Source organism: Callorhinus ursinus, unplaced genomic scaffold (assembly GCF_003265705.2).
Source record: "Callorhinus ursinus isolate GAN/ISIS: 27379988/994484 unplaced genomic scaffold, GSC_fseal_2.0 scaffold2, whole genome shotgun sequence".
Lineage (NCBI taxonomy): Eukaryota > Metazoa > Chordata > Mammalia > Carnivora > Otariidae > Callorhinus > Callorhinus ursinus.
In genome coordinates, this window is record NW_027397064.1 from 20,775,095 (window position 1) to 20,919,273 (window position 144,179).

The 144,179-nt window shown below is 37.8% G+C and overlaps 1 protein-coding gene and 1 non-coding gene across 3 annotated transcripts; one reads left to right on the forward strand and one right to left on the reverse strand.

The window, feature by feature from the left end:
• The first annotated feature begins 17,810 nt into the window (after nucleotides 1–17,810).
• BARD1 (BRCA1 associated RING domain 1) lies at nucleotides 17,811–105,537 on the forward strand. Of its 2 annotated transcripts, XM_025892114.2 has the most exons (11): nucleotides 17,811–18,064; nucleotides 29,041–29,097; nucleotides 33,793–33,941; nucleotides 45,604–46,556; nucleotides 61,604–61,684; nucleotides 63,344–63,516; nucleotides 79,835–79,943; nucleotides 85,853–85,985; nucleotides 86,530–86,622; nucleotides 101,798–101,895; nucleotides 103,017–105,537. In XM_025892114.2, exons 1-11 carry the CDS (start codon nucleotides 17,922–17,924, stop codon nucleotides 103,347–103,349), a joined length of 2,322 nt encoding a protein of 773 aa, XP_025747899.1. In that variant the 5' UTR covers nucleotides 17,811–17,921; the 3' UTR covers nucleotides 103,350–105,537. The 2 variants fall into 2 exon arrangements, with proteins under 2 accessions (XP_025747899.1, XP_025747906.1); XM_025892121.2 differs by lacking the exon at nucleotides 61,604–61,684.
• LOC112808201 (U6 spliceosomal RNA) lies at nucleotides 55,844–55,950 on the reverse strand. The gene has a single exon (XR_003204298.1). It is a non-coding gene; the product is annotated as a U6 spliceosomal RNA (small nuclear RNA).
• Nucleotides 105,538–144,179: the final 38,642 nt, after the last annotated feature.

Genomic DNA, 144,179 nt, shown 5'->3' on the forward strand with positions numbered 1-144,179 from the left:
AATAATGACAATCACTAGCTACAATTGAGGAGATAGGATACATTCAAGGGAGACTATTCAAATTCATTAAGTCTTTTTCACTATCAGTTACAGCTGTATACAAAGCTAAAAGGATTGCTAAACGCTTAGGATAAGGAGGAAGGTGGGTTGAATTTGAGGAAATTGCCCATGAGTTCTTATATTTGTATTGATCTCTTGCATGACAAAAGGTTCTTCTCTTTGGAAGAAAGGAACAAAAAAAAAAACACTTTTGGGGGTAAAAGTAAATGCAGAAGCAAGTCAAAGTGAGAGAATCACAAATGCAAGGCCAAGCAGCAATTTGTCTGCCTTAAGTAGACAGATTAAGTTGGAGCAAAGCAGATGAGGGAATTCAATCAAAAGTTAAATTTATGAGTATTATGACTTCTCTAGTGAGCAGGAGCCCAGTCTCAAACTCTGGCATCCAGGCTCACAATTCAGGGTTTTTCTACCATATTTTGATTTCTGTCATTTATATTGTCACGAGTTTGAAAGCTTCGGAAAGGTAAAATGACAGGTAATGTTTGCAGTATTCATAGAGATTGTTTGGAGGAAAGATGCAGCAGTTACCATGATCCAATCTTTTTATGATCTTTTTTTTCCCCATGTACTTCTATAGAAGTATATAATTTTTTTAAAGATTTTATTTATTTATTTGACAGAGAAAGACACAGTGAGAGAGGGAATACAAGCAGGGGGAGTGGGAGAGGGAGAAGTAGGCTTCCCGCCAAGCAGGGAGCCCGATGCCAGGACCCTGGGATCATGACCTGAGCCGAAGGCAGACGCTTAACGACTGAGCCACCCAGGCGCCCCATAGAAGTATATAATTTTTAAAACCTCCTTGGGAAATTTCAAATCATTTGGTAATTTTTACATACTACTAAGCTTCTAGAACTTGCTAAATTTTGGTTTACATGAACTAAAATTACTACGTAATTGGATTTATTGAAAAATTTAATTCAAAACAAGACTAACAATAGTTGAGAATCACCTTAAGACAACATTGTTGTTTATATTATTTCACTCACCTATCCTTAATACAATCACACTTCTTTGTTACTCATTAATTAGACAGTGAGAGGAGTAGTGTGTGTGAGAGTTTTTTGTCCCAGCTGTAGACCATGTTCGAAAACAGTCCTATGACCAATGTCCTAGGGAAATTGGTTGGCCACTTCTCATAATTGCTAGAGCATGTTTGTGGCCAACCATAAGGGGAAAGTGAAGTCAAAACGTCTATCTTCAGAAGTGGCCCTTACTTCAAAGCAATGAGAAGGTTCACAAAATTCTAAATAAGGAAATGATTAAAATGGATGTTTCAGGAAAGGCACAATATGGACCAAATTACTAGAATAGAAAAGCATTAAAGATGGCACAAAGGTGGTGTATCTCTAACTTTTCATTTACTGATTGCCTCTTGGCCAACATTGACTTGGCTTCCAATGCAACCAAATGCAAAGCGATTTGGGCAGTGAAGATCATTATTCCAAAAGCTAATCTTTTTTTGCAAAGCCAAACGAATGGGTTTTACAATGCATTATAATGGTTTTATCCCTATACCAGTAGTAAAAATAGAATGTGGAGATTTAAAAATATAAATGGGATTTTACCAAATTATCAATCCTTAATTATTTTTTGAAAAGCATTGAATACTTAAATTTGATTTACATTCTTTATCATCTTAATTCATTGTGTAAACCTGATTTGAAAATTCAAGTTAATCTGAAGAAACTTTCATTTCAAAACAAATCAATACATCCCTTTAATAGGAAATTTCCAGAAATACAAATTGATAGAGATAGCTTTATTCCCTAGCAACATGTCTCATACCAACATTATATTTTTCCGACTGTGCATATGCATTGTATCATAAGATTATAATTGTATTTCAAATTGTCATAACGTATAGTTATTTTTTCCTACATATTCAAACAACTTAACAAAATTAAAGTCAAACCTAACAAACTAATATTTTTTACCAATTTAAAATACCATAGAGAAAAGCAGTTAAAATAGAAACTCTTTTCTTTGTTTGTTAACAGCTCACCAGTCATACTTAGACAATGGTAAGCAATTTTTTTCTTTTCTCTTTTTAAGTTAACTTGAACTCATGCTCCCGAGATCAAGAGTTGTATGCTCTACTGACTGAGCCAGGCAGGCGCCCTGATTTTTTTTTTTTTTTAAGTTAAATTTTAAGATGAACCAACTGACTTGCTAAAGACTAGTCATAGATTCCCAAGATATATTGTTATGGCTTAAGGCTAGCATAACAAGATTTCTGAAGGTGAAATAAAATCATGTTTCTCAATGGTTATGTTTCCTTTACATAAAAATTTAGTCATTTATGGACATTTGTAAAGACAGTCCATTCTTGATTATTCACAGATCAGGGAGGTCTTTCTTCTGAGTTTCCATAATCAAATTCCTGGATTTATATCAGATCGTATAGGAGAGCAAAATACAAAATTCTTACAAATACGTAATACGAAACTGGCCATTTATAAAATTTAGTCCCCACTCAAAGAACACAGAATTCTCTATGCATAACATTGGCCTTTATACTCCCCATGGCTTAGAGCATCAGTATCTGGACAGTCTGATGTAAAATATAATGCAAGGCAAAGTGAAAATGGAAAAATTCCACAAGATTCAAACTTTCATGAAGTCACTGAGAATGATAAGGGAGAGCTGCTGGAATGACAGGCAAATGCGAATGTAATCATTCAACCACTGGAGAAGGCAAAAGCAGCAGGCGTGATGACACAGTAGAAGCTTCAAAAGAGAATTCTTTGAACACTAAAGGGTTAAGGGAGACCTGTGAGGAAATGTGGATTGAATTACTCTCTTATTACTATCTTACTATCGAAAACATTTGTGTGCAATGTTACGCCTCAAAGCAATGAAATTTTGGCTCATTCTCTGTTCATTCCAAAAATCAATACACAATTACAAGTTGTAACCTAAATGTTGTTAAATATGATTATTTTCACAATTTCTATTTCATTTTTTCAAGCTAAAGATCCATCAGATCTCTTTCACTTCTTTTTCCTTCTCTGCCTCCTCTTTCTTCTCTTTTTGTCTTTCTCCTCCTTCAGTATTTATGATGAAATTTTGGCCCCGGGGCTAAGAGGGTCCACCTTCAGTGGATTTTTCCTCCTACCAAATAGCATCAGATCAGGAGAACCTTTTGGGCAGAAACAGAGAAAGGAATGATCTGACCCTTTCAAATCTCAATAATCTGAAAAGGACAGGATTAGGGGTCATGATACTTTTCTGGAATGCCATCATCTTTCGGGGGCAGATATTCTAATTCTGTGAACTTCCCAGTTCTCAGGCCTTAATCTCTCCGCGCTGGAGGGGAGTGTTTCCAAAAGCAGAATGTCATCAGATATAATTTATAGTCTCTTCCCCCTCGTATCCTCCTTATTCACTTAGATTCCCAAACTTTTCTTCAAGATAAGGTTTTTCAAGCTTAAATTATATTCCCCTTATGGCTTATTATTATTCTTTTTTCTTTTAATCATCTTGTTCTGCCTCCTAAGTGTAGGCTTCCCTTAAGGTGTTTGTCCCTCTTTTCCTCAATGCTTTCCCTTGAATGTCTTGGAAATTAGGGGATTGTGTTTTTAAATTGCTTCGTTTTATCACCTGGTAAGCAGGTATGTTTTAGGGATCTTTCCAAATACATTTCTGACTAAAAATAAATAAATAAATAATTTTTTCTCGACAGGAAGGTCAGGCTTTAACACTGTACAGCCTCCCAGAAGGTGTTCTTGTATTACTGTTCTGCCACATGTGGCAACACATCTCCCACATTCTTCCCTTTCAGTCTGGATTTAAAACTGAATCTCTTCCTATTGAATACATTCTTTTTGTTAATTGCAAGTATCAGAGAATACCATTACCATAATAAAATTTCAGTTTCTTCCCTGCTTCAGTAATTGAAAAAGGAAATATGACTGGACTGCCTTGCTCATTATGATTCAGCCAAGATCATCCATACTGGTGAGGAATAAGAAATATTGTACCTACCCTCCTGGTGCCTTCTAATGGACCATAGGTAATTAATACTGGATCTTTCGGTCACCCCTAGTTCTAGTATGGATGTATAATAGAAATATTAGGCATACATTGTAGGTTGAATTCCAGTCTTAAGAGGCCATCCATACTTGCAAATTGTATTCTTCAGATACCTTACAATTGATTTTCATAGATTATTTAAAGAAAATCTCTTTAGTGATAAGTTGCAATATAAAATGTGAAATGATGATTCTTTACAAGAACATGCTTTATACAAGATTTTATTATATTCCACTCAAAAAATAGATACTAGGTAAAATGTGATTCATCGATTGTGATTATAAACTTTATAAACTGTTTCATGATATTCTTCACTTCATTTACACAGAATATGAGTAATATATTGTAGCAAGGAGCTGTTATCCCCTCTAAAGTCCTGTTGGAAAGCAATACAAAAAGGTTTATTATTTTAAAAACAAATTCACGATTTTAAAGTTGCTTTTCCTGTACTTCTATTTCAGGGAGTTAAAATACTGATTTTCACAAACATGAACATTTTTAACTTTCACTATATTAAAAAAAAACATACCAAACCTTGCAAAATAATGATTACTATATTTTGATTCAAAATTTCTTCTCCGCATTTTGATAAATACACCATTTGTACTAAGTAGTCCATGAAGAAGGAGATAATATGTTAAGGTACTTTAAAATATAGAGGCTGCAGTACCATCTGCTTGGAATATGATTGTACTTCTCTTCCAGAAAGCTTGGTGCCATTTTTCACCTTAAGTTTTTCCTTTAAGAAGCACATTGTTTGGAATTCATATTACTCCCTTAGCAAGGTTAGGTTCTTTGTTGCCTTGACAGGATATGGAGGTCTTGATTCATGTTTGCTTAGAACTAAACTATCACAGTATATCATATCACTACTGAAACTATTTTGCTGGCTTTCTGTCACATTACAAATTGATTTTAAAATACATTTGCCTTATAAAGGCAAAGACTGCTTTGCTTGTGCTTTAACACCGCATAAACCAAATTTAGTGATCTGTTTATTCTTCACGCGTGCATGGACCAAGTTGTTTGCACTTCGCTATGTCCAATTGTCTGCAGTAATTTACTGCAGAAAAAAAGTCTTTCCCCTATTTCTGGAATCTGTAACTTTTTTACCTTATGAATTTAAGAATGAGCCAGTTTAATCTTATAACTTACTACAATAATATATTTGTATGTATGTGCTATTATATTCATATACATTTGTTCTTAGTTGTAATGTGTAGAGGTTTGTTCTATGCTTACTTGGTTGTAAATCTAAGTACAGCACAACAGAGAAATGCATACACATGCTGATTTATTGACAAAGACTGCAAACATATTTCAGTTTATGGAAGGGAAGATGATGTATTTTTCTATTTTTTTTTGTCTTAGGAGGTCTATATTGCTATCCTTTGTTTTCAAAAGTTAACAGCAACTTTATTTAGAAAACTAATGGATCAAATACCGTTTAAAATTGGTACTGCCACGACTTCAAAACTGGTATGCTTATCAACAAATAACACTTGAAATATAAGAAACACTCATTTCAAGTAATACTTAATGATCTTTGAATGATTATAAAACACTTAGTGAAGCTGAGCTTGTCCAGATTGCTTGATCTATGAGCATGTTAGTGCTATCATTTTATTTAAAGAGATAGAAAATTTAAATGAGAACAAGAGGGGATATAAGGCTATCATTGTGTTCGATTTAATGTTAAATTTATTCTGAGTGAACAGATTAGTTAATCCAGTATTTTAAAGATTATCTTTAGGTATTTTTTTTTTTTTTTACTGTGTTATACTGATATTGCATAATAAAAAATAACCTATCGTCTGAGAATACCTCTATTGAAATTGCAGGGGGTTTTTTGTTTTGTTTTTTTGGTCTATGCTTCAGATTCAGAATGAATTAGATTTTTGGGATTCTCACCCAATGTTTCAACCATTTATTCTGGCACCCTATAATTCAAGAAAGGAAATTTAACTCCTACTTGGAAATGAAATATAGAGGACAATTTCAAAGCAAGCTGCATTGTCTGTTGATTATAATGGGAGTTGGACAAAACCTCGATGGGTTTTTTTAAAGAAGGTATTTTCTTCTACAGAGGCAACTGTGCACTGACAATTGAAGTTAATGGTTTTGTTTTAATTTTAACAAATGTGGGGTTGGCTGAGTACCTCTTAATTTGAGTTTGGATGAAGAGAAGTATAATAATAAGCTCTCACATGGATGGTTTACAAACTGCTTTAACATAAGCTATTCTCACTTGATTCAGCAACACAAAGAGAAGGCAATTATTATTTTCCTGATTTTAGAGTTGATAAAAGGGAAGCACAGATTGTAAACTCTATGAGGACAAGGATAGTTGGTCTCATTCACCCCTGTATTTCTAGCACCTACAATAGGGTGTATGACATGATAAGCTCTCAAGAACCACTTGATGCATGAGACTAGTTGGAAGGATGCATTAAATGGCTTCGCTAAGGTTAAAAAAAAATTTAGTAAATGGAAGGGCTGGGCATGAACATATATCTTATAGTTCCAAAAACACTGCCCAGTTTTTTGTTTTTGTTTGGCTCTTCATTAGTAGTTATTGCATCCCTCCTGTTTTCTCCTTCCTGCTCCCCACCTCCCAAAAAGATGCTTGTGAATTCATTCAAAAATCTGTATCCATTAAAAATATATTTCTTCTCAGGGCACCCGGGTGACTGAGTCAGTTAAGCATCTGACTCTTGATTCCAGCTCAGGTCATGATCTTGGGGTCCTGGGATAGAGCCCCGCATTGGGCTCTGTGCTCAGTGGGGAGTCTGCTTGAGATTCTCTCTCTCTCCCTCTGTCCCTCCCTAGCACTCTCTCTCTAAAATAATAAATAAATCTTTAAAGTATATATCTATCTATATCTATATGATTTTTCTTCCTTTAGTTTTAAATACCCTTAACCAATAAAAATAGCTGGAAAACAAAGGGTATTTTTTTCTTTTTCTGTTCCTTCTCAGTTTTGATAATTACTGCTATCACAGCATCCACGTTCACCTAAAGCAATAAGCCTGAAAGATGTGAAAATCTTTGACATCAGGTCACTGAGTGTGAAAATAGAACCCTATTGAGAAGATAATATGATCAGGAAAAATTTCAGGTAATATATTTTACCCACAAAACCTGTCATTTCTTACTCTGGAAGGAAAAGCCTGCATTTCATGGGCTGTTTGGACAGTTTTGAGAGTGAGACAGTAGAAACCCGAAACACCTTCTAACCCCGCAGCTTTTTGCCCATCCTGCTCTGGTAGCAAAATATTTCCCCAGGGGGGGCAGGAAGTATCTCACATGTAAAGAAACAAAACAAAACAAAACAAACAAAAAACCCAGAAGTCTTTCTTACCTAGCCCTACTGAAGTAAAACAAAAGATTAGATTTCAAACCAGACTCTCACAAATCAGAGCTCTTACCATCTTTGCTAATAATTTCATACTTTCCCAATCATTTCAAGATCTGAATTTGCTAACCCTCACTCCCATACACACCTTTTCTTTTTTTTGGCCACATAATGATGTGCTCTGCCTCTGATCTGTAAACAATAATGTGTACAGGTACTTCACTTGCACAAAAGAGACTTATGTGCGCAGACATGAAATATCTTCACCTTTACACTCAATTACATTGCTTATAAGGCATTTTCGAGGGAACCAGTCCCCATAAATCCATAGATTTCAGGTTTGTTTCCATAGCAATCCTATATCCAGCTAAAAGCATTCCAGAGTTAAACACCTGTTCTTAAAAGTTTTCAGACATCCAACAACTCCTGGGACTTTTCACTGGCTGTCTTTCCTAAGGTTTTATTTATTTATTTGGGGGGGGAGGGGCAGAGGGAGAGGGAGCAGCAGTTTCCTCACTGGGCAGGGAGTCGGTTGACTCTGAGCACCTCCCAGGACCCCAAGATCACGACCTGAGCCTATGGCAGATGCATAACCAATTGAGCCACCCAGGCATCCCTGGCTGCCTTTTCTTGTTGTAAGTTTAATCTCATGATGATGTTGTTTCCACTCCCTGCCCGTTCTCCTTTTCTTTTCCCTTCCTCCTTCCCAGGCCTCCAACCTAATTTCTCTTTCCTTGTCCCAGGGAAGGTAGTTTAAACATTGTCCATTGTTACTTTAGCTTTTGCTACTACCCCTCTCAGCCAAGCATCTCATCAGGAATTTTCCCAAATCATGCCACAGACAAAATCTGGTCTGAAAATGCATTTTTTTTTTACGTTCTGATTTTATACACTCATAAGTTTTATTTTTCTTCAGACAGTTCTATTATAATGTTCCAGTCACATACCAGTAGTCGTGGCTGGTGGATGGTGGGGGAGGGGAATCTAAGCAGCAACCCTGTCCCAGCCCCCCACCCCGCAGAGAAGAATTCAGTCATAGAGAAATTGTGAGGAACAACTGATTTAGAGATCTCTCGGAAAACAGCTTATCTTAAGCACAGAGAAAGTAGAGCAAGTTTCGTCCAGAAATAATGCCCCCCCACATCAAAGGGCCAAGCTGATTCTGACTACAGCATAAGTCATTCATTTTGTCCCCATTCATTCATTCCTGTGAGAACCAACTGTGATGCTGGAGCTGTTCTGGGTGCTGGGGATAGAGCGACGAATAGATGAAAATCCCTTGGAGCATACATTCCATAAGGAAATACAGATAATAAATTAGATAAATCAGTTAAATGTATAATGTGTTAGCTAGTGATACCTGCTAAAAACATAAAGGAGGTAAAGTAGGGTAGCAAATGTTCTTCCAAATAAGCCCCTGTGATGTAAGTGTAAAAACCACAGCAAAACAAAAAGAGCCAATTTCATACAATAATTCTGAGAGATACTGAAGGCACAAGGCAACACTCGATTAGTTCAGCATAAGTACAAAAAAAAAATAGGGGAATAGGGATTCTGTTGGAGTAGAATAGTGTTGACATGGAGTACCTTCCAAAGGCAGCGTTTGGGGGCTTGGAAGGGTTGTGGGGGCCAAAAGCGTGACGATCTGAAGACTTCGGAGCATGCCAGGCTTCTGAGCTGAGGCAGCAGAAAGCACTGTGGTGCTCAGCCTCGGAGCCTGGATGCTATATCATAGGCAATGGCACTGGGTTTGTGAGTAAAATGTGAATTACAGCCTGCAGACTTCCACAGGGGAGCAGGTAGGAGAGACCCCAGATCTGACATAATGGGTCGATGCACTGATCTGCTGTTGTTTGTTGAGAAGCTGGCTTTCTGAGTGTAGTTCTGACACACGTGTTGGGTGATATTCATGTTAAATTCATGAGTTAGACGGAAGTGAAACTTGTTTGTCAATGATGTGAGTGAACTGTTTGCTGAATACGTTTTGAGTATTGCAAGAATCCAACTTTGTGCGCCTATTCACAGTACAAGAGCTATGGACATGACATATTAATTGGCATTATTAGCATCTTCTTCATCTAAGTATAGAATAAACAACTAGCAGAGAGTGATATATCAAATCCTAATTTGCAACATTGGCCAAAATCCATGGTGTAAATACTTGTAAAAACTCTCGCTGTGGTTGACTTCAAGCCACCAAGGAATATGGAGTTGGCGAGAAATGTACAAGAGTGCACCACCATATATACTACAGCATTTCCACCATAGAGTAAAAAAAAAAAACCAAATGATGTAAATCACATCAAGAGAATAGATAATAAGAAAGGTAGTAAAATATTTAGGAAGTGATGAGTTTTTAATATTTACTACCTTTGCTTTAAGAAATAATATATTTGATTCTAAGTTTATACAATATGTTTTTTTTTAAAGATTATTTATTTATTTGAGAGAGAGAATGAGAGAGAGAGAGAGAGAGAGCACATGAGAGGGGGGAGGTTCAGGGGGACAAGCAGACTCCCCACTGAGCAGGGAGCCCAATGCAGGACTCGATCCTGGGACTCCAGGATCATGACCTGAGCCGAAGGCAGTCGCTCAACCAACTGAGCCACCCAGGTGCCCTATACAATATGGTTTCTAATGGTGGCTATGTTTAACGAACAGCTAGTAAAATTTCTGCAAATTTAAACATTGGCTATTGTGAGCTAGTACAAGCCAGCTATCACACACCGCTGGTAGGTGCGAAAACTATATAAATATAAGTTATTATTAGTAATGTGACTTAATTTTTATTCTCAAATTGCCCCAAAAAGGCAGGTTTAAAAACAAATGCTTTAGTCCTTTAATTTTACTGTTGCTTTGATTGGATGGGGCTTTTCTTTGAATATCTAAGTAGCAGATTTCCAAATCTCTCAGAGTACATAAATGAGCAGATAATAATCTCAGCCATTAGTTGTTGATTCCTGGTAGCTTTCCTCTCAAGAAGGTGACTTTTCACTGATGATTCCCTAAATTCTAGGAGCTCTATATTGCATTCAGCTATGTACTATCTATAATCACTACTATCTAATATGTATTAGAGTGAGCCAGATGGAATCGCTGTTATCCAACCATTTTTGACCTAGAAAACAGTAATTTCATATGCTTTAAACAAATATCTTTGCTCTCGTCAAACTGGTGCCAATGTTCCTCTGTCATTTGTGTCTCTGTGTTCATGCAATTTTTCACATCTGAAATAATCTTTCTCCTCCCTCCTCCCGCTGCTTCAAACCTCTCATCTTCCAAGACTTAACTCCTACTTTCACCTCTCCCACAAACATAGCCCTGATTCTTCATTAAGCAATTTAAGCATTGTCTCCCCTGACCTTTTCTGATACTTATATGTACACCACATAATGGAACACAATTGTTATCTGTCTCATATTATTTGTATTGTTTCTTGCATTAGCCTTGTCTGTAACTAGACAGTTCTCTGAAGGGAGAAACTAGAAGTTAACAACATGAAGGTCCTTTTCCTCCTCTGTCAAACGGAGAGATAATGATGTCAACACCATTGGGTGATGTTAGGGTTATATGGTAAATCTGGATTATATAGACTCTTCTCTGGAAATTTAAAATGAATGTAATCTACTTTTCTTAATGATTTCAGTAATTCAGGGAAAGGTAAGATTATCATTGTGTATGTCTGGCTTAAGAATGAAAAGTATTGTATAGTGATTTTTTAGGTAATGTTTTTTGGTTTGACTCAACTTCCCAATCTTCCAAACGAATACCTAAAAATGGCACAGATAAATGGATAGATAGATAGCTAGATAGATGTTGGGGGGGCACAGATACGTTTAAAAGTTGAAACACACTGGATTCCTGTCTAGTTGAGTATACGTTAGGATATTGTGGCTCTTGTTACCTAAGAATAAAATTAGCATTTTATTCCTGCACCTAGAGTTTTTTTGTACACTAATAAGTGCTAGCATTTATAATGAACTTACTATGTTCTAAGGACTTTGCTAAATGTATTAGCTTATTATATTCATATAGCAGCAACGAGGTATTTTCTATTAGTCCCATTTCACAGATGAAAAAAATGTAATCTATTTTTTGAGATAGTGAGAAAGGTAACTAAATGAAGGCGTTTGCAGAAATATGAGAGATTAATGAATTCTCACAGAGAGTGATTTTACAACAGTAACTAAATTTTAATTCAGCTTTCTAAAACTCTAGAATGTATTGCTGAAGGGGTATGAAGGGTTATTACCAATACTAGTAAAGTGAATCCCCTCTGAGCAAGGCATAATTTCTGAAGCAGTGTATATAGATGGGAAAAAAAAAAAAGGTTTGTAATGACCACTGCTTTCAGGGATAATGGTATACAGTATTCACTCATTTCTTCTTCTTTTTATTGAACACATACTGTATACAAGGCATACTTAAATATACTAGTTACCTCTTGTCCATTGAAATTTAAGTTATTGTATGAATTTTGATTAAGCTGATTACAAAATTTTGAAACACAATGGAATCCAAACGAGGGCCAACGCTCATTTCCTAAATGAACATTTTATGTGCAAACAAACAGCTGTTGAAATTCAACAGAATTTAAAACAAGCTGTTCGTAAATTTTACTGTAAGCTGTTTTTGGTGATTTTTGTCAACAGAATTTTCCTGCTTTCCATCACACCATTTTTGTTTTTTTTATTATAGTGTCCCCTCAAAGAATAACTTGCTTGCTTTAATCACGTTTACAGAGATTTATGACTTGATGCTTATTCAGTGGTAGAGCTTCTCAACACAAAATGTCAGTGAGCCTGTTATAAATTGCTTCCGGCATTCCTACTCTATCTTTTATTTGGCTGGGGGTATTTCCACCTGAAAGTGATAAATCCCTGGTATAACCGCTTTATGTGCTTCAGTAATTACACTGTACAGAAAAAGGGGGTTTCTACTGAGGTGTCTCCTTAAAAATAGCAAGCAATAAAAGGCAGTGGAATGGGCTGAACTCTCAATGAGTCCATTGAACAGAAAACAATGACCAGTGAAATATGTGTGTCAGACTGTATTTGATAAATGATCAGGCAATACAGAAGACACCCAAACCTTTAAAACCACTGCTGTAGGGACATATTAATGTAACTATGTCCTTAGACTAGTTACTTTTGATCCTGTGACAGAAATCTGGCAGATGCCCACAAGAATGGAGCTAACATTCTTTCAAACACCATCTCAAAAGATCTAGATGCTTCTAGAGACTTGGGTAATTTTTCAGTAAATTCCAAGGTCTACGTGACATTGAGACTGTGTCCTTATGTGTAAGTCAGAGACAGCAGCATGTCAAAACAGTTCAGTATACTGCAGCCAATAACTTGATCCCTAGATATATGCACAACTGTACCAATCAAGAAGAGATCCACATTGGCCTTAAGTGGTAGGTACTGATTAGTTTGGGCCATATTTTTTTTTTTAAAGATTTTATTTATTTATTTCAGAGAGAGAGAGAGAATGAGAGATAGAAAGCACGAGAGGGAAGAGGGTCAGAGGGAGAAGCAGACTTCCTGCTGAGTAGGAAGCCCGATGTGGGACTCGATCCCGGGACTCCAGGATCATGACCTGAGCTGAAGGCAGTCGCTTAACCAACTGAGCCACCCAGGCGCCCCGGGCCATATTTTTTTTGTTTGCTTCATATAAGCTATAGTACACAGAACAAACTTATTGTTTTTCATTGCTGAGGACATTTTGCTCTTAAAGGATGAACAAAATATTGTCAGTAAAAGATCTCCAAGTTAATTGAACAAAAACCATAAAGATTTTTTTATTATCTGGTCCTAATATCATGCCATGGATGGTGTTAGGAATCCAGTGGATACTTCATTTGAGATGATACTAAAAAAGATTATGGTCATTAAACAAAATGCAAGCTGCCTTTCAGAGTTATTGTGTCATATTTGCAAAGGAATTGCTATGGCAAGTATCTCTGCTCCAATAGTCATGAAATGAGTGGCTCCTTCTTACCCAAAATATGTACTCTTTCTTAACAGAATTTTAAAGCAAGGGTAACTGGCATAGTGCAACTCAAAAATGCTAGAACTAGTCCTAAAATTGGGAATAGGTATTGAGCACTTGTTGTGAATTAAGCTTATTGTGAATATATGTATTAAAGCACATTACAAGTCCATTGTGAAGGAATATCCATTGGTTGTGCTGCGCTCCTGGTTTAGAACATTTTTCACGATTTGTAATTCCTTTCTCACAACAACCCCACAAGTGTGAGGTTAGTATACATTCATTCTAAATTTACAAAAGATGAAACTAAGTTCCAAAGTAGGTTAAAACAATGGGCCCCTGGAGCCCATTTTAGGAAATGGCAGGACTTGGTCTGTAACCCAGTTCTGCTTCACTCCAGAGCTCTATGCACTTAATCATTATGCCACACTGGATTCCAGAAAAAATAGCACAGAGCTTAGGATTTTAACTTAGGTTAAGAGCATTTTCACCTAGGAAGCTAACTCGGTCAAATGTAGAGAGCACAGACCACTCTCCTTGGTGCTGTGGCAGTTTGTTCCATGCCATCAATTATCACATTCAATTGTTCTTTATTAATTGTTCTCAAACTGCAGTTCTTGGAGGGAGTCTAGGTTTCATAGAGGTCCTTGCAAACCAAATTCATATCTGACAAAGAGAATGCACTCAGAAGAGTCAAAGCGGTTGATTCCACTGCCTGGCACCATAATTAAAAGCCAGAGAAGAATTAGAGTACGTGCTGAATTCGGGAGATAGCTTTACATGCCGCGGCAGGAGAGTCTTGGTATTATGTTTGTCCCATTTTGCTTGTTAAATATGTTTATCCAAGTGAATATGAGGAAGATTTACTACTTTGTGAAATCCTTCACAACACAATGGAAGAAAAAAATTAGCATTTAGACTGTTTTCAACAAACTGTTATATTGAGCCTGCAGATCAGGAAAGAGACCAGACCGAGATGCCTTTGGAGTATAGTAGCACTACAGATGATAATCAGTGCGGTGAGGAAGGGCAGGAAGATAGAAGGATAGGTAAACAGGCTCAAGCAAGCCAATTTATCTGCCTCAGAATGCCTGTAGGACCCGATTTTTATAGTGGGTAGGCTGAATAATTTTGTAAGATCCTAAGGTACTGGGGAGTACTGCTGAGCTGGAAGAGAGCAGACTGGGAGCAAAGTGGAGCAACACACTTCAACTCCGATGTCCTCGGGAGGTCCTTGCGGGGACACAGAAGGGGAATTAAGACATTTAGTCCCTTTTAAAGTGAAGACAAGCAATTGCGAATGCCCTATAGGGCTTTACCAAGACCCTATAGATGGACTGGATTTTCCCAGGAAATTTCTCTCTGGAAGCAGAGTTTCAAGATTTGATGCATTCTTGGTGTACCTCATCCTGGATCGGTTGCCCATCTTTTATGCACACACATAAATGCACGTGGGAGAAAGAATTGGCTCTTGAAATTCAGGATCCAGGGCTAAAAGTAAGGGTTGATTCAAAAACACAAATCTCATACCACCTCATGCCTGTCAGAATGGCTAAAATAAAAAACACAAGAAAAAACAAGTGTTGGCAAGGATGTGGAGAAAAAGAAACTCTTGCACACTTTTGGTGGGAAATGCAAACTGGTGCAGCTAATGTGGGAAACACAGGCAAAAGAAATGTAGCTTAAAATCTTCTTACAGCTTGCAGCCCACTGGTAGATCCCTGAAACATGCCGAGCGTGACCTTCCTCAATGAACTTGTGGCTGCCTTAGTACCTTCGTGTTTAAAGGGCACCTTGTCTTGGCAGCAGGTGGCCCCTCCAGGTCCTGAAAGCCTTGCTGCCAGATTCCCTGGGGTCTTAACCTATCCCTAACCCCCTCTAATTCAAAAGTAAAAAATCATTCACTCCTCACAATCCCAGTATAGCTCTTCTGCCCAGAGGTCCTGTCCCTTGAGTAGGGACGTGGTGAAGGTCTAGGCAAGAGAGACAGGAGGCCCCTGACCCGGCTCTGAAACTATTCCTGGCAGGTGGAGATGCTGAGACAGAGCAGAACAAGAGATAAGGGAACAAACCAAGAGGGCACAAGAATCTCAAGGCCGTAAGCTTTCCAGTCAGTTCTCAATAAAAGAGCGCCCCTAAAAGCCCTCAGTGGCCACCCATTAGGGACCCTTTTCACTCTCGAGAGCTTTTTTCTTTCCTTTCGGCCCTCACCTTCACTTAATAAACTTTCACTTTACTTCACCCTTTTGTGTCCGGGAGATTCATTCTTCAACTCCATGAGACAAGAACGCTGTGATCCTGCAACACAGCCATTGTGGAAAACAGTAGGAAGTTCCTCAAAATGTTAAAAATAGAATTCTCATGTGATCCAGCAATTCCACTACTGGATATTTAATCCAAGGAATACAAAATCACTAATTAGAAAGATACATACACCCTATGTTTATTGCTGCATTATTTGCCATAGCCAAAAGTCGGAAGCAACCCAAGTGTCCATTCATAGATGAATGTATAAATGTATACACACATACACATAGACACACAATGGAATATTACTCAGCCATAAAAATGAGATCTTCCATTTGCAACAACATGGATAGATCCAGAGGGTATTATGCTAAGTGAAATAAGTATGTCAGAGAAAGACAAATACCATACGATTTCACTCATATGTGGAATTTAAGAAAACAAATGAACACAGAGAAAAAAAGACAAACCAAGAAACAGACTCTTACATATAGAGAATTGGTGGTTACTAGAGGGCACATGGGTGGGGCCATGGGTGAAAGAAATGAAGGAGATTAAGAGTACACTTTTTTTAAAGATTTTATTTATTCATTTGACAGAGAGAGACTAAGAGAGGCAGGCAGAGGAAGACGGAGAAGCTGACTCCCCGCTAAGCAGAGAGCCCGTCATGTGGCTCAATTCCAGGACCCTGAGATCATGACCTGAGCCGAAGGTAGCCACTTAACCAATTGGGCCACCCAGGTGCCCCAAGAGTACGGTAATTGTGACGAGCACTGAGTAATGCATAGAATTGCTGAATTACTATATTATACATCTGGAACTAATATAACACTGTGCTAACTATACTGGAATTTAACAAGTAAAAGTAAAGCATCCTCCACTTGCACTATAACAGGGCTGGAAGGAAAGAAGTAGAAGGGGAAGCTGCAGATGGGAGAATAACCTGGCTTATTCTCTTGATGAGTTTATTATGGCCACCATCAAACAGCTGTTGGGAATTTCATGAGATTTGGCAAGAGGTAATGGGGCAATGGCAGAAGGAAGGAAAAGGAAACTAAGGGGAGGAAGATCTCATTGCCCCTGTATCACAATCCATTTAGCAGCACTGTACAAATAGGCCAGTGACAACTGTTTGGTCCTTACAGCATTTTACCAAAATGTGAAATTTGCACTTACTCTCATCAGTTACATTACGTCCTAACTGAAAAAGTGTGAGAACTCCCCAATTTACTCCGTTACACACACCACAGCAACGCTTTAACATTTCAAGTCTTCTAGAGTTTGATTTCTCTGAGGCTCTGCAAAGAGTAAGCATTAGCTTAACAGGGTTAATAATAATTTTCTTGACTACCTATGAGATTAAGAAAAAAAATTTTGTTTACTATACTATTATAGGTCAGTTAAAACACCCTATAAGATCTTAGTTGTACCCATTCTGCTTCTACTAACCAAGTGTTTATTTGGAAATGTTTTAGATGGCTACAGTGTAGCCTAAGGATTGGAGGGGCCTTGGGTGGACACAGGGATTATCAGCCAGAAAGCTATGGGAACAGTCTAGGTGAGAATGAGACAAAGGGCCTTGGTGGAGTGAAGACAGAAGTGGGTAGATTTGAGAGTAAATCAAGGAGGGAAACGCAAAGATTTGGCAGTAGATTGGATGGGGAGGGTGAAGAGTGCTCAGTAGGTGTTATCCATTTAATATGGTGATCAATGAAGGATTCTTATGTGGAGGGTAGACACATCTTTAACAAAACAAAAAGCCTGGAAAAGGTGGAGGGGAGGAGAAAGTTAACTTTAGGAGTAAAGAAGGTGGCATATTCAGTGTCATGATCAAAGCTTTCCCAAGTTTTACGGTAGTCGAAACAGCAGTCCTTAGAGATTATTCTCAACTAAAAGTTCCCTCCATCCGTTAAGCCTTGCCGAAGGTCCCTAGAGCCGTCGGTTCAGGAAAGTCAAGGACTGGCTTTTTTTCTCGTTTTCACCCCTCCGGGCGTTCTGCACCCGCCCCCTTTCCCGCCAACCGCAGGCCCCACCCCTCCCGTCCCGCGCGCCCGGACTTTTGGCGCCTTTCCGCGGCCCCGCCCCTCGGGCCCCGCCCCCCCAGCGTCCTGCCCGCCCAGACTCGGGGACCGCTGCGGCCGGGGTCGGGTCGCGGGCCTGCGGCGTCTCGGTCGTTGCCCGAGCCCGCCGCGGCTCCAGCTCTGGGAGGAGCACCTCCCCGGAAGGCGGGGCGATGCCGGGGAACCGGCAGCCGAGGGTACGCTCCGGGAACGAGCCTCGTCCCGCGCCCACCATGGAGCCGGAGGGGCGCGGGGCCTGGGCCCACAGCCGCGCCGCGCTCGACCGGCTGGAGAAGCTGCTGCGCTGCTCGCGTTGGTAAAGACGGACCCTCGGGCGGGTTGCCGCGAGGGCGGGGGTCAGGGTCACCCCAATCTGGGGGGGGGCGGGGATCTTTTCAAACCCCGGGTTCCCTCTTCCCATTGCCGTCCCGCAGTCGGGGCGGCGAGCAGAGTTAGTACCTGCCCAGGGATCTGGTGTTAAGTTAGCCCCTCCCTGGGCCCGGTTCACAGCCTTTCCGCGCGGCTTTCTTGCCTTTTCTTCACTAAACCCAACGGAGATGGTAGTTTTCGAACTTAGCGGGCCGAAGACTCGTCTGGAGGTGTGGTTAAAAATGCAGATCCCAGGCCCCGCCTCCGGAGTTTGACTTCGTAGGGCTGGGGTGGGGCTAAGACATCTGCACTTTTTACAGGGCCCGGGACCCCTGCTGACCAAAGTAATTACAGCACCTCTGCCGAGGGCTGCTAAGTTTGAAGCAGTGTCGCTCATTGCTGAGCTGGCCCTTGGACCGTTTCTCCGTAGCAGCTTTTTTCTGGGGAGAGTTTTGGGTACCCTTGTTGGAGGTAGATTGAAGATAGCAGTGTGATGGACGCCGCCATTCTATTTCTCAGTTTCTCATTTCCTTGGTTTAGTCAAAAGCCTGTACGGCTGGAGGTTCCAGCTCTTAACGGATGCTGTTTATTATCATTTTTTGTTTCTTATTTTCCTTCATGCTGTTGCGCCATGGGAGTCTTCTCACTTCCAGGTTTTCATTATATCTGAAGACATCATTTTCATGACTGCTACTCTTTTCCTGTAGCTTTTCGTACTGTACAAACCAAGGAGGTTTATAAAACGCAAGAAGGAATTGTCACCTTTTTCATTTCTTCCAGAAGCATTGATTGAGCACCTGCTGTGCGTGCAGCTCAGTGTTTCTGCATCAGTATCACTCAGGCAGGTTTTCTCAATGCTTGTAGATGTCCTGTGTTTCTTTTTTGGACTTTGTTTTGATTTGTTTTTTTTCCCTCTGATTTCCAACCTGCAGAACAAGTACAAGTAACACCGCAGCTTTTTCTTTAAAAATGAAATGGGCTTAGCTGTGGGGCACCTGGGTGGCTCAGTAGGATAAGCGTGGGGCTCTTGATTTCCGCTCGCATCCATGATTTCAAGGTCCTGAGATCTAGTCCTGGGTGGGGAGTCTGCCTGAAACTCTCTTTCCTTCTTCCTCTGCCCCTCCCCCTCCTCTCCCTCTCTTTGTCTTTTCTCTCTCAAATCTTAAAAAAAAAGAAATGGACTTAACTGTCACAGACTTTTGCACTTATATTGTTTTATAAAACTTTAAAAAATCATTGCACCCATTAGAAAAGTGGCACTTTTGTTAGCACATGGAGACATTCTGAGTTGTGTGTTTTTTCGTAACACAGGGGTCATCCATCTGAGAATAAGAAATTTACAACTGGCTCTGCCAGTTGCTGTAATAGAAGCAATTATAATCATAACTTCATAGGTCAGCAAAAGTTAGACATTCAGATGGGACATTTCTGTATGGAAGGCATTAGGGCAGGCAGTAGCCTAGTGCTTTGCTCAGACTAGAGAGGCAGACTGCCTGAGTTCAGGTTCTAGCTTTGATACTGTGGCCCAGGTCATTCAAATTCTCTGCCTTGGCTTCCCCATCTGAGTGATAATAGTGCTCAGCTCATCCACCTATGAGGATTCCTTAATAATATATTATTGAGCACCAGCAAAGTGCTCTTTTGGCATTGGGGCTTCGTTAGTGAACAAAACAAAGCAGACAAAAACCTCAATCCTTATGACGCTAACATTCTGTGGGAGGGAAGAAACTAAATGAAATTATATGTGTACAGGGTTGAGTATGTTGGTTGTCATAGGATAAGTGATAAGTAATAGCTGTCTTATAAAAATACAAAGAAGTATAGCCTGCTTGCTGAATGGTTCGGGGAAGACAAAGTAGGTGATTTATAAGAATAATCTATAGGTTGTCCTAAAATCTAATACAGCCAGTTTCACTTTTTATCCCCAACCAAATATTTTTCCAGTTTCTAACTGAAGTGAGCAGACAATAAGAGCCAGAGGACTGAAAGTGGACATTAGTAACTAGGTCCAGACTTTTAATATAATGCATTCTGTTGGCTGAAGAATAATAGTGAACTCCGGTGATTTTCCTTAAAAAATTAGTATATGAACCACTCATGGAATAACTAAACTCATCACCTGTTTCTTTGCATTTTTTAACCTAGGCCTATGCAAACTTTTCCTGTAAAGAATCATATAACTATTTTGGGCTTTGCTGGCCACGGTCTCAGTTCTTATTCTTTTTGTTTTTTTATAGCCCTTAAAAACAGGGGCACCTGGGTGACTCAGTCAGTTAAGGGTCTGCCTTCGGCTCAGGTCACCATCCCCGGATGCTGGGATTCAGCCCCGCATAGGGCTCCCTGCTCAGCGGGGAGTCTGCGTCTCCCTCTCCCTTTGCCCCTCTCCCCTGCTCATGCTCTCTTGTGCAGGTGCCTGCTCGCTCTCTCTCTCTCTCTCTCTCAAATAAATAAAATCTTCAAACAAAACAAAAACCCAAAAAGCATTCTTAGCTCAAGGCTGTACAAAGATAGTTTTGATTTGGTGCATAGGCTATAGTTGGCCAAACTGTTTTAATGAGTAGAATGTCTTAACTTTAAAGATCCTTCTCAGTGTAAAATTTTATATCCCATGAGATTTAATATTTAGAAATAATTTGGCGATCTTCTCGGTGTCTCTGTATGTTTTGGCACTGTTTGTAGTGAATAAAGCATGGCTAGTTGCTCCTTACCCATGGGGAGAAAAAAAGAAAAAAACCAAACCCATTCTTTCCACCTCTGCCTTTTCCTACCGCCTGATATCATTGCTTGAAAGGAGCAACTCTGGATGGTCTGCTTCTTGCTTTTGCTACCCACCATTAATAGCAGTGCCATATTATTTGAAATTGTGTGTCAGTATGCCCTTTTACAGAGTTTCAAAGTTCTACCCAGTGGGCTAGTGATTACCCCGATTACCCTCACATTCAGCTTGCAGCTGTCATCTATATTGCGTTCCCAGGTGTCACCTGTCTCGTGTAGCATATTGGATCTATTTTGCAGGAAGCATTACTTGAGGGTGAGTGAGGGTGGATTGGCTGCATTACAGGGCATCCTTTCTTGACCTTTAACATAAGTGTGGCTCCAAGGTGAAGCGGATGAAATTTTTCAAGAGGCCAGATGTGACATTTGTGTTAGGTCCAAGCCTCACAACCAGATAGAAGCTATTTAAAGATTTGGAAAAATGAGACAGGACGACTATGTCATTTGAGGAGCTGGCAGAAAGCATAGTTAGTAATAACATGTTCCCAAAGGCAGTAGGAAAAAAATAATAGCTGTAGTGTAAAAGCCCACGTGTCATATGACACTATTTTGTGAATTAAAATAATTAGGTACCGCTTGCCATTGGGAGCAGCAGGGGCTTTGACCTCTACTACAGTGTAATTTGGAGTTCTATCACGTTTTAAATCGACTTATAGTAAAAAATAATCTTGTGATTTTTAGGGTAGTGGATTTTATTTTTGTAAATTTTGTCATTTTATTTTATTTTATTTTTAAAGATTTTATTTATTTATTCATGAGAGAGAGAGAGACACAGACAGAGAGAGAGAGGCAGAGGGAGAAGCAGGCTCCCAGGAAGCAGGGAGCCCGATGCGGGACTCCATCCCAGGATCCTGGGATCATGACCTGAGCTGAAGGCAGACGCTTAACCATCTGAGCCACCCAGGCGCCCTCTTTTGTCATTTTAAAGGCGATCGGGATTATTTTCGCTTATTGATAGCTTAGTTGTTAAGAGCATTGATTTTGAACACTGGCTTCCAATCGTGGCTCAGTGATTTTGGGTAAATTATTTTATCTTTGTATGCTTTTTTCATTTGCAAAATGAATTAGTAGTAGTTTCTATCTTATAAGGTTATTATGGGAATTAAATGAGTTAATATTTATAAGATACTTAGAGCAGTGCCTATTATGTTCTAAGTGCTGTATGAATATTTGTAAGACACAGGATAGATTTCCTGACCCCAGCGTTAAGCTTTTGCCTTCATTAGTTTTGAATGTTCAGAAGCATTTTAATAGGCCAGTGATCCTTAAATGGGATGATTACTCCTTTGGCTTCCTCTGGTGCTGATTCTTCATTAGGACCACAAATGATCACTGAGGCACTACATTAGTGATGCTTTGGTGAGACATTTTCTACCCTTAAGAAGCAAATGCTTAACTGTAAGGGATAAAGTGCACACAGAGTTCAGGGAAAATTAGGATGAGGGCCACGGACATGCAGAGAAGAGTATGTGGATGGTGCCGATACAGGAAAGCTTCATGGCTTTTGAATTGGGCCTTGGAAAGATTTTCATAGATGGAGACAGGTAGAATGTGCTAATCACAATATACTAGAAGGTACTGTAGAATAAAGGGGAAGTGAGTCAGGTGGGCAAAGAGTTAGGAAAGGGTCAGATCAGAGAGTGATTAGTGGCCTAACAACAGCCTATTCAGTCGGTTTGCATAGTTCCTAAGGAGAGGCGATTAGTGTTAACTTTCCTGTAACTCTGGTGTCCTCACCTCTATAAAATGAGGAAGATGGACTAAGTACTTTCTAAGGCTCCTTTCAGTTTGCAGATTCCGTAATTATTAGTTTCCATTGGATGTAAATTTTTGTTTAAAACTTTTATTGAGGTTTAACATACATCCAGAAAAGGGCACAGATCATTGGTGTTCAGCATGTATCATATATCCCTCCTAATTGTGGGATTGATTTACTTAATGTGGTATTTTGTTTGATAACCTGTTGCCTTCAGTTATACCACACGTTTCATAAAGACAGGTTCACGTTTGTAGCCATGGTGCTGAAGACATAGTTTCTTAGTGTTTGTTGAATTAATGTATAAAAGAATTTAGGTTAAGTTGGGATGACATTTGAGGAGCCTTTGCCGGTGGGAATACTTAGTTACCCGTAGTAAACAGTGAGGTCTTAGGTAGAATGTATGCAACTGTAGAAGGCAAAGGTCTTTCTCCCTGGGAGTTAGAGCTAGAACCATGACTTGCACAGGCCTACACATACCTGGTATTACACAGGGCTCGGGACTGCCAGAGAAACTTAACCAGATACATTGAGCACCTGTTTCTTACAGTATAGGGGATCGTCTTACACGTGGAGTTGTTAAATGGGTCTGGGACTTAGAGGAGGGATTTCAGGCTGGAAGTGTACTTTTGACAGTCATCTGGATGTAGGTGGTAATTTAAGGCATACTTCTAGAAGTGAGCAGGGAAGCGAATGTAAAGATGAACGCCTGTGTCTGAGCCTTGAAACTCAACATTTGAACATTAGGTGGAAGAGGTGAAGCTTTAAGGACAGTTATTTAGGTACTGTTTTGCTTTGGAAGAAACGGAATAGAGGACAGAGTAAACCAGTACTGTTCGAGTCAGACATACATGATATTCTCTGTGGCTTGTCTGTCTCATAACAGTAGATCCTATTATAATTAATCGTTAATAGATAGAAGTCTATTGCCCGTTTGGCTTTTGGTATATTGGCTCATTGATTTATTCATTATTTACCAACACTAAAAAATTAGACATGATTTTTTAAAAAATTTTTTCCCATGTGATTTACTTGAATCTGGCATACAAAATAACTACACAGAATAAGATGCTTTCGTGTCATTATTCATATCCCTTACTTGATGATAATTTTGTTTATTCTAAAGATAAATACAAGAAATTGTTTAATTGGCTTGGAAAACTTGTTAACCAAATGTGTTTGTCCACATTTGGCAAAATAACTTGGCAGTTTTCTAAAATGTGAGCACTGTGGTAGCTAGCTATCTTGCCTAATGTTAAATAGCAGTTTATTTCATAGACGCTTAGGGAGCCGTTCTGTTAAGAAATAGGTCTGCCTCCGTATTGTACTCTCAGCTGAATTTACTGTCCTTTTCTTCTTTGCAAAGAAATTTTTATTTCAGTGGGACTTTTTTATAAAAAAATATTGTTTGTTTTCACTACTTAGTTCTTCCCTAAGTTATAATCCTCTGACTGCGCGGATCTTTCCAAATCAACTACATGTAAAGTAACAGAAATATGACTGCAGATGGGAAAAAGTAGAGTAGCTGAATTTTCAAGGTACAGAAATCCTGTTACCATGCAGATGTCTTTTCTTATTCTTCTGGGTTTTTTTTTTCTTTCTAATATATATGTATATCAAACAAAGAATAGGGTAAGGATAAAATAGAATTGTTAATATAAATTCATTTTTGCATGTAGTTTTCCATTTGCTTCATTCACTAAGGATTTATTGAAATTCTGCTGTTCATATAGCACCATGCTAGGGAGGTAATAGTGTGTTGGGGAGTTCAGAAAAAATAAAGGTCAAATTCTCTTGTTTGTAGGGCTACAGTCTATTTGGAGACCAGTGGGAAAAATAGGGAACCAAGCAGATAAAATTCAAAATATTTCGCTTTCAGCATTGATTTCCAGAGCTCCAACTAGATTCCATCTCTCTGGAACTTTAGAGTGTTTTGTACTTCTCTTAAGTCATATACTAACTTTGCTTATAAAATTACCTAGTTCAGTTATAAGCCCCTTAGTATATAGATTGTGTTGCAGGCAACCTCGTGTCCTTATGTGTCCGGTGCAAGGTACAGATTTTGCATAAGTGATGGTATAGAAACTAACATCCAAGAAGTTCTGTGCTTCTTTGTCCAGTGTTGTTTTTATTATATCATCCTGGATAGTATTTGGATGTGTTGGGCTTGAATAGTTTTGGGGGTGGGAGGGAGGAAGGGTATTCTAGGCTGGGGAGAACATTCTAAGCATGGGCTTGGTTTTGGACATTGCATATTTGAGAAATGTTGCAGACTGTTGAGACCAGAGTTTTTGTGGAGGAGCAGTATAAGAAAAGGTTGCCTGCTCTGTAGTTACTGGATTGTGAAGAACTTTAATAATAAGTTTTTAAAAATTGAAAGTAATACATGCGTTAAAATATCAAGGTATGTGGCCATTAAATAAGTGAATGACAGGTGAGCCCGAATCCTTTTCTCTAAGGACCCACTATGATCAATTTTTTTGTGTATCTTTTAATAAGAGGTTGTCTGTTTATATAAGCATTATATGCCTCAGATGAGAAGATGCTATACATCAGGAGAGGTATCATGATGTATGTAACCATTTCCTTGTTGATTAAAATTTAGATTGTTCTGGTCTTTTGCTGTAATCTGTGCTGGAGTGAATATCCTTGTCCATTGGCCTTAACATTTTAAAATTTTTTATTAGAATTATACATGAACATAGTCAACAAGGTCAATAAGGCAAAGACATAATGGAAACATTCTTTTGCTTCATCTGTACTTCAGATACAACCTCTTTCATCTCTTTTAGTTCTTCATGATTTACTTCTGCATTTCCAAATGATATGTTTCTATTGCTACTTCTTGAATTTTTCCATTTTAGACATTTATTTATTTACTTTCTAACCTCCTACTCTAAAAGATGAGTTTTCTTATTATAAGAAAGAGTTTTCTTATTATAAGTTTTCTTATAATAAAATTTTCTACTATGGAAGATGACTAGGTATAGAATTTGAAGTACAAAATAATTTTCAATCATTATTTTGAAGGCCAGGCATCCCTGTTATCCTTGAGATGTCTTAGGCTATTCTGAGTCCTTTAATAAAAAAAAAAAAATATATATATATATGTATTTATGACATTTTAGTTTTATTATTTCTTAATCTCTGCAATCTCTTGGTATCCTGTCTTAAGTAGTTATGTTTGGTCTTTTGAAGTTTCAGTTTTGCAAGCATCTGAGTATCCCTAAAGGATAAATTTCTGGCAGGGGAATAGTTGAATTAAAAGTGGGTACATTTAAAATTTTGATAGATATTGTCTGGTTGTAATAGAAATTGTTTTATTCCATAGTATCTTCTCAGCTAAGCTCTAGGCATTGTCAGAAAGCCTGGCTCTGACATAGATCATTGCCACCCTCTGTATCTGCACTTCTGAGCTCTTCAGGAACATTCTTTTGAACTTGACATGGCCCCCTCCCAGTCTTGGTTTTAACACCCCCTTCCCTGCCCCTTGCCCTATGCTCACAGGCACATACTTCTCCGTCACTCATCCAGTGGTGTTCCTCATCTGTTAACAACAACAAAATATATTTTAGCTCACTAATTAGAATAATTAGTACAGTTGATCAGTTATTCATAGATATTAGATTCATTGCTAATCACACTGTAGCATCTCATTGCTAGGGTGAAGGATCAGAACCATAGATAAAGGGTTCAGAGTCATCTTAGAAAGGACATTTAAGTTTAGAAACAGAATCAAGGCATTGAGTAGAGTACTACCATAGAAAGCTGAAGTCTGGACTGCATCCTGGTAAGCCTACAATTGAGAGACAGGAAAGAAGCAGTTAACGGAATGCTGAAATGGGCAGATAAATGTGCTATAAGAAAATTAAGACTCAACAGAAGGAAAGGTTTCAGGAAAGAAGTTGAGGTCAATGTTGCTTCACAGAAGGGTCAGGGAAAATGAGGCCTAAAAGTGCTTTTGGGGAGCAGTTTCAGCAGTGTTGGGAGTTAAAGCTAGGGAGGTGAGGAGATGGAGTGAACTCTGTAGAGCACTTAGGACCTTTGATCTGTAGGGAAGAGCTGGGGTTGAAGGTAGAGTGAGAGGCAGGATCTAAAGAAAGTGCTTGTTTTTAGGGTGGAAGAGAGAGTACCTACTTGGGCATGTTTAGGCAGATGGAAGAAGAAAGGTGACTATAATGATAAGAATAGACCACTTTAGGAGACAGAGAAGATAAGGGATCTAGGGAGAGATCCAGCGGCACATTTTAAGAAGGAAGAGTGACTGCAGGAGATGTTTTCCTCTGAGCCTGAAGGGACGGATAAGCATTATGGAGGAAGAGGTAGGAATGGGTGGTGAAAAGCTCACACTGTTCATCTCCAGTCAGGTTAGTGGGATTTCAGAGCATGGAGATTGTTTCAAAAAGCATCTATTCATTTGTTTTCTCACCGAAAATATGTGCCACTTTGGTAGAGATACAAAGGTGAAGAAACTACCAACTAAATGTATAGAGACACATTTATCTCTCTCTCTTTGTTTTTAGAGAGAGAGTGAGCAGGGGGAGGGGCAGAGGGAGAGGGATAGAGAGAATCCCAAGCCGACTCTGCACTGAACCCAACGCAGAGCTCTGTCTCACCACCCTGAGATCATGACTTGAGCTGAGATCAAGTCCAGCTCTTAACTGACTGGGCCACCTAGGCACTTCTATCTCTCTGTCTTTTTATAATGGTTAGTCATAGCCTGAGAGTAGGCGAGGAAGGAGTGGACTGCGGGGCCTATCTGGCATTGTAGATTGGTGTCTGTGAGTGTCTCAGAGGTCAGTGGAAATGGGGTGGTGGTGAAGGTGACTGTGAAGTAGTTAACTCTGGCCTAGGGAATCCAAGGAGCTAGTGAACTGAACGGTGTTCTCTCAAGGTGGAACGCGACCTGAAGGTGGAGGTTTGGTCAGAGTGATGGAATGAAAGAGATACGGGGAATTATTTTGATGGGGGAGGTGAAACACCACCACTTCTGAGATCTTAGAGCAGAGCTTTTAATGAAGGTAGAATTCAGCACACTTGATTAGGAGATAGGAGATGAGATTTGGTAGATGAAATCATGAACAAAAATTACAGGAAGAGTATGGTCGCTGGAGCAGAGATCATCTTAATTGCCAGAATCACAAAAGTGGCTGGCACGTCACAGATCATATTTTTATCACTGTGATCTGTGTAATGTGATAGAAAAATCAGATATTGTGAGTTTTAAAAAAGTAATGGGTTTTATAATGTCAATGAGCACCATTTTTGGTATCTTGAGGATAACATTGTAGGTGTTATACTCTGTTAGCATTCTTTCTGAAAGCTCGATTTCACTTTAATGTTCATATCTATTAAAATGTGCAGTGTGATACTTTTGATCTTCCAAGAAATGTGGAAAACTTTTTATTGGTATGTGGTAATGTGTACAGAGGTAATTGGATAATAATGGTGTAAATACCTAAAGGTCCTCAGGTTAATGTAATAAACCAAGCACAAAAAATGTTCATCCTTTGAAAGCTTTATTTTTCCTGTTTGCTCTCACTGCATTACGCCCTCTGAAAGTAATGACTTGATGTGTTTATTAATAAGTAAGTACTGTTATTTTCAAATGTAGCAGGTACTTTGATGGACAATAATTGTGTTTCTGTCTCTCTTCCCCCAATGCCATGAATCTCATTCAGTCTGCAGAGTGATGATTCCTATTTGTGGTTGCTTAAAGTACAAAACAGTCAACTAATTGTGAACTGAAAGAATGGCTGTATTTTTGACAAGGCATCGATGAAATGTAAATGGCCACTCAAGAATAGCCAGAAACCAGTGTATTCCTATGGGAAATCGTGAATTCTTAGGGTCTTAAGTGATCAGATGTCCTGATTTTCCCAGGTCCGCCCTGGTTTATACCTGCTTGTCCCCATGTCCTATTCAGTTATCACGCCCCTTCACTCTCAGAAATGTTCTCATATGGATAATATATGGTCATTCTATTTTTAAGTCTTATTTTGAAATTTATGGTCTGTACTTTGAATCATTAGGTGAAGATGTATCTTAGTAGTTGAAAGAAGCAGCCAGTGGTTGGTTTTGCCTGTAAGAGGTATAGAGATACTTGCACAGAGTTGCTTCTATGATTTCCCAGTATGTGCATTATAGAAAATGTTACAGTATGTACTGAGTTTGGTAGTAGCTATTTGAGTCCAGCAGATGTGTGATGATACAGTATTTAATCAGGCAGTAATAACCTTTCAAATAAAAACATCCTTAATTTCTTTTTCTGCTTGGTATCTTCTGAGAAAGAGAACTATGGTAGTGTTAGGCTTTGGATTTATGAAATGTTGGGTGTAAAATGTTTATCTAACAATGACCTAAGTCTCGATTGTTTTCTTTTCTTCAAACAGCACTCATATTCTGAGGGAGCCTGTGTGTTTAGGGGGGTGTGAGCACATCTTCTGTAGGTAAGTAATTATGACTTGATACTCAGTGTTACTATTTTCTTTACTAGGTCATCATCATGTAATCATATTAATAATAACATTACATTATGTTTATGTAGCTCTCATAGACTGCAGATAACTTACTGTACATTCTCTCATTTTGATTCTTATAACTGTCTTAATTTGCAAATAAGAGCATCAAAGCTCAAAGGGGATGACTTGTCCAAAGTTGTGAAGCTTACTAAGTAGCTCGGCTAAGCTTGGGGAGAAAAATCTATTGTGTATTTGAAGTATGTCTCTTTTTTTCCTTCCAGTTAGTTTTGAGTCTAGACTTTCCAGATTATGAAAATCTAGTTCTTATAGTTACTGGGTTGGTTTTCTAGGGTTGCTGTAACACAGTACCAAAGACTGGGTGCTTTAGTGTGACAGAAATTTATTGTCTCACAGTTTGGGAGGCTAGAATTCTGAGAGCAAGGTGACAAGCAGGGCTGTGAGGAAGACTCTGTTCCATGAGTCTATTCTACCTTCTGGTGGAGAAGTCTTTGTCTTCTGGCATCTTCAGCATTCTTTGGCTTGTAGATATATCACTCTGATTTGAACTTTCATGTTCACATGGATTTCTCTCTTGTGTATTTGTTTGTGTCCAAACTTCCCCTTTCTGTAAGAATGCTAGTTATATTGGATTAAGCCTCACCTTGACGATCTCATGTTAATTTGATCATCCAGAAAGATCCTATTTCCAAATAAGATCACATTCTTAGGTACTGGGTGTTAAGACTTCAACATCTTTTTGGGGGACACAGTTCAAGCCATAACAGTTACTGTGAAGTTATATCCGTGTTCTAGTAGGAAAGCCCTGGCTTATAGATTAGAATACTAGATTTTCACCTCATTCTATTCCTTATTTTGGGGAAATAAATTCAAGGATTGAATGTCTTAGTTTTGTGTGAGACAGAGTTGATACAGCCTCCTTTGAGTAGTTTTTCATGATTTCAGTTACGACTATGTGACTGTCTGGCACGGGCCACTGCAATGTGGAGTTAAGCACATATGAAAATAATTTACTGCCTGACTGCTGTGGGCTGGGATGCGTGGGAAGCAATTATGCTTGGGGGTCCCAATTTTCTTTCTGGAAACATGGATCTGATATATGGGACATATCCAGCTGGAGGGGGGATAGGAAATTATACCTGTTGCCTACCTGATAACTCCATTTGGATGATGACGGGATTTCAGACTGGCTGGTTGTGCAGAGCATGTCTGTTGGCCATTCTCCCCTTCCATCAGTGATCTTCGTGGCCATAAAGGGTACCACTGATTGCAGAGTTGCTCAAGGCAAAAGCCACAAGTCATACCCGATTGTTCTTTTCTTCCTTATCATATTAAGTTCTTTCAGCTCCACCTCAAAATGTCCCTTGAATCTTGAATTTTCCCACTTTGCTCTATATTTACTACTGTTTACACTTTGGTCCAAGCCACTATCCTATTATCTCTCCTCAGATTGTTGTCCTAAGTTCCTACCTGGTTCCCTTCCCCATTTTCTCCATTCTTACCAGTGATCTTTTAAAAATGTAAATCACATCCATATCATTACCCTCCTTAAAATCCTCTAGTGGCTTCTATTACAGTTAGAATAAAATCCAAACTCTTCACTCTTAAGGTTCAGAAGACCCTGTACAGGACCCAATTCCTACCTACCTCTCCAACCACACTTCCCACTAGCTCACCCTGTTCTAGCCACCTTCTCCTTTTAGTTCATTAAACATACCGAATTTACTACTGCCCCAGGACTTTCGCACTTGCTATTTCTTCCATCTAGAATGTACTGCCAAATTTTTGTGACGCTGACTTTTCATCAGTTACATTTCAGCTCATATGTCACCTCCTCCAAAAAGCCTCCCATGATCCCCTTATGAAATGACGCCTACTTCCTGTCCTCACTCGGTAGTAAGCAGATTTATTTTGTTTCAGCTGATGGACTCACTGTGTATAATCTATCAGTGACAAGTCTGCTGGAGCATAACCAACTCCATGAAATAGTATGTAAAGTGTGTGTCTGTGTGTGTATGTGTGAGTGTATGGAGTGTGAGAGAGATCTATACCTTTAATTGGGTTCTAAAGGGGTCTGTGACTTAAAATGGCCAATGAAAGATTAAGAGAGGCATGAGAACATCTTAGAAAGTGGTCATCTGTACATCTGTATATGACATGATCACAGGAAAGAATAGATTCAGTGTAATTTTGGTTTATTTTGATAATGTGATGCCACAATTAGGGTAACTGTAGTCTTTGCAGATTTGAGGCTGTGTAAAACTGTTGAGCAATGCTGTAAATATCATGCAGTTTTAAAGATGGCTTGGTATATATACCAGTCTGCTGAAGCATAGAAGTGGGGCGGGCGGGGGGGGGGGGGGGGGGGGGTTGGGGGGGGGGCACAGATTTTTATGTCATTGACAGTGTTGTGGTAGTTTCAAGGTACTTTCATGCCAATCCCTGATAAAAATAACCCATGTATTCTTTTTAAGATAGAAATCGTTTAAAACATATGGCAGACATATGCAAACTTTTTGGCTTTGGATCATTTTACACCCTTAAAAATTGAGGCCCCTAAAGCAGTTTTATGTGTGTATTCGCCATGTAAAACTGAGACATTTAAAAAATACTGTTTAGTTAAAAATAACAATAATAAACTCTTTACATAGTAACATAAATAACACTTTCTTAAGGAAAAATGACCATAAACAAAGAAAAACGAGTAAGAAGAGTGACACTTATATTTATGCAAATCTCTTCATTGTTTTGCTGAATAGAAGACAGTAGATCTCATACCTGCTTATGTAATCAATCTGTTGTGATATATTGTTTTGATTGCAGCACGTGAGGAAAAATCTTGTATTATACATCTGCATAATTGGAGAAAGGAAGGATTTTTAAATAGCCTTTTTAGGTAATTTTGGATATTCTTTGATACTACACCATTATTTGGCAAATGCTAGTTTCTTTAGATTTGTTATGGTGTGGAATCTAAAAGGATAACAATGAATTTTTGGTATTCTGTTACATAAATTTCACTGGTTTATCCTGTGCTTTGAATGGATCTTTTTCCCAGCATGATTTTCTGACATCATGCTTTGGTCATTTGGGAAATATTGACTTACTGAGTTACACAGATCTATTGAGAAATGACATCTTTCCCTAGAATTCTCGATTTATGTTTACAAACTAATTTGAGAGCAGTTAAAAGATGAACATTATAGAATGTATAAAATAGACTGATCTGGGTACCAGTGTGGTGCTAGGTAAGTGTCTTACCCGAGTCTCATTTTCTTCATCTGAAAATAAGGTAATGATTCTTGATGAGTCGATTGTGACGTTGTCACTAGTGTTCCTCAAATACTTAAGTATTACACAGTAATTGATGATTTAATTCCCTTGTGGAATCAGTTTCCCCTTTTTATATGTTGGGGTTTTAGGTTAAGAGTTCATAACTACAAGCAAAGAAATTCCAAGAAGTTCCTTTCTTTGCTATAGAAATTTGACATTTCATGATCTCAGGGTCGTGAGATTGAGCCCGTGTTGGGCTCCTTGCTGAGCGTGGAGTCTGCTTAAGATTCTCCCTCTCCCTCTCCCTCTCCCCACCTCTGCCCCCCACCCCGCCCGCACACTCTCTCCCAAAAAAAAAAAAAAAAAAAGGAAGAAAGAAATTCGACATTTTTGAGTATAATCTCTCCTAGCTTTACTATGGTTTACAGATTCATTTTATAACGTTTATTGAGTTACTTTGCATCAGAATCATGCCAGAATTTAAGATGCAAAGACTAGAAATGCTACAGGCTTTTTCTGGAAGAAGCTCATATTTTAAGAATCCTCTGTGCCTACAAATGAGTAGGTCCCATGGAAAGGAATGTGGTGTTTGGGGGGAGATCTGGCTTTCATCACTGTTAGGTAACCAGTCTTGTTGGAGTTCCTCTGGTGAGGCTAAGGAAGGAGTGGATTTTTAGGTTTCTTATTTCTGAATCCACAGATAAGCTTTGGAGGGGGGATTATGAACCCCCCCGCTTTTTTTTTTTACCAGAGTTTATGTATATCTTCATCAGATTCGCAAAGGACTTGTAACCTAAAGTTAAGAACCCCTTCCCCCCAACTATGAAACTTTAACTTCTAGACAGATAACCTGAGGTAATTTAATTGAGTCTACAGGTTATAAAAGTGTCTGAAAGAACCAAGTGTCTTTTCTCAGAAACTACATTAAAGCCTTTAGACACTTGTCGGCAACAAAACAAAAAATACCTTTCCCAGTCTCTCTGCGGTAATTTTCCATGAAGCACAGTATTAAGATTTAGGATACAAAAGGTTGAGATGCGTGGCTGTTATGCATTTGGTACTAAATATGTTTATGTATGTCCCTCTCTGTACCCTTACCCTTTAGAAGCTATAGATTTATTTGCTTGAAAATTTATGTAGACTAATGTCTGGTTAAGTCAAGTCTCTTCATCTCAAATTACCTATGCGCCTTCAGATTTAGATTTTGTGTGTGTATTATACTCTTTCAGAAACATTATTTTAACAAATATTTTATGTTTGCTCATTGCTTGTTAAAACAAACTGCTTCATTTACTTCTGTTCAAACTCTGTTTATGTTTATATTTTGGAATTAAGATTCTGCTGAATGCACTGATACATATATGTATTTTTTTCTTTTAATCTTTTTTTAAGTAATTGTGTAAGTGACTGCATTGGGACTGGATGTCCAGTGTGTTATACCCCAGCCTGGATACAAGATGTGAAGATAAATAGACAATTGGACAGCATGATCCAGCTTTGTAGTAAGCTCCGGAATTTGCTACATGATGATAAGCTTTCAGGTGAGAAATTTCACTGACTCTCTTCATTAAGTAGCTGATGAATTCATATTGATCATATAAAATATGTAAACATCTATCAGGAATTCTGATGACCTATTTTAGATTTTAAGTTATACAGTGTTTGCAGTTATTTTGAGAAGTGACAGATAACTTAGAGATAACTTAAGGAAACCAAGGTCCAGAGAAGTTAAATGATCTTGCCTAATTTCACATGTGTAGTTAGTACCAGAAGCAAGAGAAATAGAGCCCATTTCTTCTGAGTGTCAGTCTAGACACTTTTCACCACCTACACTGCCTGCTTTTTACAGTTATAATAATTTCTGTATAATATATATGGAAAAGAGATTTTGCCCTTAAATTCACTTAAATACACTTACAAGATAGAATATAACCTTCTGTGCATCGCTTTTCCTGACTGAATTAATTAGATGAGCACATTTAAGAGCAAAATCTAATATTCATTTTCTTTTCTATTTAAATGGGGGTTAATGTTTTTCAGATTGTTCTTAGACTCTTTGTATTAACTATATATCTTCCCATTGTGCTTTCTGCTGAGAACTAATTAGCTGGGGAAAGAAAGGAAAGAGTTTTGAATCTTCATAATTAGATACTAGAATTATCTTTTTATTGACCAGATCATGTCATTGTGCTTATGTTTATAGGATAACCTTTTCTTGATTGGCAGGATGCTGTGAATGATTGATAATGTTTATATAAAATCGTTGAATTTTTGTTTTTAAATCTTTTGATCTTAGATTTCTGACATGATGTGTTATTGTCAGTTACTAAAGGTGAAATTGATTAGACAAAATAAAGAAACAAGGCAAGTACTTTGAGTCTTATTGACCAGGTCCATATTTTTAAGAATTTAAATTACAGTCTACCTATGAAAAGTTTTTTTCATCTGATCATTGTGTTAGAGTCTATTCTTTAGGATAAAATGTGCTATAGTGATAAAGTTTTATTTATTTTCAGATGTAATTATACACACACAGTTCAAAAAGTACTTACCTTTTTGAAAAAATAATATATGTTATAAATCTTTTTAAGAACACAATGAGGAAAAGTTTCATTATTAGTACATCTGTTTTTCTTTCTTACTCAAAGGTAGGGCTGGTAGTGTTTATTTTCTAATGAAAAAGATCAGTATATGATCTGCTCTTCCACATACAGATACCATTGATGAAATAGAGTCCATGCATCTTTGACCACACTGGGGGTGGAGGGGGAGGATTAAACTCTTTTTTTTAAAGATTTTTTATTTTTAAGTAATTTGCACACCCAGTGTGGGGCTCAGACTTGCAACCCCAAGATCAAGAGTCACATGCTCCACCAACTGAGCCAGCCAGGTGCCCCTAAACTCTTGATTTAAGTGTACAATATGAAAAATGTTCATGTGTGCATGAAAGTGGCTTTCCTCAGATTCTTAAAGATGTGTGGTCTATTAGGAATGGTGGCCATGCATTGACATTTGGGGTGCTACTCTGAGAGTTCTGTCAGGATGTTTTGATTTGATTCTTCACTTGCTGTATAGTAATATATTAGCTTGCTCAGGCTGTGGTAACAAACTGGGTGGCTTAAAAAATACGGATTTATTATCTTACAGTTCTGGAGTCTGGGAGTTTTACATTGAGGTGTTGGTTCGGTTCGTGCTTTCAGGGTCTGTGAAGGAAAAAATGTCTGTGAGGGAAGGGCCTCTCTGCTTGGTTTGTCTTTGTGTCCACGTGGTGTTCTGCCTGTATGCGTGTTTGTGGCAAATTTCCCCTTTTTATAAGGATGCCAGGCATACTGCATTATTGAGTCCCACTCTACTTACTTTTACCAGTTATATCAGTAATGACCCTGTTTCCAAAAATCAGGTCACAGCCAGAGGTGCTGGGAGTAGGACTTGGATTTCTGAGTTTGTGAGGAACACAGTTTAGCCCATGACAAGTAATGGACATTTTTTTTAAGTGACATTTTTAATGCCGATAAAAAGGGAATAGGGTAACTCTTGATGGGTAGTGAATTATGGCATAATGGGGTACTGGTATGGTACTTGAGAGAAGAGAAGAGAGGAGAATAAGCAGGGAACTTCTCTAGAAATTTTACTGTGGTTGGTGATATTTGAGTCTTTAGTATGGTTTTCATATTTTGTGGACTCTGTGAAAGGCCTCCACATTTCATCATTACTAAAGATACTGTGGAAAATCATTGAGTTTAGGACAAGTTTTTGTATGGGGCTTGAGGCCTTTTAGAATGCCGTCTTTCTCATCTAAAAATAGATGTGGAGTTTGGGGAGGGAATTATGGTGATTCATTTTTCGAAAGCCATTTTGTGTTCATCTTCCTTATTATAGTGAGTAATAACTACTTTTGTCCTTACCAGACTTTAGTAGTGCTGGCTTCAACCTTACTTGTTTTAAAATGAATTGAAATTTCACTTTGGATAACATATAATCAGAATTTTAGGAGCAGGAAGGTCATCTTGAGTCCCTTATTCTGTGGGTGAGGAAATTGAGGACTTAGGTTATGCAGGGAGGTCACACTGTAAGTTTCTTGTTTACTGTTTTATCATTTAGCTCAAAGCTTTCATGAGGAGTGTAGGTGTTCATTATAGTTTTTGAATTGGAGACAAATTGGAAGTGCTAAGGCTTAATTCATATCCCAAAGACTAAACTTAAAGCAATTTTAAAACAAATTCTTAGGTTTTGGTTTCAACAATTCATTTTATAATGGTAACATCCTCCTTTGCTCCTTTTATAGAAGATGGTAAATCTAGAGAATAAGCATATTGAAATAAAAATATCTGTCCAGATCTGTAAATTACATGGTGCAGAGCCTTTTCTGCTTATCAGTTGCATTGTCATCAACTTTTCCTCCTAAGGTCCCCAAAACAAACTAGCCTCAAAGGGCACTTGAGTTGGAGAGTATTGTTCTTTGTTTCTTTATAGTGTACTCAGTATTTTATGTAGCAATTCATGTTGATTTATATAGCAAGTACTCCCTAAACCTAAAGTGGTATAAGGTGTACTAGGTGAATAGGTACAGGGAACAAACAGTTGGGGACAAATAATGGTTTGTCCTCTTTATAATGAGGAAATTGGAAATGGGTCTCATAAAATAAGGTTATTCAGTTAAGTTATCCCTAAGGTCTAGCTTGAAAATCATATGGTTCTGTTAAATGGGTGTTGAGGATGATGAATTAAGCAGGATGGTTGGCTATCTCCTACATCTCTATTTTTTTTAAACCCTGTAGTTCACAATTTATCTTTCAAATGAACCTTGTTACTTGCATTTACTATAAAATATGTAATTACCATAATTAAGGTGGGTAATTAGGAAGAGCTTGTCAAATCATGGACATGGTATATAGTATACTGGAGATAAAGAAGCCTGATTTATAGAAATACTTTTTAAAATGAGCTTCCAAATACTCGAACAGATTGTCCTCGGTTCAGTGTACTTTAAAGAGAAAAGATTGTCGGTCACAAATTTTTCTGACAACCATTTATGGATAATTTTACCTTATTCTTTATAACATAATCTGCTTTCTACTAATAGAGTCAAATTTAAAAGTTTGTATTTTATATTGCTTCCCATCATATTAAATCTGACCTTGCAGGTGCTGGTCAGGCTCTTTGAGGAATGTGTGGGTGGTGGTGGTACAGTTAAAAACAAAAGCACTTTGATGATGCTTTCATTGGATCACAGTTTCCTTTTCTGTTTTCTGGTTTCCCGAGAGAGGCTTGTCTTTCTGGAGTGAATTACATAGTGTTTCATATATGTTATGACTTTTTTATAATAGATGAAGATGAACATTTGAATAGCTGTGTTGTTGTTTTTTTTTCAAATGGAACGGAGTACTTCTTACAAACTAATCATTCTTCAGTGAAGGCGTTAATGTTGTACAGATGGTAGCAAAGTACTTTCCTTTGATTTTTAATAAGGGACTAGTTTGTCAAAGAGATTTCTCAACTTCTGTTGTGAAACCTATAATAGAGAATAATTTGAAAGGCACACAATGTACATCATTATAATCCTTTGATGTAGATTAATGATAGCTAAATCACATTTTCTAATTGCCTCCTTCTTCTATAGTTTGTTATTAAATTTTAAGAGAAAACTTGGCTAAGCTGCTCCTTAGCAACATGTGCATCTCTGTTCCTTGATATTTTGTGGTTTTCTCAGAAATATTTATATTCAGAGAATAGAATTTTTTAAAATGCCATCATTAAGAAATTTACTGTGTAGAGGAAAGACCAGTATTTTTCGTCATGAAATGAATATGACAATTTATTGTGCTTCGAAGCATTCACTCTTAAAAATTGGTGTAGCTGTTAGTAATATGATTTATGTTCCAGCAGGGGTGGTGCTTTTGCTTTTTACAGTCTTAACTTAGATAGCTGTGTAAAATCCAGGATTTACAATCACATTTGCTGTTGTGGTCTGGCTTAGTTAGGACAAGAAGCATAATTTCAAAAGCAAGTCATTTCTGATATAGTCTCAAATCTAGAGAAAAGGTCAACATGAAATCTTCCTGAGTGTATGCATTGTTACTGGATGATTAGTAAATTATTGTGTACATATAAATTACATCAACATATGCTCTTTTCATTCACTTCTTTATAAGTTAAGGGGGAGGTACACCCGAATATGAAATTGTCTTAAATTTTAGATTTAGATTTTTTAGTCAGTTGAGTGTGTTGCTGCTACTTTAATTTTCTCTTAAGTGCCTAATTCTACATTTTGTAAATTTTGTAAGTATTAAGGACTTTAGCATTTGACTTGTGTTTAATTGAAAATGTCATTATCTAGCTTTAAAATAAATTTTAGAACATCAAATACAAGTTCTTACAGACTACCAGCGGATTAACCTTTCTTTCAGTCTTTGTAATCCTGAGTCTTAAAAAAGCAATCCTGGTAACACTTCATGTTGACCTTTCCTCTAGATTCAAGATTATATCACAAGTGACTTGTTTTTTGAAATCTACCAATCACTGCAGAGAAGAGACCTTGTTAGAAATTAGACATAAAGTCTCTGTGTGAATGGATACCTTATTCTGATTGTTTTTATTTCCAAGATCCTGACCTAATAACACTTTGTGGATCAGCTGATGTTCAGCCAGGACATAAGAAGGGTGCCCCACAGTCTTGATGTTACTCAGATACACGCTCCTGCTTCCAGCTGGGTTTGTTGGCTCACTGTCTAGCCAGTTGTAGTGCTTCCATTTGCCCCAGGAGGAAGAGAGAGCTTCTTTGGAGTAGAATGGAGTTTGACTGAATTCCTTTGCTAGGCAGAGTATAAGGTCTATGAAATTTCTACAGAGTGAAATACAAATCATTTGTTTTTTATAATCCACTAGTTTTCATTTTTTCTTACCTGTTTAAAGTGCTGTCTTTACTTGACAGATCTATTTATAAAGATAGTTTTATACTCAAGAAATATGAGGTGAAAGAGGAATAGAAGAATCAATTTTGAACTTAAGAGATTTGAGAGACTGTAGTAACTAATCCTCTGGTGTATTAATAATTTTAAACTGATAAAATAATAGTGTTTTGTGTGAATAAAAAAATACCTGAAAGGAATTAAAAAATAATATTTCATAATTTCTTTTTCTCTTGCTGTTATTTTAACACATGAGGATGTTGAGAAGAAATGTATTCCCAGAAACAAAAAAAGTGTAACTAAAATTATGTTTTATCTCTTAAATATTAAAACTTTTCAGGAATAAACGCACTTGACAATTTTATATAACACCTTAGTAGCATCAGGCACATTTATTTCCTACACAGCAGATGTTACCAGTTCTTAGGAGTAAGATGCCATTGGTTTTCTTCTTAAAGTAACTTAGTTTTAGAACTAAGTTTGTTAAAACTTTGCTTTAGATTCTGTAATGTTAAGAGAAGGCTTATAAAGAGTTCTCTTCATCTCGAATGAGGAGTAACTTCTCAGGAGATATATATAATCAGATAGCTTCCTTTTTCTTATTTTTTTAAATAGGATGAATAAAACATATTCCAAGTACTCTAGTTGGTCAAAGGAGATTAAGTCTGTGTTAATTTGGAGAATGAGTATCAGGCAGTAGAAATTGTTTGTTAGGCATTGTTTAATCGTGAAAGGTGGTGGTGGTGGTGGTGGTTTTCCAGTTTACCTGCCTTTCCTGTGCTTGTGCTTTGACCTGAAACAGCCTCATGGTAATCCAGTTCTTGGGGAGGAGAGGAGTGCTGGATTGGGCGACCAACCTCCCTCTCCTTTAATTTCTCATCTTTACGTGAGAGAATTGGATGTATGACTCTCAAGTTTTCTTCTAGCCCTTAAAGTCTAACCTATCGTATAAATACTTGTCAAGGTTTAAGAGCAGATATCAAATAATTTATTCATCAGTATTTTTTCAGCACTGTTGATTGTGCTCACCACTGTGCTGGGCTGACCTGGGTTGGTTTTACCTGTCTGTGTGGGGTGGGAGGCAAGAATGTTGAGGGCAATGTTTTTTAAAGAAAAATGAATGGGCTTAAAGGCAAAAACAAAATAAGACAACTTGAAGGGGGATCACTGACAGAATCAGAAAGTGGATCACTATACAACTCATTCACTGACTACTTCTTAAGCATCTGTTAATGGGCAAGATTGGTAGGTCTAAAAAATACAATACATATAGAGATTATAGTACATATGTAGTGTGAAGAAAAACTCACTTTGCCTGTGTGTTTCTTTTTTCACTCTGACACCGGATGTGTGGGTTTTCCTCACATTAAGCCATTCTGTGACACTGACTGAGTGTCCCACAGTTTCTTTCACTCAGTTCTGACACTGCTTGCCTGCAGATAATGTCAAAGCCCCAGGTTAAGAGCTCAGTCGCACAAGAACCCCCCACCCCCGCCGCCGCCCTTCAGATGCTGTGTATTGGAGGTTCCCATGACTTCCTTGGGTTTGATTAATTTGCTAGAGTGGCTCATGGAACTCAAGAAAATCTTCTACTTACTAGATTACTGTTCATTATAAATGGATATAACTCAGGAACAGCCAGATAGGAGAGATTCACATAGGGCGAGGAATGAAGAAAAGGGTGTGAGGCTTATATACCCTCTGGGTGTGCCGCTCGCCCAGCACCTCCACGTGTTCACCAGCTTGGAAGCTCTCCAAACCCTTCCTTTTGGGTTTTTTCTTTTAAAGCCTTCATTACATAGACACAATTGATTAAATCCTTGGGCCATTGGTGATTGATTCAACGTGTAGCTCTTCTCCCCTCTTGAAGGTTGAGGGTGAGACTGAAAGTTGTAACTCTGATCTTGATTGGTTCCCCTGGCAACCAGCCCCCATCCCTCGAGGGACTCCAGAAATCTCCTCATTAACATAAGCTTAGTGTGGTTGAAAGAGGCTCTGATGAATAACAGAAGACACCCATTTCCTCTGGAACTATTTTAGGCACTGGAACTGTACTAAATACAACAAAAGATGCCCCTACGGATTCTCTAGGACATTACAAGGGTTTTTGGACTTCTGTACGGGGAACCATAGATGAAGACCCAATCTATTTTCTTACTATAAATTACAGTATCCCATATGGTGTGTACTTAGTGAAAAGTTTTGATGTTTATTCAGTAAAAATAGGTATGAGTTCAAATGCCAGCTCTTTTCAGCAGCCACGTTTATAACCTTAAACAGGTTTTGTTTGCTGTTTAATTTACATAAGAAAAAACATTCTTTTTTACAACTGACTAAGCTATATCAAAGTGTATAAAGTGTGAAAGTCCTCCTCTACCCTCTCCCTCTGCTGAAAAGTAGAAAATCCCTTTCTTTTACAGAGGTACTGTTTTCATTGTTTAACTTTATATTTTTTCTTTTGTGAATTTATGAAACTATTTGGACATAAATGCAATAGAACTTTTAGAACATAAATGGGATTGTGCCACACTTAAAAGTGTCTTGAAGATCTCTGGGTTGTCCATTGATGTATATAGTGACCACATACGATTTTGTAGTCTACGTGCTCCATAGTTAACTGATTGCTGATAGATGAACACTGCTTTTTTTCCCTAATTTATGCTATTCCAGATACTGCAGCAGTTAACATTCTTACACATTTATGTTTGCAGGTACATGCGTGGGTATTCTCTATATTTGGTAAGAAAGATGACTAGAAGTGAAATTGCTTTGTGAAAGGGTAGGGTACACACATTTAAAATTTGCAAATATCTTACCATCTTGCCTTTGAAATTCCTGGATTTGATTTGCTAATGTTTTATATAGCAGTTTTGCATCTTTGATCATAATTGGCAAAGGCCTCATCGTGGAATCCTGCACACACAGTGGGTTGCAATACAGGAAATGAACTCTAACCTTGGGGAATTATAGTAAGCAGAAATAGGCCTGCTCTTTTTCCCACAGGGAGACACTGCCACATCCCTCAGAGAGGCTTGCTCGGGACACAGTCCTGAGAAGTGGTCTGGGAAGAGCAGCCAGGGCCTTCTTGGTGCACCCTGCAGAAACATACAGGCTGCTCAGGATCCCTCGCAGCTTGTGTCCCCCACATCAGTGTGTCTAGGTGCCTTCAGTGGTGTAAGCCAGAAATATGTGAATCATCTTTGTCATTGCCGCCTTCTTGTATTCACTGCATCACCAAATTCTGTAAATTTTGTCTCCTAAATGCTTTTCAAAGAGTTCTCCCCCCCCTTCTACCACCTTTCCAGTCTGTTATCATCCACTTCTCTTACCCATTGCCTTCTTCCAACCTGTTTTCTCTCCAGTCAAGACTGATCTTGTAAAACACAGATGTAGTCATGCCATCTGACTTATATAAAACATTTTATTGGTTTGAGAAACAGCAAGGAGGTCCAGTGGCTAGAATGGAATAAGGAGAGAACAGGAGAGGAGATCAGGAAGGTAATGGAAAATCAGGTTGTTTCTGACCTGTTAGATGGCTACTAACATTTTGGCTTTGTATTCAGAGTCAGAGTGGAAGTCAGGAGGGCTTTAGTGACATGATTTGACCAGTTATAAAAGGATCACTGACTGCTGTGTCAAGAATACACTTACGGGGGAGGAAGCAAGTACATGATCGGGGAGATTATCTAGGGGGTTGTTATAATAACCTAATGCAAGATGATGGTGTCTTACACCATGCTGGCAGGAGTGGAGGCAGTAAGAAGTGGTCAGATTTTGGATGTCTTTTGCAGGTAGAACTATGGAACTTGCATTTTGCATATAGGATATGAAAGAGAACCAAGTTTGATTCCTGAGCTACTGGATCGATGATGTGTCATTTACTAAGATGGGGATGACTGTAGGAGGTTTGGGAGGATTTGGATCAGGAGCTCAGTTTTAGTCATGTTCAGTGTGAAATACTTACTAGGAGTAGACTTTGCATGTAAGAGCTGTTTAGTAGGCAGTCAAATATTAGTCTGGAGTTCATGGAAGAGGTCTGGGCTGTATGTACATGTTTGAAGTTGTTTGTGTATCTATAGATAGATAGATGTAAGGTTACCAAAGGAGTGATTGCAGATGAAGAAGTCCCAAGCCCTTCCACTTCAGAGGTTGATGGAATGAGGAATACTAGCAGTAAAACTTGAGGCTGAGCTCTTTATGGAATGCTTCTGCTTACCTGTCGGACTCAATTTTCTGCTCCTTCTCCAAGCTCCAGCCACAGTGGCTTTCTGTCCATTGAATGTGCTAAACTCATTGCTAACTTAGGACCTTGGCACTTCCTCTTCCTTCTACTTGGGAACCACTTTCCTAGATCCTTATGTGGCTGCTTCCCTTTTGTCATTTGTCCTAAGGTCTCAGCTCAGAAGTGAGCTTCACAGGCCTTCCTTGATGACCTTTAGCTAACACAGCGAGGTGTTTGTACAAGAATACTCACCCACAAAATATGGCACCTGGTCTACTTAGGAGCAGTGATTCTTTTCTTTTTTTAGATTCTACTGAATCTTTGTACGAGTTTTAATATCTGATTATTAATAAAATGTTAAAAAAATTTTTATAGTATACACGTTATAACTCTATAGCTTGATGAATTTTCACAAACTGAACTTGCCCAGAAGAATTGACAATATTCTCGAAGCCCCTCTTGTTGCCCCTTTTCAGTCACTAACTCCTTTCCACGTAGTTACTGGATAATCACTATTTTGACTTAACTCATCAGATTCGTTTCAGCTGTTTTCTTTTATATCTGGCTTCTTTTGCTGAAGAATATATTTGAGTATGTAGTTTTAGTTCATTAATTCACATTAATTTCTGGTTTACATAGCTTGAGGTTACATTAGATGGACCTAAAGAGTTGTGACTATTGTCTTTAAACCCCTAGATTCATTTTGTCTGAAGTCAGTTGAACTCACAAGTCTATGAGTCCTCCAGTTTTGTTCTTCTTCAGTGTTGATTTGGCTATTCTAGGTCTTTTACTTTCCATATTATAGTTCCTTTGCTTTCTCATGTAAATTTTAGAATCAGCTTGTCTATTTTTACAAAAAAAGCCTGGAATTTTCATTGGATTGTATATAGTCTATAGATCTATTGGGGAGAATTGACATCTTAGCAATTTTGAGTCTTCCTATTCACGAAGTGTTTCATAATTTTCATAACTTGTACATACTTTGTTAGATTTACTTTAAGTACTTTTTTTTGTACTATTTTAATGATACCAATTTTTAACAAATTTTCATTCTGCATTTGTTCATTGTTATTATATAGAAATGAAGTTGAACTTGGTATATTGACTTTGTATTCTATGACCTTGGTAGGTTAAAGTTGCTTGTTAGTTTTCATTAATTTAAAAAAAAGTTTTTTGGGATATTCTATATAGTGATGCAAGTCAATTGTAAATAGATACAGTTTTATATATTCCTGTATAATCTGTGTGCCTTTTAGATCTTTTTCTTACTTGGGTGTGCTATCTAGACCTTTCAGTATGTTGCTGAATAGAAGTGGTGAGAACAGACATCTTTGCCTTGTTCCTTTGTAGGAACAAAATGGTAGTTGCAGTCCTTTACTGTTAAGGAGGATAGTAGCTCTGTATTTTTGTAGATGCCCTTCATCAGGTTGAAGAAGTTCCTATCCTTAACTTGCTGATTCTTTTTTAAAATCATAAATGGACATTGGATTTTGTCTTTTTTTTTTTCCTGTATCTGTTGAGAAAATCATATGGTTTTCTTTTAATTTGGCCATGTAGTGAATTGTTGATTGTTGTAGTGAATTGTTGATTGTTGTAGTGAATTATTGATTATTGTAGTATATTGGTTGTTTTCCACAAGTATTTTTAAAAAATTAAGCATCATTTAACAAGTCTTAATTTTTTTAACTACTGCTTATTAAATCCCATATCTGCCTGCCTATCTATTGATCTAGTATATCTTTTCTCCCTGGCTCTTATTACTGCCAGCATGCTGTATGTTCTATTTATTTATTTGTATATTCTGCCCATCCTCAGTGGAATTTAAGCTCCATGTGTTGTTCTCTGTTGTATCGCCCGCCAGTCCCTAGAATGTTGTCTGGAATTAAAGTAGGATTCTGTAAATATTTGTTCAGTAAGTGAATATCTGATCTCAAGGAGTTCATAGTCTAGGAGGGGAGAAAGAGGTACAGAAATGTGATACAACTTAGGAGAACTAAAAACACAATTCTTTGGGAGCTCAAGCTGGCGGAGACTAAGTTCATGTAACAGATTTCTTTTCCTTTTTTCTGTCAGATTTGAAAGAAGATACATCTAGGGAAAATTTATTTAATGATGCAGAAAATAAGAAGAATTCAATAAAAATGTGGTTTAGTCCTCGAAGTAAGAAGGTCAGATATGTCGTGAGTAAAGTTTCAGTGCAAACCCAGCCTCAAGTGATAAATGATGAGAATGCTCAGCAGGTTTCCATGTACGAATTTGTTTCTACAAGTCCTCCAGCAGGTGTTTCTGAGAAGGCTAAAAAGGCTTCTGCAAGATCTGGAAAAAAACAGAAAAAGAAAACTTTAGCTGAAATCAACCAAGAATGGAACTTGGAGGCAGAAAAAGAAGATAGTGAACTTGACTCCAAAGAGGAATTAAAGGAAAAGCTGGTGTCCTTCTGCAGCCAGCCGTCTGTTATCGCTAGTCCTCAGACAACTGGTGAGATAGACTTACTAGCCAGTGGCTCTGCCGCGGAATCACAGGGTTGTAGCAGCCTAACTGAAGTCTCTTTACCATTAGCTGAGCACATAGAGTCCCCAGAAACGGAGAGCAGGAATGAAGAAGTGACTCCCGAGAAGAAGCTCTGTGCGAATCCTCGTCCATCTAAGCAGTGCTTGCTGTCAGGTCCCGGTGGGCGACGTGGGTGTCGCAGCAGACGGTCCAGTCCCATCCCTAAGAGATGCAGGAGCAGCATTCCTGGCACCAGCAGACAGTACATAGTGCTTTCAGAAAACAAACCATCGCCTGGCTGCCCCTCACCACCCTCAAACAAACTCAAAGTTGGTGACACATTAAGGAGGAGAAAGAGTAATGTATCAGACAAGTCCATGAGCCTCTTACCAGGTACGCCACCTTCTGCACTGAACAATCCGAGTTACAGACGGATGATGTCTAGCCCCTCAGCAGCGAAGCTGTCACCCATTAGCCTTATGGCTGTGAAAAGAAATCATAGAGGAGAGACTCTGCTCCATATTGCTTCCATTAAGGTAGGATGCTTACCCTGAAATACAATTTTGGAATGAGACCAGCCATAAAACAATTTCTGCAGGGCTTATGAACAGTGACCTAAGATGACTAGGATAGTTAGCCTACCACATGTGATACTTCCTTTGAACCAGAGAAAAAAATTCACAGGGACCGCCTCCCCACCTCAGAGCAGTGGCCTGAGGAGCATGAACTCACAGGAGAGAACTAGTATTTCAATATTTCAGCTTCTACTTTGCCAGGGGCTTTCATTTGTCTATTCCATAATGATTTTGTTCAGTTTTCACCACATTCTCCTGCTTTATGAATACAGACAACTGCCAAGTTACTGCTGGCAGCACATCTTTACCTAGCCAGAGAGCTAGGGACTGTGTGGGAGGTGACAGACTTTTGTATGTCGGATGCTTGTCGTGGGCACTGCCAGGATTTGCAAGGTTGAAAGTTGTGGTCCGTATCCTTTTCCAATGACCTGGAAATTTGACTCTCAGAACTGGCTCCCATGGTTGACCATGAAGGAGTTTGTCTGTATCCCACAGCCAGCCATTTCTTTACTAGCCTGTCCATTCAAGTTACCTCTCTTTATTTACTGCCTCAACACTAGAGGTGTTGCAGTGTGAGTTTTTGGGAACCTAGCCCATTTGTCAGGCATGAGATAAACTTGCAAGGGTTCAATCTTTGCAGCTGACTCAAGAACTGCACATACGGGGAGCACTTAGCACCATAGCTTCATAGACTTTGTGATTTCATGCAAGTGTTATCAAAATAAAATATGGGAGAGCTTAGGACTGAATTAGGATAGCTTTTATGATCTTCTAGTAAATTCACCAGGAAATCCTTGAGTCTTTTGCATGGATAGAAAACCTTGGGGGATCTGGAAGCCGTTGGAGACCCCCAAACATAGGGCTGGTCGGCAACACAAAACATCTGGGAAGAACATGGAGTAGACATTGAGTCCAGGCATTTCTATATTTTTGTATGGAGAAAGGGAAAAGCATAAAAAGGAGTTTCCCCAACTGTTAGGGTTTTCTTTATTTTATTTAAAAAGAATTTTTTTAAAGATTTTATTTATTTATTTGAGAGAGACAGAGATAGAGAGAGCAGGAGCGAGGAGAAGAGGGAGAAGCAGGCTCCCCACTGAGCAGGGAGCCTGATGCGGGACTCGATCCCAGGACCCTGAGATAGTGACCTGAGCTGAAGGCAGACGCTTAACGGACTGAGCCACCCAGGCGCCCCTAGGGTTTTATTCATTCATTCATTCATTCATTCATTCATTTATTTATTTATATTTATTTATCCATCCTTTATCTTCTAATAAATGATGAGTATAGAATACTCTCTATCTGATAACAGGGAAGAGGAAAACTGCTAGTTTCTATATACATATCCTTTGAACAACTTGAATTTTCAAAGTTTGTCCCGGGTATACTTTATTTTTTGCAAAGCATTAATTTAAAAAATCAGACTATATTTTTTGTCTTACTTGTTATATATCTAGTATATATGCTCATAAGCTAGTATAATCCTAACTTTACAATGTTATAAATGCTTCATTAGACATAAGTAGCTAGCATAATAATAATTTTTTCATTTTTCTGACTAGCGCATAAGAATGTAGACTGCTTTAGTTTCTACATTTTGCTTTCTGGTAGTTACTTTCAGACCACCAGGCAAGCCTCCCTTTACATTGGTAGAGAATTTTCTTTAACCATAATAATAATTTATCTTTACTAATGAAGATCCCTAAGAACTAGGCCATAGTTCGACAAACTCTTTCTTAAAGGGGCAGAGTAAATATTTTCAGCTTCACGGGTCATGTAGTCTCTACAACTATTCCTGTCTGCCCGTGGTTCAAAACCAGTCATAGACAATATGAAAACCAATAAAACTTGACATATAAAATCATGTGTCTGGCCTATAGGCCATAGTTTGCCTACCCTTGGCCTCGGCAATGGAAAAAAGACACAGAATCTTAAGACCAGGAAGAAAAAATGATTCTATCTTGCGAATTTTCTCCATTGAAGTTTGCTTCATATAAGTTTTGTCAGATTGTTAGTTTACCTAGGAAGAGTCTTGCCAGTATAAAAATTACCCATTTGATTCTCTTGAACTTACCAAATACTGTTATTGTCACTAGTTGGCAGATTCTGATATAGTACATTTAAGAAAAGCTAATTGATTTCTGTTGTTTTTTAAGTCACTATTTAACAAAGATGCACTGTTTTAAAAATTTGTTAATGAGTTGAGGGTAAATGCCCCATCCAGGTTGATTTTAATGAACAAATACTTGGGGGGCACAAGAAACCCAGTGGATTTATCAGGATATTTATCTTTTTATAAATAGTATTCATTTCATTTTCCGCGTAATTTTCTCACTTGCAGCCAAGAATGCGTGGTCTGTGTGTACTAGAAAACCACGTATTGTGAGTCTGCTATCTGAATTTATGTTTTGTGCCCACCTACTTTAGAAAAAGATGTGAGGTGGCTCTGAAGTTCACATACTAAAAATGGAACAAGGAGCAGGGAGAGAGGAGAGCTAACTGTGGCTGAATGGAGTGTAGATCTGATGACCTTTCAGGCAGCCAAGGCAGATAAGGAGTAGTACCAGGTTTTTTGCTGTGAAAGGTAGATTTTTGTTGTTGTGCTTGTTGTTTTTCCCCAAAGTGTCTTGGTTGACTTGCCAATTCCATCGTTCCAGTCAGCTTTTAGGAGTGCACGGTTGCACCATATATAGTTGGTGTGTGCACTGAGGGTAGAGAGCCACCCCCCGCCCCGCCCCAGCAGTTCTATTAGGCTAGTTAGCATCTCTTACTGCAGTTACAGCTTTACAGAATCATCTCCGATCTTTGTAACGTGATTAATAAAATTCTCTTAATATCTTGCCACACACCTACCCCTTGGCATCTTTCTTGGCCATAATCTTTCCATAGCTACTACTCTAGTGGAACTTACTTTTCTTGCCCTGACCGCATGTGTCTGTTTCCTGTTGCTGTCATAGCAAGTTACCACAAATTTAGTGACTTAAGGCAAATTAATTTTTTTTTTTTTTTTACACTTCTGTAGGTTAGAAGGCCAGTATGGGTCTCACTGGACTAAAATCAGTTTGTTAGCTGTGCTATATTCTAGAGGCTCTAAGAGAGACCCATTTCCTTGCTTATTTGGGATGTTGCACAGAACTGGATAGTTCCTTGTGGTGGGAGGACTGAGATCCTGTTTTCTTGCTGATTTTCTGCTGAGGGCCATTCTCGTGTTCATTTGTTGTCCTTTCTTTTTTTTTAAATTATGTTAATCACCATACATTATATCATTAGTTCTTGATGTAGTGTTCCCTGACTCATTGTCCGCGTAGAACACCCAGTGCTCCATTCAGTACCTGCCCTCCTCAATACCCATCACCAGGCTAACCCATCCCCCCACCCCCCTCCCCTCTAGAACCCTCAGTTTGTGTCTCAGAGTTCATAGTCTCTCATGGTTCATCTCCCCCTCTGATTCCCCGCCCTTCATTTTTCCCTTCCTGCTATCTTCATTTTTTTTTAACATATATAATGTATTCGTTGTTTCAGAGGTACAGGTCTGTGATTCAACAGTCTTACACAATTCACAGTGCTCACCATAGCACATACCCTCCCCAGTGTCTATCACCCAGCCACCTCATCCCTCCCACCCCCCACCACTCCAGCAACCCTCAGTTGGTTTCCTGAGATTAAGAATTCCTCCTATCAGTGAGGTCATATGATACATGTCTTTCTCTGATTGACTTATTTCGCTCAGCAAAATACCCTCCAGTTCCATCCACGTTGTTCCAAATGGCAAGATTTCATTCCTTTTGATGGCTGCATAATATTCCATTGTGTGTGTGTGTGTGTGTGTGTGTGTGTGTGTGTGTGTGTGTGTGTGAGAGAGAGAGAGAGAGAGAGAGAGAGAGATACACACACACACACACCGCACATCTTCTTTATCCATTCATCTGTCAATGGACATCTTGGCTCTTTCCACAGTTTGGCTATTGTGGACATTGCTGCTATAAACATCAGGGTGCACGTACCCCTTCAGATCCTTACGTTTGTATCTTTGGGGTAAATACCCAGTAGTGCGATTCCTGGATCGTAGGGTAGCTCTGTTTTCAACTTTTTGAGGAACCTCCATACTGTTTTCCAGAGAGGCTGCACCAGCTTGCATACCCATCAACAGTGTGGGAGGGTTTCCCTTTCGCCGCATCCCCACCAACATCTGTTGTTTCCTGACTTGTTCATTTTAGCCGTTCCGAATGGTGTGAGGTGGTATCTCACTGAGGTTTTGATTTGGATTTCCCTGATGCCGAGCGATGTTGAGCACTCTTTCATGTGTCTGTTGGCCATTTGCATGTCTTTGGAAAAATGTCTGTTCATGTCTTCTGCCCATTTCTTGATTGGACCCTTTGTTCTTTGGATGTTGAGTTTAATAAGTTCTTTATAGATTTTGGATACTAGCCCTTTATCTGATACGACATTTGCAAATATCATCTCCCAATTTGTTGGTTGTCTTTTGGTTTTGTTGACTGTTTCTTTTGCTGTGCAAAAGCTTTTTATCTTGATGAAGTCCCACTAGTTCACTTTTGCCATGTTTCTAGGAAGAAGTCGCTGTGGCTGAGGTCGAAGAGGTTGCTGCCTGTGTTCTCGTTTAGGATTTTGATGAACTCCTGGCTCACATTTAGGTCTTTTAACCATTTTGAGTCTATTTTTGTGTGTGGTGTAAGGAAATGGTCCAGTCTCATTAATCTGCATGTGGCTGTCCACTTTTCCCAACACCATTTGTTGAAGAGACTGTCTTTTTTCCATTGGACATTCTTTCCTGCTTTGTCGAAGATTAGTTGATCATAGAGTTGAGGGTCCATTTCTGGGCTCTCAATTCTGTTCCACTGATGTATGTGTCTGTATTGGGCCAGCACCATACTGTCTTGATGATGACAGCCTTGTAATAGAGCTTGAAGTCTGGAATTGTGATGCCGCCGGCTTTGCTTTTCTTTTTCAACATTCCTCTGGCTATTCGGGGTCTTTTCTGGTTCCATACAAATTTTAGGATTATTTGTTCCATTTCTTTGAAAAAAGTGGATGGTATTTTCATGGGGATTGCATTGAATGTGTAGATTGCTCTAGGTAGCATGGACATCTTCACAATATTTGTTCTTCCAATCCAGGAGCATGGAACGTTTTTCCATTTCTTTGTGTCTTCCTCAATTTCTTTCATGAGTATTCTGTAGTTTTCTGAGTACAGATTCTTTGCCTCTTGGTTATATTTATCCTAGGTATCTTGTGGTTTTGGGTGCAACTGTAAATGGGATCGACTCCTTAATTTCTCTTTCTTCTGTCTTGTTGTTGGTGTATAGAAATGTAACTGATTTAGTGCATTGATTTTATATCTTGCCATTTCACTGAATTCTTGTATGAGTTCTAGCAGTTTTGGGGTGGAGTCTTTTGGGTTTTCCACATAAAGTATCATATCATATCTGCAAAGAGTGAGAGTTTGACTACTACTTTGCCGATTTGGATGCCTTTGATTTCTTTTTGTTGTCTGATTGCTGTGGCTAGGACTTCTAATACTATGTTGAATGGCAGTGGTGATAGTGGATGTCCCTGCCATGTTCCTGACCTTAGAGGGAAAGCTCTCAGTTTTTCCCCATTGAGAATGATAATCGCTGTGGGTTTTTCATAGATGGCTTTTATGATATTGAGGTATGTACCCTCTATCCCTATACTCTGAAGAGTTTTGATCAAGAAAGGATGCTGTACTTTGTCAAATGCTTTTTCTGCATCTATTGAGAGGATCCTGTGATTCTTGTTCTTTCTTTTATTAGTGCATTGTATCACGTTGATTGATTTGCAGATGTTGAACCAACCTTGCAGCCCAGGGATAAATCCCACTTGGGTGTGGTGAATAATCCTTTTAATGTACTGTTGGATCCTATTGGCTAGTATTTTGGTGAGAATTTTTGCATCCATGTTCATCAGGGATATTGGTCTGTAAATCTCCTTTTTGATGGGGTCTTTGTCTGGTTTTGGGATCAAGGTAATGCTGGCCTCGTAAAACGAGTTTGGAAGTTTTCCTTCCATTCCTATTTTTTGGAACAGTTTCAGAAGAATAGGTATTAATTCTCCTTTAAATGTTTGGTAGAATTCCCCTGGGAAGCCATCTGGCCCTGGGCTCTTGTTTGTTGGGAGATTTTTGATGACTGCTTCAATTTCCTTAGTGGTTATAGGTCTGCTCAGGTTTTCTATTTCTTCCTGGCTCAGTTTTGGTAGTTGATACATCTCTAGGAATGCATCCATTTCCTCCAGGTTATCTAATTTGCTGGCATATAGTTGCTCATAATATGTTCTTATAATTGTTGTATTTCTTTGGTGTTGGTTGTGATCTCTCCTCTTTCATTCATGATTTTATTTATTTGGGTCCTTTCTCTTTTCTTTTGGATAAGTCTGGCCAGGGGTTTATCAATCTTGTTAATTCTTTCAAAGAACCAGCTCCTGGTTTCGTTGATCTGTTCTACTGTTCTTTTGGTTTCTGTTTCATTGATTTTTGCTCTGATCTTTATGATTTCTCTTCTCCTGCTGGGTTAAGGCTTTATTATGCTGTTCTCTTTAGGTGTAGGGTTAGTTTGTGTATTTGAGACCTTTCTTATTTCTTGAGAAAGGCTTGTATTGCTGTATAATTTCCTCTTAGGACCGTCTTTGCTGCATCCCAAAGATTTTAAACAGTTGTGTTTCCATTTGTTTCCAGGAATTTTTTAAAATTCTTTAATTTCCTGGTCGACCCATTCATTCTTTGGTAGGATGCTCTTTAGCCTCCACGTATTTGAGTTCTTTCCGACTTTCCTCTTGTGATTGAGTTCTAGTTTCAAAGCACTGTGGTCTGAAAATATGCAGGGAATGATCCCGATCTTTTGGTACCAGTTGAGACCTGATTTGTGACCTAGGATGTGATCTATTCTGGAGAGTGTTCCATGGGCACTAGAGAAGAATGTGTATTCTGTTGCTTTGGGATGGAATGTTCTGAATATATCTGTGAAGTCCATTTGGTCCAGTGTGTCATTTAAAGTCTTTATTTCTTTGTTGATCTTTTGCTTAGATGATCTGTCCATTTCAGTGAGGGGGTTGTTAAAGTCCCCCACTATTATTATTGTATTGTTGTCGATGTGTTTCTTTGCTTTTGGTATTAATTGCCTTATATAATTGGCTGCTCCCATGTTAGGGGCATAGATATTTACAATTGTTAGATCTTCTTGTTGGATAGACCCTTTAAGGGTGATATAGTGTCGTTCCTCATCTCTTATTATAGTCTTTGGTTTAAAATCTAATTTGTCTGTTAAATGGATTGCCACCCCAGCTTTCTTTTGGTGTCCTTTAGCATGGTAAATGGTTTTCCACCAGCTCACTTTCAATGTGGGGGTGTCTTTGGGTCTAAAATGAGTCTCTTGCAGACAGCATATCGATGGGCCATGTTTTTTTAATCCAATCTGATAGCCTGTGTCTTTTGATTGGGGCATTTATTCCATTTACATTCAGGGTAACTATTGAAAGATGAATTTAGTGCCGTTGTATTGCCTGTAATGTGACTGTTACTGTATATTGTGTGTGTTTCTTTCTAGTCTTTGTTACTTTTAGGCTCTGTCTTTGCTTAGAGGACCCCTTTCAATATTTCTTGTTCGGCTGGTTTTGTGTTTGCAAATTCCTTTAGTTTTTGTTTGTCCTGGAAGCTTTTTATTTCTCCTTCTATTTTCAATGACAGCCTAGCTGGATATAGTATTCCTGGCTGCATATTTTTCTCATTTAGTGCTCTGAAGATATCATGCTCTCCTTTCTGGCCTGCCAGGTCTCTCTGGATAGGTCTGTTGCCAATAGAATGTTTCTACCATTGTAGGTTACAGATCTCTTCTCCTGAGCTGCTTTCAGGATTTTCTCTTTGTCTCTGAGACTCTAAGTTTTACTATTAGATGTCGGGATGTTGACCTGTTTTTATTGATTTTGAGGGGAGTTTTCTGTGCCTCCTGGTTATTGATGCCTGTTTCCTTCCCCAAATTAGGGAAGTTCTCTGCTATAATTTGCTCCAGTATACCTTCTTCCCCTCTCTCTCTTTCTTCTTCTTCTGGGATCCCAATTATTCTAATATTGTTTGGTCTTACGGTATCACTTACCTCTCAGATTCTGCCCTCACGATCCAGTAGTTGTTTATCTCTGGTTTTGTCAGCTTCTTTATTTTCCATCATTTGGTCTTCTATTTCACTAATTCTCTCTTCTGCCTCATTTATCCTAGCAGTTAGAGCCTCCATTTTTGATTGCACCTCATTAATAGCCTTTTTGATTTCGACTTGGTTAGATTTTAGTTCTTTTATTTCTCCGGAAGGGGTTTCTCTAGTATCTTCCATGCTTTTTTCAAGCTCAGCTAGTATCTTTAAAATTGTCATTCTGAACTCTAGTTCCGACATCTTACTAATGTCTGTATTGATTAGGTCCCTGGCAGTCGGCACTGCCTCTTGTTCTTTTTTTTAGAGGTGATTTTTTCCATCTTGTCATTTTGTTCAGAGAATAGAGGAATGAGAGAACAAAATTCTAACAAGGTAACAACGACCCCAGAAATATATACACTAAAGAAATCAGAAGAGACCTTAAACCGGGGGAAAAGAAAGGGAAAGAAAGAAAAAGGAAAAAAAAAAAGAAAAAGGAAAAGGTAAAAAAACCCCAACCCAACAAACAAGCGGAAAAACAGAATATGATCAAATTCCATCAGGCTGGTGCATAGATTAGTGCCACACACTAGATTTTGGGTGTATTTTGGTCTGTTAGAAGAAAGTGCCTCTGAAAATTTTAAAGAAAGAAATACTATGTATGTACAAAAATAAGGGTAAACACGATGAAGGGTTGGAATATGAGTGTAAAGATGAAAATTATTTTTTTTTCCAAGATTTTATTTATTTATTTGTTAGAGAGAGAGAGCGTGGGCAAGAGAGAGTGAGCAAGAGAGAGTGAGCAAGGATACAAGCAAGGGGAGCTGCTGGCAGAGGGAGAAGCAGGCTCCCTGCTGAGCAAGGAGCCTGATGTGGGACTCGATCCCAGGGCACTGGGATCATGACCTGAGCCGAAGGCAGACGCTTAACCGACTGAGCCACCCAGGCGTCCCTAAAGATGAAAATTATAAAAGATTTTTAAAAATTTTTTATTGTTATGTTAATCACCATATATTACATCATTAGTTTTTGGTGCAGTGTTCCATGATTCATTGTTTGTTCATAACACCCAGTGCTCCATGCAGAACGTGCCCTAAAAATATGGAACGCTTCACGAATTTGCGTGTCATCCTTGCGCAGGGGCCATGCTAATCTTCTCTGTATCGTTCCAATTTTAGTATATGTGCTGCCGAAGCGAGCACGAAAATTATAAAAGATTTTATAAAAGGAATTGGTCAGATAAGAGGTTGGTTGAAAAAAGAAAGAAGAGGATTTAAAAAAAAAAAGGATTAAAAAAAAAAGGAGAGAATGTGATCAGGCAGGAGACTAGCACAAAGCCATACACTAGAGATTTAGGATATATTTTGGTCTTTTAGAAGAAACTGTATCCCAAAATTTTAAAGAGAGAATAACATATATATCTATGTATATATATATACACATACACACACACCAAAAATAAGGTTAACTACTATGAAAGGATAGAATATGACTCTTCCAGAAAGTGGTCACTTTTCTGTTTAGAGAGTTGCTGCTATTCTTTTTTTTCGATCTCCTGTTGAGCTCGTAGGTGTTCAGAATGGTTTGATCCCTATCCAGCTGAATTCCTGGGACCAGACAAAATTTAGGTCTCCTACTCCCCCGCCATCTTGCTCCTCCTTCCTTTCTTTCCCTTTCCCTCTTCCTGATTTTACTTTTAAGCAATCTCTACACCCTATGTGGGGCCTGAACTCACAGCCCTGAGATCAGGAGTCTTCATGCTCCACTGACTGAGCCAGCCAGGCTCACCCCGCCCCCCCATTTTCATGTTCCTTAGTTTGTGTCTTCAAAGCTTGCCACAGCAGATGCTTCTAAACACTCCCATGATTAGACTGCGACTACCTAGATAGTGCAGCATTAATCCCCATTGAAGCTCAGTACCCTAAAATATAGTGGAAATTGTAGCACATTACAGAGTCCCTTTTGTCCTGTAAGGTGTAACATAAAGTTCTGGGGATTAGGTCACAGACATTTGTGTGGGGGTGGGGGTGTGATTATACTAACAACCACCACTGAAGTAGCTTCCTAATTTCTTGCTCTGCTTTCCTGTACTCTAACTGCATTCAGTTCTCTCTATGGCAGCCAGAATAATCTGACCTAAGTCAAAATTTGTCATTCTGTGCTCTCCTACCAGTAACTTCCTGGCCCCCTGAAAATAGACTCCACCGTCCTTCCCAGGGTCTACACAGCCCAGTGTGCTCATCCTCCTTCAGGCTTCTGCTCAAATGCCACCTCCTCAGAGAGACTGCCTAGCAGCCCTGCTTGTTTTGTTTTTCATGCTGTTATTATTATAGATCTCTTAGTTTTTTGCCTCTCTCTTTAGAATGAAAGCAAGAATGCTGTTTGTTCACTGTTACATCTTCAGGATCTAGAACATTGCCTGGAACATAGCAGATGAATTTGTTGAATAAATGAGCAAATTTTCTACTCCATCATGATCTGAACCCCATTCCATTCTCCTGTCACACTGAACTGTATTTAGCTTTATGAATTATTTGGGTATGTTCATTAATGCGACCAATACTTTTCACGTGTTCTTTTCTCCGACTCTTAAATTCTTTCCTTTACATGCTTCCTTTTTCCTTCCTGGCTCTTTGTACCTAACCTTCAAAATCCAGGTTACATCCTACCTTCTTAGTAAGTCTCAGAATTCCCAGAGTTAGCTTCTTCTCTATGGTGACATTATTTTGTTTGCATTTATATTCATTTAGCTTTCTGTTTATGACATGACTTAGATATTGTGGTTATCCAGAGTATATTCTTCATTTAAAAGTTAACTTCATAACTGCATGTTTCAAAAATAAGAATAAAAGTATTTATAGTAGAAAACCTCACTTCCATTTTGGCCCTTAGCTACCCTAATACTGACAGGCCCTTTTTGCTAACTACCTTTCTTACTTGTGTGTCCTTTGTGAATTTCTTTATGTAAATATAAGCAAATGCTTTCATATTAGGACACAGCTTTCTGTATATTTTTGTCGTAGCATTGCTTTCTATGAATTTTCGTTGTTTAACTAGTCCCTTATAGATGGATGACTGTTCGCTTCTATTCTTTTGCTTTTATAAACAGTGCTGTGGTAAGCAATCTTTGTTTCGAATGTGAGGGGGTGTATCTTTAGGCTAAATTCCTGGACGTGGACTTCTGAGTTAAGTTTAGGCATCTGTTACCTTATTTATCTTGATAAGCTCCGTACTTGGCAGTGGAAGGGTCTTAGTAAATATCCAGACTGCCTAAATTCAGGCTACTTGAATGCAGACAGCTACTCTATTGCTTGCCGATTCTGTTTGTAATGATCAGTTCTCAAATCCTTTTTTCCCCTCAGAATCATGGATTTACAGATGAGCCATCTAGTTTTTGGACATCCAGCACTATTTTAATGCAAACCCCACACAGGATTATTCTTGAATTCCTTATTTATACTTTGATTTTATTACACTGTGGAATTTCAAGCAGACTATTCATTAATATGATGTCTGGGATGTTGTGCATATTCTCATTTAACCAGAACAGAAGTTGAGATCCAGTCAGTTCTCTTTATTGCCTGTTTTTCTATTTGTATTTGGATGTGAATGTCACCTATGGTTAAAATGCTAGAGAACATTGTTATAAAATGTGAGATTTTATGAGAAAGTGTTGCACCTAAGTAGAAACTAAGATAAGCACTCATTATTTGTTCTTCTGGTATAACTTTTAAAACCTTAGTATTTGATATTTCTTTAGACATAGAGAAAATTTTGTTATTATGTCACCTTTGCTTGAAAATTTGTAGTTTCTGGAATAAACATCCTCAAGTTTCTAGCAGATTCTTAAAATGGTAATGATTACTTATGCTACAGTACTGAATGTATCATGAAATAGAAGAAAGAAAGGCTTGACCTTGGCATGTCATGAAACACTTTTTTTTTTTTTTTAAGATTTTTATTTATTTATTTGACAGAGACACAGTGAGAGGGAACACAAGCAGGGGGAGTGGGAGAGGGAGAAGCAGGCTTCCTGCCAGGCAGAGAGCCCGATGCGGGGCTCAATCCCAGGACCCTGTGATCATGACCTGAGCCGAAGGCAGATGCTTAACGGCTGAGCCACCCAGGTGCCCCCATAATACACTTTTGATGCAGACATAATCATATTTTGAAGGCAACTTACAAGGCATGATACACTTAACAAAGGTGATGGGAATCCCCTGGGTGGAGAGAGAACATCCCTTGTGAGGAGTCTCCTTCAGGGTTTGACTTTGTAATTCATTGTATTTTAAGGTAGTCATGTTGTGTGTAAAGACATGTTACTACATATCCTTCATGCTACCTTCCTGAGAAAGTAGCAGAGAACTTAGAAGCAAACTCGTATCTATGATATTTTCAAGATTTTAATTTCTAGGACATCCCTTGGACTCAGTATCCATTTTTCCCTCTGTCACCCACCACTTTTATAATACTGAACCTCCTTAATATCAGGAACTTACCATCACAGACTAGGTTGTCAGAATCATCTGTGAAACTACTTTATTCAGTAAAGTCTGAGAAGCCAGGGAAGTGTTTAATGTATTTTAGAGCTTCATTCTGATGACTAAAAAAATTTTCTAACAATATCTAGTTGCCAAAAGAAGACGTTTTAGGTAGCTGATTAGTTCATTTATGTGGAAAAGCTTAACCATTTGGGTAAGTCGTCATTATTGTAATGTCCTGTACCATTTTTATCAAGATATTTACTCTTAATTGTATTTTACAAGAGCTAATCTTTATAATAAGGAAAAATAAGTGTGTGTGTGTGTGTGTGTGTGTGTGTTTGGAAAGTCAGATTATACTGCTGTAACATGTATGGATGTGTGAAGAATCTTTTTGAACGAAAGGTTAGCAATAAGAAAATTGATTGTGGTACACATCTTCCTTTATTTTCAGCCTCTTAGGTATTACTTGAAAATATCAAATCCATTTAAAATTTCTTACAAGCCTTGGTGAAAACTTTCCTTAGATGATTTTGTTTTTCTTACCGTGGTTTAAGAAAATCTCAGTTATCCTTTTAAGTTGTGGGGAGTCTAATAAAAGTGAGTACTTATTATTCAGAAAATATTCTGTTAGCAAAGACGGTAATTTAAAGAAATCAGAAGCAGAAGTTAATTTATTTCCCAGGAACGCCATACTGCTTCAAGCTTACTCAGTTTCTGTGGACTTTAATTTTCATAATGTTATTTATGTGCATGACCTTAAATTTACATAAAGTAGAACAATGAAATTATGACAAACTTTTTAATACTGTGGAGGAGAAAGCAGATTGGGTATAAATAACAAGTAGTTTGCAAATTGGCTATGTGTTTTGGGGGAAGTCTAGGGATGGTTTGTTAACAGAAGACACCTTGATAGTCTGATGAAGTGACATGAAAGAAAAATACCACTGTCTAGCAACCTTATAAGAGAGTCTGCTTTTAGTCTTTAGATTGTCACTGTTTATATGTGACTGTTCCCCTGTGATTCTTTGTCCCACCGTTGTGTTTATATTATTTTAAGGGCTTCTTTAGGTTAATATGTTTTTGTGACTACTATGTAGAATTAGAATGAGGACATCTTTCAGAAGACTGTGTGTGTGTGTGTGTGTGTGTGTGTGTGTGTGTGTGTGTGTACTTTCATGTTGAAGGTTGGAAATGTATGAATGTGTGTGGTTCTGGCAGTTGATCTGCCCCAATATTCATGGGATTGTTGAAGAAAATTCAAATTTGTATCTTGACAGATGCTCCTAGTTTTATTTGGAATTGACTGAAAGATAGAGCAAATGTTGCTAAGTAAATGTTAACTTGTACTAGTATAGAATTTGCACCCCTAAGAAACTATGGGAAAATGTTTTTTTAACTGAAACTGGGGCAATTGATTTGAAACATATATAATGCTTATTTTTTAGATCCATTAAGTATATAGGGTCATTTTGTTAATTTAGGAACATAAAGATGTATGTTGCAAATGGATTTTTTTTTTTTTTTAAGAAAACTAAGTTAAGCTATCATCTTAAGATTTGCTGTGTTTGAGAGGTAGCCCCAAACAAGCAAATAAAAGTTACTGTCTTTAGGAGACTTAGTGACTTATAGATAATCAAACCAAGAGGGGAAAAACTCATTTCAGAAGAATATTGGAGCTGGGAGTGGGAGAGGAGAGATTTCCTTCTCCCTTAAGAAGCTCTTTACAAAACCAGTTGAACACAGCTTTGTCATAGGTAACTTTTGCCCTATGTAACTTTTATTTATTCAGCCTTTTTTGGGGTAAGCTGTGCAGTATTTGGAGGAAATAAGCCTGGCTTTTGCCTAGAAAAATACCTTAGAGCAAATAAGGTGAATATAAACTAAATTGTTGTATTAAGGATAAAGGGAGTAACTGTCAATAAGAAAACAGTTTTTGGCAGTTTTAACTGAGTAATCTTGTTAGCCTTAATTTTGCTTTAAACAGTACTTGGAAATCATTTTAATGCATCCTCAAAAAGGATGTTTTTCATAAATGAAGTGATGACTTTAAATACTTCATTATCATTAGTTGATTTTTGGTTAGTGCCCTTTATTTGGTATTTTGAAATGACTTTTGATAAGGGTTGCTAATCGCAGGTATTTTATACTTGATATTCAAGGATGGGCTATATGACTTCATGACTTGATACCTCAGAACACTTCATCCATACATTACTTTTTATTTTTCATGAGCAGTAGGCATTAGAGAAAAGATTTAAGTTTGATTCTATCTTTAAGAAGACAGAATCTTAATACCAAACCCAAATCTCAATATCTTCTTTTCTTTTCTTGATGATTTTAATTTCTTTTTATTTTTTCATTTTTCTACTAGGGCGATGTACCTTCTGTTGAGTACCTCTTACAAAACGGAAGCGACCCAAATGTTAAAGATCATGCTGGATGGACACCATTGGTAGTTTTCTATTCTCATTTTGTTTATGTTTTATGGTTATTATACTTTATAGTTATATAGTTGTCTGTATATTACCCTCTGCAGTATTCACTCTCTTTTTAATCTGAAGAATTTATATTTTCACCAAGTAAGGGAAAATGATGATTTTTTTCATCTAGCTTTTCAATTGTGACAGGCAAGAAATTGCCTACCTTTTCACCGACTACCTTTAGATTTAGGAATCTTGTTATACTGTATTGTTGAATGTAGCTGACATGGAGGTAGCTACTACAACCTACATCAGGGCTCTTTGGCCACATTGCATGTCATTAGAACTAGATTTCTTGGAACAGAGAGAGGTCAGAGAAACAGGGTATAGGATTATATCACAAGGCAGTGATTCTTACTGAGAATCTATTGTAGCCTCATTTATACCCTACCTAGTTGCAAATATATAGAGGCAGTAGAAAATCTTGGCTTACATTAAACATTTTTAAAAAAGTCCTTATTACTAAAAATGCAATGTGAAGTATAGTCTGGAAAAGGAATGGCACAAATTCATGGGAACAATGCTACCTGGGCTCATTGTGGGCAGTTTGAAGGCAGCCGTAGAGGTGTCAACAGAGGAGGTGGAAGCCCTTACCCTGTGAGTTGGAAATTGGGAGATTTTCATTAGTCCAGGTATAAACAAGGTTTAAAGTTGTGAATAATAATTTCTCACCAAATTTCTAAGCTGGGAGTGTTTAGTCTCTTTTGGAGTCACTTGTTAAGTTTTGACTCCATGGGCTAGCTAACCTTTTCAAAGAAAGGTCAGGTTTTTTGTTTTTGTTTTTTGTTTTGTATTTTTCAGCCAGTAAGGCAAATTGTAGTAAAGTTTGGTGAGTGATTTATTAGAGGAGCTGATGTCTAATTTGGCTTCCTTTCTCCTAGAAACAGCCCTACGGACATTTCGTGTGGTATTGCTTATTATGAATGAAATAGATGTACTTAAAAAGCACAGTATGCCCAAGATTTATTGGAGGACAATATAGTGGCGTCATTAACAGTTCATTAGACATAAGAAAATGTTTGCACATGAAGCATCTTTGCACATCGCATTGTTACCTGTTACATCATTTATTCTTTTTGAGCACTTTGTGTTATTTGTGTTATCATCAATACCAGCTGTACAGTAATCTGTAGCTTCAGCAAATAGAGAGGATTGTCTTGTAAATACTCTCTCCAGGATATTCACTTGGTGGGGTGGTTATGTGTATGTGTGGGTGCACCACTTAGCATATGGAGAATTTCACTTTTTATGCATGATCTAATTGTTAAATACTTTCTAAGTCTTTTTTTGTTTGTAATTTTTTACTATGGAACAGTTTAGGAACTAGAGTTGGTTTATACACATACAGAGTTGGTCAACTACATTTTCTTCTTAAAAAAAGAGTAGTTGACCAAAGGCTTAGATAAATAACACCGTTTTCCATGAACTGTGTAGATCTTGATCATCATGTATCTTATTAAGATTATTAACAGGGCTTTACTGTGGGTCAATACTTACAGTCTGTATGAATATTTAGATAAGAATCAATTTACTGACAAGTTCACATTTATTTTTCTCAAGTGCAATTTTATTACGATATTATGCATTGTTCTTCCTCATTGCTTTTCTCCCTTCCTTTCTTACTTAATTAGCATGAAGCCTGCAATCATGGGCACCTGAAGGTAGTGGAGTTGTTGCTACAGCACAAGGCGTTGGTGAACACCACTGGCTATCAGAACGACTCGCCGCTTCATGATGCCGCCAAGAATGGGCACCTGGATATAGTCAAACTCTTAATTTCCTACGGAGCCTCGAGGAACGCTGTGTAAGTCGTTAAACTTAAACAGTGTTGTTTAGTTGACTTGTATTCCTGAGTCAAGACTGTGATGGAACACACCCTGTAAGACCCAGGTAGATGGCTCCCTTTCTTGTCTTTCACAGCTGAGGTTAGACATGACCATTATATCTTATATTTAAAATTCAGCATTTGTGCCCTTTTTCTTTGACATTTTTGAGGGCGATTTGCTCCTTTACTTTCGAAACAATTGCCAAATTAATTTCAGAAGCTTTGATTTTTCTGCATAAATTCACTTAGTTATATTCTGTAGATTGAGTCATACTTATTAATAAGAAAAGAAGTGTAGAAATAACTATTTTGTATGCTTTCCAGCACTTCAGAATCTATTTTTTGTGCTTTTTCTGCATATTTAGTTAAAATATGTAAGAATTCAGATGTTGGGCAAGTACTATTGAGTTATTTCTTAGACTTCACATCATTCAAATGAAGCTCCGGGTAAATTGTTTTGCGGTGTTAGGGCACGGAGATGCATTAGTGAATGCTGGCGGCTGCATTTTCAAATTGCTTTGTCAAGAGTGTCACAAGCAATTGCTGTACGTGGGTTTTATGTCTTTAATCTATAGCTTGGTTCATGTCTCCCCATGTATTATTTTACTCCTTTCAGTTAATGAGGGAGTTGAAATGGAAATAGAAGAACTGCCTCTTCATGTCCCCGTTGCTTATACAGGTTTGGAGAGTGCACATGAAAGTCATGCTTACTTTGACTACAGAGGCAAATAAGAATTACAAAATGCAGAGCTTTTAGGTTGTAATTTTTTTATAGCATCATTGAAAAACTAATAATGCAGGAGTGTACCGTACCTTGGTGCTGTTAGTTTTAGTTAAGTGTGTCTAATATCTTTTATTTTCTATCACAAGTGATGAGATAGTTGGGGCAAACTCAAGGGGTACCTGTTTTTCTGTATTTTTATTTTTCTGGCTTGCACGTGCATGCGTGCGTGTGTACACACACACACACGTTATACTACACACACACATACACTATATATACACACACACAGACACGTGGACCAACATATATGACCCTCCTGTGGGTATAGCCAGCCATTTGTTAAAGCAGATGGTTGCTTGGGTCAGGTGAAACTGAATAGTTTCCATCCTTGGGTTCTTAAATCAGCCATGACTACTTCAATGAATGGAGCACTGGTCAAGGCGTTAGGGAATTCAGCTTTTATTTGTGACTCCATTATTGACTTTATAGCCTCAGGCAGGTTAATTTCTGTGCCTTGGTGTCCTCACCTATAAAACATGGATGATGCCTGCTGCTTTTCTCTCTCTTCAGAGCATAGTGAGGATTAATGAGCCAAAACACAGGGCCTGTCTGGTGGTCTGTACACTATGATTCTTCACTGCACTGTGAAGCTTATTAATATACAAGGTGTGGGCGTAAGACAGTGAGCCGAGTCTGCCTTCCCAGGTGCCTCTCAGGTAAATACGTCATTGTAAATAGGCTCACCAAGTGAGGTGGCAGATGTAGATGTAGCTGTAGCCCGGCACCATCCAGCAGACCTTGCTGCCGTGATGGGAGTGCTCTCTATCTGTGCTGGGCGCTCGCTGCTGTGGAGATGTGGCTGTGTCTATTGAGGACCTAAATTTGAAAACGTATTTTAACCAATATAAAGGGCCACATGGGCCAAGTGGCTAATGAACTGGACAGCTGCTTGATATGGTTGGGACAGTGGGGAAAAAAGAATTATTTGGTGAGAGGTTGGGGAGAACACTGGGCAGAGGGTGGTAGGGCGGCGGTGGGGCCAGTACAGTGGTAGATTTAATCCAGGGTGTGAGAGTGTGTGATAGCTGTTTCTAAATATTATTCCTTCCTTTCCAGACCGGTGGTCATCATACTCTGGTATTTGCTGTGGTTTTTTGCTTTCTGTTTTATTTCATAGTGGTGGTTGTTCACCTGACTGGCTTCACCAGTTTTCTAACTGGTCTCCTCCTTTTCCGATTATTTCTCTTTGTTCATTCCCCACACTGCAGCCCAAGAACTTTTAAAAAGTAGAAAAGTCTGGCCAAATCATTTACTTGCTTAAAACCCTTCACTGGCACCTCTTAATGTTTTTAAAATAACCTTCAAGGCGTGGTTCGTAAGGCCCTGGATGGTGTGGCACCACTAACTCCCCCAGCTTCATCTTGCCCCTCTTCCTCCCATCCCCCTTTCCTTTCAGCCTTTTTTATACCAGCCTTTCTAAATCACGCCTGCTCTCCTGGTCCTGTGCCTAACGTAGTCTGTACCCACACTCATTCATAGTGGGAGCGAGTAAGTATTTGAATGCACGAAAAGATGGTATATTTTTTCCTCTCTTTTGGAAAAGGGTCAGATCTGACGACAATAGAAATAGCCTCCCTCTGCTCCCTGATTCACTGTAAGTGTGCAGTGAAAGTCTAAAACCCAAGTTTCCATAAGCTGCACCTTTTCTAGGGTGGTAGCACTGGTTCCTGGTAGATGTTAGGTAAATGATGTGTGCTCCCTGGGCAGAATCCTTAGTCTCTGGTCCATTGGGCATCCATAGTATGTTACCTTTTGTGGGGTCATGGCTTCCCATTCCTACAGCCTTGACATTTTTAAGATCTGTTTTTCTTTCTGCCAGTGTTCTGTATTTTTGAGTTAAGTACTGACAAGTAACAATAGATGGAATTCATTGCTTGACTTTCTCTGTTTAAGAGTAGAGCATGGGGAGGGGAGCCTGGGGGACTGTATGGACTTCTTACTACTTTTTTTTTTTTTTTTTTTTTTTTTGGCCTGATGTTCTTGTTCATTTTAAGCCATTATTATCTCTGACTCTAGAATCTGAGTTGGCAAGCATATTACTTTTATTCTCTCTGCTTATATTCTTATTTCTCTTACATTTTTATTTCTGTTTATGTCTCTTTTACTCTTAATGGAACTTTTCTCTCAATCACCAGGACTAGACACTTTCTATCCCTGGAAGAAGGAAGAAGGGTTGGAACCGGAAAGGGTGAAGGCTGTTCTTCGGTCCTTCCCTCTTGATGGCTTGGTACTTGGACTAATTGAAGTTGTAGGTGGGTAGAGTCTATATCTACTTTTTCTGGGTTTCCAAAGGGCAATCTTCAGCTCTATAACAGACATTTTGTTAGTTGTCTTATTCTTTCGAGCTTCGGGTAGTTTTCTTACTCACATGCCTTCATTTTCTGGGTCTCCAGTGACATCCTGTTAGGTCTTCTCAGACTCTCGCCACTGCTCCTTTACTTCCTCATCCCTCGTTGTTTATCTGCTCCTGCTGTTCTAGAGGAGTGAACAGACAGGTCCGTGCCTTCATAGGTCAGCGCACAAGATTCTCTGAAAATCTAGCCTGGGGGCTCTAAGTGTGACTAGAGGAAGTCATAAAAGGCTTTCTAGAGGAAGCAGCACGAACACAGAATTGGGAAGAGGAACAGGAGGATGGGCTTTCCAGAAGGAGCTGGTGGGTATTAAGGCACACTGTAGCCAAGGTCGTTATCCTTTCAGCTCTAGAAGCTTTGGGTGGTGGGTAAGACTGGTGTGAATGGGAGGACGACGGCCACTGAAGAGGCTGGGGAAGGTGGCTGCGGCAGAAAGACCTTGCGAGCCAGAGGGGTCGGATTTTACGCCGAAACCTTCGCCTGCACGTGGGCTGGGAGCTCAGTGGAGGGGTGTGTCCAGTGACCCAGGGAGGTGAGTCTGAGCTAAAGTAGTGGTGGGGACAGTGGTGGCGGAGGGAGGGAATGCACTCTTTTTATCAGCTTCTTCGTTCGCATGAAGTCTGGTACACTGTGTTAAGAAAGACCTTATCAGGGTTGTGATTGAGACTCAGTAAGGGTGTGGATTATAGGGGATTTAATAAACTTGATTTTTCACTCAGGAACATAGCATGTTTCTCCATTTATTTAAGCCTTCTGTTATACATCTTAGTAAAGGTTTTCATCTATTTTATATATATATATGTGATTTTATACATATGTATGTTTATGTGTGCACATGGTATTTATTGAGATTTTCTAGGTATTTGATTCTTTTGTTGCTCTGGTGAATGGATGTTCTATTAATAAATAGAATTTGTTATTTCTGACATGTAGGAAAGCTGTTCATTTTAGTACATTTCTCCTACGTCTACCTAACACCTAATTCTAAGGATCGGATTATCATTTATTAACTTCTTAACTGCATTTGTCTGAGTTTCTAGGACAGTATTACAAAACAATGTGATAGTTGGCATAAGTTGTTTTATTCTCATTTTTAAAAAAATATTGACTGTAGGTTTACAGTCAGTATTAAAATCTATTAAAAATACAGATCTGGTTTTAGCTTATACTGAGATGATCTTAGACCTTTTGCCTGTTGATGTCATTAGTACATTTTAAAATATTAAACCATGTTGTATTCCTGTGATAAACTTGATTTAATATAGTGTGGTATTCTTTAAACAAATAATTTACATCAGTTTGTTAGGATTTTATTTAGTATTTTTGCATTTATAATTGAAATGATCTGTTTTTATTTTTAATTTTTTGCCCTCAGATTTTGATATTAAAATAATACTTGTAGTTTCTTTTTAAAATTTCTTTTTAAAATTTTAATTCCATTGTAGCTAACATACAGTGTTGTATTAGTATCAGGTGTACTATAAATAGAGTGATTTAGCAAATCCGTGTACTACTCGGTGCTCGTCGAGGTAAGTGTATTCTTAACCCCTTACCCTATTTCACTCATCCCCCCACCCACCTCGCCTCTGGTCATCATCTGTTTGTTCCCTATAGTTAAGAGTCAGTTTTTTGGTCTGTGTCTCTCTCTTTTTTCCTTTGTTCATTTGCTTTGTTTCTTAAATTTTACATATGAGTGAAATCATATGGTATTTGTTTTTCTCAGGTTGGCTTTTTTCGCATAGCTTGATACTCTAGATTCATCCATGTCCTTTGCAAATGGCAACATTTTATTCTTTTTTTATGACTGAATAATATTATGTGTGTGTGTGTGTGTATCACACCACATCTTACATCTTCATTCATCTATTGATGGACACTTGGGCTGCTTTCATAGTTTAGCTATTGTAGATAATGCTACAATAAACATAAGGGTACATGTCTCCCTTCAGATTAGTGTTTTCGTAGTCTTTGGGTAAATACTCAGTAGTGCAGTTACTAGATTGTAGAGTAGTTCTAGGTTTACTTTTTTGAGGATGCTCCATACTGTTTCCCACAGTGGCTGCACCAGTTTGCATTCCCACCAATAGTACAAGAGGGTTCCTTTTCCTCCACATTATCCTCAACACTTGTTTCTTGTGTTTGTGACTTTAGTCATTCTGACAGGTGTGAGGTGGTATCTCATTGTGGTTTTGATTTGCATTTCTCTGGTGATCAGTGCTGTTGAGCATCTTTTCACGTGTCTGTTGGCCATCTGTATGTCTTCTTTGGAGAAAGTTCTGTTCATGTCTTCTGCCCATTTTTAATTGGATTATTTGGTATTTTTGGTGTTGAGTTGTGTAAATTCTTTATATAGTTTGGATACTAACCCTTTATCGGATATGTTATTTGCAAATTATCTTCTCCCATTCAGTAGGTTGTCTTTTAGTTTTGTTGGTTGTTTCCTTTGCTATGTTAAAAGCTTTTTATTTTGCTGTAGTCCCAATAGTTTTTGCTTTTGTTTCCCTTGCCTCAGAAGACCTATTTAGAAAGGCGTTGCTATGGCCAACGTCAGAGACATTACTGCCTGTGCTCTCTTAGAATATTTTTATGGCTTCAGGTCTCACATTTAGGTCTGTAATCCATTTTGAGCTTATTTTTGTGTGTTGCGTAAAGAAGTAGTTTTTCAGTGGAGTCTTTGGGGTTTTCATATATATAGTGTCATGTTGTCTGCAAATAGTGAAAGTTTCACTTCTTCCCTACCAATTTGGATGCCTTTTATTTCTTTTTGTTGTCTGATTGCTGTGGCTAGGACTTCTAGTACTATGTTGAATACAAGTGTTGTGGTGAGAGTTGGCATCCTTGCCTTGTTCCTGACCTTCAGGGAAAAGCTCTGTTTCTCCCATATTGAAAATGATGTTCACTGTGGGTTTTTCATATAAGGCCTTTATTGTTGAGGTATGCTTCCTCTAACCATACTTTGTTGTGGGTTTTTATCATAAATGGATTTTTTTGGGGTGCAATTTTAAGTGGGATTGTGTTCTTAATTTCTCTTTCTGCTGTTTCATTATTAGTCTGTAGAAATGTAACAGATTTCTGCGCATGGATTTTGTATCCTGTGACCTTAATTCATTTATCAGTAGTTGTCCAATTTGTTGGCATATAATTTTTCATAATATTCTCTTAAAATCCTTTGTATTTCTGTGGTGTCATTTGTTATTTCTCTTCTTTCATTTGTGATTTTGTTTTTTTGAGCCCTGTCTTTTTTGTTTTGTTTTGTTTTTTGATGAGTTTGGCTAGAGGTTTATCAACCTTGTTGATCTTTTCAAAGAACCACCTCCTGTTTTCATTGATCTTTTTCTTTCTTTTTTTTTTTTTTTTAGTTTCTGTATAATTTATTTCTGCTCTACTCTTTATGATTTCTTCCCTTTTGCTGGTTTGAGTTTTATTTGTTCTTTTTCTAGCGCCTTAAGGTGTAAGTTTAGGTTGTTTATTTGAGTTTTTTTTGCTTCTTGAGCTAGTCCTGTATTGCTATAAACTTCCCTCTTAGAACTGCTTTTGCTCCATCTGAAAGATTTTGGACCATTTTGTTTTCATTGTCATTTGTCTCCATGTGCTCTTTGATTTCTTATTTGATTTCTTGGTTGACCCAGTCATTATTTAGTAGCATGTTGTTTAATTTCCTTGTATTTGTGCTTGATTTTTTTCTTGTGGTTTATTTCTACTTTCATTGCCTTACAGTCAGAAAAGATGCATGGTATGACTTTGCTTTTTTGGAATTTGTTGAGACTTGTGACCTCTGTGATCTATTCTGGGAATGTTCCTTGTGCACTTGAAAGGAATGTGTATTCTGCTGTTTTAGGATGGAACGTTCTGAATATATCTATTAAATCTATCTGGTCCAGTGTGTCATTCACGGTTTCCTTGTTGATTTTCTGTTTCAATCATGTGTCCATTTATGTAAGTGGGGTGTTAAAGTCCCCTGGTATTGTATCACTACATTGATTAGTTCCTTTGTTTGTTGTTAACTGTTTTATGTATTTGGGTACTCCCATGTTGGGTGCAGAAATACTTACAATCATTGTATCTTCTTGTTGGATCTCCCCTTAATGATTATATAGTGTTCTTTGTCTCTTGTTACAGTCTTTGTTTTGAAGTTTATTTTGTCTGATGACAAGTATTGCTGCCCTGATTTTCTTTTGACATCCATTTGCATGATAAATGTTTCTGTCTCCCCTCACTTTCAATCTGCATGTGTTTTTAGGTTTGAAGTGAGTCTCTTGTAGGCAGCATATGGATGGGTCTTGTTTGTATTTTTTATCTATTCGGTCACCCATTCTGTCTTTGATTGGAGAGTTTAGTCCATTTACATTCCAATTATTGATAGGTAGGAATTTATTATTGCCATTTTGTTACTTGTTTTTGTAGTTGTTTTGTGGTTGTTTTTGTAGTTCTTCTCTGATCCTTTCTTCTCTTGCTTCTCTCGTGGTTTTCTTTAGTGATACACTTGAATTCCTTTCTTTTTATTTTGCATTTCTATTACTGGTTTTTTCTTTGTGGTTATCATTAGGTTTGTATATAATACCTTCTGTATATAGTAGTATGTATAAAGTCGATGGTCATTTAAGTTTGACTCCATCCCCCCCACACCCCACATTTTAGGTGTATGGTGTCATACTTTATATCCTTTTATTTTCTAATTCTCTTGACTGATTTATTTTTATTGACTTAGTTTTAGTGCTTTTGTGCTTCCTACTTTTCTTACCCTTAACTGCACTGTTTCTCCCACGGGACTGTTCGTTTGTGCCTGGCGGCTGGGGAGGGAAGTGACTCCTTTGTTCCTGGTGGAGTCTCCCTGTGAAACTCCCCTCTCACTCGGAGATGAGTAAGTAACTCTTCTGTATCCCCCAGAGTGGTCTTGTCTTTCCACTCAGAGAGTTCCCTTTAACATTCTTACAGATTTGGTTTAGTGGTTACAAACTCCTCCATTAGCTTTTGTTTGTCTAGGAATCTCTTCTTTTCTCTCCTTCTGTTCTGAATAATAGCCTTGCTGGATAGAGTCTTCTTGACTTCAGAGTTTTTCCTTTTAGCACTTTGAATTTATCATGCCATTCCTGTCTGGCTTGCAAAGTTTCTGCCGAAAAATCCACTGATAGGCATATGGGGTTTCCCCTTGTTGGTAACTATCTTCTTTTCTCTTGCTGCTTTTCAAATTCTGTCACTACTTTTTGCCATTTTATTTTATTTAGAAGATTTTATTTATTTATTGAGAGAGAGAGAGCACTTGCACAGGTGGGGGGGAAGGGCAGAGGAAGAGGAAGAGGTAGAGAGAGAATCTCAAGCAGACTCCATGCTGAGTGCTGAACTCAACTAGGGGCTCAATCTCACAACCTTGAGATGATGACCCAAACTGAAATCAAGAGTCGGCTGAGCAACTGACTAATCCACATTTTTTGCCATTTTAACTACTGTGTCTTGGTGTGGACCTCCTTGGCTTAATGTTGTTGGAGGAATCTTTGTGCCGCCTAATCTGGATATCTGTTTCCTTCCCCACATTAAGGAAGTTTTCAGTGATTATTTCTTAAAATAAATTTTCTGCCTCCTTCTTTTCTCTTTTTCTTCTGGTGTGTCTATACAAATGTTATTACACTTGATGGAGTCACTAAGTTTCCTTAGTCTTTTCTCATTTTGTGTAATTTTTTCCTCTCTCCTGCTCAGCTTGATTACTTTCCATTACTCTGTCCTCCCAGTTGCTAATTCATTCTTCTGCTTCCTCTAGCTTGCTGTTTATTCTGCCTAGTGTATTTTTTTAATTTCATTTATTGTATTCTTCATCTCTGACTGGTTCTTTTTTATCTTTTTGTTAAGGGCCTCACTGATATCCTCCACTCTTTTCTCAAGTCCAGTGAGTCTTTATGATCATTACTTTAAATTCTCTATCAGGCATATTACTTATATCAATTTTGCTTACATCTCTTGCTGTGGTTTTGTCCTGTTTTTCATTTGGGACATATTTCTGCATGTCCTCATTTTGTCTCTGTGTGTGTTAGGAAAGTCAGCTACATCTCCTGCTCTTGAAAGTAATGGCCTTGTGAAGAAGAAGTGCCCTGCAGTGTGGTGTCCCCTGTTCCCCAGAACCTGGCACTTCTGGAGTGTCTCCTCTGTGTGTAGCATGAACCCTGCTGTTGTGTCCTGGCTGCTTTTTCACCCTCAATCTAGTCGTCTGCAGTGACTCCCCTTGCCAGTTGTGGGCAGTGTTGGGTCCGAAGCTAGGGTGAAGTGCATAATTTTAACAGGATGTATGGTATTCCCCAGGGGCTCTCTGCCACTGCCCAGACCAAGGCCCTGCAATGTGGCACAGGTCTTCTGGGGCGGTGGGGGGAGGGGGGCTGGGACTGAGGCAAGATGGGCTGCAGGGCGTGGGGTTTGGTATAAGCAGGTCCGTGAATGTTGGCGCTGTACTGTTTCTCCCACGGGGCTGTTCGTTTGTGCCTGGCGGCTGGGGAGGGAAGTGGCTCCTTTGTTCCTGGTGGAGTCTCCCTGTGAAACTCCCTTATCACTCGGAGATGAGTAAGTAACTCTTCTGTATCCCCCAGATGTTTTTTAAACTGCTGTTTCTATGCTGCATCTCCCCTGGCTGTTCACTGAACTTTCTTAAAGGGTGGGAATTCCACTTTCTGAGGCCCTTTGGGCTTTCCCAGAACCCAGCTGGCTGATTTTTAGAATTTTAGGCTTTAACTCATTCTGGTTGTAAGAACTCAGTAATTTGGCTCCTCTCATTTTCAAAGCCCGGTGTTATGGGGAATTGTCTTCCCCATGTGAGCTCCCTGGTTACAGTCTGTTTTTTCTTCCTTCTTTGTGCCCATGGCTCCCTCCCTTCGGGGATGCCATGGTCCAATTAGCTTCCCACCATGTCTCTGCCCTTCCTTCCCTCTTCAGTGTGGGCTCTTTTCTGTCTTTCATTGTGGGGTTTGTTCTGCCAGTCTTTGGGTTGTTTTCTGGGTTATTTATACTGACAGGAGTGTCATCTGGTTGTGTCCATGGGACACACGGTGACCCTAGGGTCCTCTTACCCCACCATCTTCTCAGCCCCTCCTGCTCAGCTTCTTAAAGACAATCAGGGACACTTTCTACCTTCTCTGGTTACTGGAACATGAATGGAGAATCTTACAGAAATACTCTCCGTCCATTTGGCACATTATTGTCAGTTTTATAACTTGCATAGTATATAATATTTGAAGATTTCTCCGATTTTGTTACTAGTAGTTATCACTCTCAAATAGTAATGCATTAATAATAGAATATAGGTACTAAACAGAAGATGGACTTTTGTTATCTCATTAAATTTATCTTTAAATAGTCCCCATAGTCCATCCTCCAGCTCCTGGGGTCCACCCCCAGCCTCCTAGAGTTCACCCCTCAAATCCTGGGGTACATCCCCCAACTCCCATGCCCCCGATGCTGAGGCCCCCACTGCCCTCCAAAGGCCCTGGGAATATTCCTCCCCCTCCCCCAACCAACTGAAAGGCAGCTCCTTCTCCAGGCAAGTCTGTTGTGTGGTGTTTTCCTTCAGAGCTAAGTTTGGTGCTTCCGTACGGGGCTGTGTTGTGTCCCCACTGATCATTAAATGTCTCCCCCGAGGCCCGGCTTGCCAAAAATAAATAAATAAATAGTCCCCGTAGACTATAAAAACAAAGTTTACCTATTTTGCAGCCTTATCTAAGGCTGTGATTTTTTAAGAGGATGCCCGTGAAGATCATCTTACTGGTGCTTAGCACATGGCACACCAGTGAGACAGGGTCTGTGAGGAAATACTGTCTTTATTATATTTCTGATATGTATAGCGGAGTATCTCAAACCTATAAAGCTTTGGGTCTGCCTTTATATATTTTCGTCGAATGTAGTGATAGTTCTCAAGTACTGAATGCCAAAAAATGCTCTCTTTGTTTCTACATTCTTCAGGGCCCCTGTAAGCTAAAGGAGGCATGTAAGCCTGTCTCGAGTCCATTGATTTTCATTGCACTACAGACATAAGGAAGTCATGGCTAATGTAGTTTCTGTTGAAAGCATGTTTGATGGAAGACATACGTCCTTATACCAAACATAGATTCTTGTTATTCAACATTTGAGGTATAATTTTATTTATATATATATATATATATATATATATTTTTTTTTTTTAAAGTAATCTCTACACCCAGCGTGGGGCTTGCAATCAAGACCTCAAGATCAAGAGTCACATGCACTACTGACCAAGTTGGTCAGGTGCCCCAACATTTGATATTTTTTGATTGACTTTATACCTTTTCTGCTACTGTAAGAATTTAAGTTGAATTATTTCAGTTGCATGTAAAGCAAACTTTTAGAGAGGAGTAAAAATTTTTGTAACTTAGCCCTGGTAGGTAGAAGGTAGGTAGAAGGAAACCTGGGACAAAAATCCATCCTTAGAGTTATTTTTGGATGTCTTTAGAAGGGAGCAAAGCATGTATATGAGGGCTAGGGGACCTAGGTTAGAAAGTTCTATGTTCTGATGTGTTCTAGTATTAAGTTGTCATAAATGGTGCTAAGACCATGTGAATTTAAATTTTGGAGAGAAGGCTCAAGAGCTATTTTTTTTAGTAACACTTTTAAAATGTGAAAATACAGAATCTTTTTTAATCCAGGAGGTGGAGAGAGTCAACAACTCAGAAATATAATTAGGCATTAAATGTCTGTGGAATACCAGGTATAGGAAAAGAAAGAATGGAATATGAATTATTGCGAAGTTAAATGAATTTAAAAGCATCTTACTGAATACTGGTGGAGGGAAATCTTGAAACCTTATAAGGCAACACAAGGTTATCTAGGAATTAACAACATACAGTACTATCGTTGATACTCTTTATCTACCATCTTCATGGATAATTGGTGAAACCTCAGTCCTGCATCACAGGAGATGGAGCCTATTAAATCCTGTCATGTGGACCACTGAAATTTGAAATTAGAATCAAGTTTTTATGCGGCACCTTCAAAAACCCACAGCAAGAGGAGACAGGGCACACCTAAGATTTCTCCTTTATCACATGGGCACAAAAAAGTCATCCAACTTTTGATGGATAAGTTCACCAGTGAAGTCTCCTAATCCTGTATTTCCTCGTGGAGGCTATGATCCTTAACTCTGAATTTCCTACTACAAGGTTTTGGGACCCTAGGTCTTTTATGATTATGGAGGGACTATGTATATAGCAGAAGGTCATATTTATCTACTTCAGGCTTTATCTTTTGTTTAAATTTAATGTTAATCTAACACCTTACTGTTTTTTAAATCACATTTCACTTAGAATAATTTCTTATGTGCTTTGGGCTTTTGCTGTGCAAACTTTTGCCACTTTTTAAAGTAACATTTTGCATTTAGATGCAGTATTAATTCACTTAACTCTGATTTTACTCATGTTCCACATGAGAAATTTACCTCTTATGCGCTAAGAGTCCATTACCCAAGAGGGAAAATTCTGTTTCAACCTCAGATACAGAGGTTCAGATCTTCTATGCTTCATTGTTCACCTGAGAATATTTATACTGATGACTGGTCAAAACCTCAGTGGCTGTCCTTCTTCCCCACTGCCTTCAGTGCATCCACTGTGAACCTAAAACAAAAACTCTTCATCCCATCAGAACCACTTTGAGTGTATAGAGAGTAGCATATGCCTTTTTTTTTTTTTTTAAGAGATGTATAAAGTTTAGGATTTGGTTCTTGGTCTGCTATTAACAGTTTTTTTTTGCAAGGGTGTAGAATTCATAATTAGAAAATATTACGTGGACCATTGGACCTATTAATTGTCCCACTGCCCTAGTTAATTTTTTAAAAAAAAATTAATCTGCTATAACAGATAATTTGTTTCATAGCTTAAAAAAAAGGAAGTGTTGCTCTTTGAATTTCTGTGCCTTTCCTGCTTCACAGCAAGCCAAGTGACTTGAAAAATTAAAATCTGTATGTTTGCAGTTTTATAGGATTCATAAAGGATTTCATTCATGGACGATCTTGGTAGCCTGTCATGAGTGATAGGTTAGTAAAAAAAAGGCATTTTTGCATGAGTGTTCGGGACTGAATGGTCTGTATGTGTAAGTGCAAATTTGAATTTGCCCATCTCTCCTCCTCTTTTTGAGTGGTGAGCCTTCTCTTGGGCCTAGTTGTGGGCAGGTTCTACCATATTCTTGAGTAGAAAGGACACTAAAGGGTTGTACTATATTATGAACTCTTGCCTTTGGGGTAAGGTTGCAGTGTTAAACACAACAGTTCAACTCTTTAATAAGAGCTTCCTTCTCATTAGTCTTAGTAATCAAAAAGAATCCTAGTGAGGAAAGTTATTCTCACTGTCTTCAATTAATATTCAGTCACATTGATAGTCTTCTGTGCATGTGACAACATGTGACTTTTCTTCCAAGTGTTACCTTTTTTTCAAAAAAGAAGATAAATCGAATTATGTACATTTATTTATGTGTTTATTTACTTAAAGATTTATTTATTTATTTTGGGGGGGGGGAAGTGAGTGCGAGTGGGAGGAGGGAGAGAATCTCAAGCAGACTCCTCACCGAGCATGGAGCCAGACACGGGGCTTGATCTCATGACCTATGAGATCATGACCTGGGCCGAAACCACGAGGCGGTCGCTTAACTGACTGAGCCACGCAGGCGCCCTTAATTATGTGCATTTAAAACCAATTTTTTTTTTTTTTACACTAAGTGTAAATGTTAGCCCATTCAAATATATCATTATGTGGAAAAAAGTTGGATGACTTTTTTGTGCCCATGTGATAAAGGAGAAATCTTAGGTGTGCCCTGTCTCCTCTTGCTGTGGGTTTTTGAAGGTGCCGCATAAAAACTTGATTCTAATTTCAAATTTCAGTGGTCCACATGACAGGATTTAATAGGCTCCATCTCCTGTGATGCAGGACTGAGGTTTCACCAATTATCTTTCGGTCTGTAGCATTTGTATGTGCCATTCTCCAGTTCATCAGCAATACCGGAGGGCTAAGGGTTTAGTGGACTGTATAGAAGCAGAAGCGTCCCTAATGCAAGTGCATGTCTAAAGACCATATGAGAGAGTGAGCTTTGTGTAGTTAAGGCTCGAAGTATAAATTAGAAGCCTGCCAGTTATTTTATGAAGGAAAACTTTTATAGACAGTACAAGCATCTCACTTGTTCAGACAGTTGTTTTACTGGTTACTTTTTGTTTGAGGCACACTAGCTGCTGATGGTACTTTTGGGAAATACTTTCATAAACATTGTTTTATGTTGTCATAGTGGTTATTCATATCTGTGTAAAACAAGTATACTGTAGTTACTGTTTATTAAAGTATACTTGCCTAGGCTCTTTTATTTCTTTGAAGTGTGAAATTTACAGTTGTCTTTTTTAAAAAGTCCTTGGTGTACAGTGATTTTTTTTGTTGTTGTTTATTCATTTTTGTACTTGGTTTAAGACCTAGAATATTGATTCATTATCTCAGATTTCTATTTTGATTGTCATACTTGCAGAATATATGTGTGAGGGGATTATTTATTTGGCATGTGAGCACAGTAAGAGAATGAAATTAAGAAGTATCAAGTATAGTGGATGAAATCAAGTACCTTTTGAAATAAACTGAGATTCCTCTAAATGTATGGGAATTTGGAAAGACCCCAAATCGAGCACAGTGGCTTGTCGCTTTGTTGTAAACCAGAAGGCAGAAACACAGTACAGTTCTTGGCTGGAGAAGGACTGTTGCCAGAGAAGGGTTGCAAATTATTGAACCTAGGCCTAAAGGGAAATCTGAGAGTACTAATTTATCGATGTTTGTGGGCACATCCCAAGAAGAGTGAGTGATCGGATAGTCATGAGTGGCAGTCATTAGAGAAATGGTTACTGTGGTTTATTTCTTCATTCACTAGCTATCTTTTCCTGCTATGCCATCAAAACCACTTTCTCCAAGGTCATTAATGTCCTTGTCTCCAAACCAAATTGGTGCTTCTGTCCCTCATCTATATGCCCTTCACACAGCATCAGAGTTGACTCCTTCCTCCTTCCTCTTCCTTCTACTGTTTCCTTCCAGATCTCTCTCTGTACATTCAGTTCAATTTTAAAAACTGGTATTGTACCGTGTTTATCATTTTATGTCCTCTTGAACACATTGCATGTTCATATGCACTTTAATGGCCATTACATGGATATACCATAATCTGAAAAACCATAAAAGCTTATAAAAGAAATGCTCATTTTAGGAAACTTTTTTGTCATAATAAAAAATTGAAATTATTATGAAACCATATGTAAGGAAGTGGAAGGGTAGACAAAAGTATATTTTTAATATAATTTTTACAATAATTTTATAATAAAATTATAATTGTATATAATAAATTAAATAATTATAATTATAATTATAAAACTAATGATGGGCAATGTTGACTATTGGAATAAACAAGAAAAACACAACCTTAGTCAAGTCATTGGAACTTCGTTCTTTCTGTTTTCTTACGTATGAAATGGCAGACTTCTCTACTATTTCTGAATTATCTTCCAGTGTAACATATTCTGTGACTTGTGAATTAGTACACGCTGAGATGTCTGCGTCAGCTTGTTCCCTAAACCACCAGTTGATTCTCTTGATGGCTGTGATTACTACACAATGTACATCCATATTAAAGTTAATTTTCAAAGTGCCCTGCTCACTGCTTTATTCATTTGTTTGTCATGTGGCATGGTTTTCTTTCTGCAGATCTGAATTCCTGTCTTGTGTATTTATCTAATTTCTTTATTTGTTTATGTAGAATATAGAGCTTATAATAGCTATGGGAAATCATTTTTATTTGCGTTTGAAAGTCTCTTGCCCTTGGTGATTAATGATTATGAAACTATATTAGAAATATGCATATGAATACAGAAGAATACAGAGTTGTGAAAAAATTCATGTGTAAGTAACAACATATTCAATTAAAAATACTCCCTAGAATGGTCTGATGTCAAATTGAAATTTCACATCTTTTTTCCATTGAATTCAGCAGCTTGTGATACTTGATCCTTAACGCTTTGTGTGAATTCTGAGTCATTCATTTTAGTAAAAGTTGTATATTATTAAGGAAGTTTAAAAATTCTTCCCCTGGTGCATCCATTTAGTTAAAAATCAAGTCACACATTCTATTTACTTAAACCCATCTTCACTTATTTTGCCAGTAACATATTTGGTTTGCGACCTGTGGATTATGCAAATGGTGAAAATATGAAATCACTATTGCTGCTGCCAGAGAAGAATGAATCATCATCAACTCGCCATTGCTCAGTAGTAAGTATGGATTAGGCTTTGGGAAAAGTATGTCTTTTATTGAAATTGGTTGTGAAAGGAACATAATAGGAAAATTTCTACTTAGCAAATTGCTTTCAATCACCAATTATTGAACACTTCCTTTGTATTAGGAATTGTGAGTTCAAACACTATTATCATCAGAATAAGTCTAACAACAAGTATTTTTTGAACCCCCCCCTCTGTATTTTAGGGAGCATTCATACTGCAACCAATGTGACAGATGGAGCTCTTGTTCTCAAGTAGCTAACACTGTAATGAGAGATAGGAAAGAGAGAGACTATAAATATGTAAGCTAATATAAATGAAATAGTTTCAGGACCTTACAAATGTGTGGTTTGAAGATTTTGTAGAATGTAATTGAGTGGAGGTGGAAGGCTCCAGTTTAAAAGGTACTGCTTTAGCTGGGGTCATTGAGGAGGGCCTCCAGAGAGCTGATGTTTGATGTGAAACTTGAATGAGGAGGACGAGGCATCCGGGTGAACATCTGTCTGGATGACAAGTGTTCCCTATAGCAAATGTTGTATAGGGTCCCTCAGTGGATGAGCTTGGTGTGTTTGAAGGTTAGAGAGAAGGTCATACTTGCTGGCGACTAGTCAGTGTCTAAGAGTAATGGAAACCACTGAAAGGATTTAAAGCAAGGAAATGACACGATTCAGTTTATGTTTTAGAAAGTTCACTCTGGCTGATTTGTAGTAAAGAGACAGGTGGGGCAAGAGCAGAAGCAGGGCGGTTACTGAGGACTGTTTCACTGTGATGAGAAGAGATAGCGCCTGGATTAAGGTAATGGCCTTGGAGATTGTGAGAAGTAATGAGGTTTAGTGTATATTTTTGAGTTAATGGCAACAAATTTTCTGATGAATTATATATGAAGTGTGGATAAATAGAATTAGTGTGACTTCAGCAGTGGGGTGGTAGATGATGGTGCCATTTCCTGCTGTGGGGAAGGAAACCAGTAATTCCCTGCCAATTTTATGTCTAAGGCAGCAAACATGTTGAACGGGCAGGTGGGTCTGTAGCTTAGGAAAGAGCTATAAGTTAGAGAAAGTGGAAGGAATGCTTATTCCTTAGGAACTTATGGTTTAGTGGGGAATATAGATGTTAAAAAAGTTTATTTTATACTGTAATAAATTTATAATAGAAGCCATAAAAATGTACAGTAGATTCATAGAGAAGGAAGAAGCTGACTTCAGGAGTGATCAGAAGAGCTTCACAGAGAAGGTGACAAAGAAGGCATGTAAACTTGTAAAGGTAAAAGTTTTAGCAAGGTGCCTAATAGAATGTTGGCTGCAGATAACAAAAGTTACTTAAATGCCTAAAGGCAGTGTTTTATTTTATCTAAAGATAATCTCAATATAGGAGAGCTTTCCTTGGTGAGTTCAGCAATTAAATGGCTGCACCAGAGACCCAAATTCTGTCTTCCTGCGTTGCCGTCCTCAGCTTGATGGCTTGGTCCTCACTTCACTAATCTCCCCTCAGTGGTTATAGGACGATTGCCACAATTGTAGATGGGACAGTATCCAGTGTTAAAAGAGGGACTAAAACGTTCCCCAGAAGCCTTCCACTGGACTTCCCCTTATGTCTTACTGGTCAGAACTGGTCACACAATTGGTGCTGACATACGTGGATATCTGTAAAAATTGGGATTCTGTTAGTGTGGAGGAAGTGAGGCATGGATCCAGTGAGCATTGCCCCACTGTGAATCAGCTATACAAAGTGGGGATGGCAGTTCAAATCTAAGGAACAACAGCTTGAAGACAAGGAGGTGTAAAGAACCTTCAAAATCTGAGAAACTAGAGTTAGCGTGAGAAGAGCAGAAGGTGTATTATTAGATAGGAGCTGGAGCGAAGTTGGGATCAGACTGTAAAAGGCTTTGGATGCCCTGAGGAGGAGTTTAGGCATTACTGGTCCACTCAGTGGGGTACTCGCAGTGTGTTTTAGTGCAGAGGACAGTTCAGAGTGGGCCGAGACCGAAGACTTGTTGGGAGGCTGTGAGGTAGACAGAACTCTGATGTGAAAGGGTGGTGTGATGTGGGCAGGGAGAGAAGAGGGGTTTTCAGGAGAGGGGTGTGGCAGGCACATCACAACTGCCCAGAAAGGGGAAGATGAGAGAAAGAGATGACTTGAGGTCTGTGACCAGAGGTCCTGCACATCTTGTCTGGTGAGGGCAGTGGCGCGGTGATTGATCCCATTGTTGCAGATGAGGAGGTGACCTAAGGTACTTGAGGGGATCATAGGTGCTGTTGCAGGCTAGTTACCTTTGTACTCGGAGAACTCTCTATCTCCTCCCTTCTCCTGGACGTCAGCTCTGCAAATGGGCACCAAGCTGGGATTTTGATAATGAACTGAAAGAGAAAGTAGAAGTCAGCAGTTTAATTTTCTTAGTTTATAAATGAGAAAGCTGAAACCTAGTTTGATTTGCTCATGGTTAAGGAGCCATTACAAAAAAAAAAAGAGTAAGTTTTTTTTTTTTTTTGAATGGATCAGTTAGAACTTGAGTTTCTTACATCTTAGGTAAGTAGTTATTCAGTCCCACCACACTTAATATGGTAAAATAAATTGGCATTTATTTTATTCATTAGGACTTGGACTCTCCTGGCAGAACATAGAACTAAGAACTAAGTTGTCGTTTGCCAGTCTTGCTTTTATGAAAAGCTGGAGAAGGATTGTTTTAAATGTGTCAAAAATAAAGATGTCACTATGGTATTGTTGGAGCGTGAAAATGGGAAATTGGTTATCGTCCTCTCAATTATACTGTCCATTTACTGTTTTTATTAAATGTAATAAACCTACACTTTCCTCATGTCACGTGGACATGGCCTGAGGATATCATTGTTTACTACCTTAGTGGTAGATTTTTGGCTAAGGAAAAGCTAATGGCTAGAAGTCCTAAGTTGAAAGGGTTGTGTCTCTCTGGAATCTGTCTTCCCTCAGCTGCTTCTAGACTCCCTTTCACTCACTCTTTTTCAGCCACATTGGGCTGCCTCACTGTTTCTTAAATACACCAACCACGCTCCCATTTCAGGTCCTCCGCACTAGCTGTTTTCTCTGCCAGGAACAGTTGTAGGGAGCTCGGTGTACACGTGGCATCCGACTCTGGTGTAGTCCTATCAGGGAGCGCTCTGTACAGCCCTATCTTACATAGCAGAGTGCTTCCTGTCCTCCCAACCCGGCTTTATTTTCCCGTACCACTAATCGTCTGGCAAAATATATTTTTATTTTATTGGATTTTTTCCCCCATTGTTTTTATGCCCACAGCCAGGTGCCTAGATACCAACAGACCCAAGACTTTGTTTGAGTTTTTACTTCTTAGAATTTAGCTCAGTGCTTTAAGATAATGGCATGGGTATTGAGAAATATTTATCTGCTTTATGCGAAACAGCAATGCAGGCATGATGATAAATGTGTTCACGTATCTGACAAATATTTATTGGGTGTCTGCAATATATCAGTCAGTGTTCCAGGCACTTGGGGATACTGTGATCTCTGCTAGGTTGGAACTTCAATTTGAGAGTGAAGATGGAGACACATGGGGCGCCTGGCTGGCTCAGTCGGTTAAGCGTCTGCCTTTAGCTCAGGTCATGGTCCCAGGGTCCTGGGATCGAGCTCCCTTGGAGGGCTCCCTGTTCAGCAGGGAGTCTGCTTCCCCCTCTCCCTCTGCCCTTCCCCTTGGTGTGTTCTCTCACAGTCTTGCTCTCTCGCAAATAAATAAATAAAATCTTTTAAAAAAAGAGTTTGTTTAATGTCATTGTACATAGTAACTAATATCTATAGAGTCAGGGTACTGAACCCTTGGGATGTTTTCTGAACATCTTTTGAACCTCATGGTTCTAAGATCTCTGTTTATTCAAGCCAAATTCCTCGCCCACCCCTCACCTCCTGTTACAAATCAGATGTGTGGCATTGGTGGCTGTTTGCTTTATTATTATTTTTTTAATAGTAATTCTTAACTAAGAAATTAGTGCCAGTTTCTATTTTTTATTCAAATGTAGAAACTGATAGGAAAATGCTTGACCCACTTTGGTGCTTTTCTGGGGTTGATGGAAATAGTATCATATGCTATATTTAGAATTGATATCTTTTCACTCTTGGTATTTTGTGCAGAGAACTCATTTAGCTGAAGTGGAGTTATATAAATTGGAAAGTAATGTGTTGCATTTAGAGCTATTTTTGTGACACTTATTTGTATAACTGACAATTTTTGAATTACTATTTTTTTTACTATTATTATTATTTTTTAAAGATTTTATTTATTTATTTGACAGAGAGAGAGCGAGAGAGTGAACACGAGCAGGGAGAGTAGGAGAGGGAGTAGCAGGCTTCCTGCCGAGCAGGGAGCCTGATGCGGGGCTCGATCCCAGGACCCTGGGATCATGACCTGAGCCAAAGGCAGACGCTTAACGACTGAGCCACTCAGGCGCCCCCCTCTTTTTTACTAGTATTTAGTAATTGAATGATCCATAAAGTGTACTGCACTATTTTCATCTTAAGGAATATTTGCAGTGTTTAGATTAGACATTGTTACATCACCTTATAACTTAGTGAATAGGGGAGATACATATACAGAAATGTGATGTCAATATGTGTAAACTCGTCCAGTAAAACCTTTGCCCCTTGAGCCCTAGATGAATAAGTAATTCAGGAAACTTTAACTTCTAATGCTGAATATTGCCATCAAAAAAACCTTTTACAGAAATCTACTATAGATCTATTCAATAGATTTGAATGAATGAGGTCGATCTGTTTATGGATATAGCTTAACAACTTAGATGTTACCTTGTAGGGCGTCAGACTGAATTATCACTACTCTGATATGTGAAGTGAATATTTAAATACTAACTGTCTCAAATCTAGTTGCTGAACTGTACTAGTGATCATACCTTCAGTGTTTCACTCATGTTCTTCGGAGCTTTTGAGAACCCAGAAAAATCCTCTGCATATAAAGTTACACAACGTCAGAAGGCCCTGTGTCTTGTATTTGAAAGTTCCAGTACTCTGTTTGGCTTTTTGTCCTCTAATTCAGTGGTGCTGGTTTGCTTTTTCTTTTCTTCTCTGCTGGGTCGTTGCTCGTCTCTTACCGGATGGCTTGTGGCCAGCCCTCACTCCAGTTCTGTTCGTTAAGTTCTGTTGGCTGCTGTTGGGCACACATCTCCTTGTTTCTTTGACTCTTTCACTTCTGATCTCAAATGCTGTCCACTGGTGTCTTCTCTTTGTTTTTGTTTCCTGTAAGCTCTGTCTCTCTCTTCAAGTGAAAATATTGGTCGTTGTTAGAGCAGTTCTTTCCTTTTCATGAGCTGCGTTGAGTTATTACTGTTGGTGGATCTGATCTAAGTTTTGTGTTCTCTTGTCTGTTTTAATTTTCTTGGTTTTGATAGGTAGCTGTTTTGATGTTAAGAGTTCGGATTTTTGATTTTTGAGCTCCGTGCTATTAGAAGCTTTAGTATTCTTTGATTTTTCACATAATCTCAGTTTAAAATAACAAGACCAAACAGTTTTAACTTCAGTGGAGTAAGTTAGTGGAGGGGAGATAAGGAATTGATCATTTTTTAAGGGGGTGTTTTGGGTTACTTAAGGAAAAAATAAAAGGCTTCCTGGTGACAGAATGAAGTCGTAAAATCTTACAGAAATCCAGTTTAGAATCAAGGAGACAAGATGCCCTGGGTTTAGATTGCTATTCCAAATAACGTTTTATTGGGGGAAAAAATAAGGGACTAATAAAATGCATTGAGCATTAAGGCTCTTGAGTGACGATTCGATGGACATTGTGGGGAATCACTGGATAGAGGAAGGTAAGTACAGAGACTCAAGCTTCTATCAAGTGCAAGTCAGTTAATATCTTTCTCTAGTCTTTAAATAATTTTAACACTGTGGTATCTCCCCTTTCTTAACAGATGAACACTGGTCAGCGTAGGGATGGACCTCTCGTGCTTATAGGCAGTGGGCTTTCTTCAGAACAACAAAAAATGCTCAGTGAGCTTGCAGCAATTCTTAAGGTTAAAAAATGTGCTGAATTTGACAATACAGGTGAGTTTTATATATTTATTTTTGGTTCAAAAAATTTTTAAATAGGTAATCCCTTTGTAGACCTCCCTTGATAATTTATATGTTTTAACTACTGGGGATTGGCAGTATGCTTTGAATCTTGTAATACATCAGAAATGTGTTTATAGTTATAAACTACTTACAGGCCTAATTTAGTTAGGAAACATGAAGTTTAAAGCTTTGCACATATTCTAGGACAGAATAAGTGTCAGAAGGGCAAACTTCTGAGTTCACTAATGACAGATAAATTGTGTGCAATGGAATGCTTTAATTCTTTAGTTATAATTTGAAAATAAAAATATATGTTTGCTAATGTGGCTTTAAGGTACATGGTTTATGATCTGATTTTTCATGTTGTTGGCCAGGATGGAGAATGATACTAAATTTAAAAAGTCTTATATCTAAGTATAAAGATTGTTGCTTTTGAAGAAAATTCAGATTATGAAGCGCTGACTAACTGGTTCTTATAGTTAAAGAATTATTTTGGTTTATATCTCTGTTTTTCTTCTTTTTTTTTGTATTCTAGTAACTCATGTCATTGTTCCTGGGGATACAGTTCAAAGTACCCTAAAATGTATGCTTGGGATTCTCAGTGGATGTTGGATCTTAAAATTTGAATGTAAGTACTGGACTTGGGAGAACTACAACATGAATTGACTAATTTCATTTTTTATGGTGTTCTATTGCCAGTAATTATTTAAGGAACTAAATGCTATTTTTTTTTTTTTTTTTTACCCCCTGGTTAGTCACTGTATTTTGAAAAAACTTATATTAATGGTATCATTTAGATGTTGTTGATGTGTCCACAGAAGTGCTTTTTAGTCTTCTTTAAAGTCTTTTTTTCTCTACTATGAACTATTTTAATAAAGAGTAAATGGATTATATAGTAGACTTTTAAGCTTAAGCAATCCATATCACTGTTGAGATATATTTAACTTAATAAACACGTTTTAAATATACTACCATGATGTGAAATAGTTTATGGCTTTCATTTTATGACCTTTTTTTCGGGGTGGGGAAGGAATAGAGGGCGAGGGAGAGAGAGAATCTTAAGCAGGCTCCACACCCAGCGCAGAGCCCGACGCGGGGCTCAGTCTCACCCCTCTGAGATCATGACCTGAGCTGAAACCAAGAGTCAGACACTTAATCAACTGAGCCACCCAGGCACCCCTTGCTTTATGATTTCTAAAAAACTGTGCACGCTTTCTTAGCTGATCCAGTGTATCTTTAGAAACTGTTGGAAGTTTCGACTGCCTTGTACTACCTGAGTTGAAGTGATTACACCAGCTGTTATCCACACCTCTGCTAAAGATGTATCGTCCTTATCTGCTTCTTCTTGGTGCTCAAGCACCACTTTGAGAACTGCCTTTCACCTTCCCTGCTCTCACTTGTTCGCTTTTCTTACCCTTAGATTCACTTAGGACTTCAAACAACAAAAGAAAGCATGTACAGGGTTAATTCCTATTCTTCAACAGCTAAAGTATCTACTTTGCATGTGATGACTAAAATAGGACGGTGGGTATATCTGTTTTGTGCACTAGTTTTTTAGAAGAGAATAATGGTTGTAAAAGAGGTACACAGGGGTCTTGTGATGATGGGGCCGAGTATCTTGATCCTAGCAGTGGTACATTACACACATGATTAAATTGTATAGATCTGCATGCATATGCATACACACAGACCTGAGTGCATGTGTAACTGATGAAATCTGAATAAGCTCTATGGATTGTATCTGTGTCAATTCGTGGTTTTGATATTGTGCTCTAAATGTGTGTAGGGAGTTAGATTGGACCCTGGAGGAAGGGCGCATGGGACTTCCCTGTACATTTCTGTGTATCATCCTGTGAATCTATAATTATTTCAGATTAAAAAGACAAAAAAGGATAGCAAGTATTTTTAATGAAACTTTGTTTTTAAGAAGCAAAGGATGGATTAGAATTAGTTTTAAAAAACTTTATGTTATGGCTTTGTGCTTTGAAGGTTTTATGGTAGAAATGCTTGATTTATCAAGATCTTAATTGTGTTATTAATTTGATCTCTAGTTTGAAATTAATTGGGTTTGTAGAACGGTTTCCCTTTAGCAATTGGTATTCATGTCCTTTTTAAATGCAGCTACCACTGTCCTTGTGATGCCAGTCTCCACTGATGGGTCAGATCCAGCGAAGGCTGTGACCAGCACTGTTACTCATCTCTGCTCATCCTATCTGTGATTAGTCTGTCCTGGTTATGACCAGTTCAAGGAGTATGATAAGCAGTTGGACTGACGGATTATGTACATAGAAAAAAAAAGTTTCCCTTTCTGCCTCACTCTTATTTTTGAACTTCTTTTTCCTTTTAAATCTGTGGCAAGTCTTATTGGGCCTCAGTGTTTAAAACATTTGGTTTCATGACTGTAGATGCTGTTTTATTGAAACTGCTCCAGAAGCTTTGCCAGCGGTTATAGGAAGGAACAGATTTTCGTAATAACAAGGTCTTAACAATAAAGAAGCCATGTGAAATTTTGAATGTTAAAGCATTGCTAGTTTAAGTCTTGTTCTTGTGAATACGCTCAACTTGCATCTGGTTAAATGTACATGCTACATGATTCATTTCCATAAAATCTGCCTTCTTTAAGAAATGGAAGTTTTATCATTTTAATGGCTTGGCCATGTCATTTTTATAGAATCACAATGGACTCAAGCTGACTCAGTAGTGTGCTGTTCGGTGATTCTCACAGTGCTTAATAACACACTCCAGTGTCAGTAGTTCTGTAGGATAAAGGATGCATGGAATCTTTTTTTTTTTGTTAATTGTTTTAATTTTTAAAAAGATTTATTTATTTATTTATTTATTTATTTATTTATTTATTTATTTATTTATTTGACACAGAGAGCGCACAAGCAGGGGCGTGGCAGGTAGAGCAGGAGAGGGAGAAGGCGGCTCCCTGCTGAGCAGGGAGCCCCGCCTGCGGGGCTACATCCTAGGACCCTGGGATCATGACCTGAGCTGAAGGCAGACACTTAACCAACTGAGCCACCCAGGCACCCTCGTAATTGCATGGAATCTCTTACTAAAGTTCATATCCTTGTACTTTCTAACAGAGTCCAAAGAGAAATAGGGTCAGGGTTTGGGACAATTCATGTTGTGTTGTAAATGGTCATTGGGTCTATCAAGAGAAGGCAAGAAACTGCAAATACCTTCTGTCCTAATACATATTTCTCACTACATTGTTTTTTTTGCGTCAGACACGTCAGTATGATTTTTTAACGTGTTCAGATCTATTCAGAACTTTCTGAAACAAACATGTATGTTGAAGAAACATGAGATGGACCAAAGCTTTCAAAATTAATTGTAAAGATTTATGACTTACTGAAAGTAGGTCTTGTGGTTGAAGATACCGATTAGCTTCCTGGTAGACAAAATCTTTACTTGTTTAACTATGTGGAAACTTCAGTATTCTCTTTTCATGGGATTTTTCCATAAACCAAGTAGATTCAAGAGGAAATTCTATCTAAACTTTTCTCTGTAGATAATTACCAAAATAATCTAACAAATTAAATTTAAACAAATTAACAAAAAGGAATTATAGCTATCTAAATTTACCTATTGGAAATGTTCTGTTTAACCATGTTTGTCTTAATTGGTTACTATCTCCTTATTTTCCCACATTATATATGTAGAGTGTGTCACAGTTAATGGATATACCAGTGGGGATTCTGAGAATAGGCTATAGTTAGACTATTGTGCCAGCCATTTGTTTCATATTTATTTTATAAATATTTTACAGAAATGAGAGATACAGATAGGAAAATTCCTTTAAGATTAAGTTTATGACTGAGCTCCTGCTTAAGTCCTGGTTCTGGTGCTAATTCCTCACATGCAACTTGGAACCGTCATCGTACAAGGGTGAATTTGGGTAATTAAAGACATGACTAGAATGAAAAAATAGAAGATACACAAATAAGTGATTTTTATTCACCTTTTAGACTGTGAATACGGCCGAACTACATCCTAAAGATGTAAACTAGCCTTCAAAAAGAGGAAATGTCTTTTATTGACCTATCCTTTTAGTACACTGCTTTCAAAATTTCCTCTAGCCTCAGCTTTTTTTTTTTTAATCTGCCTCTTCACTTCTCATCTCAATGTGAAGAGAGCAGATGGCTGTCATCTTTTCTTAATAATCTCTCCTTCTTCCCTGTTCTCCTCTTAAGTTTCGCTGCTGCAGAAGTTTTGAAAGTCCTTAACAGCCGAGGGCATTGCCATGGGAATGTGCCAAATATTTTACACTGGACTGTGTCTGTGAGGTGAGGAAGCACCAAGTAGGGTGTTTTTTTGTTTATGTTTCAGTTGAGGTGGATGGAACCTAAAAGACAATCATCATACCATCATATTATAAATAACCTCATAATCAGGTTAACAAACTTAGACTTTTCTATTAAATATGTTTCTTCAAATTTTATTCTATTCAATAAAATGAATAGAATCTATTCAGTTCTATTTAAACTTTGCTAATTTCTAAAAAAATAAATATACCAAAGCATTTCTTTTTTTTGTTATGTTAATCACCATACATTACATCATTAGTTTTTAATGTAGTATTCCATGATTGTTTGCACATAACACCCAGTGCTCCATGCAGAACGTGCCCTCTTTAATACCCATGACCAGGCTAACCCGTCCCCCCACCCCCTCCCCTCTAGAACCCTCAGTTTGTTTCTCAGAGTCCATCGTCTCTCATGGTCGTCTCCCCCTCCGATTCCCCCCTTCATTTTCCCTTCCTGCTATCATCATCTTCTTCTTTTTTTTTTTTTTTAACATATAAATGTATTATTTGTTTCAGAGGTACAGGTCTGTGATTCAGAGTCTTACACAATTCACAGCACTCACCATAGCACATACCCTTCCCAGTGTCTATCACCCAGCCAGCCATCCCTCCCAATCCCCAACACTCCAGCAACCCTCAGTTTGTTTCCTGAGATTAAGAATTCCTCATATCAGTGAGGTCATATGATACACGTCTTTCTCTGATTGACTTATTTTGCTCAGCATAATACCCTCCAGTTCCATCCACGTCTTTGCAAATGGCAAGCTTTCATTCCTTTTGATGGCTGCATAATATTCCATTGTGTGTGTATACATATATATGTATATATATGTACACACACACCACATCTTCTTTCTCCATTCTTCTGTCGATGGACATCTTGGCTCTTTCCATAGTTTGGCTATTGTGGACATTGCTGCTATAAACATCAGGGTGCACGTAATACCCCTTCGGATCCCTACGTTTGTATCTTTGGGGTAAATACCCAGTAGTGCGATTCCTGGATCATGTGGTAGCTCTATTTTCAACTTTTTGAGGAACCTCCATACTGTTTTCCAGAGTGGCTGCACCAGCTTGCATTCCCATCAACAGTGTAGGAGGGTTTCCCTTTCGCCGCATCCCCACCAACATCTGCTGTTTCCTGACTTGTTCATTTTAGCCGTTCTGACTGATGTGAGGTGGTATCTCACTGAGGTTTTGATTTGGATTTCCCTGATGCCGAGCGATGTTGAGCACTCTTTCATGTGTCTGTTGGCCATTTGCATGTCTTTGGAAAAATGTCTGTTCATGTCTTCTGCCCATTTCTTGATTGGACCCTTTGTTCTTTGGATGTTGAGTTTAATAAGTTCTTTATAGATTTTGGATACTAGCCCTTTATCTGATATGACATTTGCAAATATCATCTCCCATTTTGTTGGTTGTCTTTTGGTTTTGTTGACTGTTTCTTTTGCTGTGCAAAAGCTTTTTATCTTGATGAAGTCCCAGTAGTTCACTTTTGCCCTTGCTTCCCTTGTCTTTGGCCATGTTTCTAGGAAGAAGTCGCTGTGGCTGAGGTCGAAGAGGTTGCTGCCTGTGTTCTCGTTTAGGATTTTGATGAACTCCTGGCTCACATTTAGGTCTTTCAACCATTTTGAGTCTATTTTTGTGTGTGATGTAAGGAAATGGTCCAGTCTCATTAATCTGCATGTGGCTGTCCACTTTTCCCAACACCATTTGTTGAAGAGACTGTCTTTTTTCCATTGGACATTCTTTCCTGCTTTGTCGAAGATTAGTTGATCATAGAGTTGAGGGCCCATTTCTGGGCTCTCTGTTCTGTTCCATTGATCGATGTGTCTGTTTTTGTGCCAGTACCATACTGTTTGATGATGGCAGCTTTGTAATAGGTCTTGAAGTCTGGAATTGTGATGCCGCCAGCTTTGCTTTTCTTTTTCAACATTCCTCTGGCTATTCGGGGTCTTTTCTGGTTCCATACAAATTTTAGGATTATTTACTCCATTTCTATGAAAAAAGTGGATGGTATTTTGATGGGGATTGCATTGAATGTGTAGATTGCTCTAGGTAGCATGGACATCTTCACAATATTTGTTCTTCCAATCCAGGAGCATGGAACGTTTTTCCATTTCTTTGTGTCTTCCTCAGTTTCTTTCATGAGTATTCTGTAGTTTTCTGAGTACAGATTCTTTGCCTCTTGGTTATATTTATCCTAGGTATCTTGTGGTTTTGGGTGCAACTGTAATTGGGATCGACTCCTTAATTTGTCTCTCTTCTGTCTTGTTGTTGGTGTATAGGAATGCCACTGATTTCTGTGCATTGATTTTATATCCTGCCACTTTACTGAATTCCTGTATGAGTTCTAGCAGTTTTGGGGTGGAGTCTTTTGGGTTTTCCACATAAAGTATCATATCATCTGCAAAGAGTGAGAGTTTGACTACTACTTTGCTGATTTGGATGCCTTTGATTTCTTTTTGTTGTCTGATTGCTGTGGCTAGGACTTCTAATACTATGTTGAATGGCAGTGGTGGTAGTGGACATCCCTGCTGCATTCCTGACCTTAGAGGGAAAGCTCTCAGTTTTTCCCCATTGAGAATGATAATCGCTGTGGGTTTTTCATAGATGGCTTTTATGATATTGAGATATGTGCCCTCTATCCCTATACTCTGAAGAGTTTTGATCAATAAAGAATGCTGTACTTTGTCAAATGCTTTTTCTGCATCTATTGAGAGGATCATATGGTTCTTGTTCTTTTATTAATGTATTGTATCACATTGATTGATTTGCGGATGTTGAACCAACCTTGCAGCCCAGGGATAAATCCCACTTGGTCGTGGCGAATAATCCTTTTAATGTACTGTTGGATCCTATTGGCTAGTATTTTGGTGAGAATTTTTGCATCCATGTTCATCAGGGATATTGGTCTGTAATTCTCCTTTTTGATGGGGTCTTTGTCTGGTTTTGGGATCAAGGTAATGCTGGCCTCATAAAACGAGTTTGGAAGTTTTCCTTCCATTTCTATTTTTTGGAACAGTTTCAGAAGAATAGGTATTAATTCTCCTTTAAATGTTTGGTAGAATTCCCCTGGGAAGCCATCTGGCCCTGGGCTTTTGTTTGTTGGGAGATTTTTGATGACTGTTTCAATTTCCTTAGCAGTTATAGGTCTGTTCAGGTTTTCTATTTCTTCCTGGTTCATTTTTGGTAGTTGATACATCTCTAGGAATGCGTCCATTTCTTCCAGATTATCTAATTTGCTGGCATATAGTTACTCATAATATGTTCTTATAATTGTTTGTATTTCTTTGGTATTGGTTGTGATCTCTCCTCTTTCATTCATGATTTTGTTGATTTGGGTCCTTTCTCTTTTCTTTTGGATAAGTCTGGCCAGGGGTTTATCAATCTTGTTAATTCTTTCAAAGAACCAGCTCCTGGTTTCGTTGATCTGTTCTACTGTTCTTTTGGTTTCTGTTTCATTGATTTCTGTTCTGATCTTTATTTTTTCTCTTCTCCTGCTGGGTTAAGGCTTTATTGGCTGTTCTTTCTCTAGCTTCTTTAGGTGTAGGGTTATTTTGTGTATTCGAGACCTTTCTTGTTTCTTGAGAAAGGCTTGTATTGCTATATACTTTCCTCTTAGGACCGCCTTTGCTGCATCCCAAAGATTTTGAACAGTTGTGTTTTCATTTTCATTGGTTTCGATGAATTTTTTAAATTCTTCTTTAATTTCCTGGTCGACCCATTCATTCTTTGGTAGGATGCTCTTTAGCCTCCACGTATTTGAGTTCTTTCCGACTTTCCTCTTGTGATTGAGTTCTAGTTTCAAAGCACTGTGGTCTGAAAATATGCAGGGAATGATCCCGATCTTTTGGTTCCGGTTGAGACCTGATTTGTGACCTAGGATGTGATCTATTCTGGAGAGTGTTCCATGGGCACTAGAGAAGAATGTGTATTCTGTTGCTTTGGGATGGAATGTTCTGAATATATCTGTGAAGTCCATTTGGTCCAGTGTGTCATTTAAAGTCTTTATTTCTTTGTTGATCTTTTGCTTAGATGATCTGTCCATTTCAGTGAGGGGGTTGTTAAAGTCCCCCACTATTATTATTGTATTGTTGTCGATATGTTTCTTTGCTTTTGGTATTAATTGCCTTATATAATTGGCTGCTCCCATGTTAGGGGCATAGATATTTACAATTGTTAGATCTTCTTGTTGGATAGACCCTTTAAGGGTGATATAGTGTCGTTCCTCATCTCTTATTATAGTCTTTGGTTTAAAATCTAATTTGTCTGTTATAAGGATTGCTACCCCAGCTTTCTTTTGGTGTCCATTAGCATGATAAATTGTTTACTACCCCCTCACTTTCAATGTGGGGGTGTCTTTGGGTCTAAAATGAGTCTCTTGCAGACAGCATATCGATGGGCCATGTTTTTTTAATCCAATCTGATAGCCTCTGTCTTTTGATTGGGGCATTTATTCCATTTACATTCAGGGTAACTACTGAATGATATGAATTTAGTGCCATTGTATTGCCTGTAAGGTGACTGTTATTGTGTATTGTCCATGTTCCTTTCTGATCTGTGTTACTTTTCGGCTCTGTCTTTGCTTAGAGGACCCCTTTTGATATTTGTAGGGCTGGTCTCGTGTTTGCAAATTCCTTTAGTTTTTGTTTGTCCTGGAAGCTTTTTATTTCTCCTTCCATTTTCATTGACAGCCTAGCTGGTTATAGTATTCTTGGCTGCATATTTTTCTCATTTAGTGCTCTGAAGATACCATGCCAGTCCTTTCTGGCCTGCCAGGTCTCTCTGGATAGGTCTCTTGCCAGTTGAATGTTTCTACCATTGTAGCTTACAGATCTCTTCTCCCGAGCTGCTTTCAGGATTTTCTCTTTGTCTCTGAGACTCGTAAGTTTTACTATTAGATGTCAGGGTGTTGATGTATTTTAATTGGTTTTGAGGGGGGCTTCTCTGTGCCTCTTAGTGAAGCATTTCTGTCAACTAAAATTGATAGGCAACTTCATGTTTACTGAAATCCTTCACCAATGATTCTGTAAGAATTATTTAAAAAAATAAAAAAATCTTTTGATCTAATAGTCCCACTTCTGAGGATTTGTCCTAAGTAAGAAATACTGAAGAAACAAAAAAGTTATTTTCATTGTTATTTCCAATCGCAGGACATGGGGGGAATAACCTTAAATTGTAAGCAATTAAGAAAAGTTTAAATGTATTCTCTGAAAAAATTCATATTTTTATGTGATAAGTATTAAGACTAAAGTATTATAAAAAACAGGATTGTTGAAATTTTGAAAAAGCATAAAACAATTATATCTTCACTTTTAACATTATATAAATGTGTGAATGCATGCAGGCGAAGGATAGGTCAAGAGAAAATGTTGGTGGGTTGATAAGCAGAGACCTATTTGTGACATTTTAAAAGACGATTTGTGTCTGGGGCGCCTGGGTGTCTCAGTCGGTGAAACATCTGACTGTTGATTTCAGCTTGGGTCATGATCGCAGGGTCTTGAGATTGAGCCCCACACTGAGCTCCACATTGGGCTCCATGCTTGGCTGGGAGTCTGCTTGGAATTCTCTCTCTCTCTCTCTCTCTCGCTCTGCCCCTCCCTCCGCTGTTCACTCTCTCTCTGAAAAACTGAAAGCAAACAAAAAAACCCAGTGTGTCTTTTAAATGAAATCCATGTGCTCTAAGGAGAAATTCATCTTCTTAAGTTCCCATGAAAATTAGAAAGTTTATTTTTCAACTTTACAAAGATTAATTGGATAGGTAAGGGCTTCAGTCTTATTTTCAGTGAAATTAGCACCTGTGTGTGTATGTTGCTGCTGTCAGATATACTGGATCTTCTATACTAGTTCTGTAGACCTAGCAAGTACATTTTGATGTGGTGATTGTCCTACCAGTCAAAACAGAAATTCTTATATACATATTTAAACTTTAAATATATGACTAAAGAATACCAAGTATCAGTTTTTAAATTATTTTATTAAGAAAAAATTTGGATGTTTGAAAAAAAAGAAAAAATGTTTAGTCTTTAACCCACAACTCTATAAAGGGGATTATTTGGGGGCACCTGGGTAGGTCACTCAGGCAAGCAGCTGCCTTTCGCTCAGGTCATGATCTCAGGGTCTTGAGATCGAGCCCCACGTCGGGTCCCTGCTCTGCAGGAAGTCTCCTTCTCCTCCTCCCTGTGCCTGCCGCTCCCCCTACTTGTGCGCTCTCGCTCGTGTTCTCTCTCTCTCAAATAAATAAATAAAATCTTTTAAAAAATTAAAAATAAAATCTTAAAAAAATAAAAGGGATTATTTTGATATTGTTCATAATACGGGGTTTTAGAATTGATACCGAAAGTTTGCCTAATAAAATTTTACGATACAGCATGTAATATATATCTATATATTTAAAGATATGTTTGTTTATTTTAGAGAGAGTGTGTGTGTAAGCAGGGGAAAGGGCAGAGGGAGAGGGAGAGAGAATCTCAAGCACACTCTGGCTGAGTACAGAGCCTGAGGCAGGGCTTGATCTCACGACCCTGAGATCATGACCCTGAGATCATGACCTGAGCCAAAACCGAGTCAGATGCTCAACGAATGAGCCACCCAGGCACCCCAATACAGCATGTAATATATTTTTGTGGTAGAATTTGATCTGCTTCTCAATATGCATTAAGTAAAATAAATTCAGCATACTCGCCTATGAAGAAATATGCTTTTATATATAAATAAGTTTGTAATTGGAATACTAGCTTAAAAAGTAGTCAGAAATAACCAGTTATTAAATGGTATTTATATAAAATTACAAAATCTAATGGTCTGTGATAGCATTTTCTGTGATATCCCCAGTCTAGAGGTTCATGATGTCATGAGTGGAACATTTAGCTTTTATTTTATATTTTCAGCCTTCAGTTCATTGTCCTTCCACTCTGTACTGCGGCATTTCATAATATTGGGTTTATTTCTTCTTTTACCAGCCACCCAGATTTTCAGAAATTACAGGGAGAGTGTAAGTTGTTTTTCCACTATTGTTGTCACTGTTGTTAAAGGTTTCCTGTGATGATTTCCTTTTTTCTAAAGTTTAGTGATATCATAGCTTATTTGCCTAAAAAGCCAAATAGAAAAGCATTTAAAAAATATTTTATTTGTACAACTTGGATATTCATTTTTAATAGAATCAGAGGGAGAGTTTCTCAATGTCTGTTTTACTAATATGCTGTTATTTTGAGTTCCATAAGTGCCTGGTTTAGATCTAATGATATATTTATTAGGACTTCTGATTTTACCATAGAATGATATTTGTTTCTGTATTTTAATTTTTTTTTTTTTTTTTTTTAGGACTTAGGTGTTGTGTGAGAGTGGTATTTAATTCTGATTTTCACTGCTATTTCAGTTATGGATAGCCAGTAACTCCAGAAAAAATAGCAGTTCTTTAAAATGGTTTATTTACTGCTCTAGGTTTTGAAGAAAGTGAGCAGATTCTGTGGCCTTCCATGGAAGGGTAGTTTCCCACTTTGGACATTTAATAAATCTCCATTTTAAAGCTTTCATCTTCATTGTATTTTATAATCATTTGTATGTAGCTGTGGATTTAGGAAACCTTTTTCCTACTCCTTCCCATTTCCATGATTTAAAACTAGATTTTTCCCTTCTAAAACGATTAAGCTTAGTATAGATTCACAAGCATCATCAGCAGTTCATGAAAATAAACAGTCATTGATATATATATGTGCTATTATGAGGTGTAGGAGGTAAGAGTGGTTACTAGAGATTAAAGATAAAGGGATATCTTTCCATATAGTACAAATTTCTTTTTTTTTTTTTTTTAAAGATTTTATTTATTTATTTGACAGAGAGATAGATAGCGAGAGAAGGAACACAAGCAGGGGGAGTGGGGGAGGGAGAAGCAGGCTTCCCGCTGAGCAGGGAGCCTGATGCGGGGCTCAATCCCAAGACCCTGAGATCATGACCTTAGCTGGAGGGAGACACTTAACAACTGAGCCACCCAGGCACCCTTTTAAAAAAATTATTGTAGCCCAGAATTCATAAGCTGCGTTAGTATGCAAAGATTCCAGGCTTTGCTCAGGTAGCCAGAGCTACTTTTAATGACTTTTGAGTTAATGACTTTGAGTTAAGCAGTACTTTGGGAATTGGGCTCCTTACCTATATAAAAAAGTAATAAATCAGGGCCAAAGGAAAGCTTACCTGAAATGGTAGACATGATCAGGAATATATGTGGTCGAAAAGAATCTCTGAACTTTAATAAAAGAGGTAATTCATTCCAGTATTTCTGCAAAATGATAGCTTCAGTCAAAATCTCGAAACATAATGGAACATGTGAAAAGGAAGAAAGGGTATAAACTTTTTATAAGGATAGTGGCTCCACACATTTTAACGTATATATCATTCTGGCATATGTAGAAATCTGTGTTTACATAAATAACATAGCTTATTCATGTAGTCATTTTGGTTTGGAAATTATTAGCCGAAAAGCTAATAAATGGTCTTGCATATGCTTCTTATTTCTTCAAAAGAGAGGATAAGTATCCATCTTTTGCTAATAAGCTGTTTTAGTGTCAGATGATGGAATAATACCAACTTTACTAAATATTTATTACAAACATAAAACATTTTTTGGTTTTAAGAAGTGTCTTTTAATTGGTGGAAAATGGCCTATTTTTAAGTCTTGATGTATATATAGAGAATAAGGATTACAGTATATATTGTACTTTGGGTGACTTATGTCAGTGAATGTTATGAAAGTTCTGATGTTTTGTTTAACATGGAAGATAGGTTTAGGAATTCTTGCTGCAGTTTGCTTAACTTTTATTGAGTAAATAAAATATTAAAATACCATCCATTATTTCAACTTGTTAGTTTGGTAATGTTTTGGCTGGCAGATTCTTCCATTTCATTGATGATGTTAATGTATCACTATTTAAATAGCTGAAAGTTTATTTTAAAGTATCTTATCCTTTTTTTTTTTTTACTTGTTTAGTAAATCAAGTTAGTTGGTTTATTTCAAAAGAGGTTCACTAGAAAATTGATATGAATTGATATGTAATGATCATAAATGTCAATAAGTAAATGTTGAGAAAGACTAGTAATAAAATAATTGATTCACTAAAGACAAAGCCAAATGCATTGTTCTCCCCACACCTCCTCTCCCAGGGTAGTCACCAGTTTTTGCCATTTGGTACAATTTTTTGCTAATCTCTTCAATGAGGATCCTCCTACTTAGTCATCTGTTAAGTGGTTATATGACATTGTAAGAGAGGTGTAATATGTTAAATCTGAGTAGAGAATGTCTGACATTTTATTTGATGCTTTATTTTTTTAATCCCTTTGGCCCTTGTAGGCATTCAATTTGGACTAGATGTTGCTCCTAATTTTCAAAAGATTCTTCATATTTTCTATGCTATGACAGCAACTAACAGAACACTTAATCATCATTCAAGCATGTTATTAAAGACCTGCACACTGTTCCTTAATTTTCAGGGGGAAAATGCTTTATTTTCTTTCTTCTTGATCATGAAGTTGCAGAGAGAGAGTTGGCAGATTGTATTCAACGCACTAATTAGAGCATCAGATTTTTCTTTCTTACTGTATAGAATTTGTTGAACAATTGCTGTAAAGCTGTAAATTTTGTGACTTGAGGTATTCACACTATAGAGGCCCCAGCGTCTTGCCGTGGAACCTCCCTGCCGCCTTGTCTGGGACAGCCAGATGTTACCCTTCTCTCCTTCCCGAATCTGGTGACTGAGCCAATGCCAGCACATCGCTGGGATCAATAGATACCATCTTAATACACCGTTTTGACAGTTTCAGTAATCAACCAAATGAATTTGTAAAATAGATAAGCAGCAAGCATGGGCCCAGCCCATTTATTTATTTCTGTAATTAAGACATTTGCTCTTCACTTGTTACAGTAGTTATCATAGGCGTATTCGGTCCTTGGCTTTATATGCTGTCATGTTCATTCATCTAAAGATACTGGTACGAATGCTCTGCAAGTGTCATTAGGAAAGGAGATTTAGGAAGGGGACTACGTGCATAAGCGATAACTAAAAATAATAATTTACATGTAAAATAATGAGTTTAAGGTAAGTCCATGATTGAGTTAGACTGCTAATGTTTTTTAGGTTGGTTTTTAATAATAGAAACAGTATGTGATGCAGTGTAAGCACACAGGCATTGTTTCTGGTAGGATGCTTTGGCCTAGTCAAAAATGTTGAGACTTATTTTTCAATATACAGTACATATTTTTTTTAAAGATTTTATTTGTCAGAGAGAGAGCACAAGCAGGGGGAGTGGCAGGCAGAGGGAGACGCAGGCTCCCCACTGAGCAGGGAGCCCGATGCGGGGCTCGATCCCGGGACCCTGGGATCATGACCTGAGCCGAAGGCAGATGCTTAACCGACTGAGCCCCCCAGGCATCCCTATACAATATATATTTTAATATTAGCTCCATTAGAAAGCCAGTTGTTTACTCAGTGGGCAAACTATTAAAAAGTTTTTAAGTGCAGTTTTTATTATATGTAGAAACCCAACAATTTTTATAGAACAATTGTATTTATGATGAGTTAGAATAACATTCAGAAGTTCAGCGTAACAAACTTGACTAAATATGATTTTTGTATTAAAAACATTGGAGGAAAGGGATACCAAAGCATAAGCAAAATTAAAGAATCACATGATAAGGAATTACAGCTATCCCAAGGTTGAGTGTTGAATTTGAATATGCATTAACAGTTCCAAGTTAAGAAAAATTCAATCTCTTGACAAAGCTCTGCTTTTGGAGAGATGGTGAATTAGTTGTTAAAATCTCGTGACTTTTATATATTAAGCAGTATCTTGGAACATCTTTATTGAAGCAGCTCTAAAGCATTTGAAATATTCACCAAGTCATCTTTAGCCTGGAGAATTCAACTCTGTACCTGTCAAATTCCAAACATGTCCCAAGCTCTGCTTACTATTTAACAAGTACTGTCGTGTCTCTGCTGGGTGGCCATCTGAGCTAGGTGCTGTGGACTCAGGCACTTTCCTTATGTCAGCTCACTTTAGAGTCTAACAGGGTTAGACAAAAACTGTGGAAATGAGCAGTGCAGGAGATAAGCCCTCAAGTTCAAATCACTGTGGGCTGAACTAAATGAGGAACTTTTTATCCACCTTCCTTTTGGTAATTGCTATAAATAAAAATTTAGATTTTTATAACTTCATGTGAAATAGCATATTGATTTAGGTTTTTCAGAAAAGAGACTAAAATTAGTGTTCAGTACACTTCACTGCTTAGTTCTCTGAAGGAAAGATTCCTTATATTTATATGGAAAAACCATTTTTCTTACATTTTGTTTTAACATAAGTAAGGTTTCTATTTCTGTTTCAGAACAACAGTTAAAACAACCATGGAGAAGAAAAATCACCCTAGGTAAATTACTTGTTTCAGTGAGAAACCAGTACTCGATACTTATTTTGCTTTTATCCTTTTTTTTTTTTTTGTTAGGGGTGAAAGCATGTCTACAGAGAAAAGCATGTGAACAGGAGGAAAAATATGAGATTCCTGAAGGGCCACAGCGAAGCAGGCTCAACAAGGAACAGCTGGTATTTGTCTTTCGATACTATTTTCATTGGGCTTATTATAACTTAATAGTATCACTGTCAGGAAAAACTTCTCTTGCCCTTTCAACAAGTACAGGTGACTGATTAAAATTTTAATTGTGCTTGTTTCAAGCACTTGATTCTGAGAGATGATCACAATGAGCAGTAAAACCCAGAAGGTGATAATTTCATACTGTTAATGGACTGTTGGCATCTTGAACATTCCCATAAACCTTTCAGAATCTGAGGTAAGTCTCAGAATCAGGGAGTAACTTGAAAGAAGACTTATGGCTACTGCTTGGATTTAGGTCCCATATGTCTTTATTGCCACATATTGTAGTTTTAATGGGTAACATTCCATTATCCTGTGTGCGTGTGTGTGTGTGTATATATATATATATATATATATATATATATATATAGGAAATGACAAAGAAAAATTTGCATAGAAGGCAGTTGTGGAACTTTTTTTTCCATAAAGCACAAAGAGGTGTGTTTCATAGCTAACTGGATGCCTAGCCATAGCTTTGTAATGTATTGTATGTGTTGTGTTGTATGTGTCTGGAACCCTGGAGGCCACATTCCCACCGGAGCTGTCCTCGAGAGCAGAGATTCATCACACAGAGGGACCTGAGTAAGGATGGACAGAACTGGGTCAAGATCCACAGAATGATGTTACTTGTAGAATTTTATTAAATGTTGCTGGGTATCCCTGAAGCTCAGTTGAGATACCCTAGGAGTTCATGGGGCTTTAAGTCCCACCAAATATGAATAACATTCTGATAAAGGAAGTTTAACGAGAAGTTTCTGTTTGCTTTTTTTAAAAATATGTGTGCTTATCAGAAACATCCACACGCAGCACACCCTAACACCTAAAATCTGAGGAGAGTGAAGGTCCTGCGATGGTGGCTGAGTTTTAGGAGAAAGATTGTAACTAGGAAGCCTATAAATATCGAAGTACTTTTCTTGACCCAAATAATGCACTTGAAATACAGTTTATCCCAGCATTTCATTTAAGCAGCTTCTTAATAGCTCATGACTACTTATCTATATTTTCCTCATTCATATGCAGTGTTTTTAAATATTTTGATCTGCTTTTAACAAGCCTTTTCTTGTTTTTTCAGTTGCCAAAGCTGTTTGATGGATGCTACTTCTATTTCGGGGGAACCTTCAAACACCATCCAAAGGACAACCTTATTAAGCTTGTCGCTGCAGCTGGGGGCCAGGTCCTTAGTAGAAAGCCCAAGCCAGACAGTGACGTGACTCAGACCATCAATACAGTTGCATACCACGCGAGACCTGATTCTGATCAGCGCTTCTGCACACAGTATATCATCTACGAAGATTTGTCTAATCATCGCCCAGAGAGGGTCCGGCAGGGCAAAGTCTGGATGGCTCCTTCCAGCTGGTTTATTGATTGTGTGATGTCCTTTGAGTTGCTCCCTCTTGACAGCTGAATATTGCACCAGATGAACGTTTCAAATTGAACTCACACTGTTTTGATCATTCACATTTTTATAATAGGTAGACTCGTTCATACATATTTTTTCCTTGAATTAAAAAACAAAACAAAACTTAGGCCAGACTTAGAATTCATTCTCTGTTTACCATTTAGATGCTGAAATTGCTTTGAAGGATTTTTCTTTTTAAAACTGGTGTATGTTTTGATTCATCATGTCTTTTTATTCAAATTATCAGCTATCAAAGATTAATGAGGGAGTACCAGAACTATTGGTTAAATATACAAGCAGTATCATTACTCTCTCAGCCTTTTAATGTTCTTTGATGAAAATAATCCACACTTGCCACCAGCAAAAATACTTCCCATCCTTAGTAAACAAAGAATATTGTCAAATAATTGATTCTGGCTTTATTGTAATAGAGTACCTGGTCTGAATGTACCACCATAGGTGTTAAATTCTTCTGTCTACAATTGTCTTCATCTTACGTTGTGTTTAGTTTCTTATAATTTACATGGCTGTTAGTTCCTACGTTTTTATCCCTTCTTTTTATCTTCCGTATTCATCAAGAAATCATGATTTAAACCATAGCATTTTTCTTCGGTGGTGAAAAATCAACATTGGACTCATGGTACATATTTTTATTGTATATACTTGCTTATTGTTAGCTATCAATTTGTGACTGTGTTTATCTACAGTGTATGTACATATACATAGAGCATTTTCTCTAACAAATTTTAGTATCAGTATTCCTTAGAAGGTCTCACCAGATTAGTAAGTTGTCAATCAGATGTTAATTAAATTAGGGCTAGTCCTTTTTCCAGTAGACCTCACTACATATTGCTAAAATAATTGTTTTTGAAGGTCTTAATTTCTTCTTTTGTGAAGATTTTATTTTTCCATTTTTAGATTGCTGTGGAGGCAGAAGTTGGGAATTATCTGATTAGAAAAGATTTTGTCCAGGTGGTACAAAAGGCCATCACAATAAGTCTAAAGGCAGGAGTGGGAAGGGCTGTCTCCTAATACAAGACCACAGAGTAGGAGACAGGACGCCACCTGAGCCTGGGGAGTCCTGGGGAGGTTACTCTGATTGGAGTGTTCTTGTTTGTGAATGAATCGACAAGGTAAATTAGATCATTTAAAAATATTTGTAAGAAGAATTCTTTAATAAGTCTTCCTAGAAACTGAACATAGTTCTATGAAAGACATGGGAAGGGAGACACTGAGAGACCTGCCAGGTTTGGTCTCTGTTGGGCTGGAGATGAGTGAAGCACTGGATGAGAATACTCAAGAGTCTGAAGTGAATGAACATTAGTAAGATTCATTTATTTGTAAGTGTGAGATTCTGCTGATTATTTCAAAATAAATCTTACTGTAATTCCTTCTCTCACATGTCACGTTTCCATATCAAGAAACACATTATGTAAACACACTGATACACTGGGGACCCGGTCCTTCACGGATGAATTAGCTCTGCAACCCTCTCCAACCAGTCATGTCTTTGTCCCACATTTCATTCTAATGGAGAATGATGAACACCATAGCACCAAGCAAATCTGAGGGGTTAGCTAATGTCTGGATTAAATAATTTAGGACTCTCTGGGATTTCGGTTTGTCATTTTTGATTTATAACTGACTTGTGGTCACTCTCTGTTGCCTCATCGGTCACATTCCTAGACAGGTTTGTGTCTGTTCCTCCGATCTGAATCCCTGTTTGTAAAACGACTTTGGGGGTTGCTGCCCACTCTCCTTCATTCATTTTCTTGGTTTATCACCCCTCCCTCTTTGTTGTATTCTGTCCCCCACTATTAAGCAGTTTTATTTTTGGTTCCTTTAAATATTTATTTTGACAGCAGTTGGTTGATGTTAAGCTCTTGAACCTTGTAATATCTGTGTAGATACACTTGTCACTGTTTTCATTTGTCCATCACAGATTCAAGCTTCCTTTCTATTGACTATAAATCATTAAAGTTATTTGTGTTTCTGTATTTCTATATCTTCTTATAGTAGTAGTTTACTTATTCTGGGCTGTTGATGAATGAGAACTCAGTAAGACCTGAGAGGAAATCTTTGAGCTAACAAAAGCTTATCTTTTGGAACACTTAACACATTGCGGTTAATTTTGGATAGAAATATTTCTAAACTATAATACTTTACTACCTTAAATAAATGTGTCTGAATACAATGTAATTTTGATAGTTTGGAATCATCATTAAGAGGGTCAGTGATTACACAGTGACTCCTTCATGGATCCGTTAAAGCCAGAGGGTCGGCAGCTTCTCCACAGTATCACGGGGCTGCTTGTTACTTCTCTATTTCCTTTTTTTTTTTTTTTTTAATTTTTCTTTAAGATTTTATTTGAAGAGAGTGAGCTAGCCAGGGGAGAGGCAGAGAGAGAGGAGAAGCAGAGTCCCACTGAGCAGGGAGCCTAATGTGGGGCTCAATCCCAGGTCCCCGGGATCATGACCTGAACCAAAGGCAGTCGCTTAACCAACTGAGCCACCCAGGCGCCCCTAATTAATTTTTTTTCTTTTGACTTGCTAAGGAATGAAAACCAGGCAGGAACCATATTAGAATTATGAGTGAAATGAGGCTAAATAAGCAGTGTGTGAGGGTTTTGGTGATTTACCGAATAGATACTTAAATTTTTGTAGAAAAGTTTTTTTTTTTTTTAACTTTTTTTTTTTAAAGATTTTTATTTATTTGAGAGAGGTAGAGTAAGAGAGAGAGAGTGCACAACAGGGGGTAGGGTCAGAGGGAGAAGCAGACCCCCCACCGAGCAGGGAGCCCGATGCGGGACTCGATCCCGGGACTCCAGGATCATGACCCGAGCCGAAGGCAGTCGCTTAACCAACTGAGCCACCCAGGTGCCCCTGTAGAAAAGTTTTACCATTTATTCTACCTATTTTGATATCTTTTGAGCCTGCTTTGTGAATTTGGTGATTAAGTGACCTCTGCATAGGTGAAGATTATCTATTGGAAGGTTTGATGTTTCTGTGGGAATAAGAAGATGCAGGGAGGGGTAGTCATATTACACATTAGCTGTAATTACCTCCTTGGGTTGGGGCAGAAAAAGAGCCTGCTGTGATCTGAAGGTTCGTGGACCTCATGACAGCCACAAATGTGTATTCTGTTCTCTAACGAGAACACAAAATGGTGGGAAATCGTGCTTATTTAATAACTATAAGCCATTATTTTGTTGGAACTACAAATTGTGAACTTAATGTATGATCACCTAATGAAAACTAAGCAGTTCTAATTTTTTTCAGTCAGCTAATACATACTGTGGCTACTTAGTTACATACTATTTTATGAATTAAGGATTGTTGATTATGTAGCATTTTAAGGCACATAACAATACCTTTCCTTTATTAGAATAGCAATGTGGGAGAAGTTGAGGAAGGCACTAGACCTTTCTGACTCTGACCTAGCTTAAAAGGTTGATGACTAACTCCCCAGACCTGAAGAGGTTTCCTTTGGCCCCAGTGCTCCCGTGGGCCTGTGTAGGTCACCTCCAGAAGGCCAGTAAGCCTATTGTCAGGCTTGGAGATTGAATTATAGATAGGGCAGGCTGGGGGGGCGGGGCATGACTCCTGTGCAGGCTTTGGATTCAGCTGGACCTGGGTTTGTTTATCATCTCTCCTAGTTTCGCTAACTTGTGTTTGCAGTTAATAAAGTGAGAAAAATACTCTGCATCTCACATGGGCATAAAGGTGGACAAAAGCATTGAGCACCTTGTTTGGGCATTTACAGGATCACCTTCCAAAACCTTGGTGAACAATATGAATAAGAGACTTCTCTAAAGGCAGCTCATTAGAGGTGACTTTTGGTAGCACAACTCAATTTAAGTCCTGAATAGTCCTGGCTATTGCCCCCAACCCCTGCTCAACTGCTGCCTGTCCTGTCTTCACTTTGCTGGGCTTTTTTTTTTTTTTTTTAATTCAATTAATTAACACATAATGTATTCCTGGTTTCAGAGGTACAGGTCTGTGATCCGTCAGTCCTATATAATACCCAGTGCTCATTACATCACATGTGCTCCTCAATGTCCATCCCCCAGATATCCCAGCCCCCTGCCCCCCTTCCCTCCAGCAACCCTCAGTTTGTTTCCTATGATTAAGAGTCTCTTGTGGTTTGTTTCGCTCTCTGGTTTCATCTTCTTTTATTTTTTCCTCTCTTCCCCATGAGCCTCTGTTTTTGTTTCTTAAATTCCACATATCAGTGAGATCATTTGATAATTGTCATTCTCTGATTAACTTATTTCACTTAATACCCTCTAGTTCCATCCATGTTGTTGCAAATGGAAAGATTTCAATTTTTGATGGATGCATAATATTCCATTGTGTATATATACCACATCTTCTTAATCCATTCATCTGTCGATGGATATCTTGGCTCTTTCCATAGTTTGGCTATTGTGGACATTGCCGCTATAAACATTGGGGTGCAGGTGCCCCTTTGGATCACTACATTTGTATCTTTGGGATAAACACCCAGTAGTGTAATAGCTGGGTCATAGGGTAGCTCGATTTCCAACTTTTTGAGGAAACTCCTTGCTGTTTTCCAGAGTGGCTGACCAGCTTGCATTCCCACCAACAGTGTAGGAGGGTTCCCCTTTCTCCACATCCTCGTGAACATCTGTCATTTCCTGACTTGTTCATTTTAGCCATTCTGACTGGTATGAGGTGGTATCTCACTGAGGTTGTGATTTGTATTTCCCTGATGCCGAGTGATGTTGAGCACTTTTTCATGTGTCTGTTGGCCATTTGGATGTCTTCTTTGCAGGAATGTCTGTTCATGTCTTCTGGCCATTTTTTGATTGGATTATTCTTTGGGTGTTGAGTTTGATAAGTTCTTTATAGATTTTGGATACTAGCCCTTTATCTGATAGGTCATTTGCAAATATCTTCCCCCATTCTGTTGTCATTTGGTTTTGTTCACCATTTCCTTTGCTGTTCAAAAGCTTTTTACCTTGGTGAAGTACCAATAGTTCATTTTTGCCCTTGCTTCCCTTGCCTTTGGAGACGTGTTTAGCAGGAAGTTCTTGTGGCCAAGGTTGAAGAGGTTGCTGCCTGAGTTTTCCTCAAGGATTTTGATGGATTCCTGTCTCACATTTAGGTCTTTCATCCATTTTGAGTCTATTTTTGTGTGTGGTGTAAGGAAATGGTCCAGTTTCATTCTACATAAATGAAGGACAAGAACTATATGATCCTCTCAAAAGATGCAGAAAAAGCATTTGACAAAGTACAGCATCCTTTCTTGATTAAAACTCCTCACAGTGTAGGCATAGAGGTTACATACCTCAATATTATAAAAGCCATCTATGAAGAGGCCACAGCAAATATCATTCTCAATGGGGGAAAACAGCTTTTCCCCTAAGGTCAGGAACACGGCAGAAATGTCCAATATGACCACTGCTGTTCAAAAATAGTACTAGAAGTCCTAGTCTCAGCAATCAGACAAAAGAAGAAATAAAAGGCATCCGAATCAGCAAAGAAGTCAAACTCTCACTCTCTGCAGATGACATGATACTCTGGAAAACCCAAAAGACTCAACCCCAAAATTGCTAGAACTCATACAGGAATTCAGTAAAGTGGCAGGATATAAAGTCAATGCACAGAAATCAGTGGCATTTCTATACACCAACAACAAGACAGAAGAAAGAGAAATTGAGTCATCCCATTTACAATTGCCCCGAAAACCATACATATCTAGGAATAAATATAACCAAAGAGGCAAAGAATCTGTACTCAGAAAACTATAGAATACTCATGAAAGAAATTGAGGAAGACACAAAGAAATGGAAAAACGTTCCATGCTCATGGATTGGAAGAACAAATATTGTTAAAATGTCTATGCTACCTAGAGCAATCTACACCTTCAAAGCAATCCCTATCAAAATACCATCAACTTTTTTCACAGAACTGGAATAAATAATTATAAAATTTGTATGGAACCAGAAAAGACCCCGAATAGCCAGAGGAATGTTGAAAAAGAAAAAGCCGGTGGCATCACAATTCTGGACTTCAAACTCTATTACAAAGCTGTCATCATCAAGACAGTATGGTACTGGCACAAAAACAGACACATAGATCAATGGAACAGAATAGCCCAGAAATGGACCCTCAATTCTATATTCAACTAATCTTCAACAAATCAGGAAAGAATATCCAATGGGAAAAAGATAGTCTCTTCAATAAATGGTGTTGGGAAAATTAGACAGCCACATGTAGAAGAATGAAGCTGTGGAGAGAATTTTAATTACTGCCTCCATTTCCTTACTGGTAATGGGTCTGTCAGGTTTTCTGTATCTTCCTGTTTGAATTTTGGTAGTTTATATGTCTCTAGGAAAGCATCCATTTCCTCCAGATTGCCTAATTTGTTGACATATAGTTACTCATAATATGTTCTTATAATTGTTTGTGTTTCTTTGGTGTTGGTTGTGATCTCTCCTCTTTCATTCATGATTTTGTTTGGGTCCTTTCTCTTTTCTTTTTGATAAATTTGTCAAGGGCTTTATCAATCCTTTTAATTCTTTCAAAGAACCAGCTCCTAGTTTTGTTGATCTGTTCTGCTGTTCTTTTGGTTTCCATTTCATTGATTTCTGCTCTAGTCTTTAAATAATTTCTCTTCTCCTGCTGGGTTTAGTCTTAACAACAACTAGGACCCAGCCTGTCTAATTTCTCACCTCTGACTTCTCTCCCCATCTCTTTAGTGAAGTGTCTCCATCTGTGTGGGCCTCTCCTACCCATTCAGCTAACATTTTGTTTAGCCTTCATCCCATGCATACATTTATTTTGGATACCAGGACTGCTTAGGCCTCCACACTTGAGATACACACTCCTTTATTAATTTACTTGGGCTTTGGACATGAGTTAATCTACAACGCAGAAAAACATTCTTGTCCTTTTTTTTCTCTTCAAGTGCTTTTATAACTAAGGGATTAAACCCCAAATTTCCTTTTACTTCCCTTACTTCCCATGTAATTAAATATTATACATAGTTTCCATTGGTTGTATGGTAGCCTCTCAACAAGATATATGATAATTTAACTAAATCACTGGTATTTTGTATTTGGATTGTTTCAGTCATAGATAAATCTGTATAAATATTGTTATGATAAATTTTGATCCTGGGGGAAGGAGGAGCTTTAAAATGTCAAACTAAGGCACCATCTATCATTACCATCTCTACAAAATGCAGTGCATGCCCTATGCATTTAAATTAAGACCTTAGTTATGCTTAAAATATAAAAATTAGAAAATGAGCCTTAATTGATTGCTATGATTTTCATGAGTTGATGAGACTTTGCATGTAAGGTTCAAAATGCTCCCGCTCTTATGGGTTAGAAACTAACCTGAAAAAGGCGAAAAAAACCCAAAAAAGCCTTAGGCCTTTTGGTAGAGACCGGAGATCACCTTGCCTGTGTTAAGATGAGGAAATAGGCCCAGAGAACTCTAGATCACACAGCTCATTGTTGGCAGGGCCCAGATGAAGCATGTATGTTCCTCTCTTCCTGCCATACTACCTCCCAAGCTACCTTACTTCTTTAAGTAAATTGGTGTTTGCTATTACAGGAGCCTGTGAATTTTTACTTGAATGTACTTATTGGGCTGGCCTATGACATCTAGAAAGAGATGGCATCTATCCCTCAGCAGACATTCCTAATTACTGCATCTGTTTCTGAGACCAAAAAGTGTCTTAAAATCTTTTTTAACTTTAGTTTCAGGCAACCACAACCATTTGGTGAAGCTGGTTTATCAGCTAGGATGTATTCACCATCACCAAACTGAACCACGTCTTAAAAACTTACGTGACCTTTATATGTTTGTTGCTGTCCCCACAGCATGCCAGGAGTATATAGGACATATTCCAGTCAATAATTGTGGCTCAGTTCAGAAATGATTCTCAACTGGCAGGCCATGTCCTCCTAGTTGGGAGTTAAAGGAGCTCAAGAACAACAACAGCAACAAGCAAAACCTCCAAGACAGGGAGAGCACAGGAAGGATAATACATCTAAAAAAGCTTTCTAGGTGATTTTTATGCCTGCCCTTACCACAGTGGCAAGGCACTGGTTGGCACCATTTATTACTGGAAATTTCCTTGTGAAATTGTATTTCTGATTCAGGTACCTAATGCAATGCAGAGTGTGTGTGTGTGTGTGTGTGCGTGTGTGTGTGTGCGTGTGTGTGTGTGCGTGCGTGCGCCCAAATGTGACCATATATTATGTATGTAATGTGTCTGGTTCCCCAAGACCTACATTTTGAAGCTGAGGCATGTGGAATTTGAGGTAGAATATGGTGATGCGTATGCCGTAACATCAGCATTCCCATTGTGATGGGACTTTTCCTTTTCCTGTGAGCACTAAAGTTCTGATATCTGGTAGTAAGTTAAGATTATTTTTCTGGGCGGTAGAAGTAACAATTAGCAAGTGTGATGTTTATTTTAAAAGTTAATTACTACATTTTGAAAAGTAAACAAAATCTAAAGATTTTTTTCCTATTGACCTTTCTTTTGCAGATAGTGACAGAAGCACAGAGTGGGCAATTGATTTTCAGTAAGTATCCTCTTACTTAAAGTGCTAGCAGTTACACATATGAGTTTTGTCTTTTTTTAAAAAAATATATAGATCTGGTTTTACATTTTCAAAAGAGGTTGAAAAAGAGTCTGATACTGATTTACTCACAAACTTGTACATTGATTCATTGGATTTTTATTGGGAAACTAGTGGATATCAGACTGTGTTGCTTAACTTGGAACAACTAAGGTGAATAAGACATGTCTACAACCCTCAAGGGGCTTGTACTCTAGCAGGAGAGCCAAACAAGTAAAGAAGTAAAGTAGAAAGTAAAGATTTCACAGGCATTGTTCTTGGTGAGGCACAGCCCTGTGACCTGTGCAGGAAGAACATGTTGGTGGAAACCTGCACACTAATGGGCTTTTCCATGTCAGGGCATACTTCTAGAAGTCTACCTCGCTCGCTTGGCAGAAGAAGTAACCAGTGTTTGCTCTGGACATAAGTATTATTTGGCAGGGTACCTGGGACTAAGTCTTAGGATGAGATGACTTAATATTCACCATGATGTTCACTAAGCACTTTTTTAAATAATTTTTTATTGTTATGTTAATCACCATACATTACATCATTAGTTTTGGATGTAGTGTTCCATGATTCATTGTTTGTGCATAACACCCAGGGCTCCACGCAGAATGTGCCCTCTTTAATACCCATCACCAGGCCAACCCATCCCCCCGCCCCCTCCCCTCTAGAACCCTCAGTTTGTTTTTCAGAGTCCATCGTCTCTCATGGTTGGTCTCCCTCTCCGACTTCCCTTCATTCTTCCCCTCCTGCTATCTTCTTCTTCTTTTTTTTTTTCTTAACATATATTGCATTATTTGTTTCAGAAGTACAGATACGTGATGCATCAGTCTTACATAATTCACAGTGCTCACCATAGCACATACCCTCCCCAATGTCTATCACCCAGCCACCCCATCCCTCCCACCCCCCACCACTCCAGCAACCCTCAGTTTGTTTCCTGAGATTAAGAATTCCTCATATCAGGGAGGTCATATGATACATGTCTTTCTCTGATTGACTTATTTCACTCAGCATAACACCCTCCAGTTCCATCCACGTCTTTGCAAATGGCAAGATCTCATTCCTTTTGATGGCTGCATAATATTCCATTGTGTATATATACCACATCTTCTTTATCCATTCATCTGTTGATGGACATCTTGGCTCTTTCCACAGTTTCACTAAGCATTTTTTGATTCTCCTTGAGTGATACTCCTTGTCTTTTGTAGAAGAGAATGACATTTTATCAATATTTTATTAGAGAGTTTTTTTTTAATTTTTTCTTTTAATTAGGGAGACAAGTCAGAAATAGGAAATGCAGCTTGCTGAAGCCATGAATAGGAAATGAGTTTTTTGCTGTCTCTGTTTAATTTGCTAAGTTAGCAAGTTTAATCTCAAGATAATTTAAACAGTAATTAAAGCTGTCCAGGTTTATTTCATCTACCTTTTTGAAAAAAATGCATCATATTAATTAATATTCATGCTGGTTTTCTGTGAATTTAGATGTAGTCATTAGAAGGAAGGTTTTCTTTTTTTTATGTTAAAAATGTTTTAAATGGATTGTTGATACTTTGAAATTTTCTATTTTATAGCAAAGTAATTTGTGTACATAGTTTAAAAAGTGAAATAGTGCTAAAAGATTTAGACTAAAAGGCATCAGTCTCCTGTACCTCTTTCTCAGTTTCTGTTCAGAAACAATCACTTTGTACTGTTTTAGTAGTTTACATTGGTCTTTGCCTTCTATGTAAGTAAGTATGGGTGTACTGCATTCTTTTGATTAAGCTATTTTAGACATTTGTGATTTCCTATTATGGTAGCTGATTTTTTTTCCCCCACTCTAAGATTCCTTCTTTCCTTTCTAAATTATTCCAAACAACTAACTTAAATTTTTTCTCAGGACTTTCACAATGATGACTATGGGCATGGTCCCCTGATTTCCATGTTTTTTTGTAGTGATTGCATTTCCTTTTTATAAACCTTTTTGTTTTTCTTTAATTTTTATTAGTTTTTAAATCTCTGTCTAAAGGTTTGAACCTATGTCTACATCTTCAACTACTTTCTGACATCTTTGAAAAAAGTCACAATGGAATTTTTCTCTGAGACAAATCTAGGTAACAGACTAGCTTGTTTTTCCTGGAAACATACCTCCTAAAGGCTTCTGTCTTCCCTCTCCAATGTGGACTGCTTGCCAGTGAAATCTGCAAAGCTTTTATCTTGTGACTTCCCTGCTTGTCTAGATCTTAGGAAACCCCTTTGCTTCTCTTTCCTATTGGGAATGGGTGGTCCCTATTTACTGGTTTACACCTGTATCATGATTAAGCATATCTTCCAGCAGCTTCATGAGAAAGAATACAGTTTTTATATATTTTGGCTGAAAAATGTCTTCATTCTGCTATCACCTGTGATTTTGCTTTGATAAATAATTCTTAGATGGCCATTGTTTTCCCTCAGAGTGGGGTTTCAGAGAGTGAATCAGCATCTCCTTTCTTGACTATGCCCATCTGCAGGCACTTGGTTTTGAGCTTCCTCCCATCTAGGAAGTCATTTCACTTGCCATATATTGTGTTGAGTGTTATGTCAGATTACTCAGTGGTTTTCAGCCAGAGAAAGTGCAGGCAATGGACCAATGTCTTAAACATCAGTACTCATTCTTTCAAATACCTTTTATGTATGGTTATATATAACAATACCTTTTACATATAGTTAATAAAAGGATGTTTTGGATTACTTATGCCATTTGTAAATAATTGGGCATACTCTTGTTTAAAATTGTGTAATGTGGCCCTTTGAGAGTAATGTTTGACAAAAAAAGAAAAGGTTAGTCAAGTGAGGCTTGGGTAACTTACAGAACATATAAACAGTTTCTTTTTGAATGAGATTTGAGCCCTTAAATGATGATTTTGAATGATCAAATCATGTCCTGCCCTGATAAGCCCACTGATTCTATTTGTACTATTTTATATACAAAGTATCAGTACTTCATGGATACTCTTTTAAACAACAAGTCTTTCAATCTAATGTTTCTTGGCCAGGCACTTTTTTCTTTAGGTAGAACTATTGAGACTTATAAATCTTGTAACCTAAAAGTAAAGGCAGTATTGATAGGAGATCTTCTAAACAGCAAATGGAAGTCATCTAGATGTAGGAGAGGTAATGGGGATTTTTAGAAAGCATTAGAAAGAACTATCAGTGATAACCCAAAGAAGATAAGACCAATTGATGATGACCAATTGGGCATTTTGGGGAGTGGAATATCAAGTGGAAAACCTTTTAATTTCCTATAACTATGGCTGAGGAAAGAGGAAGAAAGGACAAGTTAAAATATTTAGAACAATTGCTTTGTGTCTTGTTATGTTACACTATAATAATTTCTTAAGAATTGGCAGGCATCCAGAATGTAGAGGGGGTGGTCAGAGATGGCCGCCTAGCAAGATCCTGAACTCACCTCCTCCTGGGAACATACTGAGTCTACAGCTACATATGGGATAATTCCTCTGAAAAAGACCTGAAAACTAGCTGAGCAGCTCCTTCATAAAAACTAAGTTGCTATTGACTTAGAATAGACTGTTGTATAGATAGGCTATTATATATGAGCCTCATGATTACCACAAAGCAAAAACCTATAGCAGATACGCAAAAGATAATGAGAAAAGAAACTAAGCATAGCACTAAAGAAATCAAACCAGAAGGGAAGAGAGCAAGAGAAGAAGAAAGGAAAAGAGAAGAACTATAAAACAACCAGAAAACAATGAACAAAATGGCAATAAATACATACCTATCAATAATTGCTTTTAATGTAAATGGACTAAATTCTGCAATCCAAAGACAGAGAGTAGCTGAATGGATAAAAAAACCAAAACAAACAAAAAACAAGACTCATGTATATGTTGCCTAGAAAAGACTCACTTCTGATGTAAGGAAACACAGGCAATGTGAAGGCATAGAAAAAATATTCCATGCAAATGGAAACAAAAAGAAAGCTGGGATAGCTCTTCTTATATCAGACAAAGTAGACTTTTTGTTTTATTTTTTAAAAGAATTTATTTATTTAATAGAAAGCACGAGAGAAAACACAAACGGGCAGAAGGAGAGGGAAAAGCAGATTCCCTACTGAACAGGGAGCGCAATGCGGGGCTCACTCCCTGGACCCTGGCATCATGACCTGAGCCGAAGGCAGACACTTAACTGACTGAGCCACCCAGGTGCCCCCTGACAAAGTGGACTTTAAAACAAAGACTGTAATGAAAGACAAAGAAGGGCACTACTTAATGATAAAGGGGTCAATCCAACAAAAGGATATGCTATTTGTAAATATTTACATATTCAAACATAAGAGCACCTAAATAAGTAAAGCAAATTTTAATAGACCTACAGGGAGAAATTGACAGCAATACAATGATAGTAGGGGACTTGAATACCCCAGTTATATCAGTGGGTACATCATGCAGTCAGAAAATCAATAAACATTTGCCTTAAATGGCAGATAGATGGACTTAATAGATACAAAACATTCCACCCAGAAACACCAGAATATGCATTCCTCTCAAGTGCACGTGGAACATGCTCTAGGATAGATCATATGTTAGTCCACAAAACAAAATTCAATAAATTTAAGACTGAAATCATATGAAGCATTTTTTTCTGACCACAGTGGTATGAAACTAGAAATCATTTATAAGAAGAAAACTGGAAAAATCACAAGTATGTGGAGATTAAATAACATGCTCCTGAGTAACCAATGGGTCAATAAGAAATAAAAGTAGAAATCAGAAAAATACCTTGAGAGAAAATGGAAATACAACATACCAGAATCTATGAGATACAGATGCCCAAAAGTTTTTTGTTTGAAATCTGTACAAAAGCAGTTCAAAGAGGAAAGTTCACAGGATGCAAGCCTACCTCAAAAAATAAAACAAACCCAACAAGAAAAATATGAATCTTTATACTTAAAGGAACTTAAAAAAAAAAAGAACAAATGAAGCCCAAAGTTAGTAGAAGGAAGGCAATAACAAAGATCAAAGTGGAAATAAGTGAAATAGAGACTTAAAAGGCAATAGAATAGATCAATGAAACTAAGTGCTAGTTCTTTGAAAAGACAAAATTAATAAACCTTTAGCTAGACTCACCAGAAGAGAGAGGGTTCAAATAAATAAAGAGAAGTTACAAGTTATATCTGTTATATATCACAGATATATATACAAAGGATCTTAAAAGACTACTTTCAACAATTATATACCAACAAATTGGACAACCTAGAAGAAATAAATTCCTAGAAACATGAAGCCTCTCAAGACTGAATCATGAAGAAATACAAAATCTGAATAGACCAGTTATCTGTAAGGAGATTGAATTGGTAATTAAAAAGCTCCCAACAAACAAATGTCCAGGACCAGACAGCTTAACTTTTAAGTTCTACCAGACATTCAAAGATTTAATCCCTATCCTTCTCAAATTCTTCCAAAAAATTGAAGAGAAAGGAATGCTCCCAAGCTCATTTTACAAGGCCAGCATTACTCTTATACCAAAACACTGCAACAAAAGGAAAATTTCAGGCTGTTATCTCTGATGAACACAGACGCAGAACGTCTTAACAAGGTGTTCGCAAACTGAGTTCAACAATACATTAAAAGGATCATACATCATGATCAAGTGAGATTTATTCCAGTGATGCAAGGATGATTCAACATCCACAAATCAATCAAGGTGATGCACCACATTAACAAAATGAAGGCTAAAAATTATACAGATGCAAAAAAGGTAGACAAATTTCAATATTTATTTACTTATTAGAGAGTGCGTTTCTGTGAGCGGGTGAGAGTGGGGAGGAGGGACAGAGAGAGAAGAAGGAGAGAGAGAGAATCTCTAACAGGCTCCACACCCAATGTGGAGCCTGACCTGGGGCTCAGTCTCACAACCCTGAGATCATGACCTGACCCAAAATCAAGAGTTGGACACTTAACAGACTGAGCCACCCAGGTGCTGCCCCACCCCTTTTAAAGAGAAATACTGATTTTAATTCAGCATAAGGGAAACTCTAGAGATTTGTCATATTTCAGCCTAAAAATTAGCAAAGCTGTTGAAACAAGGCACAATTTTCCCCCATACTTGTTATGTGGTTCCAGTTAAAAAAAAATTAAAATGTTAAAACATAAAAATAGAAGTCTGTGATTTTTAAAAAAAAAAGGTGTGTAAAAAATTCCCACAAAACCTGTCAACGTTGTTCCTTATCCTACAAAATAACACCAGTAAGATGAGTAAAAGTGTTAAAAACCATTACAACAGCATTTCTGAAATGCAGCTTTCCTGACCTCCTGTTTCCCCTAAAAACAACTTCTCATGGAGTACAAAAGGACTTTAAAATCTCTGGAGGGAAGGTCAAGCTTTTATTGCAGTTTTCCCCCTGCATTCTCTTAGATGTAGGGAAAGTGCAGGGAATGTGCTTGTGCCCAGGCTGTCACTACTTCTCAGTTTAGAAAAAGGCTGAGGATTTGGGGTGTCATACTTCTCATGTGGGGACCTATGCCTGCAGAGTGGTCTGGAGGGTGCATTTTGGGGACAAGGGAGGATTTCTTGCCTAAGCCTCTTCCTTTGCTCCCTTCACATGAGGAATAGTGAGACAGTGAGGAGCCATACCTGTCTGCATAATACACAGCAGCTTATAACCCAGCCTACCCCTTCCTGAGCTCCCCAGAAGATTCCATTGAAGTCAGTAGGATGGATTTAGCTAAGGGTGCCCCTCCCCTTGGGTTTGTGGGGAAAAAATAGCCCTGAGTGTGATAATGAGGTCATCCTTGCTAAAATCATCATCATTATGGAAAATACTCTACATGCCCCAACAGCAGGTCCCAGCCGTTTGTACTGAGGCCAGGAGAATATGCTGGGTAAAATTCAAGAAAGACATAAGTCATCAGTTCCTCTTCTGCTAGCCCTAGAGGAAAAAAAAAAAAATCCAGGGCCCTTAAAATGTCCCTTAGCTACATCAACATTTATTTATGATAAAAACTCAACAATGTGGGTATAGAGAGAATGTACCTCAACATAATAAAGGCCATATATGACAAGGCTATATATGACAAGCCCACACCTAACATCAGACTCAGTGGTGAAAAGCTGAAAATTTTTCCTCTAAGATCAGCAACAAGACAAGGATGTCCATTCTTACTACTTTTATTTAGCATAGTATTGAAAGTCCTAGCCAGAGCACTTAAACAAGAAAAAAAAGACATTCAAATTGGAAAGGAAGTAAAACTGTCACTATTTGCTGATGACATTTTATATATAGAAAAACCTAAAGACTCCCCCCCCCCCAAAACTAAGAACTAATAAATTCAGTAAATTTTCTAGGTATAAAATCAGTATGCAAGAATCTGTTGTGTCTTTACATACTAACAATTAGCTATTAGAGAAATTAAGAAAATCTCATTCATAATTATATCAAAAATAATAAAATGCCTAGGAATAAATTTATTTATTTATTTATTTTTTTAGATTTTATTTATCTAATTGACAGAGGCAGCGTGAGAAGGAACACAAGCAGGGGGAGTGGGAGAGGGAGAAGCAGGCCTCCAGCCGAGCAGGGAGCCCGATGCGGGCCTCGATCCCAGGACCCTGGGATCACGACCTGAGCCCACTGTTGCTTAACCAACTGAGCCACCCAGGCGCCCGCCTAGGAATAGATTTAATCAAGGAAGTGAAAGACCTGTACACTGTAAACTATAAAACACTGACAGAAGAAATTGAAGAAGATACAAGAAATTGAAGAAATGGAAAGATTCTGTGCTCATGGATTGGAAGAATTAATATTGTTAAGATGTCCATATTAAGCAAAGGAATCTACAGATTTAATGCCTTCCATATTGATATTCCAAAAGCATTTTTCACAGAAATAGAATAAATAATCCTAAAATTTGTATAGAGTCATGAATCACCTCAAATAGCCAAAGCAATCTTGAGAAAAAGCTGAAGGCATCCATGCTCTCTGATTTCAAACTGTACTAGAAAGCTGTAGTAATCAAAAACATTATGGTATTGGCATAAAAACAGACACATAGATCAATGGAACAGAATAGAGTGTCCAGAATTGAACTCACCCGTGTATGGTCAACTAGTTTTATGACAGAGAAGCCAAGAATATACAATGGGGAAATGACAGTCTCTTTAATAAATGACATTGGGAAAACTGGCCAGCCACATGAAAAAGAATAGAACTAGACTACTATCTTATACACAAAAATTAACTCAAAATGGATTAAAGACTTGATTGTAAGACCTATCAATATTAACTCCTCAAAAAACCAAAAACAAACAAACAACCCCCCCCCAAAAAAAAAAACATGTAAGTTCCTTGACATTGGCCCTGGCAATGATTTTTTGGACCTAACTCTAAAAGCAAAGGCAATGAAAGCAAAAATAAACAAGCAGGACTACCTCAAACAAAGCTTATGCACACCAAAGGAAACCATCAACAAACTGAAAAGACAACTTACTGAATGGGAGAAGATATTCACAAATCATATATCTGATAAGGGTTAATATCCAAAATATATAAAGAACTCCTACAACTCAACAGCAAAAAGTCAAAAAAAGATTTAAAAAAAGGCAGAGAATCTGAGTAGACATTTTTCCGAAGAAGACCTACCAATGGCCAACAGGCACACGAAAATATGTACATCACTATTTATCAGGGAAATGCAAATCAAAACCACGATGAGATACTCCATAATATCTGTTAGAATGACTATTCTCAAAAAGACAAAAAATACCAAGTGTAGAGAAAAGGGAGCCCTTGTACATCATTGGTAGGAATGCAAATTAGAGCAGCCACTCTAGAAAACAGTAAGGAGATTCCTCAAAAAATTAATAGAACTACTATATGATACAGCAATTCCACTTGTGGCTATTTATCTAAAGAAAATGAAAACACAAATCTGAAAAGATATATGCAACCCTAAGTTCATTGCAGCATTATTTACAATAGCCAAGATATGGAAACAACCTGTGTCCATCAATGGCTATATGTGTATGTGTGTGTGTGTATATATATATGTATATATATATAACTTAGTCATAAGAAAGAATGACATATTGCAAATTGCGATAACATGGATGGACCTTAAGGGTGTTATGCTAAGTGAAATAAGTCAGAAAGACAAATACTGCATGAATTCACTTATATATGGAATCTAAAAACAAACAAAACAGAACTCATTGATACAGAAAACAAATTGGTGGTTGCCAGAGGGTAGGGGGTTTGAGGGTTGATGACATGGGTGAAGAGGTACAAACTTCCAGTTATAAAATAAATGTCATGGGGTTGTAATGTACAACATGGTGACTATAGTCAATAATACTGTAGTACATATTTATAAGTCACCAGAGAGTAAATCTTAAAATTTCTCATCACAAGAAAAAAAGTGTATAACCATATGAAGATGGATGGTAACTAGATTCATTGTGGTGATCATTTCTCAGTGTGTGTGTGTATCAAATCATCATGTTGTACACCTAAAATTAATATAATGTATGTCAATTATACCTCTTAAAAAAGAAAATTGGCAGGTAAGATAAGCCTGTTCACTAAAAGATAAGTTTGTCATCTTGTGCCTTTTCATCTATACAATAAGCCACTGAGCCTACTTTGGGTAGTAAATAATCTATGGAAATATCATATTCAGGTGGTTACCTCTGTGGAATATCTTAAATATCATATGATAATTTTTGAAGGAAAGGAATCCATAGAACAAAAAAGAGGAATTTAAGAGTTAAATTTGTCTTTAATGGGACCATCCCTACTAAAATTGTCAGCATGTGCTGAGTGTCAGGAAATCTTGAATTAGAATCTTGATCCTGTGCCATTTCCTCCTTTTGTTTTGAACCTTTTCCAAAATTTTGTTCCTTGATAAATCTTTTCCATTTGTAGGTGATCTTCAGGATCTCTAAAAATAGCATACTGCTTCAGTTGTCTTGTTTAAAATGTTGCATCACACGTAAGCAAAAATGCTATAGTACTGGAGCTCAGAGTACCCCCCCCCCAATTATCAGATTTTCCTTTTTCTCCATTTTATATCTGGTGTTTTCTTCTTGCCATTCTGTCACCAGGTATTTTTAATAGGTTTTTCTTTCTTGTTGTAAATTATTTGCCTCGATCTCTCCTTTTTTCTTTAAATTCCAGTTAGTTAATACATAGTGTAATATTAGTTTCAGGGGTAGAATTCAGTGATTCATCATTTACATACAACACTGAGTGCTCATCACAATGGCCCTCCTTAATTCCCATCACCAATTTAACCCATCTCCCACCCACGCCCCTTCAGCAACCCTTAGTTTGTTCTCCATAGTTAGGAGTCTGTTTTATGGTTGACCTGTCTCTTTTTTCCCCCAGGTTCCGCTGTTTCATTGCCTCCATCTTTTTCCTATATATTGAACAGCAGACCGTGTTGTCCTTTACTTACCTTTTTTTTTTTTGCTTCTGCCAGACTTCCATTTACCTTGATACTACCATTCTCCTGCTTTGCTCTGTATTTGTGCCCCTTGTCTGTTCAGTGGTGTTCAGTCTGAAATACCTGATCTTCAGTACTCTTCAGTTATTTTCTAGCTTTGTCATCCAAGTGGAGAATATGTTTCACAGGACTCTTGGAATTGTCTACTTTTGTAAAGCCATCAGAAGTTCCCCTACTTCAGTAAATGGAATACTACTTTTTTTTAAATTTAATTTGCCCTATAAATTATTGGTTTTCTTTCTTTCTCCTCTACCCTCTTCCCCAGATTTTGGCTTTTACTTCAACATTTACTCAATGTAGCTACCAAACAATTGCCAAAATTTTTATTTTGTTACTGGTGAAAATCAATAATCCTTTGTCTCTTTTATTACAGAAACTGTGATCTAATTTATATAACCTCCTTAAAGCTAGGACTATGTAGTGATCATAGCAGTGAATGCTTTCTTGCTGCATGCCCTACCATGACCAGACACCATTTTCATTGCTTCATATGTGCTAAATAATTCTCAAAACAGCCTTCATTTCCTCAGTAGTATTTTTGTCCCATTTTAAAAGAGGTTAAGTAATAAAGGAATCTTCAAGAGTTCCAATGCAAGATGGATGAAACAGATAGAAATATAACCCATGTAGAATAATGTCAAGGTTCACTGCTAATGGCAAATTTCTTATAATGCTGGGAAAAGGCCTGGCTGAAAAAGATAAGTATGGTTTTTCCCCTATCTGCTTTAAAATATGAAAGTAATGTGATTTTAATATGTCTGCATTCAAGAGAGGACAGTGTCTTGTATACATTTCTTTTGCCTCTGATCTGATAAAATTCATTTTTACCCTTTCATAATATAGGTCATTTCAGAGAAGATTCTTGCTTATTAGGTAAAATATACTAGTAATAAAGAATACATAAAAGAGGCAAAATCTGTCCCATCTAGTGAAAAAAGAACATTAAAAAATTTGGAGAAATATTTAAGTGATGGGCTGTCTAGATTTTGCCAAAAATCCAGAACCAAGTTTTTAATGTTTATAGGCTTGAGTTTTCATCGCCCTTGGAGGAAGATAGGCATATTTGTTTTTTGCATTATAAGTACAGCCAGTTTCACTGTGGCATTGATGGAGTTTGCCGGCTTCAGCTGCTGGGTTTTTGCTATTATAAAGATAAGAGCTGATGCAATCATACAGAAGCTCCTGATATTTATGTAGATGTACTCTATGGCTTGAAGGATTCTGCTCTACCTGATTTCAAATCACCGCTAGGCATGGTTGGGCCAGTACAATCTTTCTCAATTTCTTGGAGCTTTGCGACATATTTCTGCCACATAAAAGTCAAGGATGTATTAAATTAAATCACCCATCTCCTGATAATAAGATCGGTGACTGCCACTCTTAAATCAGAGCACACTTTTATATCCACAACTGAAGATGTCAAGCATTTCTCTCTATCAGAACAAATTTAAGTATTTCTGATACAAGGTTCAAAGAGAACATTTTGCCAAATATTTATGTTTATTTTATATATTAAGAACATAGCATTGAAAACCTTTTTCTTAACAATGAGGGGTTCCTTTTGGCTTATATATCATTGCCAACCATGGTGACTCTCAAATCAGAATTTAGTAATACTTTTGATTCATGAGAAAGAATAGCATGTGTTTTGCTCCTCTGTAGCAATCTTGGTTCTGCAGAGGAGGTGGTAGTAAAAAATTTATTTTTTTCTGAGTACACTAAGCAGATGTGAATCAGAAGACACATGGGAAGGAAATATATATTCTTGGGAGCACTTTTTGCAAAGGCTCTTTTTGGCAATAACCACACTTTATGTCACTGTCCTTTACAATATTCTGTAATTTCTAATACCACACAAAATAAATTTACACTTTCCTCTTCAGGTCAGCAGTTGTAGGTTCTGCTATCAATCCCTCAAGTTAAAGTATATTTTGTGTTTTGAAGCAGCATGATATAGTAACAAGAGCATTAGACCAGGAGTTGAAGTTCTGGATTAAGTTCCCACTGGGCCATTTACTGTCAATCAGGACAAGGCCTTTCAGAGTGTCGTTTTTTTGACCTATGTCAAAAAAATAATAGTCTTTTATCATCCCAGTTGCTTTGTATATCAAGTAATAATGCATGTGTAAATTGTTAGGTCCTCTATAGAGACCTATATGGAGATAAAAGGAATTATAATTTAGGAGGCTTCTGAAAATATACTAGTTTTTCTAAGGGGGAAAATAGCTGATAGATGTACTTGACCAAGGCAGACAAAGTTATTGGCTGTCAAAAGAAATGGGAAGGGTTTTTGACATCAAATAAAACTGATATTTTAGAGATGAATGGCATCTCCAGAAGCTCTCCAGTTCCAAGATACAGATTTGCAATAATTGTAGTATTATTGTCAGAATAATTACAACCTATCTAAATTTGAAATATTTATAGATGTCATGTAATCAAAGGTAAATCAAATGAATGATATCTTTAATTAATGCCTTCTACTCTATTAAAATTATGGAATATTTTTGTTGTATACCAAAATACAACTATGATGCAGTTCTGATAATAGCTTAGATTATTTATTATCCTTCCTTCATATGGTTTTAAGGTAGTGAGTTTCTTTCTTTTTTTTTTTTTTAAAGATTTTATTTATTTGACAGAGAGAGAGATAGTGAGAGCAGGAACACAAGCAGGGGGAGTGGGAGAGGGAGAAGCAGGCTTCCCGCGGAGCAGGGAGCCTGATGTGGGACTCAATCCCAGGAACGTGGGATCATGACCTGAGCCGAAGGCAGACGCTTAACGACTGAGCCACCCAGGCGCCCAGTGAGTTTATTTCTTGAAAAATGTTTACATTTTTAAATAAGGAGATATTATTTGATGAAAATGTTTTGTTTCTAAGCCTCATAATTTTTTATGACAATATAAAGGATCTTTTCTTGATCTAGTCATAATTATGTAATCTTAGTGGTATAGGAGAATCATAAATTGCAATCAAGATTAATTTTTACATTGGATTCTCAATCATGAATGGATTCAGTATCTCCTTCAAGGATTAGAAAGGGGAATTAAGGGGTTTAGACTATTAAGTTCACAAAGTAATCACATAAAAGGGATCTAAAATATGTATGTAGTCTGAAGTTTTGTTCTTTACAGTGTAATAAAAATATGTGAGATCAGAACTTAGCTCTGAACTTGTAAACTTGCAAAACTCTATATAACATTTCAGGAAATAACGTTCTGAAGAGTAGTCAGAAATCAAAGGTCAATTCAATATGACTAACAAAGAGATGGTAAGTGATGACCAAGAATGTTTTTCTTTTTTTTCTTCCTTGTTTTCTTTTTTTCTTTCTCTCTCTCTCTCTCTCTTTCTTTTCTTTTCTTTTTTCTTTTCTTTTCTTTTCTTTTCTTTTCTTTCTTTCTTTCTTTCTTTCTTTCTTTCTTTCTTTCTTTCTTTCTTTCTTTCTCTCTTTCTTTCTTTCTTTCTCTCTTTCTTTTTCCTTCCTTCCTTCCTTCCTTCCTTCCTTCCTTCCTTCCTTCCTTCCTTCCTTCCTTCTCTCTCTCTCTCTCTTTCTTTCTTTCTCTTTCTTTTTCCTTCCTTCCTTCCTTCCTTCCTTCCTTCCTTCCTTCCTTCCTTCTCTCTCTCTTTCTTTCTTTCTTTCTTTCTTTCTTTCTTTCTTTTTTTGGTGATTGTTTATTGAAGGAAAACATTCCATCTATAAACATCATTCTCAAAATAATTTCCAAAAGAATAAGTCTTTCATTGAGATTTTTACACTACTTATAAAAAAGTCTTTACACCCTATTTACTTTTGATATTATAAATGTGTATCTGTCAAAAAGCATTGTTTCTTAAGTAAATATTTACCTGATGACCAGGTCTACTACTAGTCATATGTAGACTCTATAGAATTAAAGATGAGAAGACATAGTTTTTGATACATGAGGATAAGTTTTCCTGATTTAAATAAGTTTAAGAATCATTTTAAAAGGCAACAAAATTTTAGAATCTAAGACAAAACCAAATTGTATTTTACCACTTATCTAACATGGGAGGGTGTATGTGTGTTAGTTATGTATCACCATAACAAAACATATTAGCTTAAAAAATGGGTCATATTTCATGAAGCTGTGGCTTAATTGGATTCACTTGGATGGTTCTGTGCAGCATGGTATCAGCTGAGATTCCAGACATCTGTAGATTTGACTGGGTTGAGTCCTTTAATACATATTGCTCATGTGACTGGCAGTTGGTATTGGCTACACAACCCCCTTGTGTCTTTTTTCTTTTCCATGTGGCCTCTCAACTTAGATCTGGTTTAGACTTCTAAGAACATGCCAGCTGACTTCCAAAAGAGAATAGTATTTTAAGCAGTGAAGAAAGAAAGTGCTCTTGAAGCAAAATCTCTTGAAGCCTGGTCTCAGTAGTTAAACATTATCATTCTGCATTCTGCATTCTATTGATTGAAGCATATCACAGGGTCAGTTCAGATCCAGGGGAGGGGAAATAAAGCCCACATCTCAGTGGAAGGAAAGGTTGAAGAATTTATAGCCATCTTTAACCCATGGTGGGGAGACAGTTCTCCATGTTTGGTGAGAAATTTTCATGGCATCCTAAACATTGTTTCAGATTCTGCTGTTACTTAAATTACTTGCTTTTGCTAAACATCCTTCTTCATTGCTTATTGATTCAAAACAGAGTTCATTGTATACATAGAACATTATGATTTTGGGGGGGCACCTGGGTAGTTCAGTTGGTTAAGCATCTGACTCTTGATTTTGGCCCACCTCATGATCTCAGCCCTGCCACCAGACTCCACACTCAGCATGGAGTCTGCTTGAGATTCTGTCTCTCTCCCTTTACCCCTCCCCCCACTTGTGCTTTCCAAACAAACAAACATTGTGACTTTTTGATCTGGCACATAGCTTTGGAAAAATTTTATTTATTTATTTGACAGAGAGAGGTCACCAGCAGGGGGAGTGGAAGGCAGAAGGAGAGGGGAGAAGCAGGCTTTCTATGGAGCAGAGAGCCCGACGTGGGGCTCAATCCAAGGACCCCAGGATTATGACCCCAGCTGAAGGCAGATGCCTAGCAGACACCTAACTGACTGAGCCACCCAGGCACCTAAAAAACTTCCATTGTTTATGCTCATTGTTTGGTTAGACTTGGTGGGCTGACAGAGATTTTGATCATTGTTATACCTACTCTTCATAGCAGAGATTTTTAGTTGTTGCCTGTTATAATTCATTCTCTCCTCCTTCCCTAGTATAGATTTATAATCTTTTAGCCTAACTAAAAGACTACTTTTCCAGGTGTCCATTGCAGTTAGCTGTGCAATTAAATGTTAATGGTCAGTCATAAGAAGTGTTCCCTGAATAAGAACCTTCTTGTCTTCTTTCATTTTACTGTTCTAAGTGGATAGACTTGTTAGACAAGGATCACACCCAGATATCATGGAGTGGGAAGCCAAAAGGACTCCGGTTCCCTGATGACATTGTGGAGAGCCCACACCAGCTCAGGACTGCCAACCTCAGAATTTCTTTTATGTGAGATAAACTTGTGTCTTCTTGTATAAGCTACTTCTATTTCAGATTTTTTTTAAAAGATTTTATTTATTTATTTGAGAGAGAGAGAGAGAGAGAGAGAGAGAGAAACAGCATGAGAGGGGAGAAGGTCAGAGGGAGAAGCAGGCTCCCTGCTGAGCTGGGAGCCTGATGTGGGACTGGATCCCAGGACTCCGGGATCATGACCTGAGCCAAAGGCAGTCGCTTCACCAACTGAGCCACCCAGGCGCCCTGAGTCTGAGTCAGATTTTTTTTGTTATAAGGAGCCAAACTTAACCCCACTTGATATATCTGCTAAGCAAATCCTCCATCTTGCACTTAAACTGAATGAAAATATAGTCAATGTTGATAAATATCTTCTCTATGGTGGCATTTAACACAATTCGTGTTTTTTTTATATGTGTGTTTTTGTTTGTTTGTTTTCTTTTGGGCCTGGCACTTGTTTGGTGACATCAATGAAAGAAACATTGTGTGCACACATGGTCATTTACATGCAAGGAAAATTAACAAAACTTTAAAGCTGACTTCAGATAATATTCTGATTGTTGTTTGCCAAGTCATAATTTGCCAAAGACGACGCCAAAGAAAGTTGGTTATTTCGTTTTTTTGCTTTGCTTGTCAGCACTACTGAGAGTCCCAAGCAGAAAATTAGTAAGTCTAAGTAAAATTAAATAAAAAGTAAAATACAACTAACATATAATCAATGTTTGATACAAAGAAAATTATGCAATATTTTTATGTAAATAGAATTTTTTTTTTAGTTAGTGTTTAAATTTTATTTTTCTTTTGGTAAGGTGGTACAATTCCTCAAGGAGTGATGCAGTTTTGCACATTATTTTACAGTGAGAGGAATTATATCTGTCTCTGCTTGTGCTTTGGGTTTGTTTTACAGTAGATAAACCAGTGCCCACACCTCTTCACCCAGTAACAGTACCTGCAGTGCTCCTTGATGACACCCTTGTCTTGAACTCCAGGATAAACTGCAGGCTGAGCAGGAGATGGCTGGGGAGAAACAAGGGCACTGTAGCCACCATCACATTGGGCTTTGCACCAACGGGACCTCCAGCACAAAGTGGTCCCGGCAGGAGAGTGGATAGCCTGGGGAGGGGGGGTTCACTGGGCACTGACTTTGATGGAGCACAGGGTTCAGGGAAGATACAGGCATTTTCCTTACAAACACAGTTGCCATGTTGTCGCTGATTTTGGGAAGATGTCCTGGAAGGCTGGTAGCACAGTTCTCATGCACCTTATCAACAGAAGTATATAAATACAATTCTGAAAATTTATTTTCTTCATTTGAATTGTGTTTTTATGCTCATAGTGTCTACTTAAAAAAAATGACAGTTCTCCAGAATAGATCATATCCTGGGTCACAAATCAGGTCTCAACTGGTACCAAAAGATTGGGATCATTCCCTGCATATTTTTGGACCACAATGCTTTGAAACTAGAACTCAATCACAAGAGGAAAGTCAGAAAGAACTCAAATACATGGAGGCTAAAGAGCATCCTAATAAAGAATGAATGGGTCAACCATTCATAAATTTCTTCTTTAAAGGAAATTTAAAGAAGATTTAAAAAAATTCATGGAAACAAATGAAAATGGAAACACAACTGTTCAAAATCTCTGGGATGCAGCAAAGGCAGCCCTAAGAGGGAAGTATATAGCAATACAAGCTTTTCTCAAGAAACAAGAAAGGGCTCAAATATACAACCTAACCCTACACCCAAAGAAACTGGAGAAATAACAGCAAATAAAGCCTAAACCCAGCAGGAGAAGAGAAATAATAAAGATCAGAGCAGAAATCAATGAAATAGAAACCAAAAGAACAGTAGAACAGATCAACTAAACTAGGAGCTGGTTCTCTGAAAGAATTAATAAGATTGATAAACCCCTGGCCAGGTTTATCCAAAAGAAAAGAGAAAGGACCCAAATAAATTCATGAATGAAAGAGGAGAGATCACAACCAACACTGAAGAAATACAATTATAAGAACATATTATGAGCAACTGTATGCCAGCAAATTAGACAATCTGGAAGAAATGGATGATTCCTAGAGATCTATCAACTACCAAAACTGAACCAGGAAGAAATAGAAAACCTGAACAGACCCATGACCAGCAAGGAAATTGAAGCAGTCATCAAAAATCTGCCAACAAACAAGAGCCCAGGGCCAGATGGCTTCCCAGGCAAATTCTACCAAACATTTAAAGGAGAATTAATACCTATTCTTCTGAAACTGTTCCAAAAAATAGAAATGGAAGGAAAACTTCCAAACTCGTTTTATGAGGCCAGCATTACCTTGATCCCAAAACCAGACAAAGACCCCATCAAAAAGGAGATTTACAGACCAATATCCCTGATGAACATGGATGCAAAAATTCTCACCAAAATACTAGCCAATAGGATCCAACAGTACGTTAAAAGGATTATTCACACGACCAAGTGGGATTTATCCCTGGGCTGCAAGGTTGGTTCAACATCCGCAGATCAATCAATGTGATACAATACATTAATAAAAGAAAGAACAAGAACCGTGATGTCCTCTCAATAGATGCAGAAAAAGCATTTGACAAAGTACAGCATCCTTTCTTGATTAAAACTCTTCACAGTGTAGGGATGGAGATTACATACCTCAATATCATAAAAGCTAAGAAAAACCCACAGCGAGTATCATTTTCAATGGGGAAAAACTGAGAGCTTTTCCCCTAAGGTTAGGAACATAGTAGGAATGTCCACTATCACCACTGCTTGTCAACATAGTACTAGAAGTCCTAGCCTTAGCGATCAGACAACAAGAAGAAGTAAAAAGCATCCGAATAGGCCAAGAAGTCAAACTCTCACTCTTTGCAGATGATATGATACTTTATGTGGAAAACCCAAAAGACTCCACACCAAAACTGCTAGAACTCATACAGGAATTCAGTAAAGTGGCAGGATATAAAGTCAATGCACAGAAATGAGTTGCATTTCTATACACCAATAAGACAGAAGGAAGAGAAATTAAGGAGTCGATCCCATTTACAATTGCACCCAAAACGATAAGATACCTAGGAATGAATCTAACCAAAGAGGCAAAAAATCTATACTCAGAAAACTACAGAATACTCATGGAAGAAATTGAGGAAGACATAAAGAAATGGAAAAACATTCCATGCTCATGGATTGGAAGAACAAGTATTGTGAAAATGTCTATGCTACCTAGAGTAATCTACACATTTAATGCAATCCCTATCAAAATACCATCCACTTTCTTCAAAGAAATGGAGCAAATAATCCTAAAATTTGTATGGAACCAGAAAAGACCCCAAATAGCCAGAGGAATGTTGAAAAAGAAAAGCAAAGCTGGTGGCATCCCAATTCCGGACTTCAAGCTCTGTTACAAAGCTGTCATCATCAAGACAGTATGGTACTGGCACAAAAACAGACACAAAGATCAATGGAACAGAGTAGAGAGCCCGGAAATGGACCCTCAACTCTATGGTCAACTGATCTTTGACAAAGCAGGAAAGAATGTCCAATGGAAAAAAGACAGTCTCTTCAACAAATGGTGTTGGGAAAATTGGACAGCCACATGCAGAAGAATGAAACTGGACCATTTCCTTACACCACACACAAAAAATAGACTTAAAATGGATGAAAGACCTAAATGTGAGATAGGAATCCATCAAAATCCTTGAGGAGAACACAGGCAGCAACCTCTTCGACCTCAGCTGCAGCAACTTCTTCCTAGAAACATAGCCAAAGGCAAGGGAAGCAAGGGCAAAAATGAACAATTGGGACTTCATCAAGTTAAAAAACTTTTGAACAGCAAAGGAAACAGTCAACAAAACCAAACGACAACCAACAGAATGGGAGAAGATATTTGCAAATGACATATCAGATAAAGGGTTAGTATCAAAAATCTATAAAGAACTTCCCAAACTCAACACCCAAAATACAAAAAATCCAGTCAAGAAATGGGCAGAAGACATGAACAGACATTTCTGCAAAGAAGACAACCAAATGGCCAACAGACATATGAAAAAGTGCTCAACATCACTAGCCATCAGGGAAGTACAAATCAAAACCTCAATGAGATACCACCTCACAGCAGTCAGAATGGCTAAGGTGAACAAGTCAGGAAATGACAGATGTTGGTGAGGATGCGGAGAAAGGGGAACCCTCCCACACTGTTGATGGGTATGCAAGCTGGTGCAGCCTCTCTGGAAAACAATATGGAGGTTCCTCAAAAAGTTGAAATTAGAGCTACCCTATGACCCAGCAATTGCACTACTGGGTATTTATCCCAAAGATTCAAAGGTAGTGATCTGATGGGGCATGTAACCCCAGTGTTTATAGCAGCAATGTCCACAGTAGCCAAACTATGGAAAGATGTCCATCAACAGATGAATGGATAAAGAAGATGTGGTGTCTATATACAATGGAATATTATGCAGCCATCAAAAAATGAGATCTTGCCATTTGCAAAGATGTGGATGGAACTAGAGGGTATTATACTAAGTGATATAAGTCAATCAGAGAAAGACAAGTATCATATGATCTCATTGATATGAGGAATTTGAGAAACAAGAGAGAGGATCATAGGGGAAGGGAGGGAAAAATGAAACAAAACGAAACCTGAGAGGGAGACAAACCATAACAGCTCTTAGTCTCAGGAAACAGCGGGTTGCTGGAGTGGAGGGGGGTGGGAGGGATGGGGTTGCTGGGTGATGGACCTTGGGGAGGGTTTATGGTATGGTGAGCTCTGTGAATTGTGTAAGACTGATGAATCACACACCTGTACTCCTGAAACAAATAATATATTATATGTTAATAAAAAAATAAAAAGATTTATTGAGACATAATTCACTTGACACAAAATTCACCCTTTTAAACTGTACAATTCACTGTATTTTAGTATATCCACAGAATTGTGGGACCATCACCACCATCTAATTTCCAAACTTTTTCATAACCCTTTAAAGAAAGTTCACACTCATCATTCCCCGTTTAGTCCTACCTCCTGCCCGTGGGGGACACTAATCTACTCTTGTTTCTATAGATTTACCTATTCTGATCATTTCATATATGTAGAATTATACAATATGGCCTTTTGTGATTGGCTTCTTTCACTTAGCATAACACTTTCAAGGTTTATCCATACTGTAACATTTATGGGTCCTTCACTTTTTTTTATGGCTGAATAATTTCCATTTCAGATCTACCATGTTTTGTTTATTATCAGCACATGGATATTTGAGTGGCTTCCATATTTGGGTTACTATGAATAATGCTGCTCTATAAATACCTGTATACAAGTTTTTGTGTAGATATATATTTTCATTTCTCTTGGGTATATACCTAGGAGTGAAATTGCTGGTTCATATGGTAGCTCTATCTTTAATCATTTTTGGAACGTCTTGACTATTTCCCATGGAGATTGTACCATTTTACATTGCCAGCAGCAGTATAGGAGGGTTCTGAGTCTCCACATTCTCCATAACACTTGTTATCTGACCTTTTGATTCTAGAAATCCTAGGGCTTGTACAGTATCAACTCATTTGGATTTTGATTTGCATTTCCCTGATTACTAATGATACTGAACATCTTTTCATGTGCTTATTGGCTATTTGTACATTGCCCTTGGAGAAACATCTATTCATTACCTCTGCCTATTTTTTAATTGGGTTGTCTTTTTATTATTGAATTGTAAGAATTCTTTACAACTTCTACATACAAGTCTCTTATCAAATATATGATATGCAAACATTTTCTCCCATTCTATGATTATTGTTTTATCTTCGGTGTCTTTTGAAAACACAACCACAAATTTTGATGGTATTTGATTAATCTCTTTTTTTCTTTTGTCACTTGTGCTTTTAGTGTCATGTCTAAGAAACCGTTGCCTAATTCAAAGTTATGAAGATTTATTTCTGTGTTACCATTTAAGAGTTTCACACTTTTTGCTCTTACACTTAGGTTTTGACCCACTGAGTTAATTTTTATGTATGGTGTTAAGGTATGTATCATTCTTTTTTGTGTGGATATCCAATTGTCCCAGCACCATTTGTTGGAAAAATTATTCTTTTCCCATTGATTTGTTGGCACCCTTATCAAAAATCAGTTGATCTTAAATGTAAAGTTTTATTCTTGGACTTAATTCTATTCCTCAATCTAGGACTAGCCTATGCAAGCCACACTGTCTTAATGACTGTGGAGTTCTAGTAAGTTTTAAAATTGTGTTTTGAAATTGAGAAGTGTGAGGTCTCCAACTTTGTTTTTCTTTTTCAAGATTGCTTTGACTATTCTTTGTCTCATAAATTTACATATGAATTTTAGGGTCAGCTTGTCTATGTATGCAAGAAAGGTAGCAGAATTTTGGAGACAATTGTATTAAATCTTCAGATAAATTTGGGGAGTATCCCCATCTTAATAATATTAAGTCTTCCAATTCATGAACATGGGATGTGTCTTTTGTTTATTTAGTTCTTCTTTAACTTATTTCAGTGATATTTTGTAGTTTTTTCAGTGTACAAACCTCACACATCTTTTGCTAAATTTATTTTAAGTAGTTTTTTTCTTTAATCTTATGGAAAATGTAATTCTTTTTTTTTTAAATTTTTTTAAAGATTTTATTTATTTGAGAGAGAGAGAGAGAGCACATGAGAGGGGGTTGGGTCAGAGGGAGAAGCAGACTCCCTGCTGAGCAGGGAGCCCGATGTGGGACTCGATCCCGGGACTCCAGGATCATGACCTGAGCCAAAGGCAGTTGCTTAACCAACCGAGCCACCCAGGCGCCCGGAAAATGTAATTCTTAACTTCCTTTTCTGATTTTTTTATTGTTCATGTATAGAAATACAACTGACTTCTGTATACTGCTCTTGTATCCTGCAACCTTGTTGAACTCATTTATTAGCTTTAATAGTTTTTCTGGCTTTGTTATAATTTTCCATATATAAGATAATGTCATATGTAAATAGAGATAGTTTTACTTATTCCTTTCCATCTGGATGCTTTTCATTTTTATATTGATTGATTGATTGCCTAATTGTCCTGGCTAGAAACCCTATTACAGTGTTGTATTGAAGTGGCTAGAGTGGATAGCCTTATCTTGATCATAGAGGGAAACCAGTCTTTCACCATTAAGTATGATGTTAGTTGCAGGTTTTTAATAGATGTTCTTTATCAAGTTGAAGAAATTCCCATCTATTCCTAGTTTTCTAGGTGTTTTTGTAATGAAAGGATTTTGATTTTGTCAATTTTTTTTCTATCTATTGAGTTTATCATATGGTGTTTATTCTTACTCTATTAATACTGTATATTACATTGATAAATTTTAGTATATTACAAGACCCTTTCATTCCTGGAATAAATTCCACTTAGTCATAGTAAATAATCCTTTTTATATATTGGATTCCTTTTGCTAGTATTGTGTTGATGAACTTTGTGACTATATTCATAGAGAATACTGGCCTGCAATTTTGTTTTTTTTGTGATGTCGTTGTCTTGTTTTGGTGTAAGGGTAATCCTGGCTTTATAGAAGAAATTTTGGAAAAAATTCTCCCGTCTTCTATTTTTTGGGAAGTGTTGGTGAAAGATTTGTATTAATCCTTCTCTAAACGTTGGGTTGAATTCACTAGTGAAGCCATCTGTTCCTGGGCTTTTTCTTTGCAGGAAATTTTTTGGTTATGAATTCAATCTCTTTTCTCATTATGGGTCTCTTCAGATTTTTAAAAATTTTCTTCATGAATTAGTTTCAGTTTATATCTTTCTAGGAATTTGTCTATTTCATTTAGGTTATCAATTTTTTTGGCATACAATTGTTCCTAGTATTCTCTTTAAATCCTTTTTATTTCTGTAAACTCAGTAGAAATGTCCCCTCTTTCGTTTCTGATTTTAATAATTTTAGTCTCTCTCTCTCTCTCTCTCTTTTTAAAGATTTTATTTATTTAACAGAGAGAGACACAGCGAGAGAGGGCACATAAGCAGGGGTAGCTGTAGAGGGAGAAGCAGGCTTGCAGAGAACCTGATGAGGTGCTCGACCCCAGAACGCCTGAGCCGAAGGCAGATGCTTAACGACTGAGCCACTCAGGCACCCCAGGCTTCTCTCCTTTTTTATTGGCCAGTCTAAGTAAAGTTTTGTAATTTTGTTGATCTTTTCAAAGAACCAGCTTTTGGGTTTATTGACTTACTCTCTTACTTTTCTATTGTTTCACTAATACCCATTCTAAAATTTATTATTTCTTTCCTTTGTTTGCTTTCCTTCTAGTTTCTTAATGTGCAAAGTTAAGTTATTGTTTCAAACTCTTTTTTAGTACAGAAATGTAGAGCCATAAATTTCCTTCTAAGAACTGATTTGTTGTATCACATAAATTTTGATACAATGTTTCCATTTTTATTAATATAAAAGTATTTTCTAATTTCTCTTGTGATTTCTTTATCGATCCATTGGTTATTGAGGAGGATATCTACTCTTGATGTCAGATTATGAGATAAAGAGGGGAAAAATAAATGCTGAATATGAATTTTAATAATTTATAGCATGGAGCAGATCCTACTCTAAAAACATTACTTCCAATTAATAGAATATGCCATTGCTTGTATTCATCTTACATCTGTGTTCCTTTCTTATTATATATTCCAAGATGGTATGGATAGATCTTCCAAGGTTTGATCATGTTTTCACCACCTACAATAGTCTATATTTCTTCTAATTTGATCCCAGCTTTCCTGACTGTTCAGCAATCAGCGAAACATACCAGTTTTTTTTTTCCTTTTCCATCTTGGGGGAGCAGTGAGGACAACAAAGAAAGTCAAATGTTTATTATATCTTCTACTTTCAGCATAATAAGAGTTTCAGTACAAAAAATCTGAAATTAAATTTATTTATTTATTTATTTATTTATTTATTTATTTTTAAAGATTTTATTTATTTTTTTAAGAGAGACAGTGAGAGAGGGAACACAAGCAGGGAGAGTGGGGGAGGGAGAAGCAGGCTTCCCGCCGAGCAGGGAGCCCGATGTGGGACTCGATCCCAGGATCCTGGGATCATGACCTGAGCCGAAGGCAGACGCTTAACCTACTGAGCCACCTAGGTGCCCAAAAGATCTGAAATTTAATGGGCTTGTTATGTTTTGTATGTGTTATTTAAATAATTGCAAAACCATGGGGTAAGGAAAATTGTTTACATTTTACATATGACACTCAGAAAAATTAAGTAATTTTGAATAAAGTTTCAATAACAAATGATCTATCTGGGATTTGAACCCACTTCTGTGCCATGTGTGAGGCCATATCCTTTCCACTGCATCTTCCCAAGAGGCAAAGGGAATGGCCTATCCTGACTACATTTTGGGAGTTTTACAATAAGCATTAGGACTATACCATCCATAGCCAGGCTGTACAACTTGTTTTCTACTTTCTCAAACTCCCACTTATTCATTTTCCCTTTAATTCTTACCAAAATGTTCTCCATCAAATGATCCCACTCTCAAATGTGTTGATTTTTTAAAGTGTTTGATATCTTCTTTACATATAGCTCTTTTCTCTATTTGATCTGATTGTTGCATTATTAACATTTAAGCCCCAATTTACATGCCTCCACATCTTAGAGATACCTAAGGTAATATGCATAATTTTGCTGTACAGTTCTGTCTCCATTTTTCCCATGTTTTGTTCCAGTATACTTGAAGTTAAGATGATTGTTCTCACCACTTATCCTTTTCATTCTTCTGTTTTTATTCTTTTTGCCACAGCTGTTAACCTCCCCATCATCTCATTGTCATATTGTTATGGTATTTTCTCCATTTCCATTGTCAGCTTAAGACTTAGGAGTTTAGTGGTTAAGAGGATGGATTTTGAAGCTAAACTGTAAGCTTCAAATTCTTGCTCTGCCTCTGACCCCAACTGAAAGAACAGGAGGAACTCACTTCACCTCTTAAAACCTACCTCACCAAGTTACTGTGAGCTTGAATAAGTAGACACATGCAGAGTGATTGGATAGTGCCTAGCACAAAATGTTCAGCAGCATTAACTATTATTTTTGTTACTACTATTATTTGTCTGTCACTATTGATCGAAATATACTTATTTTTTTTACAACAAAAGTATAAGCTGGAACCTAGCCTTCTAATATATTTTTTAAAGATTTTATTTATTTATTTGACAGAGAGAGACAGTGAGAGAGGGAACACAAGCAGGGGGAGTGGGAGAGGGAGAAGCAGGCTTCCTGCTGAACAGGGAGGCCGATGCTGGGCTCGAACCCAGGACCCCGGGATCATGACCGGAGCTGAAGGCAGACGCCCAATGACTGAGCCACCCAGGTGCCCCTAGTCTTCTAGTATTTTTTAAAAGAATTTCTACATGGGGGCGCCTGGGTGGCTCAGTTGGTTAAGCGACTGCCTTCGGCTCAGGTCATGATCCTGGAGTCCTGGGATCGAGTCCCACATCGGGCTCCCTGCTTGGCGGGGAGTCTGCTTCTCCCTCTGACCCTCTTCCCTCTCGTGCTTTCTATCTCTCATTCTCTCTCTCTCTGAAATAAATAAATAAAATTTAAAAAAAAATTAAAGAAAAAGAATTTCTACATGGTAGCCAGTAACTTGCCACAATTTCTTCATTTTTTTCACTATTACATTTATAGCTTTTCTTGAAGAAATTCATATATGTATGAGTTTCCTCCAAGTGGCAGTACACCATAATAGAAGAAGCTAGAATTTTTTGTCTTGAAAAGCTTTGTAAACTTCATAGGACCTGATTCCTCATTTTTTGTCAAGCATAGGGCAATCAATGGTCCTGCAAAAGCTTTGGGTTACCTCTAATGCAAGGAATGCATCGTTGTAGGCCCTGTTCTAGGAGGGCCCACTTCCTCAGGTCTTTCCCCTAGCCAGTATCTTCACAGTATTTTGATCTTCTCATTATTATCTTGGAACTCTTTTCTTGTAACTCTGTATCTTCTCTAATAAGTATTTCTCAAGTCTTGTTCTTTTGCAAAGAGACCTTTGTCAGAAAATCAAAGCATAAAATCTGCATTGGACCATCTGGTCAGCCTTGAGGTGAAATATAAGCATTTATGTTTCCCCATGGATACAACTTTATATCCTTTAAGAATGGGAGATAGGGGAAATGCTTTTGGTAAGAGTACTCATTATCTCTTCTGGTTTATCAGTTTCCTTTTCTTCCCTACATTTACTTCTACCCAACTTTCCAATGGGAGATAATTCCAAATAGTAATAGCTTTCCTTAGCAATTGCACTAAAATAAAAATAATCTGAGGCACTTATAAAATTACAGTTGCCAGGGTAAGACCCTTGATATCCTGAATCAGAATCTTTGAGTATAATGTTACACAGATAAGTATTTTTAAAGTAGCAGCCAGAATACATACATTTTCTAAATTCTTATTTTCCCTCTTAATATGCCTATCAGTCCAAATAATTTGTACTTCTGGGTTCTTCCTTCTTGCTTTCTGAAAAATACTGTACTTTTGTCTATTAGTCTGCCTTCTGGAGATTCCCTTGCCTTATTTCCAACTTATCTATTGAAAAGTTTATTTCAGGGGTGCCTGGGTGGCTCAGTTGGTTAAGCGTCTGCCTTCAGCTCAGGTCATGATCTCAGGGTCCTGGGGTTGAGCCCAGGATTGGGCTTCCTGCTCAGTGGGGAGCCTGCTTCTCCCTCTCACTCTCTCTCTCTCTCAAATAAATAAATAAAATCTTTAAAAAAAGAAAAGTTTATTTCAAAAACATATTAATTTTTGAGTGCTCTTGTTTTCTAAATATTACCAGTTTATGTTCTTTTTTGTCCCCCTTGATGTCTTCTTCTCAAGGGGTATATTAGATTTGTTTGGAATTAACATGGCTATAGGTTATCTAGATCTAGAAATATTTCCTAGAAGCTGTAGGATATTTAAAACAATGATGAGGGAAAAATATATAAATTTGGAACCCTAGAGAATATTCCTGACTTTAAAATTGTAGTAAAGAAAATTTCTTTGCAGTTTTACTACTAAAATGCTAAGATTCTCAAAAATCATCATTCCAATTTTGTTCTTATTCTCTGCATTCAGTATCCCCTTGAATATCTTTGAAGACACAAAAATAACTTCCCTTTTATCTGGGGTCATTTATCTTGGTTTTTATCTTTAATATTACAGATTTTTCTCAGCTTCTGGATGTTGACCTTGGATATTCAGTCAAATTCTAGAAAGAAGGACTGATGGGTGAAAGCTCTATGGGTACGGGCAAGGTTAGTAACACCAGGCTCTTACTTTTTTTTTTTTTCCCCCCAGAGTGAAAAAATATATTAGATTGAAGGAGCAATCACAGCGTCAGAATCAGGAGGGATACACTCAAGGATATTAACACACTCAATAGCTATCCAAGTTATTCCAAGATCACCAGTGCAAGTATGGGATATGAGCGTAGAGTGGGAAAGGAATCAGCTTTTCTCTAAGTGTTCATAGACTTAAGATCAGTTACCCTCTTTTCTGCCCTACCACCCTTTCCCTCCTGTCCTTTGTTTTACCCGCTCTTTGTCTTAAGTCTAGAGACTCGATTAGTTCTCTGTGGCACCCATTTTGTTTAAACTCTAGGCTACCGCTTCCACAATTCTGTCTCATTTGTCAACATTCCTCCATCCGTTTTCCTCTTCTACGAATATGTTGAAATAGCTCATCTGCTGAAGACCTGTATTTAATTGTAGAGGGCTTTTATCCTTCACTGTCTTTTAAATGGGGTTCAGTAAAGTGTGGAGACAAAGCATATTCTCTGTCAAACTACAATCTTGGATATCTAATCTGTTGTTGCTCTGTAGTGATTCCAAGTGATGTTTTCCATCCCTCCTCAGACTCAGCCATAAATTCAGGTTTGACTCTGACTCTGTTATATTGATAATTAGCTTGATAATGTAATGCTCCAAGAGCTTTTCTACTCTTTGAGATTCTCTCTCATCAGGAAGAGTTGTGCGTAGCATCTTGGTGTCTTCCTTTGTTCTCACCAATGTGTACTGAATCTGCCCCAAATTTTCTAGTTTCTGACATTGCTACACAATTTTTTTCCCAGTTGATTATTTGAATAGAAATCTGGTGGAGTGGAGTTAATTGCTATTTAACTTGGAAATCCTTTCCAGGTCCTTGATTTACAAATTAGGACATTAAGTTACATTACAGTATGTTAAGATAGTAACATAGGTAATAAGTGACAAAAGTGGGCTTACATGTAGATCTTCTGACTCCCTAATGGTCTTTCTTTCACACTATGTCACTGCTACCAACTGGTTCCTTGCTACTGACTGGTTCCTGAAGTATGAATTATTCCAGGGTAAATAATATCATGGACCACAAATATTGATAGTTCATTTTATCTTTATGTCTTAAATTCTGACTGTTGAATTATTCGGCTAAAATCTGTAGCCCAATAACTAATACTGGTTGGTGTTGACTTTTTCTTAAAGTCATAAATTTATTTTTTTTCCAAATAGTGACCCTTCATTAACAGGTTTGCCCTCTTTGTTTTTTAATCTTTTGCCCTGTAAGTTTTTCTCTTTTCCTTCTTTCAGCAGATTTCTTTTTGAGTTTTCAGTTATGGTAAAATACACATAATGTAAAATTTACTGTCTTAACCATTTTTAAGTGAACAGTTCAGTAGTGTTAAGTACAGTCACATTATTGTGCAACCAATCTCCAGAACTCTTCATCTTTCAAAACCAAAACTCTATGCCTAGTCAACAACTCCCTGTTGCCCCTCCCACCAAGCCCCTGGCAACTTTTCTGCTTTCTGTCTCAATGAATTTGACTACTCTAAGTACCTCATATAAATGGAGTCATACGATATTTGTCTTTTTGTGTGGGACTTATGTCACCTAACATAAGGCCCTCAAACAGTTCTTTTTTTTTTTTTTGTTTTTTTGTTTTTTTTTAAATTTTATTTATTTATTTAACTGACAGAGAGAGAGAGAGAGACAGCTAGAGAAAGAATACAAGCAGGAGGAGTGGGAGAAGGAGAAACAGGCTTCCCACCAAGCAGGGAGCCCGATGCGGGGCTCGATCCCAAGACCCTGGGATCATGACCTGAGCTGAAGGCAGCTGCTTAACCAACTGAGCCACCCAGGTGCCCCAAACAGTTCTTTTTTTTAAATTTTTTATTGTTATGTTAATCACCATATATTACATCATTAGTTTTTGATGCAGTGTTCCATGATTCATTGTTTGTTCACAACACCCAGTGCTCCATGCAGAACGTGCCCTCCTCAATACCCATCACCAGGCTAACCCATCCCCCCACCCCCCTACCCTCCAGAACCCTCAGTTTGTTCCTCAGAGTCCATCATCTCTCATGGTTCGTCTCCCCCTCCGACATACCCCCCTTTTCTTCCTCTCATCTTCTTCTTTTCCTTTTTTCTTAAAATATGTTGCGTTATTTGTTTCAGAAGTACAGATCTGTGATTCAACAGTCTTGCACAATTCACAGCGCTCACTGTAGCACATACCCTCCCCAATGTCTATCACCCAGCCATCCCATCCCTCCCACCCCCAACCACTCCAGTAACACTCAGTTTGTTTCCTGAGATTAAGAATTCCTCATATCAGTGAGGTCATGTGATACATGTCTTTCTCTGATTGACTTATTTCACTCAGCATAACACCCTCCAGTTCCATCCACGTCGTTGCAAATGGCAAGATCTCATTCCTTTTGATGGCTGCATAACAGGATTTCAGGTCCTCTAAACACCCCCTCACTCCTGAATTCTTTTCTGTTCATTCATATCCCACTCAGGAAGGTGAGTCCCAAACAATACATATTAATCCAGGCATAGTCTGAGAGAGAAGAGAACTCACTGTGAATATTACATTTCTAATAAAGAATGTGTGAGATTTTTTGATTGCCTCCTGCCACTATTGACTCATATTGAGCTTTGCTATCAATTCAAAACTGCTAAATCCTTTCAACTACTTCTTCCCTGCTACCCCTGCCCCTCCCGCCCCACACCATTGTGTATCAGCAGGCACGAAGAACATTAGAAATTGCCTATTAAGGTCATAATGAGATTTTTAAAATCTGCATAGGGTCTGCATGGTGAATGAATTTTCTTATGCAGTTTCTTCTATAATAACATTTCATATTTTCATTAAACTCTGGTCTATAGGTAGAATGAATACAGTGACTTTAAGAGATAGAAAATAGTAAAAATTATGAATATGCACTGACCCTGCTTTCCAAATGCATGTTCTATGATGATCCAGAATTATTATGCTGGGCACGTTTTTTTATGCCCCCACTTAAAGCACAAACATATGAAATTGAATTTTTTCTTTGCAAACACACATTAGTTTGCATTTAACAGGCTAGCAGTTCTCAAAATGATGTCAAGCCACATTTATATAGCTGTGATAAAATGGGTGGTGAATCTCAGTATAGGTCATTTGTTACTAACAAGAGTACCAAAGTTTATAAATGAGTTACCTTCTGTTAAAAATTAAGGTGGACCCAAGCCTATCTCTCTCACCTGCTTTCTGGTATGGGAGAGAAAGTGTTGAGTTGTAATTCATTTTCTGAGTAATTCCCAGCCCTGACATTGGAATGCAACGGTTGTTAATGGGCTCGTAATACATGAGGGATTATGAATCATTTAAATATGTGTAAGTTACAATTTTAATTATTTAAAAAAATTACCAAATTAGTAAATTTATAATAAGGAAGAAAGTGAGAACAAGGGAAGTGTAAATAAGAATGGTGAATCTTAATTCTACATTACATCCATGGGATTGTTTAAAAATGCTTCAGGTCCCAGTTATTTTTTAGTTTGTTTCAGCAAAATCTGCATTCCCATGGAAATGTAAACATGGGAACATCTCCCATCATAGGTGTCAAAGCTGAAAAAAATATTGAGAACCACTAATCCAGGCCACTAGGATAATATATATCTGGGAATACAAATATAATTTTTTACATTATAAAAAACTTACACACACACACACACACATATATATATACTGTATATATATATACACTGTATTTTATGAGACACTTGAAGCATTAGTATTTTAGCAAGCAACTCCCTCATACTGGTCAAATTCCCTAAGAATGTAACTCATTAGGCCCTGCTAGGGTAGCATTTTGTAAAGTAGTCATTAAATGGATTGCATTTTAACTTGTGAAATAGTATTAAGTATTCATAGTATTATATCTATCTGTGAGTTTGAAAATTGTTCAGCAGTTATAGTTTAC

Bases quoted from the DNA above. Each gene is read 5' to 3' on its own strand.
- BARD1 (XM_025892114.2), top strand. From the start codon at position 17,922: ATGCCGGGGAACCGGCAGCCGAGGGTACGCTCCGGGAACGAGCCTCGT. The intron at 29,098-33,792 runs GTAAGTAATTAT...TCTTTTTTTAAG, and splicing joins TGTGAGCACATCTTCTGTAG to TAATTGTGTAAGTGACTGCA. The intron at 61,685-63,343 runs GTAGTTTTCTAT...TTACTTAATTAG, and splicing joins ATGCTGGATGGACACCATTG to CATGAAGCCTGCAATCATGG.